At 55.4% G+C, this 131,150-nt stretch overlaps 11 protein-coding genes and 1 long non-coding RNA gene across 16 annotated transcripts in view; 4 read left to right on the top strand and 8 right to left on the bottom strand.

Annotated features, from left to right (window-relative positions):
• Positions 1 to 1,516: 1,516 nt before the first annotated feature.
• Positions 1,517 to 4,451, top strand: C1QTNF5 (C1q and TNF related 5). The gene is made up of 3 exons (XM_062594570.1): positions 1,517 to 1,639; positions 2,749 to 2,981; positions 3,503 to 4,451. Exons 2-3 carry the CDS (start codon positions 2,768 to 2,770, stop codon positions 4,018 to 4,020), a joined length of 732 nt encoding a protein of 243 aa, XP_062450554.1. The 5' UTR covers positions 1,517 to 1,639; positions 2,749 to 2,767; the 3' UTR covers positions 4,021 to 4,451.
• Positions 4,452 to 7,497: 3,046 nt separating this feature from the next.
• RNF26 (ring finger protein 26) lies at positions 7,498 to 11,618 on the bottom strand. The gene has a single exon (XM_062594413.1). It carries the CDS (start codon positions 11,289 to 11,291, stop codon positions 9,861 to 9,863), a length of 1,431 nt encoding a protein of 476 aa, XP_062450397.1. The 5' UTR covers positions 11,292 to 11,618; the 3' UTR covers positions 7,498 to 9,860.
• A 5,593-nt stretch (positions 11,619 to 17,211) lies between these two features.
• LOC134150488 (uncharacterized) lies at positions 17,212 to 20,280 on the bottom strand. The gene is made up of 3 exons (XR_009960660.1): positions 19,824 to 20,280; positions 18,600 to 18,970; positions 17,212 to 18,360 (listed from the first exon to the last, which is right to left on the bottom strand). It is a non-coding gene; the product is annotated as an uncharacterized LOC134150488 (long non-coding RNA).
• A 143-nt stretch (positions 20,281 to 20,423) lies between these two features.
• Positions 20,424 to 30,215, top strand: MCAM (melanoma cell adhesion molecule). Of its 3 annotated transcripts, none has more exons than XM_062594499.1 (15): positions 20,424 to 20,599; positions 24,136 to 24,260; positions 24,356 to 24,566; positions 24,655 to 24,725; positions 24,814 to 24,901; positions 25,042 to 25,221; positions 25,311 to 25,438; positions 25,593 to 25,755; positions 25,850 to 25,971; positions 26,305 to 26,443; positions 26,534 to 26,655; positions 26,744 to 26,879; positions 27,640 to 27,781; positions 28,186 to 28,303; positions 28,745 to 30,215. In XM_062594499.1, the coding sequence occupies exons 1-15, from the start codon at positions 20,530 to 20,532 to the stop codon at positions 28,772 to 28,774; spliced, it is 1,845 nt and encodes a 614-aa protein (XP_062450483.1). In that variant the 5' UTR covers positions 20,424 to 20,529; the 3' UTR covers positions 28,775 to 30,215. The 3 variants fall into 3 exon arrangements, with proteins under 3 accessions (XP_062450483.1, XP_062450482.1, XP_062450484.1); XM_062594498.1 differs by having other exon boundaries at positions 20,426 to 20,599; positions 24,133 to 24,260; XM_062594500.1 differs by lacking the exon at positions 28,186 to 28,303 and having other exon boundaries at positions 20,426 to 20,599; positions 24,133 to 24,260.
• A 2,862-nt stretch (positions 30,216 to 33,077) lies between these two features.
• Positions 33,078 to 76,728, bottom strand: CBL (Cbl proto-oncogene). 3 transcript variants are annotated; one of them, XM_062594529.1, is made up of 17 exons: positions 76,574 to 76,728; positions 66,516 to 66,763; positions 52,767 to 52,913; positions 51,201 to 51,357; positions 49,564 to 49,685; positions 48,404 to 48,541; positions 47,505 to 47,592; positions 46,831 to 46,962; positions 46,213 to 46,416; positions 44,488 to 44,619; positions 43,672 to 44,049; positions 42,591 to 42,685; positions 41,781 to 41,936; positions 41,185 to 41,288; positions 40,547 to 40,729; positions 37,776 to 37,910; positions 33,078 to 34,213 (listed from the first exon to the last, which is right to left on the bottom strand). In XM_062594529.1, exons 1-17 carry the CDS (start codon positions 76,718 to 76,720, stop codon positions 34,134 to 34,136), a joined length of 2,646 nt encoding a protein of 881 aa, XP_062450513.1. In that variant the 5' UTR covers positions 76,721 to 76,728; the 3' UTR covers positions 33,078 to 34,133. The 3 variants fall into 3 exon arrangements, with proteins under 3 accessions (XP_062450513.1, XP_062450512.1, XP_062450511.1); XM_062594528.1 differs by having other exon boundaries at positions 34,133 to 34,213; positions 37,426 to 37,910; XM_062594527.1 differs by having other exon boundaries at positions 34,154 to 34,213; positions 37,000 to 37,910.
• A 4,443-nt stretch (positions 76,729 to 81,171) lies between these two features.
• DRC12 (dynein regulatory complex subunit 12 homolog) lies at positions 81,172 to 84,510 on the top strand. Its single transcript, XM_062594406.1, has 6 exons — positions 81,172 to 81,370; positions 81,720 to 81,788; positions 82,827 to 82,946; positions 83,528 to 83,620; positions 83,740 to 83,870; positions 83,947 to 84,510. The coding sequence occupies exons 1-6, from the start codon at positions 81,172 to 81,174 to the stop codon at positions 84,073 to 84,075; spliced, it is 741 nt and encodes a 246-aa protein (XP_062450390.1). The 3' UTR covers positions 84,076 to 84,510.
• On the bottom strand, positions 84,216 to 88,387 carry NHERF4 (NHERF family PDZ scaffold protein 4). The gene is made up of 10 exons (XM_062594673.1): positions 88,313 to 88,387; positions 87,582 to 87,609; positions 87,170 to 87,234; positions 86,706 to 86,917; positions 86,399 to 86,585; positions 86,162 to 86,298; positions 85,880 to 86,084; positions 85,540 to 85,736; positions 85,213 to 85,389; positions 84,216 to 84,995 (listed from the first exon to the last, which is right to left on the bottom strand). Exons 1-10 carry the CDS (start codon positions 88,326 to 88,328, stop codon positions 84,975 to 84,977), a joined length of 1,245 nt encoding a protein of 414 aa, XP_062450657.1. The 5' UTR covers positions 88,329 to 88,387; the 3' UTR covers positions 84,216 to 84,974.
• Positions 88,388 to 88,746: 359 nt separating this feature from the next.
• On the bottom strand, positions 88,747 to 95,201 carry NLRX1 (NLR family member X1). The gene is made up of 9 exons (XM_062594672.1): positions 95,119 to 95,201; positions 94,478 to 94,689; positions 94,202 to 94,262; positions 93,648 to 93,745; positions 92,803 to 93,419; positions 90,874 to 92,300; positions 89,928 to 90,014; positions 89,554 to 89,805; positions 88,747 to 89,408 (listed from the first exon to the last, which is right to left on the bottom strand). Exons 2-9 carry the CDS (start codon positions 94,596 to 94,598, stop codon positions 89,090 to 89,092), a joined length of 2,982 nt encoding a protein of 993 aa, XP_062450656.1. The 5' UTR covers positions 94,599 to 94,689; positions 95,119 to 95,201; the 3' UTR covers positions 88,747 to 89,089.
• Positions 95,202 to 100,797: 5,596 nt separating this feature from the next.
• Positions 100,798 to 107,467, bottom strand: ABCG4 (ATP binding cassette subfamily G member 4). The gene is made up of 14 exons (XM_062594582.1): positions 107,239 to 107,467; positions 105,318 to 105,435; positions 105,104 to 105,236; positions 104,789 to 104,839; positions 104,454 to 104,599; positions 104,117 to 104,240; positions 103,748 to 103,862; positions 103,342 to 103,481; positions 102,912 to 103,010; positions 102,538 to 102,706; positions 101,827 to 101,927; positions 101,493 to 101,651; positions 101,153 to 101,271; positions 100,798 to 101,023 (listed from the first exon to the last, which is right to left on the bottom strand). The coding sequence occupies exons 1-14, from the start codon at positions 107,465 to 107,467 to the stop codon at positions 100,798 to 100,800; spliced, it is 1,929 nt and encodes a 642-aa protein (XP_062450566.1).
• A 3,779-nt stretch (positions 107,468 to 111,246) lies between these two features.
• LOC134150628 (CUB and sushi domain-containing protein 3-like) lies at positions 111,247 to 114,312 on the bottom strand. Its single transcript, XM_062594684.1, has 6 exons — positions 114,276 to 114,312; positions 114,024 to 114,187; positions 113,105 to 113,264; positions 112,817 to 112,951; positions 111,953 to 112,483; positions 111,247 to 111,843 (listed from the first exon to the last, which is right to left on the bottom strand). The coding sequence occupies exons 3-6, from the start codon at positions 113,166 to 113,168 to the stop codon at positions 111,830 to 111,832; spliced, it is 744 nt and encodes a 247-aa protein (XP_062450668.1). The 5' UTR covers positions 113,169 to 113,264; positions 114,024 to 114,187; positions 114,276 to 114,312; the 3' UTR covers positions 111,247 to 111,829.
• A 406-nt stretch (positions 114,313 to 114,718) lies between these two features.
• On the bottom strand, positions 114,719 to 119,947 carry HINFP (histone H4 transcription factor). Its single transcript, XM_062594683.1, has 9 exons — positions 119,444 to 119,947; positions 118,987 to 119,213; positions 118,687 to 118,798; positions 118,009 to 118,161; positions 117,591 to 117,668; positions 117,367 to 117,487; positions 117,114 to 117,252; positions 116,700 to 116,824; positions 114,719 to 116,000 (listed from the first exon to the last, which is right to left on the bottom strand). Exons 1-9 carry the CDS (start codon positions 119,604 to 119,606, stop codon positions 115,478 to 115,480), a joined length of 1,641 nt encoding a protein of 546 aa, XP_062450667.1. The 5' UTR covers positions 119,607 to 119,947; the 3' UTR covers positions 114,719 to 115,477.
• Positions 119,948 to 121,800: 1,853 nt separating this feature from the next.
• Positions 121,801 to 131,150, top strand: part of POU2AF2 (POU class 2 homeobox associating factor 2) — an 11,206-nt gene continuing 1,856 nt past the window's right edge. Inside the window, exons 1-2 of the mRNA XM_062594405.1 lie at positions 121,801 to 121,868; positions 126,774 to 126,942. Of these exons, the coding sequence (XP_062450389.1) occupies positions 121,801 to 121,868; positions 126,774 to 126,942 (237 nt within the window). The remainder of the gene's footprint in view (positions 121,869 to 126,773; positions 126,943 to 131,150) is intronic.

The following is a 131,150-nucleotide window of genomic DNA, read 5'->3' as shown; positions in this document are numbered from 1 at the left end:
CAGGGCTCAGGTGTGGAGGGAAAGCCTGGGAGCTGCCACCTCTTCCCACCTGCAGCGCAGCGTGAGCCAGGCTCCAGGAGGAGGAAGGGCCCCCGACCCCAGAGCCGCCAGAATAAACAGCACGAGCAGCTGCCAAACCCCACGGGTCCGGCAGCTCCTTTGGGGGGGGGCTGGGGGGGTCCTGTGCATCTGAGTGGGGAAACTGAGGCACAGGCCATGGTAGGGAAGGTAGGGCCTGAGCAGGGGCCCTGGGCAGCAACAGTGGGGCACAGCGAGCTGGCCCTGCTTGGGGGCAGCTGGGCCGGGGGGCTCGCAGAGCCTGGAGGGGTGCATGGGGCTTGGGGCGGGCCCAGGCGGTGGCCCGGCAGCGCCGGAGGGGTCCGGCCCGGGCACAGGCCATGGTGCTGCTGCTGGCTCGGCTGGCCCCGCTGGCAGCAGGCAGCCCTGCTGGCCACCGGCCCGGCAACGCCCCATGGCCACAAACCGGCACCCAGCTGGCCAAAAACAACAGCCCCCTCGCACCTCGGGAGAGGGGAGCCGGACCGCTCTGCCAGCACCCGGCGCGGCCCGGCCACCCGGCGCGGCGGGCGGCGTTGCCCGCAGCGCCCCGTGCCAGGGGAAGGTCAGCGATGCGGGCATGGTTCCCGCTGCCCTCCGCCTGCTCCGGCCCCGGGCGCGTGGGAAACGCTCGCGCCCAGCTGTGCACAGCTGTGCACGTCCCGGCGGCCAGCACGGCGCAGCCGTGCCCCAGCTCAAGCCCGCCCGGCTCCTTCGCTCCCTGTGCGTCCCAGCCGCTTCCCGAGCTGGCCGCGGGAAAGGGGGACTCCCCGTGGCCTCGGAAAACCCCCCGCCGCCCGGCGTCCCTTGGATGCACTCGGCGCTGGAACGAGTTAAAGGCGAGCCGGGAGCGCCTGCGAGAGCCCGGCGCGGTCCCAGCGCCGCCGCCAGCCCCGCGGCGCCTCCGGGGCCGGCCCTGCCTCCTGGCACGGCCGCGGCACGGCTCGGCTTCCACCCGCGCGGCCCCCCGGGCACCCGCCGGGCACCCGCAGGGCTGGCGGTGCCCGAGCCGGCCGCGGCCGAGGTGCCGCCTGGGCGGGGGGCTCGGGGCAGGGCTGCGCCTGCGGGGTCGGGGGGGGGGGATCGGTGCCGGCGGGGTCCTCACCCAGCGCCCGCACGAGGCCCGGAGAGGGGCACGCGGCCGCGGGTGGCACAGAGAGCAGCGCCGAGCCTCTCCCTCTGGTCTCGTCCAGGTTCGCCGGCTCCCCTCCCTCCCTCCCTCCCGCTCCCTCCTCTCCCGCTCCGGCCCCGTGGCCTCTGTTTTTGCCTGTTTACCCCCGCTCCATCCCGCCGCCCAGGCACCCAGATGGGTTTAGCAGAGGTGGTTTTCATCCTGCGGCTCGTCTCGCGCTCCCTCCCCCTGGTTACAGTGCTTCCGACACCGCGCGAGTGTTTTTCTTTTTTCCCCTTGTCTTGTAGCTCTTGGCTCCCGAGGCCCCTGATTTCCTTTGGAGTTTGGGAGGAGAGACACAGGGAGGAGGGGGGTGGAGAGGCTGCCTGCGCTCGGGCCTCCGGCAGAGCGAAGCGGCCAGGAAGAGCTGCGAGCCCTCCGGAGCAGAGCGCAGCGGGAACTGGGATCGCCGTGAGTAGGGCGCAGCGGCTCCGCGCCGGGGCCGGGGGCGGCTGGGGTCCCCGCTCCCACGCCTGGGCGCAGGAGAGACGCTTTCCTCCTCCTTTTCCTCTTCGCTGGAGGGGGAGGAGAGCGGCCTCGGCGGGCCGAGGCCCTGGGGAGGGGGCCGGTGCCAGCCCCGGGGGGCTCAGGGCCGCTGGGGCTGGGGGCAGCCTGCGCGCCGGGGGATGCTCCGGCGCGGAGGAGAGGCGCCAGCGGCCGGGATGTTGCTGGGAGCAGGGCCGCGCTGTAGCAGCCCCTCCCCGTGCGCGGGGCCCCCCCCAACCCCCCGGTGCCCCCGCGGACGCTGGCACCCGGCCCCCACGCAGCCCTCCCGCGGGGGGACGCCACCCAGTTTGCAGCTCGCACCCCGAAGAGCCCCCCGTACCCCCCCCCCGAAGAGGCGCGCAGATCCGACGGCTAGCACCGTGCACGCCGCGGCCGCCCTCCGCAGCTCAGCGGCCTCGGCGCCCCAGCGCCAGCGCCTGCTCCGCTCCTGAGCCTCGCGCTTGCCTCCTGCGAGCCAGCCCACGGGGCGCAGCGCAGCCCCACGGGGCGCAGGACGGCCCCACAGGACGCAGGACAGCCTGGCAGGGTGCAGAATGGCCTGGCAGGGTGCAGGATGGCCCCACGGGGTGCAGGACAGCCTGGCAGGGTGCAGGGTGGCTCAGCGGGGTGCAGGACAGCCCCAGGGGGTGCAGGATGGCCTGGCAGGGTGCAGCACAGCCCCAGGGAGTGCAGAATGGCCTGGCAGGGTGCAGAACGGCCCCGTGGGTGCAGGTTGGCTCAGCGGGGTGCAGGGTGGCCTGGCAGCATGCAGGGTGGCCTGGCGGGACGCAGGCAGACCCCGAGCGATGCAGGACAGTGTCACAGCACAGGCAGACCCCAGGGACACTGCGGCAGGTGCAGCCGATGGCACCCAGGCCATGCCGTGGGGAGACGCTGGAAGGCAAGGGGGGGGGGGGGAGAAGGGAGAGATCCATATGCTGGTGCAGCCGGACCGGCCAGGCACCGCCAGCCCCTTTCCCAGCCCTCCTCGTGGGGAGCCGCAGAGCTGTTACCCCTCTCTGCCTTCCTTCCAGCCCCTCCGCAGCCAACGAGATGAAGCAGCTCTTCCTCCTCTTCCTCTTCGGGCTCATCGCCAGCTCTTCCCAAATCGAGGACAACAAGATCCCTAGGCTGTGCTCAGGGCAGCCAGGCATCCCGGGGACACCGGGCCTGCACGGGGGCCAAGGGCTGCCAGGCAGAGACGGCCGAGACGGCCGGGACGGGGCGACGGGGATGCCAGGGGAGAAGGGCGAGATGGGCCCTCCTGGTAAGGAAGGAGACGGCCGGGCTTGGGAGGGGGACCCCGCTCGGCCCTGCCCGGGGGCACGTGCTGGCCACGCACGACCCCGCAGGGACAAGCTGGGAGCACAGCCAAGCTTTTGGTCCCAACTTCCCACCACGGTGCCCCCTTCGCGCCTCCCCCCAGTCCTGCCCGCGGACACCCCGCCGCAGGCAGCAGCTCCTCGCTGCCGGCAAAGCTGCGTTTCGCCCCGTCCTCGTCTTCTGCCTCCCGCTTTAGGAGGTGGCTGAGCTCTCCGCCAGCTGCCGCTGCAAACCCTCCTCCCTCCGGGGTGTCTCGCGCCGTCCCGGGGTCTCCCCCGCTTGCATTCCCACCCCATTCCCTGGTTAGCGCGTGCCCCCCAGCTCCCTTCTGCTTCGGCCCCTTTCGCCGCCGGTCGAGCGCCCTGGCGCTGGAAGGGCTTCGCCCAAACGCTCCCGCGCCCCTGGGGCGAGACCAGGGCCGGGCCGCCGGCGCTGACGCTCTCCCCTTTTCCTGGCGGCACCCAGGACCCCCCGGCCCCCGCGGGGAGGCGGGCAGCCCCGGCGTGGACGGCCTGCACGGCGAGAAGGGGGCGCAGGGCGAGTGCGCGGTGGCCCCCCGCTCGGCCTTCAGCGCCAAGCGCTCCGAGTCGCGCAGCCCGCCGCTGGCCGACCAGCCCATCCGCTTCGACGTGGTGCTCATCAACGAGCAGGGCCACTACGACCCCGCCACGGGCAAGTTCACCTGCGAGGTGCCCGGCCTCTACTACTTCGCCGTCCACGCCACCGTCTACCGCGCCAGCCTCCAGTTCGACATCATGAAGAACGGCCAGTCCGTGGCCTCCTTCTTCCAGTACTACGGGAACTGGCCCAAGCCCACCTCGCTCTCGGGGGGGACCCTGGTCCGCCTGGAGCCCGAGGACGAGGTGTGGGTGCAGGTGGGCGTCGGGGACTACATCGGCTTCTACGCCAGCGTCAAGACGGACAGCACCTTCACCGGCTTCCTCGTCTACTCCTACTGGCAAAACTCCGCCGTCTTCGCCTGAGCCGGCCGGCGGCTGCTGAGCGGCCGGGGCGCGCGCCCCTTCCCCTGCGCGCCGGAGCGGGCGCCGGGACGCCCGCGCTCCCCGCCCCGGCTCTGCCCGGCGTAGGGCAGAAACGCGGGTGCTCCGCCGCCCCGGCGGCGGCGGGGACCGGCCCTCCGGCAGCGCTGCGCAAGAGCCTAGCGTCAGCCGGGAGCGGGGCAGAGGCAAGACGCCCCACGCCCGGGAGCCCCAGCGACCCGGTCGTCATGTATCGCTCGCCGCAGCCGCCCCGTCCTGCAGCAGCCCCTGACGGTGCCCGCTTCTCTGCGCGCCCTCGGTGCCGGGCGAGCCGCCCGGACCGTGCCGCCGGCAAGTCCGCGGCCGGGGGTCCGGCTCGCTGCCCTCCAAGCGCCTCCTCCTCCGCCAGCCCTCAATAAAGGGGTCCGCAGCCACGCGTGCGCCTGCTGCCTGCGCGCCCCACCGGGGCAGGGGGCCGGGGGGGCCCAGGGCGGGCAGGGGACGCGCTGGCCTGTGTCACCGGGCAGCGCAGCCGCCCAGAAGCCGCTAGGTGGAAGTGTTGGAGCCGCTTTGCGAGGATCCCCTCCGTGCGCCGGTTGCACCGCCCCGGCGCGGGGGCGATGCCCGCGGGGGGAGGCCCCCGGGCGCCCCGGCTCCCCGCCCCGTGGGGGGCGAGGTCTGGCCCCGCTCCAGCACCTCGACGGCTGCGAGCGGCTCGTTCCCGCGAGGGGCCGCCCCGGCGGGGGCCGCCGCGCGAGTGGTCCCGGGCTGCCTCGCGCTGCGGGACAGGGGACGGGGGGTCGCGGGGCCCCCCCGGCTTCCTGCCGCCCCCTTTCTTCCTTCCCAGCCCCCCGCTCACCGGTGTGAGCGCCGCGACCCGGCTCGGGGAAAGGTCCCTATTTTTAGCAAGGGAATGAAGAGCTTCCTCATTCCTGCCCAAAATAGGTCCCCGCGGAGATAAGCCTGGGAGGGGGCTTTCGGCGGAGGCTCGGCACTGCGGCTGCCCGGCCGCGGGGTGGCGGCTGGGCCGGGCCGGGCCGGACCGGGCCGGGCCCCCTCCGGCTCCCCGCTCGGCTGGGCGGGCAGCCCGGCTCCGGCCGCCCCCCGCGCTGGGCTGGGCCGCCCCCGCCGGCGGCCTGGCTGGAGCGGCCGGGAGCCCCCAGCGCGGCCGGGAGCCCCCAGCCCGGCCGGGGCGCAGGCTCGCTCCCGCGGGCACGGGCTCGCTCCCGGGGGCGCCAGCAGCAGCGCGCCGGGGTGAGGTTACGGCGGAAGCGGCTGTTTGGGTTGGAGCCGGCCGTTTCTGTAAGCGGAGCTGCCCAGGAGTAAACACCGGCCGCCGCCGCGCTGTTTACTCTGGCGGGAGGGAAATGGCTTTGGGGGAGCGGGGGCCAGCGAGGCGGGCGGGCGGGGAGCCGGCGGGGGTCCCTGTGCCCAGCTGCTAGCGAGGGAGCAAAGCTGGTGCCCGGGAGCAGCCCAAAGGCCCCCCGTGGCTCGGATGCGGATCACAGCCTGCTCCCCCCCCCCCCCAACCCGGCATCATTAGCTGCTTGCTCTGCTGGGCCCCGCCGCAGCCTGCCGCGTGTCTGCAGCGTCCGTCTGTCCCGCCAGCTGCCTGCTGTCAGGCAGCTGATGGCCATTGTCCCGGGCCGGCAGCTCCACACGCCGGGTGCTGCAGCCCTGCTGCCAAAGGCGGCCCGGGCGCCTTCCCTGCGCCCGGGGGCTCCGCGTGCGGCAGGCCGCCAGCCACCGCCGTCCCCGAGCTCCCGAAACAGAGCGACCCGGCAGCGTCACGCCGCTCCCTCCTCGCGGAAGGAGTCCAGCAGGGGAAGAGCCTCAGCACTGCGCTAAGCTGAGACCAGCCCACTCGGCTCATGCGTGAGGTTCCCAGGCAAGTCCTGGAGATGGGCAGTAGCCCCGGTCCCTCTCCATCCTACGCCCTCGGCTGAGCACCCTCCAGTCCCCTGCTGGGGTGGCAGGCTGGGAGCCCCCTGCCCCTGCAGGCAGCATTTCCCCCGCAGAAGCTGCCTGCCAGCGCTGGTCCCTCCTGCCCCAGGGCAGCTCGGCTGCTTAGTGGCCTCTCCCAGCTGGCAGGTGCCCCAGCTCTGCAGCGGGGCTCAAGCACCCCGGAGGCAGGAGAGGAAGGTCCATAGCTGCTGCAGGGCGAGAAGGGCCAGCTGCCAGGGTGACCCTGCTTCCTCCACATGGACGGTGCCAGGCAGTGCTGGGCTCCTGCAGGACATGTCTGCCTCTTCCCAGCCTCCCAGCAGCCCCTCCTCTCTTCACTATGGTTTTCTGCCAGGATATGAGAGGATCCTGCTAAAATTACCCAGTTACCCGACGTGACTCGGCAAAGAGGTGAGTTCAGGGCAGGGGGAGCAAGAACTCCTGGCCATCTGGGTCTTGAAGCATTTTCCAAGTGATTTGCAAGGATGCTGGGGAAGCAGAGGGTGCCTAATAGCATACAGCAACCTGCCAAGAGCTCAAATCACAGCCAGGGAATAATTTATCCTGGAGCGAATACATCTGCTCACCTGGAGCCCAGTGCAGCTGAGCCTGCCTTGGTTTTTATGCAAAACAAGGCTGAGCCCTGCAATGCCTGCTGCTCCATGGCTTCTAGCGCTTCGGGTGCTGCTTCCCCTGCCCTGGGGGGAGCAGGGCTGGCCAATACCCTCTGTTGCAGGCAGCAGGACGTCAAGACACCACTGGCAGACGCGAGCCAGGATTACACATCCCCAGGTGCGTTACTGCCAGCCCGGGAAATCTCAGCTTTCCTGCACTTAGCCCTAGGGATCGCCAGCTCTGGAAACGCTTAGCACAGAGCCCTTTGGTCGGGCAGAGAGCGGGACCGCCCCTGGTCAGGGAAGAAGCTGTGTCTACGAGCCCCTCGAGCCCCTCTGGGAAGCAGCCAGTGCCTCCCCGCTCCTTGCTAATCAGCTTGACGTGGTGGGAGGCAGGAGCAGAGCCCAGGGCCCCCAGGCCAGCGGGAGCTGCTGCAGCTGCTCCGCCTGCTCCAAAGCTCAGAGGCGGCTGCAGCACCAGCTCCGTCTCAGCGCAAGGAGCAGACGGCAGTGCCACTGCCCGCGAGCTGCACGGCATATCCGCGACCACCTCCTCTCGCTGCAGGGTAGCCGGGCAACGGCTGGGGGCCGCGGGAGCCCCTGTGGCCCTGGCCGCAGCAAGGAGCCCCCGACACAGCGTCTTCAGTAGCTAATTCACCCCCCGGGGCAGCAGATCCTCTCCCGCGCAGCAGCCTGGCTCCAGGTTGTCTCCCAGCACTACCCACAGCAGTGCTTTTCAGGCATACAGGCACCGCCAGACAAGCACCCACGAGCTCACTCACGGATCGCCTCGATCCTCCAGCTCCAACCCCTTTGAGGAAGTGACTGGCTTCTTCTACGGCAGGGCCACTTGGAGCCTGCTGGAGAGGTGAAACCCCATCGCCCCAGAGAAAACTCCCCCCAAGAATGAGGCAGCAGGCAGTTTGGGGGAAAGGAGACTTTAATCTGCCCAGTACCTAGTCCATAGTGCAAAGAGTTAACCTTAAGGCAAAGCTTTCTCTCTTTGTTTATAAATCGCAAACAGGCCCTAAAAAGACAAGCGTGACTGCTATAATAGAAATGGGCTTGAAGAGAGAAACTGCAGTCCCGGAAGGTGTCCTTCCTCCCCTGAAAACGCACCTGGGGAACACTGTGCCTCAGCATTCACAAGCTGTCCCCAGCCACACATTGCAGCCTGCAGCCAGGAGCACGGCCAGCAATCCCACCCCCAGGCACCTCCAAAGACACCCAGAGGGAGGGCCCGGCTGTCCAGCTCCTCTGGAGGGAGGATCCCTGCGGGAGCCCAGGACAGGCTGGGTTGGGATCCCCGAGGAAGGCGGCCTGTGGGGTTGTGCTCGCTGCTGGGGGGGCTCGGCCACCCTAGCTGCAGAAGTTGCTGGGGATGGTGAACACTAACACGAGTGGTGTGACTGGGATGGCAAAGACAAGGGGCTGAGCAACACAGCCAGGCCATGCAGCTTTGCAGCCCCAGTACGTGGGATGGAAGCAGCTGACAGCCCAGGGAATAGGCCCTTCTAACGCACTGTCAGTCCTCAGGAGCCCAGTTGGCCTAGGAAGCCCTTCCTGCCCTTAGCGACACATGGGGAACCAGCCCCCCGCAGTGCCCCCCCAGAGCAACGCCGCTCTTGAACAAGATCGTATCTTGTCCTTGTCACAGGTCAAGTCTGCAGTGAAGAAGTGTCTCCCACCACGGCCTGGCCTTCTTGCTGTCTCCACTTGGACTTAGATCACTTATCAATTATTAGTTAACAGGAGCAGTGAGGAAACCACGCCAGCCGCCTGCAGGCTCTTGGCTTGCGATCTAGGAGTTGAGGCTCTTTCCAATTTAAGTGCTCCAGCTGAAATTGGCTCTGGAGCGTGGCTGACCCCAGGCAAGCAGCCGGAAAAGGGAGAGCTTTTCAGTGCAAGGCTCTCTTGGAGCCCAGTAACTTCTTGGAACGGTGCTGGTTGACTAAGCCAGGATGAGCTGCCTTAGCTCTCCCCAGCCAGCAGCAGATGGCATGGCTTGACTTCTGGGGACACTTTTAAATAAAATTAGTTGCATTTCAAATTTCAGACAGGCAGTAAGACAGAACAGCAGTGGAATCTTGCTCTAATCAAATACAGATGTGGCCCTGGTACTGCTGTGGATCCACAGCATGATACACAGCACTTGTACCAGGAGCTGGAATGTCTCAGTGGGCTCCCAGGAGGACTGGAGTGTCCCCTCTCCTCCCAAATGGTTGTTCACTCTAGCCAGCCCAGCCTGGGGCACAGCAAGCTTTGTTATGAACCACCCAGCTCCTTGGCAGCCCAAGCCCAGAGACTGGGCTGTAGAATCTGTGTTATCCAGGGAGGATTCTCCAGAGTTAGCTCAGACACGCACTGCTGCCGCCGAGGTTAGGGCAGGGCTGTGTGAACGCGGGCCACCTCCCGGCCTCTCCAAGCAGCACCACTGTCTCTGCAGAAAGAGTAACTCCCACCCCAGCCCCAGCCCCACATGTGAGTAACCTGGTATGTGCTTGCTATTCTTGCATAGGTGACGCGTGGAAGTAGCTGCAACACTGAGCTCTGCAGTCAGCCGGCCTGCAGGGAGCCCGCGTTCTCTGCGGCTCCTCGCTGTCCCAGCAAGGGGAAGAGGAAGATCAAAACTCAAAGCCACAGTGGCCAGGATACTAAAAGTACTGCTGTGGCCCCAGAAATCTTGCTGTTCTCCAGCTGGGAGCCAAGCTCAGCCCTTTGGTAGCGAAGACTAAAAACTGGAGTGTGCTCCAGCCTTAAAAAAGGGGCACACTTCTCCCTCCCCTGGAAGCTGAGTTGGCAGGAGGGGGAAGGAGCAGTAAGAATTGAGTCTGACGGGCAGCTTTCAGGCAGGTCATGGCCAAACCTGGGTAGCAAACCCCTCCTTTGCCTTGCACTAGCCCCTGTGATTCCCAGAAGGGCACAGCTTTTCCATCAGCTTTGGCTAGGAGGCACCACAGCATCTTTCTGAGCTCCGCTTTGGATTTCAAACTGCTGTAAGCTCAAGGCAACAGGCCCTGAAACAGCAAATGTCAACACAAAAAGATAAATCTTTTGGCCTGCTGCAGAGATCAGCTATTGTGCTTGCTAGCGACAGTTACAGGCTAGTTATATTACAAGTGTGGCTAACAGACACGCTCAACAGCCTCTTCCCCTTTTGGCACCACCCTCAGGTCTTTGGAAAACTCGAGGCAGCACTGGGAAGAGCAATTCTGCTTCTGGATAAAGCAGCAACAGGAATGGTCCTTGACCTGGAAAAAATATCCAAGCTACCCGCTGCTGGGTTCACAAGTACACGTTGAGCGTCTGCAGAATCATCTGGCGACACAGAGGGCAGTTGCGCTGGTAGATGGCCTGCTGGAGCAAGACTTCCGTGCACTCCTGACACAGGCAGAGGTGCCTGCAAGGCAGAAGCAGGACTGTCTTGGTTTGGTCTTGACAGATGACACATTTCTTACGTTCCTCTTGTTCCTTCAGGAGCATCCAGGGATCGTTGTCCGGAGCAGTCTCACCATCCCCAGCTGCCGCGTTCAGCTGTTCTCTCCTTGGAGCTTTTGCCCAGGAGGTGCTCGGCTCTTCCCTGGGTGGCTGGAGACGCTGTCCTGTAAGAGCGCTTCGACTCAGAGCCGGACGTGCATGTGGTACCTGCTCAACATCCGGCTGGTCCTCGTGCTCCCCACCTGCCATCTGGCCGCCCCCTCCCAGCGCACCCCTGCCAGCAGCTGCTGGTCTCGGGGCAGGCGTGGCTGCCCCTCGCTGGTTGCTCTCCTGGTTCATCGTTCTGCCTCCTCTGCTCCAGTTGGCCACCTGGAGACTCCAGTCCACCAACCTGCGCCACGCCTGGGAGGTCATGACCATGCCCAGCGTCAGGACTGCCACCTGATAGAGCCGCCACACATCCCTCTGCAGGCGGTGGTAGGACGGCAGCGTGTTCAAGTACCCAAGCACATGGCCTGCCAGCGTCCACAGCAACCCAGGGTTGAAGACAAAAGTGCTGACGACGATGATAAGGATGAGCAAGACCAGGCCATAGATATTCACAAAGAAGACACTGATCAAGAGCTTGATGACGGAGGCCAGAATCTCGAAGGCCAGCTGGCAGGGCGACCACAGCAGAATGGACACGGCGATGGCGCTGCTGGAGACGTGCGCGAGGAAGGCAGCCAGGAGGTCGGTGACTCTCAGGAAAGGGCTGACGATTGAATCCCACAGGGCCACCACCAAGGTGAAGAGGTTCTGCATGCCGATGAGGCACATGTTGATGATGCTGTTCACGAAGTAGGCGAGCAGGCTCATGCAGATGGCCAGGCCTTCACACACCTGCCTCACCAGGGTCTGGCCAGAGCCGAGCAGGTTGTAGAGCCCGCGGTGGAGAAACTCCCTGCTCCGCAGCGACAGGTGAGAGAGGAGGTGCCCCACCACCTTGAGTCCTTCCAGGCCGGAGCAGCAGCTGCGCAGCAGGCTGGCGAGGCTGTGCAGGACACCGAGCACCAGGCAGCAGGCCGCTTCAGCCAGGGACGCCAGGCAGACGAGCAGCCCATTCCAGCAGGCAAGCACGCCAGCCACGGCGGTGCCGGGGAGGTTGTAGACCAAAGCGACCAGCCACAAGAGCACCGACACGAGCGAGGACACCAGGAAGAAGTTCACGTCCAGCACGAAGCCCAGGAGGTCCAGGGCCAGCCGCAGGCCGCGGAGCAGCAGGAACACCAGGTCCATGGCGGCGCTGGGGCAACCCGCTGGGGGCAGGAGGCCAGTCCCGGCCGGGGGGGGAGCCGCGAACGCGGGGACGGGACGCGACACGGCTCCCTGCCCCTGTGCCCCCGGGGCTGGGGGGCACAGAGGGGCGGCGGGGTGGGGGGTCAAGGGGAGCCCGGGGCTGGGGGGCACAGAGGGGCCACGAGGCAGCGGGGGTTGGGGGCAAGGGGGGCAGGCGGCTCCAGCGGTGCCGCGGGAAGGGGGCGCACAGAGGGGAGTCCCCGAGGCTGCGGGAGTTGGGGGCCCCGGGGAAGGGCGGAGGGGGGCCCGGGGCTACCGGGGGGGCGGGGAAGGGCGGTACCGGGCCGGGGAGGGAGCGAGGGAAGGCTGCTGGGCGCAGGGGGGGGCCGGGCGCAGCAGGAGGGGCGCTGCGGCCCCTCCGCTGCCGGGGCCGCACGGGGGGGGGGGGGGGCCGGGCCCCGCCGCGCCCCTCAGCCGCGGCCCGCTCCGCGCCCCCTTCCGCTGGGCGCCGCCATCTTCCCGCGGGCCGTGGCGCGCCGCCGGCCAATCAGCGGCGGCGAACGCTTCTTCCCGCCTCCCATTGGGCGGTTCGGACGACGCGGGGTAGACGTGACGGGGGGGGGGCAGAGGGAAACCGGGCGTGGGGGCGTGGCCTCTCCCCGCAGGACCGCCTCCGGTTGGCTGGCGCCACGGGGCCAGGCCCCGCCCACGGGCGGATTTAAAGGGCCCGAGGTGGGGCCCTGGCGGTAGCTCGTGGTGCCGCACGTGTGATGAGTCTGCAACGATCTCAGCGCGGGCGCTGGGGAGGTTTGTGCTCGCTGATGTGGGCACGTGGAGCAGGATGCGTTCGGGACAAGGATGGGCGACCCGCAGACCTCGTGCCCCCACCTGCTGCCTGGTGCTGGCTCCATCCCTGCTCCGTGTCGGGCCGGGGCCCTACCGTTCTCGCTGCTACCAACCCGTTTCCTACCCGAGATCCCAGAATAGCCTTGGCCCAAGGTTATGGTGTGAAGCCCAGTTTGCTTTGCAGGTCCCGCTTCCCAGCACAACAGCCCAGTGCAGTTCCTGCCCTCCCTGCCAGCTCCCAGGCAGGGCGCTGAGCTGCCGACGCATCTCGCCTTCTCCCCTCCCCTGTGCTCCCTGGGAAACAGTCCAGCCCCGCTCCCCTGACGGCGATGACAAGCCCAGGAGAATCCAGCCCTGGAGCGCAGGCTTTTTAAGGAAGGGGAGCGGGAGCACAGGGAGTGATCCATGGGAAAGACATCCGCGGCCTCGGGAGCTCGTCACCAGGGAGCAAGGCACCGCACCCCGTGGCGGCGAGGGAGGAGCCCGGGGGGACCCGCGGGCCTGGGTTTTCTTCCTGGCCGCCCTCCTCCCTTTCCCCCACGTTATTTCTGCCCCCTGTAATTCCCTGAGCCGGAGAAAGAGCCGGGGGCAAAAGGGGCCGCGTCCCAGCACCTTGCGTGGGCCGTCGCTCCTGGGTGCCACCCAGCCCTCCTCGAGCTGGGCGCGTGCCGTGCGTGCGTGTGCACGCACGCGTGTGCGTCTCCCCGCCTGCGGTCTGTCCTGCCACCCCCCCCCCCCGGGCCCCTTCCCCCCTGCTCCGTCCCGGCCTCGCCGCGTTTCGGCGCCGCGCTCCCTCCCGGCCCGGTGCCCGGCCTCCCCGGCGGTGTGCGCGCCGGTACCCACGTGACGAGCCGAGATGCTTTGAGCATTTATGGTAATGTTTGGATTTCTTATTACTTAAAAAAAACCCCAAAGGGCAGAGCGCAGAGGCTGTGCAGGCTCCATTCATTCCTTCCCTTGGCCGCGGGGGGGGGGGGGGTGTCACACGGGCACCTGCGTCCCCCCTCCAGCGTCCCTGCCCCACTCCCAGCACCTTCCCAGCCCCCTGCAGTGCCCGTGGCCGGGACTGGCAGCCGGGCACAGGTTCCCCGGCAGCCTCCCCCCCTCCGCAGGGCCACGGGGATGGGAGCGCGGACACTTGTTGTTTCCAGGTTCCCGCTGGCACCACGGCTGGGAGCGGCGGCCGGGGCCCCGGGGCTGGCTCGGCTCGAGCGGGCTCGCGCGGGACCTTGCACGGGGCGGACGTGCAGGAAGGGGCCAGGGCTCAGCCACGGCCGCGGACGGAGGCGAGGGGGCTCGCAGACACCCGTGGGGAATTGCGTTATCCGGAGAGACCGCGCTGGCCGGAGCGGAGCAGAGCTGGGCTTCGAGGCAGGAGCTGCGGGGGAGCAAAACGCCTCCGCAGGGGCCCTGCGGGGCGGAGGTCCCTGCCTGGGTGGCTCGGGCAGCCGGCTGGTGGCCGGCCGTGGCGAGGAGGGTCCCGGCCACCTGTCCCCGCACTTGCTGGAGGTCCGGGCGCCAGGCCACCACGCTCCCAGCTGTGCCCAGGGCAGCTGTGGCGGCAGGGCACCCGCTCGCGGGCCTCCCCGGGTGCCCCTTTGGGCCCCGGGAAGGGGGGGTGCTGCGGGAGACGATGGGGCAAACCGGGCGGGTTGGGAGACCGGGGCCGCTCGCCCGGGGAGCAGCAGGGCACTGGGGAAGAGGAGGCAGAGAGAGGGCTGGCCGCGGGGTCGGCAGGCTGCAGAGGGGGTGCCGGTGGGGCAGCAGCGCCGGGGGCAGCCAGCGCGTCCTCCGGGTGGGGGGATGCACGGGCTTCGCCGGCCCCAGCGCCCTCGGCCCGCTGTCTGCACTGGCACGTCCCGGGCTGGCGCTGCCCGGAGGCAGGAAGGGCGGTTCTGGGCTGTGGGTCCTGCTGGCACCGCGCCACCGCTCCCAGCCCGCTCGCTGCCTGCCAGGCAGCCACGGCCGTCCCCGGAGATGCCCTGGCCGGCCGGCGCCGTCTTCCCGAGCCCCGCCGGCGGCCCTGCCCCGGCTCCGCCAAGGTGCCCGCGCTGGCGCGCGGGCAGATGTCTCGGCACTAACGCGGATGCGGCGCTGCTCTCGGGCCAGGCGCAAACAATAGGTCGTTCCGGCGTGTCTGCTCCAGGAAAATCCCCATCCCCAGCTCACCTGGCCCGGCTCCAAGGCAGCCAGGTTCTTCCTCTCGCCTTGGCCTCGCTCCGAAGACGCAGGTGACCCCGCTCGCCGACACGCACGCTCCCGGCCTCGCGCGGAGGCCGCCGCGCAGAGCCCCGGGGACGCCTCGGGAGCGGGGGCACCTCGCCTGCCTCCCCTGCCTTCGTCCTCCCCGCCGGCTCCCGGGGAAGCTGCCGCAGGGCCGCGCGGAGCGGCCGGGATGCGCAGCTCCTCCTGGAGCCGGGCCAGGCGGCCCTGGGAAGAGCAAGTCCTCCTGCATGGGAAAGTCCTGCTCGGAGAAATCCCTGCGCGGCCCGGCCCCCCCGCCCCCCGGGGCCCCGGCGGGCCGTAGTGTCCCCCCGAACCGACGCTTGTGCGGAGGAAGGCGCCACGGGCGAGGATGAGGAGCGGGAACCGCCGCGAGGCGGAGGCGGAGGGCAGAGCCCGCTCGTGCCGTCCCGCCGCGCGCCGGGGGATTAGCGGCGGGCAGCGAGCGAGCGCGGCGGGAGCCCCGCGGGCAGCGGGAGGCGGCTGCGCCCCGCGGGCCCCCCCCGCCGCCGGAGCGGGCGCACGATCCGCCCCGCTGTGCCGGCGAGCGCCCGGCCCCGGCCCATCTGGTGCCAGGACAATGGGGCCTTTTTCCGGCCACCGCGAGGGGGGAGATGAACTCAGAAGCCTTCCGAAGGAAAAGGCCGGGTTATAAATAGCCGTCCCCGGGCTCCCGGCTTCCCCAGCTGCTCCCTGCTGCAGCCCCACCGCCAGCCCCACGGCCTGCCTCTCGCGCCGGCAGCGCGGGGCATTGGGGCTGGGAGCGGAGCCCCGGCGCCTACGTGACCGGCCTGCTCTGGCTGTACGAGTGTGCGAGCGAGTGTGCAGTACGTGGCTGTTCGCACGCAGCGGCGGGGCTACGCCTGCTCGGAGCTGTGGGGAGGCGGTGGGACAGGGTCAGTCCGGGGCTGGGGGCTCCTTCCCCCGTGCCGTGGTGGTGGCTGTCCGCCGGCTAAGGTTTCGCCCGGGAGCGTTCCTACAGCTGTGCTTGTCCATCCGTCCGGCGCGTAGCGAGGGCTGGGGACGGCGGCCCGGCCTCCCCCCGCAGCCTCCCCCTGCATCCTTACGCTGCCCTCAGCAAAGCCTGGCCCAAACCGCGCTGTTGGCACCGCACGAGCCCTTGCTCGAAGGGGACCTGGAGACCCCAGGCTCCTTTTCCTGCTGCTGCACCCACCTGCAGGGCGGATGCCCGGGGCGGCAATTGCACGGCGCAGGGCCGGGTAACGCACGGGCTCCCTGTCGCCGGCTTGGCCCCCGCTCGGGGCTTTGCTACCGGTCTGCATGGGCTGAGCCCCCCCCTCTCCCCCCCAGCCGGCCCGGGAGACCGCGCTCCTCGCGCGCAGAAATCCAGATGTCACCTTCCTCCCCCCTTCCGCTCACATCCTTCCTTCCTCCGCCTGCCCAGCCCCTCGCCCGCGGCTCCGCTCCCAAACAAAGGCCCCCGTAGCCATGGTTAATAATCCCCAAATACAGGCTGCGCCGACGGCGGCGAAGGAGAGGGAGCCGCTGGGAGCCCAGCCGAGGAAGGCAGGGTGGAAGAAGGTGTTTTCCTGAGCTGGGGCGCTGGCCGGGGCGCGAGACACGCCGGTGCCCCGCCGTCCGCTACGCTGTCCCTCGTGCTTCCCCCCACCGGGGGCGAAGCCAGGGGTCTGGCCGCGCAGGCAGCTCCCCGCGGTGGCCGGGGGAGCCCTAAAGCAGGCCAAAATGCTCTTGTGGGGGACCTGGGGGCTGGCGGGAAGCAGGGGCTCCGAGCTCCCCACGGCTCCGAGCAGGCGTAGCCCCGCCGCAGCGTTCAAACAGCCACGTGCTGCACACTCGCTCGCACACTCGTACAGCCAGAGCAGGCCGGTCACGTACGTGCCAGGGCTCCACTCCCAGCCCCTAACGGGAGGGATTTGGGGGTCCCCGGCCCCCCGCCCCGGCTGCGGGTGGGCGACTGCAAGACCGGAGCCGAATCCACGCCGCGTTGCCTCGCCTGGCGCTCGGATGGGGGCATGGCCTCGGCCAAATCCGCTCGGTGTGCAGCTGCACAGGCAGGCGGGAGGCACGGTGATGGGCAGGAAGGACCCGGGCGCCCAGCGCCGCTGCGCTCCGCGGAGCGGCCGTGCACCCGCCGGCTGCCGCCCACAGCGAGGCAGGGCGATTTCATGCCAGCTGTGGGGGCCTGCAGGTCTTGCTTTGAAATCCTGCCCGATTTCCTCAGAACCTTCAGTCTGGTGGGAAAAAAGAGAAAAGAAAAGAAAAAGATTTGCTTTAAAGTTCAAACGCTGCAAAAAGCAGAAGCCCAACAAGCTCGAGGCCCGGCTATTTCAGAAACAGCGGGAGCCTGTTTGAGGGTGGCACGCTCCCCGCTGCAGCCGTTTGCCAGGCTGTTTTCTCCCGGGAGCAGCGCTGCTCTTTCTGACTGCTGGGAATTTTCTGCAGAAGTTTTATTAGCAACATTTTACTTTATTTTTAACCCAGAGTAAAGGTTAGCGCCAGACCGAAATGCCCCAGCCGTCCCCAGGCAGCGTGTCATCTGGGTTCTTCCACTCGCTTGTTTTCTTTGGTGGATGCTTTCTCGCGGGAAACTGGGAACTCCTGGGCCGTTTTCCCTGGAGAGGTGGGATTTGGGGGGTTAAACGGTGAAAAACAGAGCGTCTCTCTCCCTCTTCCCTAGACAGCAGGCTCTGCGCCCTGGCGTCGCCAGGGTCCTGCATCCCTCCGCCTCGCCGCGCAGAAGCTGCAGCCTCCGGCAGCGCCGCGGAGCCCCGCAGCCCTGGCCCGGCCCCAGCCCGGCTGCGGTGGGGGGCACTTGAGGGGCGTCCGGGATTTTTCGTGGTCTGCCGTTAGCAGCACTGAACTCGAGAGATTGTCATTTGTCAAGCTTAAGAGTTTATTGAAGCTAAGTGGTTCTGCACATATGACGGTCGCTGGACAACCCTAAGCAATTAACACCAGGCAGCCTACAAGCATAACAAATGTAACAAAGCTAAAAAGGCATAGGAAAGACCTAAAAATAAAACACACGTATCAGAGCGCCGTGGTCCAGCCGCGGATGCACCGTACAATGACGGCTCTCGCCCTTTCCTTGCCCTTGTGGGCCACCCCTCCGGTACAGTTTTCCCCGGATTGCTCTCACCACGCACGAGCTGTGCCAAGATGACTCAGGCTCTCCCTGGCAGGCGGCATCAGGGTGGAGGGCATCACCCTCGCTGATGGGTGGCCTGCAGGGTCCGCAGGCCAGCTGACGGCGAGCCCGAGTCCACGCCAGAGGTATGTGGCTTTTATCCTCCCCAGGCTTAGTTCGTTATCCAGCCGATCAGCGCCAGACCGGGGTTACACAACAGAGCCGGCGGCCTTCGCCGATAACAGGATGGTCAACAGGGTGGTCAACAAATATGCACGGTCAGCAGATTCCAGCAAGGATGTTCAACAGATAACAGCAGGGATGTTCAGCAGGTAACAGCAGGGATGTTCAGCAGATAACTGCGTGCAAGGCTCCACACTACCTGGATGCTTACACAGACTCACACGTCTGCGGCATCGCTTCTTTGCGAACCAGGTTTGCTCAGTGCTCCCGGGGTCGTCGGAGGGCTGCAGCAGCCCCACGGCGTGGTGGGGCTGGCCGCGGTGCACCGGCCTTCCCAAGCCCTTGGGGAGTAGCCCGGAGCAACCCCCTCTCCCAGGGGCTGCACCACGCTGAGACCCTCGCTGCCTGCACGGCGCCTGCCAGCCGCCCCGCGGCGCGGGGGCTGCCGAGGGGAGCGCGCGCCCGGGCTCCCCGGCACCTCGGCACCCTCTCCGTCGGGCGGACGCCTGCTCCACGGGCTGCGGCGGCAGGCGCGCTCCTGGCCGCAGCCGGCGTGGGGCTGCGAGCCGCTCGGGAGCAGCCTGCAGGCGAGGGCCGAGCTCCCTTGCACGTGCCCCTCTGCGCGGCGGCGGCGACCTCCCCTCCTCGCAGCCACGCGGAGGCCAGGAATCTTATCGCTGCCCAGCATTGCCATTTTAAGCAAGTAATCTTGTGAGGAAAAAAATTTAATCATTTCCGATGAATCATCAAGTCCATTTGGTCAGGAAAGTGGTGGTGGCGGTGGGGGGACAGGGCCAGGGGGTGGGCCAGGGATGCAACCAGGAGAAGGAGGGCAGGGGAAGGGCTCCTGCTGGCACCGGCGAGGGAGCAGGGCTGGGAGCGGCTCGGGCTGCACGGGCGCGCTGGGGCAGGAGGGGCTGGCGGTGCAGCGAGGCGCTTGAGCATACCTGGGGTTTCCAGCTCTGCTCCTGGGCTCGCAGCCAAGGGCCGTCCTGCTGAGCCCTCTCCTGCAGTGCCAACTGATCGCTTAACCTTCCCTCTGCTCCGTCACGGCATGGATCAGCATCATCTGCTCTCCAGTACGGGAAACCGAGGCACGGGGCAGGGGCGCAGGGCGTAGCCCAGCCACGCAGCCAGGACAGGACCCAGGAGCAGGCGCAGGACCCCCCGCCTGGCCCGCAGCGAGCTCTCCTCCCTGCGGCGGGCTCCCGCAGGCCAGGGGGGCCCTCAGCAGCCCCACATCCTCTGCTGCCCGGACCGCCGGACAGCCGCAGAGGGACGCAGCCCGCGCCGCCCCGGGCCGGGAGCATGGTTTGTGCTGCAGGAAAAGCAAACAGAGCAGGGAAGAGGATAAGCAAAGCCTCAGAGCCCCCAGCCTGAGAGCCGGAGGAGAGAGCGCTCCAGCTGCTCCCCGGGGAGGCTGGGTTAGCCGGGGCCTGTCCTCGGGTCGGGTGAGCGAGGGTGAGCGAGCGGCAGAAATCCTGTGTCAGTGAGAAGAGGATGGGAGACAGCGAAAGATGTGGAAGGACAGGAAAACCCCAATGCCTCACCCGCAGCATGGGGCGAGCCAGCTCCGGCGGCTCTGGGTGACCTCGGGGGTGGGGGGGGGCAGGGCTGGGAGCCAGGCGGCAGCGAGCTGGGGGCAGCAGGGGGGCAGGACCCAGGCATCCTGCACCGCTGGCGGGGGGTTTGCTAACGGCTGTGCAGCACCTGGTTTGCTTTTGCTGCGCTCCCCCCGGCCAGGCCCCCGGCGCGCAGGGACAGGGGCAGGCACACCTTGACGGGAGCGCGGCGCCTGCCCCGGAGCGGGGAGGCCCGGCTGTGTTTGCTCTGGGCAATTACCACCGGATAATAGCAGCCTTGTGCAGTCCCGAGAGCCCCTCCGCCCCTGGCCCAACGTCCTTCCCCCGGCCCCCCGCCCGGCCAGCGCAGCTAGCAGCTTTTCCACAGCTCAGCAGCTGCGCGGGGGCTCAGCGCTACGGCTCGCTGCACGCCGTGGAGCGGGGCCGGCAAGGGGCTGAGCGCTGCGGCCGGGCCACGGGCTTGTCTGAGCAACCGGCCCCTAGGAACGGGGCTCCAAGGAGCTGTCGCCTTTTCTGGCATTCCCAGTCCCCTGTGGAAACCGAGCCCAGGTCTCTGCCCTCTCCCCCAGGGCTGCTGGTAATTCTTACCTCCAGCGCCTTGCAGGCTGCTGCAATTAACCTTCACAGCCCCAGACTGGCTGGACCTGGCAAACTGCAAGTCTCCAAGCAAAGCTGAAATGAAACTCCCCAATAATAGAGTTAGAAACGATCAAAAATGGCCCGTGATGTGCCCCTGGGGGAGCATTTGCTGTCTGGGAGCGCCCGAGACGCCAGCTGAAATCTTGCACCAGCCCGAGAGATGCACTAACGATCTCCGTGTGCCACGCGCGGCCCAGAGCAGGGAGCAGGGCGAAGGGGTGCGCGACCCGCAGCGGGGAGCGGGGCGAAGGGGTCCCACCGGGATGGGCTGCTGGCGCTGGGCTGAGAGGTGGGGGGAGAGCGACCCTCGCAGGGGACCCCGCCACCTGCCTGCGGGGGGGCTTGGGCCGTGCTCGGCGCTGCGCAGGCAGGCAGCGACGGGGGGGGAGGGGGCTCTGGCACGGGGTCCGGCCGGGGGTGCCGGGCAGGTCCCGGGGCGGGGGCGGCGGCGACCCCGCCTGCGCCGGGGGCCGGGCTGTGCTCGGCGCTGCAGGCGCGGCCGAGCGGCGCCGGGGCGGCTGCAGCTGTGGCTGAGGGGTGATAAGCGGCCGCGGGCGGTGGGCAGGCTGGGAGTGGCTCCGACGCCTTCCTCCTCCTCCTCCTCCGCCGCTGCCTGACGTCAGCCCGCGGTCCCGCTCAGTCGCGGGCGGCGAGGATGGCTGGGGGGCGGCGGGCGGCGGCGCTCGCCCTGCGCTGGGGCTGCTGCTGCCTCCTGCTCTGCTGCGGTGAGTGGGGCTGGGGGCGCGGGGTCCCCTTCTCCTCTGCTCTGTCCGCCCCCCCGGCACCGGCCGCGGGGGCCGCCAGCCTGCCCGGCACGGCACGGCCCGGCGCGGCACGGCCGGCTCGCTCGCCCCGGGGGCTAGCGCTAGCCCGCGGCGCTGCTCGGCGCGGCAGCGGGGAGCCGCTCCCGCCGCCGGGAAGCAGCCGCCCCTCTCCTTCCGAGGATTTTCTTCCACCCCTCGAGCAGCCTGTTTCTTTTGGCTTTTTGCACTCTTTCTTTTTTTAAAAAAACCTCTTTTCCAGACTATTTTCGCCCTAGTTTGGGGCGGGGGGAGTCCTTCCTGCGGAGCCGGTGCGCTGGCCGCTCCGCACCTTCCCGGCGCCGCCTCCCTCCGCGGCCGCGCTCCGGCCGGGTTTGGGGGCAGAGCCCGGTGGCTGAGCCCAGGGCAGCCCCCCCCCCCCGCCCCAGCCCGCTGGGACCCCCCTCCTCGCCCCGAGGCCGAGCGCGGCGTGCACAGGTTGGCCCAGCTGCGGCCAGAGGCTCGATGCTTCCCCGGAGCTCGGGGCGGGGGGCTGAGCCCGGCCGAGCGCTGCCCGGGCCCGCGCAGCCCCTCTCCGCTGGGGTCCGCGGCTGGTTGCGCTCGCCGCGGCCGTGCTCACCTGGCGGGGGGGGCTGCGAGCCGCGCCCGCCCCCGGAGCGGCTGGCCGGGCCCTGGCTGGGTGCTGGGCTCCGCTTTGGGGGGAGCAGGGCGCTGCCCCCGCGGCGCCGGGGGTGGCCGGGGTTGCTTTGGCTCTGCCCCTGCCTTGCCGCCGAAGCAAGGACTGGGCTGGGACGAGGGTGGCTGGGGCTCGCTGGGGGTCGCGGGCGCTGGATGTGGGGCCGCGGGCTGGGGCTCTGCACCGCTCTCCGAGAGGAAGGGGCGGCGCGGGTGATCCTGCTCCGGGAGCCAGGAGCTGGGGCGCCCCGGCTCGCGGAGCGGTGCCGACGCGGGCGGCGGGCGGGTGCCGGGAGCAGCAGCCCGCGGGAGCCTCGAGCATCCCGCCCGCGGCTCCCGACCCGCGCGGGGCCCCTCCGCGGGCTGGTCCGCGCCGCGGGCTCTGGGGCCCGCCTGGCGGGGCGGCGAGCGCGGCCGCGCTGCCCGGCGGCTCCGGCGAGCAGGCGCCGGGCTCCTCGCGCACCTCGGCGCGGCGGGAGGCGGCGGAGGGGCTGTGCCGCTCCCCACCCCCTTCCCCGGCTCTAAAAGCAAATCTTTGTTCTCGTGAAGCTCTGGCTGCTGGCCGGCTGTCCCTGAGCCAGATGGAAAGGCGCAGGGGCTCTCCTCCCTTCCCTGCTTGCTTGCTGCAGACGTTCTCTCCAGATCTCTAGGTCTCCCGCTGGAGCTGTGCCAGGTGCCTGGGGTGCATGGCGCAGGCTGGAGCTCAGCACCGCTCCCTACGCAGCTGCCAGGGCTCTGGCCCTGCCCCGGCTCCCCGCAGCCCTGCCGGGCGCGAAGGGGGTCACCTCGCCCCCAGAGCCCGCTGTCCTGGGGCGCTGCGCCCGGCACGTCTCCGAGCTGCCCGGGAGCCCGGAGCAGGGGCCACGGGATCGTGGGGCAGCCCCGACTCCAGGGCTGTGGGGGGACCCTGTGGCCCCAGCTGGCAGCGTCGCTTGCGGGGCTCCTTCCAGCCTCCCGCCCACCCTGGGAGGACCGGAGCCTGGCCGAGCCCTTCACCCTTGTACCCGGCCTGCCCTGAGGGAGCGGGCAGCCACCCCTGTGCCGGGCAGGGTGGGGCCTCCAGCGTACTTGTCCACCTCCGCAAGGGCACTGGAGGGGCAGTGGGGACTCGTGCCTCCTGCCAGCCCCGGATGCCTGCCATTCCCCGGCTCTGAGCTCACGCTCGCGGCTGCGTCGCCGCCGGGACGAGGGCTCTCGTGTCGAGCGGGTCCGTTGTGCCAGCCAGCAGCTCTCGTCTCTCGAGGTCCCGTGCTGAAGGGCTAAAAGCCTCGCGAGGGGCATGGCCCAGCCTGGCTCCTTGCAGTGCCGAGGTGTCGGGGCTCAGGGCAGGGTACAGGGAGAGCAGCCTGGGGCACAGCCCGTACCTGGGCCGAGGGGCGCCTGGCTGGGCCAGGCGGCCGGTGCAGGTCGTGCGGGCGGAGAGGTGCCTCCACTGCAGAGCTGTCTTTTTTTTTTTCTTTGCATGCACTTGGTGCATGCCCGACCCCGACGGGTGCTTATCTCTTATGCTTTCACCTGTTTTTCCAGCACCTCCTTTCCTGTGCAGCGCTGTGCTTGCCCCTCTTTGTTTGGCGCTAAGCGTGCTGTGCCTGGGAGGCAGATGAGGGCTGAGAGCTGGCCAGGGGGCCGCCCCGACGGGGCTGGGGGCCTCTGCAGGTCGCATTTTGGGGTCTGCCACCACATACCCACCGCGGGCGAGGGGTGTTTCATGGGTGCAGCGCTGCCCTTTGAGGCCGTGCCGTGCCTCCCATGGGAAGCTCGGGGCTGTCACGGAGCGGCGCTATCAGGGGAGCTGTTGACACAGCTGGTTTCCTCCAGCCCACTTGTCCCCAGCTCCCACACCTGGGCTGGGCAGCGGCTGCTGAGCTCCGCTGCCGGGGGACAGGCTGCTGCCCCCCGCTGCAGGGCCGCCCGCAGCCCCCTGCCCCGCTTCGCCACCGCGGGCCCCGGACCGCTCCAGCACGGAGGCGAGGGCGTTCCCAGCACCTGCTCCACCTCGGCACGGCCGAGCCGCTGCCCCCGTCCCCCCCAGGCCGCCGGGAAGCTGCTCCGTTCCCCATCCCAGATCGATAGCCATTACGTTCCTCTGCCGCTCTGGAGCGTGGCCAGGCGCTGCATTACTGCTGCGGGAGAGCGGGCGGAGGGGCAGCGCGGGCGGATGCGGGCACCGGGGCGAGCGGGCGCCGCGTGCCCGCGCCCCGCGGCGGGGAGCAGGGATGCGGCGAGGGGGTGACCTTGCGTGGGGCGCGGGCGAAGCCAGGACTCGGCGGCTCTCGGTTCCCAGGTGGTGGGAACCCCAAAGCGAGGGGATGGGGAGCAGGATGCGTCCCGGGTGGACGCGGCGGTGACGGCGCCGTGCCCCTCTGACGCACCCCCCCCTTCCCCCCCGGCCTCGCAGGAGGGAAGGGCGCAGCTGGCCGGGGCCGCCCCTCCTCGCCGCCGCCCCGCGTGTCCCGTCTTGCCGGCCGGGAACGCGGCGCCTCTTTCGTGCCTGAGCTCGCGGGCCGCCGCGGGGCCGCGCGGGCTGACGTCAGGGCCCGGGGCCGCGGGAAGGTGCGGTGCAGCCTTCGTGCCGCTGGCAGGAGCCTCCAGCGCCTGGCGCCTTCCCCGAGCCCTGCCGAGCTCCTCGGGCACCTCCTTGCGGGGCGCCTGGCCCTCGGGGCCGGCGAGGTCCCGTGGCTCGGACGGAGGGCTGAGCAGGCACTAGCACCGCTCTGGGCTTGGATTAAGCCCAGCTGGCAGAGAGGCTGCTCCAAGGGCGCCCGCTCGCCCGCGGGGACGCGGCCCCTTCCCCACGGCCTCTGACGCCCTCTGCCCCACAGCAGCGGCCGGCAAGCTGGAGGTCTCCATGCCGGCGGTGGTCGAAGTGGCGTACGGGGACACAGCCAGGATCGAGTGCAACTTCTCCATCCCCGGAAACGGATCCTACGCCTACATCAACTGGTTCTACGTGAGTGGCCACCGGGGCGGGGAGCGGCGGGCGCCGGGCCGGGGGCTCGCGGCCGGGGCGCCCGCTCAGCCCGGCCTCGGGCGCTCGCCTCGCAGATCGACCGCCACAGCCGGGTGAAGCTGTGCTCCGTGGTGGGCGGCGAGCTGCTGGAGGAGAGCGCCGACTACAAGGGGCGGCTGTCGGTGGGCAACGACAACGCCCTCTCCGTCGCCCGCGTGGCCGTGCAGGACGCCAGGACCCTCGTGTGCCAGGTCGGGGCCGGCGGCCACGGCGCCGGCGAGAACCGCACCGAGCTCCGCGTCTACAGTGAGTGCCGGGGCGGCGGCGGTGGCGGCGCTTCCCGCGGGGCCCGGCCTGGCCCCCCTAACGCTCGCGGGGCGGCTGCTCTTTGCAGAAATCCCCGAGGCCCCTGAGATCGTGGCCAGCAGAGGCGGCATCTCCGTGCAGAGCAGAGACATCCCGCAGGTGAGCGCGGGGCTCGCGGCCGCCAGCGCCCCCCGTGCCGGGGGGTCCGGGACCCGCCCCGTGCCCAAGGCTCTCCCCGCTGCCGCAGGTCGCCTCGTGCGTGAGCAGGAACAGCTTCCCGCCCCCCAACATCACCTGGCACAAGAACGGGGAGCAGCTGCAGGCCGAGGAGAACAGTGAGTTGGGGACGGGGGTATCGTGTCTGCCCCCCGAGGGAGGGTCCGGGGTGCTTCTGCTAGCTGGAGTCTGGCTGGAGCCGCGGGACCCCCTCCTCGCCCCCCCCGTGGCCTGGGGACAGCCGCCGTCTCCCCCGCAGAGGTTAAAATCCCGGAGATAGTGACCCGCGAGTCCAGCTGGCTGTACACGGTGAGCAGCAGCCTCTTCGCCTACGTCACCCGCGAGGACCGCGACTCCCTCTACCACTGCACGGTGCACTACTGGCTCCGGGGGCAGAGGCACGCCGTGGAGTCGCAGCGCGTCAAAGTCACCGTCTTCTGTGAGTCCGCGGCTCGGGGGCCGCGTCCGGGCCGCGGCGGCGCGCGGCGGCCCCGCGGCGCCGACCCTCCCCGCTCCCTCCTCCCGCAGACCCCGCGCAGCACGTGACGCTGCGGGTCTTGCCGTCCCCGGCGCTGGTGAAGGAGGGGGACGACGTGAGGCTGGTCTGCGAGGCTGACGGGAACCCAGCGCCCGTCTTCAGCTTCTACAAGAGAGAGGTGAGGCGGGAGGGGAAGCGCAACCCTCTTCTCTTTGCAGACGTCTCGAGTCCTGGCTGTCCCTTGTCCCTCACCCAGGGAGCAGGACCCAGGGCCTGGGATGGGGGGTGCCTGTGGGTGGATCACAGCCGTGCTTTCTCCCCCGTGCTTGCAGCTGGAGGACAGCTGGCAGGACGTGACATCACTAGCAGACACCAGCACTGGGGTGCTGAACCTGCAGGATGTGAAGAAGAGCAGCAGTGGTCTGTACAGGTGCCAGACCCTTGACCTGGATGATATGAGACAGCTGGAGAAAGATGTAGAGCTTGTTGTGAACTGTAAGTCGGGGCGAATGGGACCCTGCACATCGCAGGATGGGTCTCGCAGCCCTCCTGCTTGCTCTGCGCTGATCTCCCTCCATTCCTCCCCTAGATATCGAAGGGGTCAGTGTCAAGATGGATCCATCCTCACCCCTTAGGGAAGGAGACAGCGTGAGGCTGAGCTGCAATGCTGACAGCCCCGTGGACCTGGACTTCCAGTGGAGGGATGCGAAGGTGAGCAGGCACTTAGGCACTGTTGGGCTCAGCTTGGCGAGCCTTGGTTTCACCAGCAAGCTGCCTGGAGCTCGGAGGTTGCTCGCCCTGTTTCCTGAGAGGTTGAGAGTTTGTGTGCACACTTTGCATGCACTTGCAGTGTCCGTTTCTGCCCGGTGTAAACCTCCGCTTCATCTCTGGGCCAGCACTTCAGGAAGAGCTTGTGCTCGCAAGCTCCCTTGCTGTGCGTGGAGGCAGGGCTGGAGGTCTCTGGGATGCCTGCAGAGCCCCGGGAGCTGGGCCCTGAGGGGCCGTACCTGGGGCTGACCGCCGTGGGCCCTCCCTCCCTCACAGGGCAGGAAGGTTGCAGAAGGGAAACAGCTTCTCCTGAGCAATCTTACCTTCGAAACCTCCAGCAACTTCAGCTGCAAGGTGACTGCGCACAGTGTGCCGGGGCTGGAGAAGAGCAAGCAGGTGGCTGTGGCTGTCCAGGGTAAGAGCTGGTGTGTGCACGGGTGTGCACCCCCCCGGGTGAGTCCTGTTGCCCCCGGGAGCCATCAGTGCTGACCTGCCCTGCCCGCAGGGAAGCCGCGGATCGTGTCCATCAGCTCGCCGCTCTACGTGCGGCAGGACGAGGTGGTGAACCTGACCTGCAAGGCCATCGCTTTCCCCCGGCCCTCCGTGCAGTGGAATATCAATGGGACGGTGAGAGCTGGGGATGGGCCACGGCCTCTCGAAGGGGTGGTGCATTGCCCCCAGCGCTGAACCCTTCCCTGCCGCTTCTCCACTGCAGGCTCACGAGTACATGGAGAACCAGCACATCGCCAGCAACCTGACAGTGCGTGTGGACCATGACCTGCTGCGAGCAGGAGCCATGTGCAGGGTCACCAATGCACTGGGCACCAGTGAGAAGCACATCCAGCTGCTCGGTGAGTGTTGGGCACTGCCCTCTGCCTGCCCGCCCGTGGGAGCCTGGAGAAGGATTAGCACCCCTCGCACAGGCGCTGGCGTGTGCCACGCTGCTGGGAGCCACCACGCACGTGGCGTGGCTTGGCTGAGCTCTGTGTCTCTCCCTCCCACCCTGCCATACCAGTGGAGACCGTCAGAAAAGGTCAGACCCTGCACTGTGCCGGGTGCATGCGTCCTTCAGCCCCGGCTCCGATGGAAGTGTGCCATCAGCAGGAGTCACACTTGAGCCTTGCTGCGGGAAGGAAGGAGCCTTGTCTGCTGGCTCTTGGGCTGCACGTGTCGTTTCTCCTCTCTCCTCGCTGAGCAGAGTGGGAAACGGAGGCTCCATCTCAGCTCGTTTACACAGCAGTGTACGAGCTGCCTGCTCGGCCTGTAGCTCAGCAGGGCCAGCGCACGTGGCTTCCTGCAGCCCAGGCCGTCTGGGCCGGGCAGCAAAGGGGTGGCCTGCTGTCTTGCTGGAAATCCCTGTGAGCCGTGCCCCTAGAGCCTGCGGGGGGTGGCGGAGAGGAGCAGGGGGTAACGCATGGCTGTGCAGAAACGGCGCGTCCGGAGCGCTTCGGCCCACGACCTGCGCCCCGTGGGGAGCTGGGGCAGCACGTGGAGCGGAGCCCATGGGGAGGGGGGATGCACCCGCCCCCTCCCCTGGAGGGGCAGTAACGGAGAAGTTGGGGAGCAGCTGGGCGGGACACGTTTAACCTCCTCCTCTCCTCCCTTGCCCAGATCACAAGACGCCGGAGAGCAAAGGCGTGATCATCGTGGCCATCATCGTCTGCATCCTCGTGGTGGCGGTGCTGGGGTCTGTCATCTACTTCTTGCACAAGAAAGGCAAGATCCCGTGTGGCCGCGCTGGCAAACAGGACATGTAAGCACTGCATCCCGCCCTGCTAGCCCGCTCTCGGGGCCGGAGGCGCTCGGCATCGCTCACGCTTCCCATCTCATCACATCCGCCGGGGCGGGAGGCAGCAGGGCCGCGCCGGGGGGCACCGCGCGGGGGTCTCGGTGGCACTCGGAGCTTCCCGCAGCCTGGGGGTCCGCGCCGCTCCCCTCTTCCGCGCAGGGAGGCGACGAGGAGAGCAGCAGAGCGATAGAGCAGCCGAGGGCTGGGCGGCCCCAGATTGCCCCCAGGCCGGAGTCCCGTCCCCTCTGGCCTCCCTCTGCTCCGGAGCATCCCCGAGACGGAGCTGCAGGGCTCGGCCTCGCTCAGCTGGCCCTCTGCCCTCTCTGGTACCTCGAGCGTGTCTCAAAACTGTCACCTCCCTCCCCTAGCACAAAGCCAGAGGCGCGTAAAGACAAGATTGTAGTTGAAGTTAAGTCAGATAAACTTTCCGAAGAGGCGGGGCTCCTGCAGGGCGCCAACGGCGAGAAGAGGCCTGCCGCTGACCAGGTAGGACGGACCGACGGGCGCTGCCCTTCCGCAGGGCCGGGGCCGCTCCGCGGGCTCGGAGCGCAGCCGAGGAGCCCGGAGGGGCCGCGTCGAGGTAAAGCTGGTCCCCCCTCGGCGAGCTCCTGTCCCAGCACTCCCAACCCTGCATGGGCCTTCATCACCCGCCATCAGCGCGAGGCTTTCCACGCCGGCGCGTCCCGCCGAGCCGGCTGCGGTTTTGCTTGCTCTGAGCCGGGAGTCAGCCGAGCCCCTGCTGTCCGGCGAGGGTCCCCCCCCGCCGCCCCCGCCCCGGGGCTGCCGCTCAGCTGGCGAGCGGTGCCCGGGGCCGGCGGCTTTCTCCCGCAGCGTTGCTGCCTGCCGCGCAGAGGCTCTGTCTCCTCCTCGCTTTAAGCTGCTCTTTCTCCTCTCTCTCCCCCTCTCTTTCTTGGTGGTGGACTGAAGAGCGAGAAATACATCGATCTGAGAAACTAGAGAGAAGAATCTACTAAGTGCTTTCGTCCTTCAAGCCTTTCCTGCTCTTGGACTGCCTCGTCCCACCCCTGCGCCGGCGCCTGGGGCGTGCGGCCAGGGACGGTTCCCGCGGCGCGGCGCTGAGCCCGCGGCGCGTGGAGCAGCACCTCCCCGCCCGACCGTGCGTTACCTCGCCTGGGGGCTTCCAGGCTGTCGGCTTAGCAGCAAACTTGGACTCGCTTCCTACTACACAGAAGTCACAGGCGGTGTTGGAAAGAGCCCGTTAAGCTACCTGGCGGAAGGATTTGAGCCTTCGGCAGGCAATCTGTTCTGTACAAGTGTGGGAAGGGTTTGATGCATTTTTGCCCCAAGCTTGCTCAGAAAAGCTGGCTAAGTCTTGCTTTTACTCAGAGCTCTCCTTGGGGCAGCCCAATCGCCTTAGCCGTAGCTGCGTGCAGGTAAGTTGAAGCATGTAAGTGGTGCAAGTTAGAGCCGGGTTTGCCAGGCTGCCCGGAGGGCGGCGGAGCCCCGTTAGTTCTTTGCTTTTCCGTTGGGCCGCTCTTGCCGGGCGGGTCTGGCCCGGCACGTCCCGGCGGCGCTGCACGGGTGGGGAGCTCCGCGAACGGTAGCTGTGATCCCGCTGGAAGCGAGTAGTGGGCAGGAGGAGGACGGGGTGCTGGAGCGCCCGCGCACGTCACCAGCCCTGCGTTTGGGGGGCTGTGGGGGTCTCGTTTGTGCCGTAGCCTTGCTTCGCGAAGGGGAGGGCGTCCCCTTCCCGCACCCTCAGGAACTGGGTCACTTCTAGGGCGGCTGTACAGCTGCTGGGAGCAGTGGGCCCTGGGGCCCCCAAATTTCAAGCTGAGGAATGTTAGGCCAGGACTAGTCAGTGATGTCTCAGGTTTTCTTGTGCTGAAGAACATCAGCCCCCAGTCAACTTGGTGTGTTTTTGCGCTTCAGCGGCACCTCTGGTCCCGTAGCCGTGCCGGTGGCCGAGCAGGTCGGGTGCCGGACAGCCTGCCCTTCCGTGCGCTGCCGTGGCTCTGTCCCGCTCCCCGCCCTCCAAACGCGGCTTTTCCTCCTAGAGATATCAGCCCCCCCCCCCCGAGGCCCCCTCATTTCCTCCCAGTCACGTACTGCTACTCTGTCGGCGCGCCGGCTTCCCTCCTCCAGCCCTTCAGCGCAGGGCCCTGGGGTAACCCTGGGCAGGCGGAGACACGTCCCTGTCGTGCCCAGCCGGCTGCTCCGGTTAACAAGGAGCTGCAGGGAGCAGCCAGCCTGCTGGCGAGGGGTGGGCTATACTCATGAGCTAGAAGTGTTGTTGAAGCAAAAGCTTTGGTTTATATATATTTTTGTTGGTTTGTGTGTAAATTTCAATAAGTTTTCGTCTGATATTTGCAAGGGTTTTTTTATATATATTATATATATATATATATATATGTGAAAATAAAGTCAAAAGCTCAAAGCCTGGTTTTGAATTTGTTTGCATTAACAGCAACGCAGTTCAGACGGCAACAGCAACGTTGCCCTTTCCCAGGAGCAGGTCGTCAAGGACGGTGGCACAGCGCAGCCTCCCACCTTCAGGCTTGCTGTCCCCACAGCAAGACCCTGGCGTGGGAAACGGCCTGTTCCTTTCTGCAGTAGTGTAAGTTGGTACCGTATGCACTGAACTCAGCGGATGAGTGTTGGCTTAACCCCCTTCCCCTGCCCTCTTCCAGGCACCGGGCGCTTCGAAGACGCGGATGAAATCCACCCTACCAGCTCAACAGTGTTGGCTTAACCTCACTTTCAACACCAGTTAGGGAAGGAAAATTACTTCGGTCAGCAAGAATAGATAATTTTGTTAACAGATGATGGACAATTCTCTTCAGATACTAATAGGGAGTAATAGCTAATAACAGGAACTGACAGATAGAAGTAGATACTTTTGGTTTGTTAGGTTTCTAATAGATGACAGCATTAGTACAAACTATACATAGTAATAAACGATTCAAACAAATTCAAATAGGTAGTTGTATTAATTGCTAATACAGATGCAAATAACTACCATCAGGTAATTCTTCTAACATATAATCTGTTACTATCTGAGTCTAATATTACAATGATAATTAGAATCTATAATAGTTAACTATTAGTTTTAAAGTCACTAATAATAATCTATTATTTAAACTTGTTACAGTCCAAGAGGTAACAGTATTACTAGCCACTATAGATGGTGATAACTACTAATAAATGATTCTAGTATTTGACAATAAAATAATTGAATTAATAGTTAATATAGACACTAATTGATATTAATGGATAATTCTCTTGAAACAATGACCTATTAGAAGCTCTAGGGTAATGACAATCATGTATAATCTATTAGAGTCTTTTAATATCTAGTATAGATACTAAGATTTGTTATTAGATTTCAATACTTTGCAAGATCTGTACTACCAACTCATACGGATATTAATAGTCTTTAATGGAAAATGCCAGGTAGTACTGATACTAGCTGGACTACTAAACTATTAACACATAATCCCATTAAAATAGTGTAATAGATGATAAGAGTTACATGTACAGAAGCTAGCAACAATTATCTTCCAGTATCTATTAATGGATACTAACAAACAGGTATTTTTATTACTAGCTGCTATAGACACTAAATACAAAAAGATAGTTCATTATTATATGCTAACAGTAATAGCTTCTAATGAATAATTGCACTAATACTAATATAGATACTAATAGGTAATTCTAAGATTCTCATAGTTTATAAAACAAAATTTTGTTAGCTACTACAGATACTAACAACTCATTCTACTAATGAATTTTAATAGAATTTAGGATTCTATTAGATTCTATCATAGCTATTAATGCAATTTTCTATTAACAATCTATTTACAGCATTATTAGATAATTGTATTGCTAGCTACTGTAGATAATCTCTTGGAATCTATTAATATAGAGTTATAGAAGAAAATTAAATTACCAGCTACTATAGATACACCTACGGATACTCACTAATATATTCAAATAAAGAATTATGTGAACTATGCTATGTGAATGTGCTAACTATAGGTACTAAGAACTGCTAACAGGTATCTATTACAACCTATAGCTTATCTATCAGAACCTAGTAAGAGTAACTGTTACTTCCTACTATGGATACTAATGCATCATTCTATAATTAGAATGATCTATTTGTAGCCATTGGTATCATAACTAGAAACTCAGTTATCTTATAGTTTCTATCTATTAGATTATAATAGATAATTGTAAAAAGTTACTGTGGAGACTAGGAGTTACTCAGGGTAATTCTGTTTTTAGAATGGATTCCAATAACAATCAAATAGATTGCAATAATCTATTCTAAAAACATAATCTATGAGTAGAATTATCAATTACAGCTATTATTGCTACAAATTGTAATCAGGTGTAGCAGTAACTACTATTAATAGTAAAAAATATTTATTTAGTATTAGTATTTGATTCCAGTAGAAAAGAAAATTGAATTGCTAGCTACTATAAAGTCTATCCATAAGTTGTACTGGACAGTTCTATAAGTAGCTCATATTTAATCACAAGCTATTAGAATCTGATTTGTTGTAACTAGTTGTGATAAATACCAGTAATCGATTACAATAAATGGAATCTATTACTAGAGTTTATTGTTAAATATCAGATGCCTAATTATACCTATTGTAGCTATTACTATGGTTACTAACAGGCACTTCTGCTTAATAGGTTCTGTTATTAGACAGTAAAAGATTATAGTACAGAACTATACCAACAGCTAGGAAAGGTGATAATAAACCTTAACATGTAATTCTGCTAATAAACTTCACTATTAGAATCTATGGATAGATGAGACTACACTTTGGAGAACGCGACAGGCTCCCTTACCTGTTAGTATCTAACGGATGCTAAGAGAAATGGCAAACGTTATGATCAGAGTCTGGAGAGAGGAGTCTGGGCTCTGATCGTTAAAGTCTGACATTGTCAACGAGAAGCAGCAGCTGTAGAGCTTCCTTTTAGTACTACTAACTACACTCGATACTATGTCTAAAGCACAAACAACTCCGTGGCTTCCAGCACGTGAAAGGCAGGAAAAACCTAAGTCCAGCGTCGCCTACACGCGCTCCGGTTCCCCCACCGCCAATCTCGTACCCGGACGCTCTGAACAAGACGTCTGAGATAGTCTCTAGCGCGAAATGCTTTTTCCAGGGCTCCCAAAAGCAATACACTACGCCCCATTTGCTACAACAAAGGAAATTTTATTTAAAAATTGGAAAGGATGAAGAACTCCGTGCTTTGAACACATGAAAGGCAGGAAAAGGCTGACCCGTGCACTAAGTCCAGCGTCGCCTATGCACACTCCTGCTCCCCCACCGCCAAGCTCGTACCCGGACGCTCTGAACAAGACGTCTGAGATAGTCTCTAGCGCGAAATGCTTTTTCCAGGGCTCCTAAAAGCAACACAATACACACCGTATGCTACAACAAAGGAAATTTTATTTAAAAATAAAACTTTGTTTTGTTTTATTGACACAGGTGAATGAATCCCAAAGAAAGAAGCTCTTAGTGGGTAGCATACAGGAATGGAAACAATTAATAAATAACATTAGTATTACCTCTAAACATTAACAATGCATTTGCAAACAAAATGAGGATTTTAAACAAAGTGAACCGTAAAGCTAAGCTACTCTCTGTAAGAATATTTACCTTCTGTTTTTTCTTATTCTTTACAGATCTGAAAGGATTAAATACTGCTATTATATTTTTATATTAATGACACTATTATACTTTTTAAAATATTTTGTGAAAATCTCAATATTTTTAACACTGATATTATACAAATTGGTATTCATCATTCAAGAGAAATAACAACTGTTCCTCCCCCACCAGGAATTTCAAAAAACATTTTTATCAGGGACTTCAAAAATAGGTGTCCTTATTCCCAACTCTAATTTTTCACGTGGCACTTTCAAAATGTGCCCCAGGAGTTGCATTTTTTCTTGCTCAAAAGGACATTTACAGTTATGACCCTGCCTCAGGATTAGCTACAGTAATGTAATCAGTCCAGCACAGGAAGCAACATGCTGTACTCCAAACATATGTGGCTCCCCCAAAATTAGGGCTCAGCGAGGGGCCTGCAGAAAACCTGTTTGTAAGAAAGCAAATGGACTGCTACCCATGAGAGGCACTGAAAGCCTCCAGCTGCAGCACTTGCAGAGAGACACGGCTAGTGCAGCAGACAAGTTTTACCACACTCGTAGCCAGACGTGTCTCATTGCAGCCTCCCAGTCAGCTAGGGCGCGTTGGCCACGTGAGGTCAGCCAGAAACCCTGCTCGAGACAGATGATAGGCGCCTGCCTTCTGTAGCTACCTGCTGCTCGTCATGCAGAGACGCACTCCGGTCCCACACGTTTTGTGCCCGGCTCATTCTGTACCAAGTATTTTCTGCTTTCTTTGTGGCCTGGGGTGACAGGTGGGGGAAAAACAGCATTTGTATAACCAGAACTGATTCAGTTACAAGCAAAAACAATCCTGTCCTACAATTCTACCATCTTCACACCAAGCTTAATACAGCACCAGTCCAGACAAGCCACTGTTAGTAACAGGTAAAGTAGGAAACCTCCACAGTTGAAATGCTACAAAACACAGTGTCATAGTTGAAGTGACGATTGCCCACCTCGCTTGCCGCTTTGCTCCACCTCGTTCAAATCAGTCGCACTCTCAAAGGCAGTTTTACAGCTAGTCTAGTTGGGCCTCTTCCTTTTCGCAGGGATACTCAGATCCAGCCTAGAGGTGCAGCATTCCCTTAAGAAAGGCACTAGACAGTTTTTTTTTTTTCCTTTTCCAAAGTAACACTACAAAGTTAACTATTCCAGAATAAACAGTGAGGAAGAGAAGGGGTGGAGGGAAGGATTAAATCTTGGGCTCATCTTTCTAAAAGAAAAACAACAAAGAAAATACACTGTAAAGTGCCTGATTGACTTCACAGAGCTTAGCCAGAGGACAGAGTCAGGACTCCGCTGATTTCAGTGACGCTAACGAACACTCACACATCCAAGGAGGAAAAAGTGAGATTTGAGTCTCTTCAATCATTTGAGACACAAACAATGCACAGAAAAGACACATGCAGAAAAATCTGAAATACATGCCACAACACTTGCTCTCTAATCTAGAACAACACCGATGGGACTGTCCCTTGGCACACGAACCCCAAAGACAGGCCTGTAAAATCTCTGCTAGGCATGGTTTAATTTAGCACTATGACAAGGCTATAATAACAGGCTTGTGTGGGACAGGGCATCGCTGCTTTGACCACATACGCTGTGGCACGACAAGAGTTAAGGCTTTCTAGCTGCTTGAGCTTGGCTCTCACTCAGCCCTGGCAGCAGCACCCCTGCCCGAGTGAAAAAGCCAGCCACACGCCACATTTAAACACACTTGCACTGAGTTTACACTGCAAGTCCGAACCGAACTGGCTCCAAAACCAACACGGAGCTAGTGGCACAACCGGAGAGGATACACAAAAGAGAGAGAGAAAACAGTAGTGCTCCCTTGCAGAAGGGTTTTAACCTGTTCTTCAGCACAAAGCCAAGAAATAACGATACACTAGGACAGTTTGGCCAGGCTCACAACTGTAACATGCAGATGTACTAAGAGGGCAACCAGAGCTGCCCCACGGCCCTGCCTCAGCAGCCACAGCGCCAGGCTTGCTTCTCCAGAAGCTCCCGGACACGCTGACCAAGGCTGCCAGGCATTCCTGCAGAGCGTTCCGCATTTCGCACAAAAAGAGCAGGACTGATTCACGATACCACTGACTGTTGCATGCGTGGGCAGAGAAAAAAAAGAACAGCTCTTCTTCCCAGAGTACAACGTGCGCTGACTTCTCTGCAACTCAACACCCTGGGCAGCGGCAGCCCCTGCGCGCGGCTGTGCGTGACCTCGCTTCGCGCCGCAGAGAGCCTCGCCCACCGACATAAATCTCACGGAGTGCTGCATTTGCAGGTTTCAGCCCTGGCCCCAAAATAGCAGCAGTGCTGACGGCCTGCATGTGCCGCATCTAAGACAGGAGCTCTCCTTACAGCTTCTGACAACATTTTTCTGTACCAGAGAAAGGAAAGGCGTGAGGACAGAAAGTTCCTGCTTTTAAACCGTCTGAATCCCACCGCATCAATTTATAATGCTGTTGATCTACAGTGAAATTTATATTCTACACAAAATGAACAATTTATGCTTTGTTCCCTTTGCTAACGCTTGTTAAGTCCTCTCTGCCAATTGCAAGCTGTTTATCCGAGATCTGGACATGCCACTGGAGTCTGTAAAAGGCTAAACTTCATCCAACTGCCACAAACACTCCAACAAGTATTTCAAGTTGCAACACTTTCCCTAGTCACTACCGCTGCCCTTAAAGAAATGCAAATAATCTGTGACATACTTTGAAAGGCTAACAGCCACTCAGTGTATACCGAACACTGTCCATCTGTCAGGCTGTGATATGTGTACCCCTACTTGATTTAAATCCTCTCAAAGGGAGCCACACACTTCTCACATATCAAGCATATAAGAACAGAGTAGGTAGCTGAGCATACAAGTCAGTTTTTTTCTAAGTACCAGTTGAGCACCAACTTTTAAAGCCCAGTGTGATTCTTTTATAAACAGACAATTTCCCCAGATCTATTTTAACATAAACTCTGGCAATTCCTTGGAGTAATGGAAGTGGAAAGAAGAGCTCCCATGTTGTTTTGATAGCCATGCAGAAAACTGTTGCATTTTTTCTTTTAACTGCAAAGCAGATAACATACCAACAAATACATCAGCTGCATCTACCAATTCCACAAAACAGTCTGGCACAAAGACAACTTGCTCCCACAAAAGCTCTCTAAAGGAGGTGATGGAATGCGTGTGAAAGCCACTAGCTTGTGACAGCCACCATGCAGTTAAGATAAATAAAACATCATATTTACTGGATGCAACATTCCTAGAGAAAGAGTGCATGGGAGTGTCCAGCAACTGCTGCTCAAGTCCAGCAGGGCCACAATCAAGTCTAAGCACTGAAGCACGAAACGCGCAGGGCTAAAAGGATAAGCAGTGGCCAATTCTTTGCTCTCACTGTAGTTCTTCCTACTACCTCCCACCCCTCTAAAACATGCACAACCTTCAGTGTATCTAGCTCCCTGGAATCCCAAGCTGCCAGCAAGAGGACACATAGTGAGAGAAATCCAATTCCCAGCACTGCCAAGATGAAAATACCTGAGAGAAGCTAGTCACACCGTCTCCAGGCAAACAGGGAGGACTTGCATCATAAGCAATAAATGCTATTATTACAGGTAAGAGCAAAACACCAAGGCAAACAGGAAGCAATCGAAAGATTTCTTCCAAGGTCTCCCATTTATTGCCAGCAGAAAGTCACCTCTCAACTGCTCTAAAAAGCCTGAGCCAAACACACAGCAGCTAACAGGTCCAAACCTAGTACCATGAACCACAGGACACACCACACTGACCTGGAGACTTTGTTTCTCAGAGCATTCACTTAGAATTCACAGCACAAAACACTCCCCCCAGCCTCCAGGGCATCAGCTCTGGGATCGCTTGTTGTGATACCTTTCTCTACCAATACCCTGGAAATAAATCTGTTCTCTCAAACAAGAGGTAGGGGTAAAGGACTCCAAGACATACACTGTATAAAACACCAATCTGCTCCATTTCATTCCACTGCTTTGAAATCTGGAACCACAAAAACCTGATAACTGATTCTCTTAAGAGGCAGGGCTGACTTCATCATGAAGTCTCTAAAGGAACCCCATTCCCCTTTGGTGCGTAGCTGGGCTACGGCTGCCCAGGCAGTTGGTCCACAGAAGTTAGAGGTGTGGAAGTAATGTGCTATGTGGCCACATGCGCAGGGGAAGAAATGGAAACAAACTCCCGGAGAATATTCTTGGCCATTTCAATATTGTTATGTGCAATGACCAGTGCTTTCTGAATGTCCTGATATGAGTAGCCTTGGCTCATTAGATTCTCAATCTCACTGGAGAGTTGCAGTGATGCATTGGTCCCGCTGCTGGCTCCGCCTGGCTGGCAGCTCCCTGCTTTCCGCTCAGAATTTATTCTCCGTGGCAGCGGCTTTGGCGGCCTTTCTGGAACTTGAGAACCATCCGAAAAACCTGGAAGGAGAAACAAATGCATTACGTCAAAAAAGGGCATGTGATTCCTGCTTGGAGTGAAGCAGGGATGGTATTAAGCTGGATAACCAGGGCCTCAAAAGCATGCCTCTGAAAGCTATCGTACTTTTTCCCGACAGCCTATCTTCCCGCACAATGGTACAGATTAGCTTGGCTTCTCCTGCAGTACGCAAAAATGACTGTGTGGATTTATTAAATAATTAGAAGACACATCAGGCTTGTTTATTAAAACAAGACCATGTAAACAGAAAAAATTGGACAGGGCTGTATGCATGCATATGAGTAGGGTTCTGATACCAATTTTGATTGAGGAGCAGAGATCTGCTGGGGAAAAAATGGCACAGAATATGCAACAGTCTCTACCAAATTTTCCTTCTAGAACCAGAGAGTTTAAACCAGCCAGGTGCTGCTCTTTCCACACACAAGCAATGTCCACACTGCTGTGTGCTAAGGGAGCACACGGACAAACCAAATCTATCTGTTACAATTCCTCCACCAGGATTTCTCTAGCAACCGAATTATGTTCTCAGAAAGGTCTGCTTCTCTTCCTCTGCCAGCCCACCAGGGCCGTCAACAAAAGTTCCTGCTGAAGCTCATCCTACCTAATGGCTGTCAGCTATGGCAGATCAGTAAGCTCAGCCTCTTCTGCCTTTCCTCTTAATCATCCGTATGTGTTACTTGCCAGTAGCCACATCATGCATTACTCCCTGGGAAATAAAAAGATTAGCTAAAAAAACCAAACTAGATACCAAACACTCCAAGGCTTTTACTAACACCTTGGAGAGAAAACTCACTGCTTCAGACGCCCTGCCACTTCCTAATACAATGTCTCCTGACTATTTTTTATTCCTAACCTACTATATCATTGTAGAAAATGGTTTTTCTTACTTTTGAAAGCACAGGAAATTTTTCTGCACAAGTATATGCCATCACCTTAGAGAAGGTTTTATTTACCTTCTGAAGAAATACCTCAGAGTACTCAACATAGAGTTTTCTAGCAGTTGAACTGGTGTACAAGATACAAATCCCTAAAACTAAGAATGTCCAAACAATCCCTTTCTAACAGTGGGCACTGTAGCGCCGGTCAGAAAAAAAGCAGTCATCACGGAGGCTTTCTGAAAAACTTGTATCAAAAGCACTAAAATAGAGAAAGCTCTTTAGGAAACAAATTCATTGATGCTTCCTCACCAACCACAATGCAGTTCAACTCACTAATCTTCAAAGTACAAGCTGCTTACACACAAAAAGCCTTTTATATGATTAGGAAGAAGGACTACCCCCTTCTCTCCCCCAAATTGTCTTTTGAAATAGCTGTTTCAGCTTGAACTGGATCGAATTTCAGAGACCATGGGTCAATTTGAAAGAGCAGCTACTAGCACAGCTCTTTTGGTAAGTGATTAAGAAACTAAATTGTATGGCACAATGGAAGAGAACACAGTACAGCCGAACGTATCCCACAGCAGCCAGCCTTGCTTAACACCAGACTCCAGCGGCAGCCAATACACGTTTCAGAAAGCTGCAAATGCCTCCCCAAGCAGTAACAATCACCACTACCACAGCATTTTTCTTCAGCAGATTTCCTAACAGTACAAAGCAGGACAATAGCTTTGTTCTCCTTTCAGGGCAGTAGAAACAAAGAAGGGTCAATGATTAAGCTCAGTAGCTCATTCAGGAGCAGCATGTGAGCTCTCTCTGCCCCTTTTTATCCCTGCCAGCCCTGTTCTACAGACAGTGAAAGACACAAAAAGCGGGGCAGGGAGGAGTGGCAAAAGCTAAACTCCACCGCTCTTCTCTGAGCAGAACAAGAACAAGCTCAGGGAAAGGGAGCTGCTGGAGTGCTGGGGCAAATGGTCTTCGGTACAGGAGGTTCTGCCTCCTGGCTGCCTCCAGAAGGAAGAAATTCACTCCTCTAACTTGGCAAATTGCCAGAGAGTTTAGACATGCTGAAAGCCCCTCAACAGGAAAGAGTTTCAGCACTTCCTTCAGAGCCACTGGGCAGTTATAGGAAATAAGTCAAGCATTATTCAGAAAGGCCCTCAGAGACAAGGCTTTGGTTTTCCCCCAGAGAATGTGCCTCAGAGCCAGAAGGACAGGATGTCCTCTACTCCCTGGGGACAAAAAGCTGACCTTGGAGAGCCACTAGGTCCCTGTGCAAAGGAACTGGCAGTATCAAAAAGGGCGCGTGTGCCATCTGCTGGCAACAACTGCACCCAGGACTGAGCCAGCTCAGTAGCGGTGTAGCGCCAGTCATCTCAGCTTTTAGTTGCACAGTAATAAACAAGCCTGTTTAGGTTCTGAAGGTCTATTTCATGCCCTGGTACAAAATACATCTTATGCCTTGTAGGATACAGTGGTTTAAGGCATACCCTTTAAGCTGAGGAGAGGTTTCGCTAATTGTGGTTTAGAGTGATTTGCTAATTCACTGATTTAAATGACCAAACTATTACATTCCAAGATGTGCGCCAAACCTAACATGTAAAAAACAGTGTAATTCTGCATTGTAGAAGTGATTATACAGCCTACATAGAAAACCTTGAGTCAGTGTCAGAGAAATTTCAAATGTGCACAGCAAGTTAACAGTAACCACTACAATATCTGCAATATGGATGTTCTCTAACCTGTTACAGGGTCGTTTTCCAAAGACATTCGGCTGAAGGCGGGCGTGGCATTGGAGATATCAGACAGTGTACGACGAGCAATAGCAACTGGTAGTGGTGGCTTCGGAATATCATAGCCATCTTCTTCATTTTCTGATTCTGCAGGGCCATTGCTGGCAGTGGCTGCTGCCAAATCCCCTTCATCTAGAATAAGAGACATGTTCTGAGCTCTGGGACTGAACAGAGTCCCTGTCCCTCAGGGCAGACTCTGTGTTCCCCGGTAGTCTGCAAACACTGACAGAACACAGAACTACGGCTGTACTGCCAAAAGCCCAAATTTAGAGGAAGCTCTTTCCAGAAGGTAAGGAATTAAACTGCCCTAGGATTAAAATTGCTTATGATAGATATGGGCTGACTGCTGCTGCAGCTGCTCACAGCAGCTAAGTCCAGAAAACAAGATCTTCCAAACAGCAATTTTTTAAACAACTGCTGAACACTTTTACAGTTCATTCCAACTAGGCTTCTCAGCAACAACCCCACATACAGTTTGAAGTACACAGAACCAAGTGTTTCCACATACATCCTAACTATTTCGACAGTAAAAGCAAGTAACATTTCATTTAGGTGTTTTGTTTTTTTTTTTAAGCAAGCCCACTCACCAGAAGTGTTAACAGTCTCTAAAGCAGAGGACGTTGCCTGGGAGTGAATGTTGTACATTGCCTCATACATACAGCCATCCGTTTGTGGGTCACACTCTAATGTTCTGAGGAAGAGAAAGCACGTTACCCTTCAGATAAGTGACAGCGGTCAATCATCACCTAGATACCATGCCTGAGATTCTGCATTCATCCCTGCTCCAAAATGAAAACACCACCATTTTGCAAGAGAATATTTGCTCCTGTGAATGCTCTAATATTGTCTACTGCAATATAACAGACCAACTCAAAAGAGTTTGATACCACCAGAAAACAACCCTTTAATGTAATTTTGGATTTCTGTGGCTGCCACTGCTGTCAAAGGACTACCAGCAGAAAGAGGTGGGAGTGGTTATGTGACTCCTTTAATGACTATAAAAGGTTTCTGGAAAAAAAAAGAAGTGGCTGCGTGTCATTTACAGTTTGCTATGTTATTCTAAATCTGGTGAGTATCAATGGGGGAAGTCAGCGAACAGCAGACAAAATCTCCACCCTAGTAAACAAATGTGCTTCCCTGGAGGCATGAAGAGGAAGCACAGTACATACACACAGAATCTCACCGTAAACTTGGAGTCATTTCCAAAGGCATTTTGAGCTCTGGTTTTTGTACAGCAGGACCTGCAGGCACCACAGGCAGAGAGGATGGTGACATGTATTCAGTGTCTTCATCACTTTCCGACTGTTCCCCAGGTGGCAGTTTTGGTACAGGCAGTGGTCTAGAGGCAAAAGAAACAAGAGAGAAACCCTAGAAAAACATTTAAGTCAAATCTAATTAATATCAGAGCAGCCTTTCAAACCCACAGCTGAAGCAGCAACAGTCATTTTAAAATGGATTCTCTCCAGAGAAAGAACTTTCAGGATTCTCAGCAGCCCAGCTGCAAGGTCATGCCGGCACAAAGTCATCGTGTGAAAGGAAGCCGACAATATCATACACACATTTTACATCACCTGCTTCACACTATATTTAGAAAGACCAATTTGGAAGTGAGTTTACCAAAGAGCTAATGGAAACTGTAGCCTGATCCAGTGCAAGCAGCCAAAGAATAGCTGTGCTGTACCTGCAGTTCTGTCGCATGACTTGAGTACCCATTTCACACTCTTATGTATCAAAAAAGTGATTTAGAAACCATACACAAGTCTGTTTCCTATTACCACAGTCAAAGGTAACTAACCCCCCCCCCAAGACCTAAAATAAGATACTGATTTCATCTAACTTTTTTTGACTGTGGGTTTTAATAATTCTTCAAAGATGGAAACTTAGGCTGACAGAGTTGTGTTAAATTTTATCCTTGGCACCAGCATGGAGAGAGACCTACAAATTACCTTTCTACTATTACAAAAAAAAGTACCTTTGTTCAAAAACAACACACCTGGCAGCTAAGGAGTAGATAGCATTGGCAGATGAGGAGGGTTTAATTTTGGGGTGCTCACACTCTGAGGTTGCTGGTGGACCACTGCTCAAGCTCTGAAAGAAAAAAATTCCAAACTAGGAATTAGATACACGATGTCTATCAGCACAGTGGCAAAGCTGTCAGCCAGTCATTCAACATATCCTCTTGAGGAAAGAAGCAACTTCCCTCAGGTATCTATACCACTTATTCAAAAGGATTTTCTGACACCTTAAAAACCCAGTAGTTTTATGAGAGCTTTCCCTCAGGGAGGGCACAGACAGGGTTTTTCTCCTCTAGCCAACTGCCTGTTTACAGAAAAACTGCAAGAATTTCAATTTCTTTGAGGCTCCAATGGCTTTGTCAAACTCAGCTGATCCTGGCCAAAAGGCCAAACAGTTAACGAGGCACAAGAGGAAAAAGGATGTAGACAAGCCTACACGTATGGAGACAGAATGACTGCACAAGTGTTGCTTTCTTAGGCAATCCGGCTAAAATGTATGCGCTTTCAATTTTAGAAAGTTGAAGGGTTTAAAAAGAAACAATAGTGGGGTGAAATCAAAGAAAGCAAAACTGTTTGAGATTTCTTTGAGAACAGTATGTTGGACTACTATGTTATACATTGTGACATTGGTAATAGTTAACAGACCCAAATTTAACTCAGATTTTACTAGGTTAAACTAATCATTACTACTGCATGCAGGTTTCATAGGACTGAAGCCTGAAGAGAGTAAAAAACATTTTTTCCTTCATACCAAAATATTCCTGGTTGTTCAAAATTCAAAGGCCAACAGTGATCATGAAATTGTAGCTGACAGTTGCTCAATGTAACCACGAAAGATGAACTGGGATTTCAGCCTTGCTCCCAAGAGGCACAAAAGCACATCCCTAAGAAGTCCTCACATTATTCTCCTTTGCCTGGCATCTGCCACTACCTTTCTGGTTGTCTTCAAAATGGCCCAAATATGTGATGTCTCTCCCTTGCCATCATCCTATTGAGATGTAAACTACAAAGACATGGCACACTGGAGGATTTAATTCCTCACAAAATATGTCTACTCACCACTGGGTTGTCCAGGCTGAGCGTGCTCCCAAGTCGATGAGTATCAGCCCTGGAATCCATCTGAGAGGGCAAGGAGAAGGGAAGCGAGTGCCTGTTTGACAGTTCTCTCCCAGCCCAAGGGTCACCAGGGCCGAGAGCTACAGACGGGGCTTTTGGAATTGGTCGGGATGGCCACGGCTCGCCCTGACGGTTAGAGGGCACGGGGGGTAGTTTGTCTCTCGAAGGGCAGTCTCCCGGTGTGCAGGGCAGGGGACGTCTCTGAGGTCGACTCTCAGTTCCGATACAATGTGGCCTGTCCGGAGGGGGTGGCGGGGGCAGATCTCGGAGCGTTGGTGGGATTGGCAAAGGTTTATCCTTGTGAAGTGTACCTGGAGCAGCCTGGAAAGCAGCAGAATAATGTAAAACCCACGGGGCATAGGCACCAATGCCTGAGGTTAAAAATCAGTGAAGATACTCCTAACAAGGATAATTTGGTACTTCATCAGGACGGCACCAGTCAGCCTAAGTGACCAAGTACTTCCAGTTATACCTATCTGCTTGCTGGCAATAGCATGGAGGAGTGGGAAGAAAGACAGACCCTCTAGATGGGAAATAGGGACTCTCCAAGCATGGATTTACAAAGGAAGCATTTGTTTTCAGGACAGATTGGGTTCTCATGCGGGAACGGAAGGAAAGGCACCCTGACAGGACGTGGAAAAGAAAGAAGAAAAAAAAACACATGTGAAAGAATTTAGGGATGTCACAGAGAACGTGAAGGGTTCACCAGAACAATACATCCCCCCAGCATAATACCGGAAAGGGCAAAGAGTGTTTTACCTTTGAAGTAGTCCCAGGACTGGAAGCCCCAGGTGGATTGGACACCCGCTGCTGCAAAAGATCCAGTCGTGGTGGCACAGGAGGAAGGGTGGCCTGTGGAGCTACTGAGAATGGAGAAGGAGGACGCTCGACCTGAAAAAGAAAAAAAAAAGAAAAAGAAAAAAAAAGAGAGAAAATGATAAAATCCAGCAAAGCTCCTTTCCTCTACAGAGGTTAGCTCCTATTGCTTTCAAGTTCCCTGACTGGCACTACCTTCACTATCGTTACCAGTAACAAGTGACTATATTAATTACAACCATACACAAGCATATGAAGGCACTGTCACAACACAACAACGCTTGACTGCAACAAACCTTGAAGATCACCAGTGGGCTTAACTGTGGTATACAACCACAAATGAACATTTAGCAATGGCACAATAAAAGACAAGCTGTTTTCCTAGAGTGACAAATCTGTCTTACCAGCATGCAAATAGTAGCAAGCTTGTTTTCCTTTTGACACCAGAGGGCATGATCTGCTGCAGAAAAAACTTAGCATCGCAGTCACCACTGTGCAAACTGCTTTACTACAGTGTCACTGTACTTGTAGCAATCGTTAGCATACATGAAAACTTCCATTTTTGTCTCTGGAAATCTGTTTTTCCATCTAACAAATCAGAATAGTACCTATTTTCTTCTTCTTTATAAAATTTATTTTACAAGAAAGGCTGGTGCTTTGTAACTTTGAAAAGCTTTACACACATTTGAACTCACTAGTGCCAGCAAATAGAGAATACAAGCCTACTGCAAACCACAACAGGATGTCACATCAAGGAAACCGTGCTTTGCTTCCCCAAGCTATGTATACAAAAACAATCTCCAGAAACACAGACTGTAATTTAATACATTATTTCACAGGGTAGAAGTTAAAGAGAAGTCTGATCAGTGGTAAGTAAACCAGAGTAAAGGATTCTTTCTCGCAAGGAAAAGCAGCTTATTTTAGTAGATTCAGTTATTAAGAATTAGTCAAATTCAGGATCACTTTCCTATGCAGCAGAACAATGCTAAGTGCAGATATGCAAGAGGAGCAATGAGATTTAAAATACATATATACATATATATATGCAGTGATCCATAAAGAATGCCTTTCTTGTACACATCTCCTGGAAGGAAGTAGCAGTGATGGTAGGGAGTTATCAGACCTTTATTATACAAATCTGTCAGACACCACATTAAAACATGACAGTCAAATTGACTTCCTCAGCAAAATTGCCTGCCCTCTACCCAGCTAGTCATCAGAACCTTGAAAAGACTATTATCTGGTTAATTATATTCATCACTGAGGAAAATGAATTAATTTCTGCTGATATGAGCGAACTATGGCTAATAAATCAAAAGCAGCACTGCTAAGTATGCAGGGAAGTGTTATAAACCTAGACCTTATGTTCTAATCACCGAACTCAGGTCTTTCACTCTTCAAATAGCTGACCAAGACCCCACCTTCCAAGACTACACACAGGTCACAGATTTTGAAGCGTGACCAGTACCGTTTAACTGAACTGGCAGTGTGCAGCTAAACCTAAATCCCTGTTTATTTCACCCTCTGTACACTGACTAAAATCCTTTCTCTTGTGAAGTCTGACCAACCTCGTGCGCACAAGACACTGAGATCGCAGAAAACTGACGGAGAACACACAGTCTCGGTAAACGCTGCCACATCCACTAGCACACAGTCAAGTATCCTTACTTTGGTACCAGCTAATTCTTTCATCATGAAGAGGGAATCATCAGCTCTGTCATCATCATCATCATCATAATTGGGTGAAGGAGTTCCTTCTGCACCTTGCCGTGATAATCCTCCTCCTCCTCTGGGATCAAATGGGTCTACAACAATCGGCTCCGTTCCTTTGATTTCACAGCGGCAAAAAGGACAACCCTGGCCTTCTGATTCCTTCAGAGGAAAGAAGGGATACGTTATAACCGCCACTATGATGCAGACATGAAATCCACGGAAAACATACAAAGAGTTTTAAACATTTCATGTTGAGGTACATTTTGACTGTGAGGAAGAGAGAAAGGCAATTTATGCTATAAATATAGAGGGTTTTCTCTCCACAGTAGAAAAAGTAGACTTCTTGCCTATTCCTCAATTAAGAGGTCAGGCATCTGACCAGCTTCTCCCTGGACACGTGAAGTTGGCACTGATGCACTGGTATTATTGTAACATGAGTTTGTTTTCAGTTCCACCACCTAATTTCCATACCTGGAAGAAACTAAACAGTTTTGAGAAGAAAGAATATATACTTCTTTTGCAAAAGAGTAACCACCATCTCGCTGGGAGAGTAACAAGAGGGCAATGCCTAACCTGCCATGCAGTGAGACAGGAAGTGCACATCAGATGGCCACATGGTTCAATCTTCACATCCTTGTCATTTTCCGCACAGATTTTACACAGCTGGAACGTGGAGCCCATCTCGCAATACAATTCATATTGTTCCTTGGGGAAAGAAAGATCGACACTGTTGATACTGCAAAATAACATGCCTGATTAGTCATAGCTACAAGAAATTCAACACAAGATTTGCAGGAAGAAGTAAATAAATTCCAAACACAAAAACATAGTACAACAGAGCAGAAGTGTGAGAAGATTGCACTGTGATTTTATGTGCTAGATATATCTGTCAAGCTTTGAAAAAAAAAAGTGTACTTGAAAGTTATCCCACACTTATTTAAATGTCCCAAGAACAGCTTAGAAAAGCAAGGTCCACAGGCACAGACATGCTAGATGGTACAGAAGAATGAGTGTTTGATAGAACACTAAACAAATATCTTAAAATCTGTTAGTGAAGCTTTATTTAACCTTTGCAATCTCCTCTCCCCACTTATATCATTCAAAGATTTCTACCACTCCTACAAGATGCAATACAGCAGCTTTAAAAACAAGCCTTCAGGACACTGGTTTGTATGACAGAAATTATATAAATAGCTAAGGAGGCCAGAAGTCGGGAACAAAGCAAGCAAGTTGGACGGGCTGCTCACCTGTGTAACTTTAATGTGGTCCTGAGGTGTGGGCTCACACAAGCCAGTCAAGTCAGGATTCTGATTCCGGCCATCAGGAAATAAATAACTGCAAGCAGTTGGAGAAAAAAAGTTCTCTATATATGTGCATATAGGCACAAGAACACACATATAAGGTTTCTTTTCAGGGTGGAGGAAGAAAGAAGGAATAAGGCTGGTAAGTAAGGGGAAAAAATTCAAGGTGTTTCAAATTCAAATAAAGTTTTGGAATAACTTTCCTATCAGACCAAAAACAAACATGTCATTCTTGAAAACAGAAAAAAAGAAGCTTGTTTACCCTCCTGGCAACTTTGTTTGTTTGTTTGTTTTACAAACAGAAGGTTATGGACCCAGCCCTCTCTTCTTAAAGCACCATACAGTGAAACTGTAATATTCAGAGTAAGAAAACTGAGGTTGTAATTTCAGTTGTTGTGACATGGGTTTAAGACCCAACTGGAAAAGAAGTCAAGATAAGGGAAATGCTGACAAACACTTATTCTCTACAACTGCAAAGGAGAATAGAGATACACAGTTCAAAAGATATCTGTCTGAGTATTCTTGAGTGCCAAAATAGTTAAGCATATGAATTATTCCACTGACATCAATGGGATGGGTTTGAAGTGTTGTGCTGAACTGAGGTCAAAACAAAAAGGAAGAACTGAGAGATGTGCAAAAGAGGCTTAGCGATGCCAACAAAGGTTTCTTGACCTCTGAAACATATTGTCTCTACCATAAAGTAGATAATGTGTTAGGAATCCAGAGGAATCATTTCAACATTCAACTGATTTCAAGACCTTATCACAGGATTAAGATGCATAAAACAAACTCACAATAAAAAAGGGCAAAAAAGCAAAAAATTTCATGTCGATACAGTTACTTACAAGCCTTCCCTGAAGCCATCAATCAGTGCTTGAAAAAGAGGTTTGTTGTGGGGGATTGTCTGAAGAATGTTCCCATCTGCAGTAACATAACCAATGGCCCACTGACCAAGTCGTGTACAGCTCAGTCGGAAAATGTAACTGAAAAGAAACAAAGGAAAAGAAACTTCAATTTAGACCGGAACAGGCAGAAAAGATTAATTATCAAATAGGCAGCCTTTGGCTATCTCAAGACAACAAATAAAACCTAGTAAGAATAACTGGATGATTTTCACCAGCTTTTCTCACTTTACCCCCAAGCAGTTCAAAGGAGAACCTTGCAATCTGATACGAAGCAAGCAAAGTATCCAAGCACTGGCATCAATATGAAATCAAATCCAGGATCCAGAGCAAGAACAGTTAGTACCCTCATAACCATTTGTTTCAAATCAACTTAAAAAAAACCCAAACAACCTGCCCCCACCCCCTCAAAAAGGAATCTCCCAGACTGCACAAGGTTTTTAAAACCAGCAAAGAACTAACAGTCTTCTGACAATCTTCAGAAATGAACACTTGTTCCTTTATGTACAAGGATAAATTTCTTAGCCCTGTTGCACTGGACCAAGTTACACCGAGGATGTTAACAGCCCAAAACTACTCAGATCTTCCGAGAAGATGCTTCGCCCTACATCCTCCTCCCAAGCTTGCCCAGGCCACAGCATCACTTTGCAGCCTCCCTCACCTAGCTTGCTGCTTTCTGCCAGTGCAATCAGTGGTCAGCTTTGCCTGTATGTCTGAAGTTGAAGCACACACTGCTAATGGGGGCTGCAATCCCTTCAGCTCTCCTAGTTAGACACAAATAGGCCAGGAAGCTACGTATTGATACCTTCCCTTATTCACAGTCCTAAACTGCTCACGGTCTGGCCTCACTCTGTTGGAAACGTTTGCCTCAGTGCATCCTGCTCACCCCAGTGGGAGCTGGTGTAACCACTGGGGGTATGGGCAGGAAGTATGTCACCACACAGAGGATAATGTCTGAATAGAGGGCAAGCTGTTTTTTTTCATATTTTGAAATGCTGAGGAAGGAGGACAAAGACAAAAAAATCCCAACCTCCTCAGGCCAGTGCAATAATCAGAAATGTTAGCAAGAGCAATCCAAAAGGCCACTGCTGCCAAGCACTAACCTGCCAGGTTTGTGAATGAACTTCTGAAGCCGGGCTTTTACCTCATCGTAGGTTAGGAATGCCATATAACCAGGATGAGTCACCGCTAGGCTATTCCAGTTCCTGAGCAGAGAGGACCATGGCTACAGAAACAACAAAGAAATACATTAACCACGCACTTCTATAAGGTATCAATACGTACAAAATTCCTTAATTAAACAAGTCAGTTCTTCAGGTAAAGAATCAGATTTCTTATTCCAACAGAAATCCAGAAGAGGAACTAAAACTTATATTCTCATGCAGCAGCCTCAGAATTTGAGTCTCTCTCTTGTAGGTGATATAAATATCATCTCAGACAGGCCTTAATCAAAACTCCTTTAATAAACAACAAGGAAAAAGTCACTGAGGTCATAAAAAAGACAGCCCAAGAACAGCTACCAATCTGTACTGCTTCAGCAGAGAAAATGATTCATTACTGAGACAGGGATAGAGACAGGAGTTTAATAAGATTATGTACAGGACCAGAAACCATGACTAGTAGCATCTCCAACAGTGTGACTTTCTTTATGGGCTCATGAAAGCAACTTCTTGCTTTCTAAGTTTCACTGTGTGTAAGATGCTTGTGACTATTCCTTAACTACCTAACCTCACTTGGGTGTGTCAAGGATTACTGGCTAGTCTAAGATTTGAATAAACAAACCAGTACATATATGTTTTATATTCCTAAAACTGATGTAGAAAAAAGTCAAAAATGCAGAAAAAATGTCTAGATAAAGAAGGGCTTCTGTGTCTAGAATCTCATCTGCTTTTTTCACCTTTATTAGCTTGTCTAATAGAAGATATTACTTTTTCCCAAAAGCTTTGCTTCTCCTTGAAATTGCAGCTACTGTCAGCTTGCTCTTTATGTACTACAGTTGGAAAAAGTACTGAATGAGATCAGATACATTGCAACACTGAACATGGGAATTTTTTAGCTAGACGTATCTTAATTACAACCCACCCTATCACATGGGAAAAGACAAGTCAGAGCCAAAGAAGTAAGTGTTTGGTCTTGTAAATATCCAGTTGCACCATCAGAAGCTGTGCGTTTGAGCTCAGTGTTCTTCATGACCATGGGTCAGAATTTTACCTATATTAATATCCCCTCAGCAACACATACTTCTGGCACACAGACCACAGAATATGTACACAACATCCTGGCTGTGTCTGTTCAAAAGCCAGGAAACCCAAATTTCCATGCTCACGCTCCATCCTGAACACCCCCCCAACGGAAAATATATCTGACAAGAAAAAAAAGGACACAAGGGAAGACAGACTGATAAACTAAGCTTCACATTTCCTGGCTTACAGAGGTTGTATTAGAACTTCAGTCTAAAAGTGACCTTTGAAAGGGAAAAATTGATTCACGGAAGGATACTGAACGTGTCTTACAGTTGTAATTTATATTTAGACAACTTTTTCTTTTTTAGTCAGAAGTTCTAAGTATTACCAAAACTTGCCAGAGAACAAGGGGCAAGAAGAACAAACTTATTATAATATAAATGATGTTATTTTAATGTGGAAAACTTGATTTATCTTAGGGGAAAAGAGTCTAACTTGAAGCACTAAGATACACATTTTTCAGCCACTTCCGGTGAGTCACATTCCTCAATTCTTACCTGAAAAAGCCGTGTGAAGATATCAAATTCAAACACTGAAATGTAGTCATTGCACGTCAAGTCAATTGTTGACTTCAGGGCCATGGCCTCCAGCCCCGAACTGATCGGATGCACTTCATGCAAGGCCTGACGGAAGCTCTTCCAAGGAACAATAGTCCTGGGGAAAACCAAGCCATCTGTAAATGTGAGTGACTGGAGACCACCATCCCATACATCCTATACATTTTCTCTGGAATATATGCCTCATGATAAAGTAATAGAGGCAAACCAAAACTAGCTACAGGAGATTTATTCACATTACACAAGCAAAAGACGTCTTGCTATCACAGGAAGTTAGCAGTCAAATGGACATCAGCCTATTTTCTGTGCATATATAAAATTCTGGAATCTGAAGCCCATCTCTGCTTTCTCCTTTCCCTTTATCCGTAGTCCTATCATGTCACCGTGGCCCTCAAGCATGCCCCAGGGGCTGTATACAATACCCCCGGGTGATAGGAGTTTCATAACGTTGCAGCAGGTAGAGAAGGATTTAACAACAAACCCTTTAGCAGAGATCTAGATGGTTAAAAAATAAAACAGTTCTAAACAGTTTTTAAAGGAGGAATAACTGGAGAAGTAAGATAACCAGACACGAAACAGAGGCTGCTGTATAAAGGAGTATTCTCCTTCTTTTAAAAAGTCAAGTGGAACAGATACATAAAAAGAACATAACTAGCTTCAGACCACTGCAATAATCATGAGTAAACATATTACTGCTTTTTGTTCTGACACCTACCAACTAAAATTCTTCACGTCAAGTACCTTATTTAGTTAGAAAGTAGAGCCCAATTCGACTAACTTTAATCCTCAAAGGTTGCCGTGGACACCTCTAAAGATCATTTAGTCAGCTTTTTAGTAGATATAAAAATTAAAACCGATATTTCAACAGTTAATACCTAAATATATGTTGCACTTAACTTTCTCTTTCATTCTATCTTAACAAAGTCATCATGCAAACTAACAAAAGTTCAGAGAAGCCAGAAGAAAGGTGACTAAGTGATTAGAAAGACTAATTGTAGGGAAGAGGAAAAGAATTTAATATAATAAGAATTTAATTTAATTAAATTAAGGACAACTAAATACTAAAGGACAACTAATACTGGGGGCATGATAACCTTTGGAAGAAGAAAGCATATTATTTTGCATAGTTTGTGAAGCTTATTTAGCAGTTGAGGAATTAAGTTAAGGAGAGGAAAATTTAGTCTGAATAAGTTAGCCTAAGCAATCCAGAGAAACTTTGTTAGAGTAGAACAGTCTCCTAGGGAAAGTGGGGAAAGATCCATCACTTGACAGATTTAAAACAAGACAGGACAAAGAACTGGAAAATATAACATAGGAACAATCCCATATTCAACCCTAGAGAGTGGACCAAATGACCTAATAAGTCTTTCCTATCAGGCGTTTCTATGATTAACCTGACACAGACATTTATGAACCAGAAAATAGGAGCTGATTTTTTAAAAGTACGTAACCTTTGTGTGTAATTTGTTCCCACATCTCTCATTGTAAGTACAGTTAGAAACTTACTTTTCCCCAAAAGCTTTCCTCCAAAATTCTGCAGCATCTGCCTTGGTGATCCGGAACGTGTCTCCTTGGAAAAGGCCACTTGGGAAAATACCTTTGAGTTCTGCCAGCATATGGCTGAATATCAGGGATAACTTCGTCAGGTTACGCCTACAAAAGATCACAAACGCAAGTTTCTTTTAGAGAAGAAAAATATGGCTTTGTGCTGTGAATAACACAGAGTTAGTATCTATTGCAATTCCAGAAGTATCTCAGATTACAAAAATCTTATTTAGGACTACTTTTCAAGTATTCACCTAGCATTCCGTATACATCCATCACACAGCACTTGTAAGCGATCTCTGCATTTCTCAAGATATTTTTCCACAACAACAAATTTGCATAATCTCTTTGAAGCAGGCAGGTCATTTTCAAGGCAAATCCAAAAAGAGAAAATAAACTCTCAAAAAGTCCCAAAACACCATCCAGATCTGATGATGATCATAATGATCATCACCAGAAGTCTTTGCTATTTGACCTGAAAATTTCTTGCAAGGGTACATACAACTGCTACTGCCTTGGATTACACAAACTGAGTGTCCTCCCAAGACTCCAGAGGGTCCCAACACAGTAGATTTGCTCAGAAAACAGCTAACTGATAACAACAGGACCAGCTCCTAAGGGAAGGTCAGAACACTTGCAGCTTTTTTTCCTGAAACGTTAATAAACTTTCACATAAAAGCCTGATGGTCAGAACACTTACTCAGATTGTGCTAAGTAATTATCCAATTGATAATTACCCCAAGTCCCTTCTCTGTCTGATGAGATTCTTTAGAGTGCTCTAATCCATCAGGGTATGTCCTTTTCTAAACTGCAAAAGGAAGGTTGAGAAATACTCTCCGCTTAAAATTTAGCCAGCACACAAAAGCTTTCCAAGAGCAGAACTACCGGCCGGCAGAGAGGACAGGGCAGACTTCGGGGCACTTTGGGGTCTACAGTTCACATGAAACCAGTACTAGGTTAGAACCAAATTCTAGCAGTACAGGCTGCAGCTCAGGATTGCCCCATCCCAGCTTTTGGCCTAAACAACCAGATTAAGGAGATGAGCTCTATTTTGTAACTGTGTTATGTAGTAAAAGAGCTCAAAGCATCATTGCCTCTAGCAGTACAGCAATACCAAAACCACGTTCTTCCTAGCTCAGAGTCAAAGTAATGACACTAAAAAGATGCCCTTCTATTCATACATGCAGAAAGGATTTATTCACTGTGGCTTCTCTTCCTCTCATTCTTTTATCCAAACAAAGACAGACCCTCTTCTCCTCCTCTTTCACTCCATAACATTCCCCAGGTAATAGGAAAACAGAGTTGGAACCAAGAAACAGGGATATTTTGGGGCCAGAGACTTATTTTATCCCCCATATCATATGTTTGAAGGTAAAGGAAGGAACTGATATCATACGAGACACGACAACTATGTCTACAGTCAAACCCAACAGACTGCGTCTGGCCAGGAGGCTGCAGCAAGCACCAAGGCACTGCACAGCCTTAGATATAGTGCTAAGCAACCTGGCAAGCTCTTTTACAAACTAAACTAACCTTGTATACTGAGTCACTTAGAAAGGGATTAGAAGCATCCCTAGACACAAACTAATTTCTTAATCTTTTGTTCTCCAAACTCTCTCACTGAGTGTGCTACTATTGTAGGATGCCATGCCCTGGAAGCCAGCGACCCTTAGCAGTGCATTAAGTTCCCCCCAGCTTTATTCCTTCACCATTTTTCAGTATTCACAGCTGGATTGATTCTAACTTATTCATCTTTTCATCAGGCATTTTTCAGATACCCCTTGCTCCATAGATATTGCTCCTAACCGAACCGCAAATCTTATTCACCTGCCTCACCATGCAACCGATCACCTGCCAGCAGAGCCAGGTAAGCACCCTCAGCCCTGCTGCAAAAACTCCTCTATACATTTGACATTAAGTCTTCTAGCTACATGCTAGTCTTCCACAGAGCATAAACTCAGTTGGAAGCGACTCGCTTTGCTTGACACAATATTCTGCCATTCACTCAGCTCTCCGTTAAACCTTCCCCCACGCTGCCGTATAGTCCAGGCAGACCAGAAGAGCCTTTTCACATTCTACAAATGTACGCAAGAGTCAGAACCATAAACCTTACTCGACAGTAATTTTCCTCTTGCATCCTTACTTACTCTAATACATTCTAGTTTGTGCCTCAGCAATGGAAACAGCTCAAAGTGTTTACAGAACCTGCCAGCTCTACAGCAAGGGATTCTGGTTTTTGTCATTTCATACATGTCTGATCTCTACAGGTGCTCCAGATGAACTGAAGTAAAACCACTAAAGTGCTCTTTTAGAGACTGCTCCACTCAGTTAACACTTCACTGGATTCACTAAGCATTCCAAATGTGTGTATTTTAAAACAGCTATATAATTTGGAGTTCTTGATTCTCAAACTCAAACATTTTCTCTGTTTTCTCACCATTAGATAAGAGGCAGTGCCCGATAAGGGCTGTTGGCAAATTCATCTTGCCTAACTGATGTAGCGTAATTTCTGTTCATGTTGCATACTCAGTCACATTAAAGCTTTGGAATGGTACTACAATTCCTACACTTTCACTTTTAGGAAGGTTTATTTTTTGTGTCTAAAGTACATGACCCTGTGTGCAAGTGTAAGAGATGATGCCTACAGCTGCTGATGAAGTCTTACACAGCTCAAAAGGAAAACAAGGCTACCATGCAACTTAAGGTTGCTTGTCCTCTGTTCCACTGACGTTCACTGAAGAAAAAAAATATTTTTTAAAGTGATTATATAAGAAAAAAAAATTTAGTGACCTGATCTGAATAGCAAGGTAACAGTTTCCCATTTGACCACCATCACGTTTACGAAAATGAGTAGTTTAGGATCTTGATACCAGGATATACAAAGAAGCTGCCGCAGTACACAGCCAGGCTGTTACCTTATCTGTAGTACCTGCTGGTGCACGTGCCCTCCCGGGTGTAACGTTAAGTAATTCAGAGTCACTTATTCCTTTTGCCAGTAGGAGATAAACAACTTTCCGTTTACGGTAGAAAGACTGAGGTTAAGAAGCATGGGCACTGGCTAATCCTGCCGAGATGACGACATACATTTAACGCACACCCCACTTCCTCTGTTTAGGAGGCCACAGGTTGGGTTCCCACTCTGTCCCTGTGACACCTCTGGGTGACAAACACTAGAACAACGTTGCAAGTCAGAGACTCCTGCTGTGCAGCTTGTTCCTCCAGCCATCTGCTGAAAGTTTGCACTTACGTAAGTGAGAGAAGAGACAACAGTCTGCAGCAGCACAGAAAAAAAAAGCCAAAACTATGCTATTTTGAGTCATTTAATTCATTCACAATTCAAGGGGCAAGAATGAGAAACAGAGGATTTTGCTATCATTGCTAGTTGTTTTGTTACAGTAACATAAGACTAATTTGTAAAAATTTGATTCTGAACATTGATAAAAATAGTTTCCTTGAAAGGTTAGTGTGCAATCTGAGTATGCAATCAGAGTAGGTAAAGTGACATCTTACGCCAACTCACTAATGCAAAGCTACTTCCACAAAGTTAGTAATCCTAAAACAGCTCAAGCATATGGCTCAAGCAAGCATTGACTTGTTAGCACTGTAACACTTGAACAGTGTCATATTTGTTCACAAATTCAAGATATACTTGAAGCTAATGTATGCAAGATTTGGTAGAAGGAAGTGAAGTCTTTTGGGGCATTTACTCACTTACAGCTGTCTGGTCAGACAAGTATGCTAATGCATTTCTGAACCTCAACCTAGAAGCTAACTGAAGTAGAGCACGGTTTAAGCAAAGCAACAGCTAATTCTGCAGAAAGATCAGGCCTATTCCTGTGGTCAGCTGCTTATCGCTTTCTTGTAAGAGCCTTCTCCCTTAGCTGAGTTCCAGTAAGTCCTTGTACTCAGCTAAGCATGTCATTTGAATAAGTACTTCGGCAGGATTACAGGTGGATTAAAAAAAATTTTTACATTCTCACACATGTGCATGGAAGGACTCAGTGTTTCAAAAAGTGTCTAATACCTGAAGATTTTCAGTTTTCCTTTTGAAGTTACTGCCATTTCATACACACATTCAGGTATATTTTATGTCAATAATAGCAGGAAGAACACTAAAAGCAAACACAATAAAATACTCTGAAATTTACTATTCTTATGTGCAAGTAACTAGCTTTTGACACAACAGCAACTACCAATCCTGTGCTAAAAGAACATTTTCTTTAAGAGTGCACTCATTTATTTCAACAAAGTTACACCACATTTGTAAATGCATACAGACCAAATGAACACTTGCAACTACAGCATACATCTTTATTGGCATATCAAAGCTTAGTTATTATGGTTGCCTTTTATTTTTAGTAACATCAAAGGTCCCCATCTCCATTCCTTCATATAAACAGAAGAATTATCCTAGAAAAAGGGTAATATTTTCAAAGAACACTTAGACCAGAAATTCCCAAACATTTCTGGCCACAGACTTCCAGCAATCTCGACGTTTCTCATGGACTAGGATGGTCGCCTACCAGACCTTTACATAAATAATGTACAAAAACAGTTACTAGTAGTTGCTGTGGATCACGTACAAGAGCAATGTCAAGCGATATTTGTGAGTCTCTGACTTTAGCACCTAAATCTCCTTGACTCTCAGTGGAATATAAATATCTGTCATATAAGCACTTTTGAAAAGGTTACCCAGGGCCCAAAAGCCACATCAGGGTGCTCTCCTCCCTGTTTGCAAGGGAGCCCAACTGCAACACCTGTGTCAGCTTCAAAGGGAAAAAACTACACGATGTAGTTTTGGCAGCAGTTAGGTTCAGACACGAAGAGCAACAGTGACAACTTTTAAGCACCATTTCATGTTCCGGAGAGTGTTCACTCATACACACCTGAAAAACATGTAGCTTACTGTTAGACAGTGAAACAACCACATATTTAAAAGTGAAAGCTTAGAAAGCTAAAGATTTCCCCACTCTATACAATAACCAGATTATTAATCAGGCATCTGCAGCTGTAGCATGGAGGCATCATTCCTCCCATGCATGTGGTGTTTACGGACAGGCTAACAGCTTCTTCAGTAGCTCTGAAATATCACCTGAGCCTGCTCGGCTGCAACTACATCAGCCTTTCCAACCCTGCTACCTCCAGGGCTCGAGAGAGGCAGGTCTCAGGCAACAATTTGGGGATATTAAAAAAAGAAGCAGTATTATTTCCCCAAGTTCTCCAGTGCTAATTCACCAGCTGGCTGCTCCAGGGCAGGCCAGGCGCGTCCCGCTGCCGCGGAAAAGGCACGTTCCTCCATCCTCCCCTCCTCCGTGCCTCTGCTGCTGCGGTTGCACTACTTCCTTCCTGCTTCGCGACTGTTTTTGCTCCGCACGTCTCAGCGGAAGTTGAAAGGTCGACTGAGCGCTTCCACTCGCCCCAGTCCACGGGCTCGGCCCCAGCTGGGTCTGCTGGTGCTGCTCCCTCCCCCAGGCCTATTGCTGATTTTTCTTTTCCCAGTTCCTGCTGGATGGACAAAAGCACTTCCACTGCGAAGGCTCAGTCTTGCAAAGCTGTCAATGGCAGAGGACAATTTTAATTGTAGCATCACCTCTCTCAGCTACACTAACTGGAATTAACTAATCACATCAAAGTCGTACAGCACCTAATGCGGGTTATGACTAAAACGCCTTTTGTATCTCGTGGCAATGTTAAGACAATACTACCACTTTCGCCAGTGCCCCCTATAACGTTTTCATCTTGTTTCAATATTTCTCGACTACTTCACAGTTGATTGACTGACATGCACAGTATAATTTTGTGCTTCACACACAGCAAGACGACTGCACCACTGGATGATTTATAGTCTCAATATTGTGCTCACATGCTATCGTTTCACATGAACATAGCATCAAGCCTGTCAAGCTCATTTTATTAAGAGCATGCTACAAACACTATCTAGAAGAAATGGTGTACCACAAGACAGCCAACTCCAAAATGATTCACTTTTCCAAAGTTACCATACATTTTTCTTGTTTATGATCCCATTTTCAAAAGTTTTTAGTATTTGCATTCCCATTGACTCGGACTGCATTTGTACTCATGGGGTCTTCACAAGTGAAGTTCATCATCTCAAAGAAGAGGCTGCTTTTAACAGAGAGATTCTTCAAGGGAAGCTAAGATTTAAAAGATACAATCACACCTCTAGCCCTAAAACAAAATTTGAGCTAAGCATGACTCAAGGTTCTCCATTACAACATACTTTCAAGAATATTCCGTATTTCACCAAAAGTCAACAATATAGATTCTAGAGGGTAAAAAATTCAGAGCAGAGGAGCCAAGCTACTGTAAAACCATCCTACTCAAATCTCGAGAGAAAGCTCTATGCATTAACTTGACTGTTAAAAGGACATGACCCAGAAAGGCAGCTCACAAGAAGAAGTGCAGTCTCAGTACACTGGAGGAATGATTATAGAGCACTTTTTTTAAAAGTCTGCTTATCTAGCCTACAGGAAAATCAAGAAAAAGCACAACGGAGGATGTGTGCGTGTCTGATCGTTTAACACTAAAGCCATTGACTGAAAGTCAAGAGTCTTCTGAAAAAGATGACGCAGTTTTGAATCGTTCTCTTCCCCACAGGACTAACGCAGCCACCTAGGACAACTCAGATGCACCACTTCCTCCCTCCACAGTGCCACAGTTACTTGGTGAAAGAATCACAAGTTGATGGCTTGGAAATGAGAAGGTCACTCAGTTAAACAGAGGTAAAACCCGTTTTAGTCACAGTACTCTTCACTACTGCTGCTGAAACTTTTGTTTTTAAGCAACTCTCACTCCCAAACAGCTTCTGCAATTCTGCAGCCTCACGTTGCCAGTGAGCTTTCATGCAAGGAGACAGTTTATGATGCAAGAACACCAGAATTATTTCACTAGTTGAGCAGTTAGTGCTTGCTTTTCTGTAAATCACACATCGATAACCGTACTGACAGATCAAACTTCCTTTAGTACTTAAATATTCTTTTAAACATGAGATAGTTTTAACTAGCATTTTTGAGGCAAAAAAAGGTATTTATCTTATGTTCAGCTCTGTTAAGTCTGTTTAACCACAAATGTTCAAGCAATTTCAGAACTGAGAATCCTAATATTAACAGTACTTCAGCAGAGCCACATGAACACTTCTGTAGGGTAGCAGCCTCGTTTTTTAAGGAAAACATTAGAGAGCAGAGAAAGGTTTAATGACGAGTCAGTTGCACAAGAGGAGAGTAACAGAGCAAAAAGCCCAAACACCACATCTTGGACCTCCGTCTGAACAGTGTGTACTGAAGGTACTCTATTTTTCCCTGCAATCACTTGACATCTCCTATATTCTGAAGATTTAAAGGTTCAAAAAAAAAAAAAAAAAAAAAAAAAAAAAAAAAAAAAACCCACACTTCAACTGTTTAAACAAATCAAGAAACATGCAAAATGCACCTTTCGGAAACCAAAGGTGTGAGGCCACCACATAACACACGCTTTTCAGATGTTTCTGACCGTGCACCACACATCAGCAGTTACTCAATTCAGACAGATAAGCGGCTGCACCTGGTCCCCGAGGGAACAACTGTATCTTATAACCTGCTACCACAGCAGCAAGAAGATTTTAACGTGCTCTTCATGTTCGTACAACACTCTAGCCCATGCACGTAAGTAGAAACGCTCAAAGTGACCCTGAGTGGACTTCTATAATGCTGTGGCAACTCGAGTCCTCTACACACAATAATCAGTTTTAAAAATAGAAACAACGGAACTACTTTCAACAAAACTTGCAACACAGGAAGTGAATGAAATTCCACTTAACTGTTACTGGCTCAACAGAAGTCACCTTACAAAGTAATGCTGGCCTACTGATCTGCAGAATTTCCAGTACTTCCACAAGTTAAGTAAAATAGGACCCTAACAGTGAACTACACGTTTTAGAACCAGCAAGTTAACTGCTCAGACTAAATAATTTTGCAGAATCAGCTACTATTACATTGATTTTGTGGTCTGGGTCATTAGGCACCCTTTGGAAGAAAGGAAAGGAACACTTAACATGTTTATTACCTCTCGTTAATACAAAGTTCAGCTCAAAAATAGCTTTTCAATTAAAGAACGATAGGGTTCAACATCAGGCTTGAATAACCTGCATAAAGGGCAGCCCTGTTGCCTCCTCCCCGGAGGCCAGCGCACGTCAGCAGAAGCTCCGCTCACCCCTGGGCCTGGATAGGGACGTTAGCTCAAGCACAAAGCACGGACCTCCAGCTCAGGTCCGAGAGCTGAACTGCCATGTTCACAAGACATAGCACACCAAAACACAACTTGGTTTTGAGCTGAAAAAAAGCCACGGCTTTTTCAGCCTTCTTCAAATCAACAGCAACCCAAAACACAGCATCTTGGCCCTTAATATACAGGCCAAGCACACAAGAAACATGACACAGCTGCCAAAAAGCACAACAACATTTTCGCCAACGTCAAGAAACCAACATTTCAAAAAGAAAATTACAATTAGCTAGACTATGTGCTTGCAGTTCCATCCACAAAATCAAGTCCATGGGATAAGACTTCTGCAGGACTCTACAGTCATACAAACTCCGAGAAAAAAACAAGCTAAAATGAATAAAAATCCTACTTCCTTACTGTGCAGTAGCCCCAAAGCTTACATTTGATCATATGCTGCTCTTCAGGACAGCAGCCCTATTCTCAATGGAAAGAAAACTAAAATAAATGCAAGGTTATGCCAATTATGCTAGTTTTAATTGAATTCTATAACTATCACCTAAACTACCGATAAAGAATTTAAAGAGAAATAATTCTCAGTCCTCTCTCCAACAACATTTAAATGATAATACATTTCTCCTTGGGTAACAAGCAGTTAGTTAGTGTTCATATGCTGAGACTGGCAAGGAAACCTTTCTTGTGGGCAGCTTTGGAGCCTGTTCTTTTCTTTACGATGTTCTAATTTAAATGCAGATGTAGACTTCTCACTACTGTTTTTTGTGAAAAAGTCTTAGCTGTATTAGAAGGAAGTAACAAAAGGAGGACTTGCTTAAAACACACACCATTTGAGTTTTGGATTTTATACCATCTCTTTTTTCCTGGACAGGAGTGCATGTTGGGTGGTGGTGGGGAAGCATTTCAAAGTAAGAGATTTTGGAGTCAGTCTCACTCCTCCCCCAGAGGGCTTTTCTGGTTCACGGCTTAAAGCAAATGTTTTTAAACTTTTTCCTCTTTAAATTCCATTTTTTCCCCCTCAAGTCATTCTCATGCATTTCCTTCCCCTTTAGAGGATATGCATGGTCATTTCCAGTAGACATAAAATACTGGAAGCCTTTTCCTGTGCAAATTAGTAAGTCTTCACATTGGAGCTGCAGTGGAGTATGAAATCCTGCTGCGCCAGCAGATCTCTGTCCGAATGACAACAGTTAAATATAGACCAGCTTCCCAAATCTTATTAGCAATTTTATATTGAAAGGAGATGGTTTAGAATATTCCCTGCATAATCTCCTTTTCCTCTACAGACCAGTTAATTCAGCGTTTGTTTTCCCTAGTATGCAAGTTGAGCTAGTAAAATAACTTGTACTGTTTCCTAAGCATCCAGTCTACATCCTGAGTAATTATTTCTCCTCAGTCTTTCACCTACCCTCCTCCCTCCACCTTACATTAACAGCCTTCTCATACAGAAATGTTTGCAATGGTTCAATTTTATTTAGATAATAAGGCTGAATTTGCACTCATAGCAGACTGTTTTAACATGCTCAATAAATTTGATTCATCGGTGAAAAACTTACTCCTCACCCAAATTAATTTGTTCCCAAGTAACAGACAATTCCTACCCCTGTCTGCTGATCAGGATGTTATTTCTCTGACCTGCAGCGTAAAGCAAAAGAAATCTATTTACACAACTGTAGAAAAGCAGCTGCAATGAGTAATTTCTGTAGCAGTGTCAGTTTCTGAACGGTAGCTCCTCTGTGCAAGAGGGAGGTCTGGAGAAGTAAATACTTTGTGATAGAAACAAAAATATTCCAGCACAACCACTGAGCCTCTGAATTAAATTGTATTCAACAGTTAAGCAAGTTCAGCATGTTCAGAATAGTTATGTTGAAATTATTAATAGTATCACCAGTGGAACCACTGCACTGCTGCAGGAAATGTATGTATATTTAACCAGTTTTTGTTACAACTATTTAAAACAAAACCACCATCACGCTCCAAAAATAAGAGAGAATTCAAAATACACAGGCTCAGAGGAATAAAATATTTAGTATTATAGATAGTCCAGTGAGCTATTCAGTGCTGAACAGGTGTACCTTTCTCTTTTGGATATAAACCCGCTAAAAATATTCTACAGAATTTTTCTTTTTGCACTGTTTCAACTTTATATGCTATGAACTTTACCTTTGGGCATTACTTTTATTTTTAACTTCAAGTGACAAGTCTGAAATGCCTTTCACATTAGAAAACACAGTGGATCTAAACAGAGTAGGAAACAACAGTTTCTGAAGCGTTCTTATCTTCAGAGCCAAAGATAACTGAATGACTTATGTTTAGCTTACTGTAATCACATAACAAAAGAAATAATCAGAATGATTAAGCCTTGAATACTAGGTAATTCCAATATCAAAGCCAGAAGCTGCTATCCTCTCAGCTTACTGAACCTTCAAATTAATTTGTTTTCAGAGGCCAGGCTACCTACTAGCAAGAACAACCAAAATAAGCACCCAAACTGTCAATACTCAGAGAAGCAATGCAGCATCTCCACTAAAAAAAAAAAAAAAAAAAACTACTGAAAAGTCACCAGATTATATACACTTGCTCAGTCTCTAAGCAGCAACTAAAGAAATTACTACACGTACTTATTACTTAAGTGTGCACACAGCTTGAAAAGCACCCGCAACAGCTTGAACCTTTAAATTTTGCTTTAGTTCACTTGCATATCTATTTAAATGCTATCTTTAAAGCTCTCCTAATAACCAAGCAAGTTCTCTTCACAAGATTTGCAGTATGAGAGTTTATGCAAGCCAGCAGCAATTTCAGCTGAACCACTATACATCAAAACCGCACTGTTACAAAGACAAAACAGCTGTTATAGTCCTAAGGAAAGAAAGGAAGCCATTGAGCATTCACAGCGCTGGAAGTCTCGCTAGCCGTGGCGTTAGCCACGCCAGGAAGATGCCCTCGGCATGCTGCCTGTTAACATGCAACGCAGGAGAGATGCATTCGCTCCTAATAGCTCTGTGACTGCAACTGTCAAACAAATTCAAGGAACAAACATTCACCCGCATCCATCAGCGCAATGCGCACAAGTCTCCGTTGAACTTGTTCTTAGCATAGCCACCCCTCTCCTGTAGTTAGAAAGTTGAAAAATACATCAGAGGTTGGTGCTTTGCTCTTCAAATATACCTGTAAACCTTCAGTATGCAAATACAATCTTATTTTGTACTAGTGGATTTTAAACTCAGTCTATCATACCACAAATACCAAGTAGCATTCACAGTACACTCCTGCATACTTCTACTGTAAGCACATACACTACATACTGTACCAAAACACTCAACATCAGGTAACACCTTGCAGTTATTATGAACTTTTAAAGCAGTACAAGCAGCCACAAGACATGGGGCTCTGTAGCTTTCCTCCAACTCTGCTTTTGGTCTGGAGAATTTCTGAACAGCTTTAGAGGGAGTACATAAAAAGTGATTTAGAAATTAAGAAAAGAAAGCTGATGTTCAAACAATCAAGACAAATCTGATCCTACAATATAAGAGAGACTTCAGTCATTTCTAATGTGTTTGCTATTAGCAAACACCTGCACAGCTCACACACTAGTTATGAAAATGTCAAAATAGTGCATTTGCTCTACACCAAGAGACATCTGGGAGAGGAAGGTACGGACATTTGTGGGAGGGAATAAGCATCAAAGTGAATCCAGAGGAGAAGAATAAAAAGTTTCAGAAGAAGTCAAAAAAATTAAAAAATTTAGTACATCAAATCAGAATTTTAAAGACATGATTTCAAAACACTGCAGACTAACATTAACAGCAAGTTTATATAAGATCAAAAGCAAAAGAATACATATATATGTATATATACATACACACACACACACACACTGCCATGAGGAAATTTCCAGTGAATACCAGATTCAAGTTACATTTGTTTGCTCTACAGACTGATAACAAACTTCCAGAAAATTTCTCCCTTTCTTTGCATATTTGAAGTCATTAATTCTTACAAAAGAAAAAACATTTTTGTCAACTTCTAACAAGCTGAGAAACTCCCGAATTCCTGAAGGCTTCATGGAGAAAACTAAACTTTTAAAAGAAGCAAGGAAACCACATGAAGATGCCATATTTAGACTCCCAAACCCTGGCTCTACGATCCCTAAAAGCAAGTTTTATCTTACAAAGAAGTGATACTGAACAACAATCCAAAAAGATACTTCAACTTCTTAATCCATTCTTGAACACTGGAGGTGAAAAGTAAAACAGTACAGCAATGCCTTCTAGAGCCACTACCATAATCTTAGAGTTCAACACTACAGAAAATGCTACATGGACACACCATTGTTTTTTTTGGTATTTTTTGTTTGTTTGTTTTTTGAGAATATTGTACACATTTATATCAGAAACATGCATCATTACTTCTCATTTTTCATTCAAAATAATTCAAGCAAGTAGTTGCCAAGGCATTAACCACATATCCTCCCTACAGCAACTAGATTTGGTGATTGAGTTGTTTTCATTTTTTCCACTTTTTACTCCAAAAGCAAAGGAGCACGTATTTCAAGATTCTGAGGTGATTTTAAAATTAGAAACATATAGTTTGTACAACTCTATTATACCCCACCACCAACACCTAGACAAAGACGCAAGATCAACCTTTCTCACAACTCTCTCCTCACAAGTCACCCAAGCACTCCTCACCTTCAAGTCAAAAGGGAGGAAGGTAGAAGCCTTTCAGGCACAGTATAGCACTTACCAAATTCATGTTATTTTGATCAAGAGAAGCTTACGTTCAAAACTGTCTGCAGACTCCTTCTCCCATCCTTTTTAATAAGTGCTGTTTACCTCAGCTGTTTCCCTTGACCTCAGCTGTGCCTTCTTCACACAATTAAACAAGGAAGGCAGCACCCTGATCTACCTAAAATTTCAAATTTTACTCTAATATATGAAAGTTCAGGGGGTTTAGTACAATGTTCTTTTCCCACAAACTAAGGTAACATTATTTCCCCCTCCCCTCCCCCAAATACTGGACAGTTCCAGTTTCCAGAAAAAGGAAGTTTCATAAAGCTTAATGATCAATTTTGGTAAGTTTTAGTGTGATGACTGTTTTGCTACATACTCAAAATATTCTACTGTTCCCTAAAATTGCCAGAAAGGTTACTCTGAACCTTATTATTCTCTTGGGAAGAGATTTTCTGTCTCAAAACACAGAACTGCAGAACCTTTACACAATAGACTTTACTACTTATTCTAACCAAATGAACTATGCAACAATCAAGGCTATACAGGCTCTGAAGACTTACTCTGCACTCTGATTTTGACATAGCTGAGTATATTTTACTGCAAACTTTACATTCGGTCTTAATTCTCCTCATAGTCCCTGGTTTTGTGTACAGACACCATGCCACCCAAACCAGCCTTTTTTTCCAAGATCTTGCTCACCAAAGCTAACTTGTAACCTAAAAATTTGCAAGTATCTTCTCCCTATTACCTAGGCTGAGAGTTCTCTTCATACATCCGTTCTTTCCCTTCTTTGAAGAGGCTGATTGTCTGCTTGGTCTTCTTCATTAAATTCTCCATGAACACTCGGAAATACTCGTTCTCTCCTAGGGTTTCCATCTTCCCCTCGTAGCGCGACAGGATGGTTCGCAGATGCTGGTACGTATCAGGTAGCAGATCTAGGATGTAAGGCGGGCTGTTCTTCAATGCCAGCTTTGGGTTCTGACACAAACGCACCACCTACAATTAATAAGAAAGCATCATTTAGAAAACGTGAAGATTGAAAACTAATCTGTCACACAATTCAGTGATACTTACAAAAGCAATACACCAAAACATGAATTCACAAGAAACTGCACTGGCTGTTGCTCGAGTGCAGACAGGGAGCCCAGGCACCACAAAAGAACTGACTCTCTGACGGACATGCATACAGACTGACAAAACCCCACCAACACCCAGGTATATTAGCCAAGATTCTGATAAACTCCATACTGAGTTTCCTTATCAACAGGAAGGATGCAGCTTATTTTGTAGCCAGCACTTCCTGCTCCAGTTCAGACTCTAAACATGCCCAAAGCAGAACTTAACCTGCCAAGTTGTCCTGATTTTGGTTACAAAAAATTCCCACTCTGACACTTATATTCAGGACAAATATGCTCATATAAAAAGTTTCCTTGCCACAGGGACACTCACTGGTGTGATTTGGTACTCAAGGAGAAAATTTTATGAAGAAAACAGCACTAAAAGAATCTCCTTTGCTTTGTCCTCGAATACAGGCAAGGACTAAAAGGAACACTAGCCTTTAAAGATAATGACTACCATTGAGAAAGTATGAATGCAAAGAAGTTTTTCTGCGCAAGAATGAGAAATAAGCTGTAGCAAAAAAGATACTGTAAGTAAAGTTTGTGTAAAAATTTCACCAGCAAGAACTGTTTTGTCCCCAGTTATGGATCAAGTTTTGCTTTTAACTTCATTTACACACATCTCAACAAAACTAGACCCCTTCACTGTAATTTTTCTTTTGTGTTTTTTTTTCCAAAACAGCACCTAGTTTTTTTTCTTTCCTACTAATTAGTTTAAAGATTTATTATATGCCAACCAGAAGGCTGATTATGGGCATTTGAGTAAGCACCTCATTTTTCTTTTCTCCCATTCACAAGTTCTCTGCTTGTTTTTTTTTTTTTTTTTAATAGCGAGATGACATATTCTCAAAGTTAAGAATTTGAGCCTATTAAGCCAAAGTTCTGCCATATAAAATGAATTTATTCAATCATTGATTCGACAATTATGTTTTTATGCACTTACTTCTGCATTATACAGTTAAGGCACCAGCAGCAAATAGAATAATCCCATGCAGACCTCAGAAGCAATACCATTGCTATGACCGCACACAAAGACATCAAGATGCAAACTGAACTTTATACAGGTCTTCGATATCAAGGGATGTAATGCTTATGTGATAGGGGAAGATAAAGGAGTCCTCTTCAGCATCTACCATAGCCAAGATTTTCTATTATGAAGAATGAGACAAAGATGGTGAGAGATAATGGAAACCAGCTATTTGGAAAATCAGTGGTACAATTTCAGCTAAAAGCTGAAACTCTGCATTTGCACAGGAAGTTTCAGGTGAAGTTTACAAACTAAGAACTAGCAGTTGGCATAGCCTTATTGCTGTCTTTCTGGCTATCAGCTTCTAGCTTTTGCCATTTACATCAAACTTAAAGAGGAAGGCTAGTACCAAATGTAAATATAGTTCCCTATACTTCACTAAACACTAGAATACTCTTTACTAAAGTGTATGTTATTTGACAGGTTAGCACTGAAACATATGAATGAAGTCTAAATTAATGCCACTATCGGGTATAAGGCCATTAAAGATATCAGAGAATGCATTTGCAAAGAAAACAGAACTTAAGGGAAGCAGACAGGAAAAGGTGAAAGAACAGTCCTGTTGCAGTGTATCAGTTCCTTAAGCCTTCATGAGGAATCTACTGCCCCCCGACATTGCATACTTAAATATCTACTCAAATAGAAACTTACTGGTGGAAGATTAGGAAATTTGCTCTGAAACAGAGCTCTAACATTCTACATTGCCTTTGAGGGTATATGCAAAAAAAAAAAAAAATCTTGGAGGATTAAAGTGACATCTCCAATTATATCTGATTTAACAGTACTGCCTCTAATAAGATTGCAAAAGATTGATTCTGATTTCTCTGATTAAGAAAGACTCAATTTCAATGAAGAGAAAGGCATAGAACGTATTAAAGCTCAAACAGCAAAAAACTGAAGAATTAAAGAATTTTTTCACTAGAAAAGCTTCTGCAAGAATACATGGAACTAGAACTAGCAAAAATTTTCCCTCCATTTTGAAGAGACAAGTATTAGGCAGTCTAGATAAGGAAATGGATGGTCACACGACTGACTTATCCAATTGATTTTGATGCCTCAATTACTGCTTCCTTAGAGCCTGTGAAAATTGTACAATGAACCGTATCAGCGAATTGAGTCAACACAGTTGTCCCTGACAAAAAACTAGTTTCACTATGCAGCACAAATAGATCCTGGTATGTTCCTCAGACACAGCTGAAGCACACTATGGATAGCAAAATCATTTCTCCAACAGAAATTGTTCATTACATGGTGGATTTAAAAACTTAATAAAAACACAGTTCTTATGAGGAAGCCACATGAAGCAAGCACACAAGCCAGAGTAGCCACTTCTCTAAGTCATCTGTAATAGGAAATGGTTTGGGTGTTATCTCTGGAAACTATCCACCTATATAAGAAGTCCACAGCATGTCAGTAACCTAACTTCAACATCAATTAGAAAAATTTCCTCAAAGCAGAAGCAAGTTTAGCCAAACACTCATAGCCTCTATAAAACTTCCACAAGCAACTTTTAAAGACATTCAAATAGCTAACAGAAGAACCAGAACAGCTTTGATTTTATTATCAAATGACTGCCTTATTTACCAGGCAGACAAAAACCAGCTAAAGCATGCACTTAAAGCTACCTATATCTAGGAATTGCCATCTCGGGAGCAAAGTCGGTTGCTTATGTAATGCAGCAGCAACAAAACCAGTTGCATTTTGCTCGTTTCTCCACGCGTGCACTTGCAGCATCGCGACAGCGTCGAAAGGAACGTTCCCAGCGCCGGGACCAGGCGCCCCGCAGCGAGTCCCCGGGCCCTCCGCAGCGACCCAGCAGAGGGGAAGGAAACTGAGAAGCAGCAGCAAATATTGTTCATTAGGTGAGATGGCAGCAAGCACAAGCACTCCGCATTTTTAAACTACCATCTAAAATCAATCCGAGTTTGCCTGGCTCATGCTTTGTTCTCTTACAAACCAGCCTTTTACGGAGACCTGTTTGTATTTTTAGAAAAAACAATAACTCATGAGCATTTTAAACCTAGGAAGGAGATTCTACAAACTTAGCCAGTTAAGAACGCTAAAATTGACTTCACCAGTTTTCATTTTCCAAACTGAATAGTAAGAAAATAACCAAAACCTGATTTCCCCCTCACTTTTGAGGAAACAATTTGACATCTACTCATTCAAGGAAAAGATCTTACACAGATTTTCTACGCCTGCAGATGAATCTCTCCCCTCAAGATTTTGAGGTTCACACTAATTTAAATCCAGACATAAAGCATTTTTCTTTTCATCACTGCTCCGTTAGATTTTCGCAAATAAAAATACAGTACATAGAGTAGGAAAGCAGTGACACTACATACTGAGCACTATCATGGGCGGAAAGTATAGAGAATGTGAGAAACACCACAAGATTTTTTTTTTTTTTTTAATTGCAGTTAGAGCCTTGTAGTCCTATCAAGTACATGGTAGTTGAAGCAAGGAAGCAGCTTTCAGGAAAAATGAGATACCTAAATGAATGCATTCATTTAACAACATATTCTTTACAAAAAATAGAGTAGTACAGGCAGTTTACGACCGAGAGCGCTGCTTAACGGAGAATACAAACCGACAGCAACCGCAGCCCCGTAAGGCAGATTCACCCACCGCCACGCTGGCAGGCTAACGCATCCGAATCCCCTTTCCTCAGCCCATCTCACAGAACGGCTGAGGTTGGAAGCGATCTCTGGAGATCGCCTAGTCCAACCCCGCTGCTCAGAGGGTCACCCAGAACATGCCTGCCTGTCCCATCCTCTTTATTCATTACTTTCCCATTTTGCTCACGCCCTGTCCTACTCATCAAAAAGCCTGAGCCAGCGTGTTTGCTGCAGCCATCCATACGCCACCCAACCGCGCGTTCTGGCAAAGGCCTTCAGCTCAGACACTTTGCTCTTCTTGCCTCAGACTCGAGACAATGCTAGGAAGCTCCAGACTTGATAAGCCTCCAAGTATTGCTGTACTGGATACCAGCTTTTCCCCTTCAGTGCCGATCCCTCAGCACAGTTGTGAAAAACGGCTTGTCTTTCCTTTCTTTGAGGGCTAAGTAACTAAGTTTTTCTGCTGAAATTACATCTCATCTTAAGCTAACAGCAAAAGAAAACCCACCCAAACGTCTTATCCTCTGCTGAATTTGTACTTGGCCTCTTGTCTGCCACTTACAATGCAGGTGACCTACAGCAGCATTCCTCTACATCAACTTCAGAAACACACTGAATGACAGCAGTGTGCTCTCCAGAGAAGTATTCAGTTTTAGCTCAAAGTTCACCTTCCTCCTCCATATCTTATTACATGTACTCTATCACTCTTCTATCACATCCTTTGTACCTGTTTCGTGATTACCCCTTCTACTCTTCAAATACCATCCACAGCAATGTACTCAAGTGGTCTGCATTATCTGCTGCCCAGATCACATTTGCAAGAACTGATTTGTAATTTCATCCTTTCACATAAGACAAAAATTGGTTTCACCAACCAATATATTGTATGTTTTCTTATACTAAATATTGTTTTATTTGCTAAGGACAGTGATAAGATGAGCAAGTACGATAAAAGAGATTAACAGCAGTTTCTCCCACTTGAACTAATCTATACACTTTACTAGGTTCAAGATAGTTCAAAGAAATGACAGTTGCTTACTATGCTATTTGTCCCTGAAAGTTTGTATGCTCACAAGACATCTGACAACACATTCAGCTTCCAAAAATTCATTTAACCTCTGTTCCTTAGAGAAGGAAGTAACACATTTCACCTAATTCGGCAATAAATTGCCATCAACATTTCTTATCATATACCACAGTGACATATCAAAGTAGCCAACAATATTTTGAAGAGCAAAAGAGATGTTGTATAACTGAAGGGTCTGTCAATGATTCAATTCCACATCTCTCACAGACTGGGGACACTGATTACAGTCATGTCCTAGTTCTTGTCTTCTGAAATTAAGACTGAGCATTTGTCTCAAAACCAAAAAGGCCTCCAGAGCCAGTGCAGCAATATTCTATGCACCCACACATGGCATCCAACTAATTTGACATAATGGCACTGAAACCCTCAAGGTGCAAAAGAAACTAAGCAAGTCCTGACATACTTCATTCCTGCTCTAACAAAGCAGACATTTTAACGTGACAACATTCAATGCTTAGTCTAAAATAATTGACCAGCAGACTAGTCTTGGCAGGACAGGCAATGGCACCTACTGTCTGTATGCTACCCAGCACCGAAGCAGCATTCTGGTTCTAAGAAATCACTAACATGGTCCAGTAGTTGTGAAGCTCATTCAGCATATAGGCTTTATACTGAGACAGTCAGTAATCAGACCAACTGATAACTGCCAAGTAACATGACTCACACAACAGAATGCAAACCTCTTGCAAGGGGTACAACTATGATCGTCAACAGCATCTTGTCAGACTCCAAAGCATTTCACACTCTCATCTTCTCTTTCCTTTATTTTTTTTAAAATGAAGAGGTATCACAATTTAGCTGATAAAAGACAGCATTATTTTAGCTCCCAAATACACCAGGACACAGATCTGAGCAAGCTACAACTCACACCCAAATGCCAAGACAGAGCTCATCAGACACACAAATACTCTTAAGCAAAAAAATTAAAGCTTTCAAACCTCCCCTCCTAAGCTGTCATTCATACCACTTGCAATTTTGTTATTTATGCACATGCTGAAAGCACAAATGCTGAAGGCACAAAGCAGCAGCCCTAACAAAGTTGAAGTAGATTTACGGAGCAGGTGACAAATTGATGCAGGATTTCCCTAGCACATGCAAACCAGGACGGCATATATCCAGAAGTGGTAACAGACTTCCAAGGTACTGGAGAAAGACTGGTCTCTGTATAGTTCTGTTTTTAACAAGTACTGAATTTGACTGAATTAATTCCGTTGAAGCAACTAAAACCAGTATTTCTCAACTGTATTACTACATTCTGTATAGCAAGTGCTCGGCTAGCTCCATAACCATGCTATTTGTTTCCCGTTTTAACTGACAAGAACAGTTTATTAAAATGCAAGAACTCAAGTAGTCCCAAACATGAAACAGCTGACGAAGCCTCCTATAGGTTCAGAGCTGTTCCTCATGCCCTGGCTGTTCATATCACAAGTATAAGAAAGAGTCAACTGAAGGTGAACATTCCACTGTACAGGATGTAAAGGACAATTTTACATCCACGCTACAGATCAAGTGCAACTGTAGAGAATAGTACAGATAAATTTCAATCTCAAATTGAAGATTTTGAAAGACAGAATTATGTCAGACAGCTTATGCAGAATATTATGGAAAAAAAAATATCTGGACAAGAATCAGCTTGCACAGGAAATTTATCAGTGACATCCAAAGACAGAGATGCATGAATGCTTTGACAACACCAGCTAATTATACAGACTAACCTAATCAGGTCATGAACGTACTGTATGCACACAAATATAGCATACATTTCTGAGAGACAAGAGCATCATCTATTAAACATACACAACAGTATTTTCCTGTAATTTCATTTACCTGGGCCAAAAAACTAACTCATTTTTAACCACTTCTATTCATGTATCCCTCCTCACCACTACAGTATCTAAAGACTTGGCAGTTTACTGTGCTATTAAACATATTCTCTAATTCAGATGTGTTCTCACAAATGTGCACAGGCACAACCAAAGCCTAACTGTAATTGCAGAGGCTTTCCATAGTCAAGTATTTCTTCCCATATAAATCAGACTGGACAGCTAGGTCTTTAAGACTTTAAAACCTAAGCCTACAGCTTGAACTTTCACATACTGCCTATGAACAAAACTCTTCCTCAGTGAGACGAAGAAGTCAATCAGCGGATGTTCAGAAGAGCTTGCTTTGGCTGGTGGCAAACACAGCAGCAGCCTTGGCTTGGCTTCCCTTGTTGCGATTTCATGGTGGAGAGGGTGTACAGCCAAGGACTGCCTATACAGATCTGAAGCTGTGTACGCACACACACACAAAAACCACCACTGCAATCTGAAATGCTAAGGTAATCAAAGGGTTTTTTTAGGCCATTCTTTTTCTTTGAACAAACTACCTTATGAAGTCAAGTGCAGATCAACGTTCATCTATCATCATATGCGCAAGAATGAAGAGGTGCATTCTTAAAAACTGTATCTGTGAGTCAACTTATTTGTATGAAGACGAACACAAAAACACAATCTTCTAACTAACCTTCCCACATTAGCACTTAGGCTTGCCCTCAGTGTCTGTAAAAGAGAACCACTGACACCTCTCAAAAGCCTTTAGTCCTTATCTCCTCTTTCTCTGTAAAAGTGATCAAGCTCAACACAAACACAGCAGGGCACAACCATAAACCATGCCTTTTGTTGAACCAGCCAATACAAAGTAATTTCTTGGCATGAATATAATTTAAGGTCTTAAAAAAAAAGTCATCTCCTCTGTCTTTAGCATTTACTGCAGGAGATTCAGACACAGCATGCATAAACAATGCAGAGAAAAAAAGAAAGAAAAGTTGAAATGCATAAGCCTGCAGGCTAATTGGATGAGGTATGCCCATGAGTCCTGCTAGCTCTACTCCCAGAGGCGAAGGTGGTGAGGTGACACTCCCCAAGGACTGCAGGCAGCTCTAGCACTAGTTTCAGGGCCTGTGATTTTGCCCTGAACCCAGCCCTATGAAATGCGCTGCACATTTTAGTCTCTAACGTGGCAAACAATCTCGATTCTCAGGGCTGAACAGTAATAACACCTTAGGATCAATTAAAACCTCAAGAAAAAAAAATCACACATTAGAAGAATTTTGCTTTATGCCCACTTCTGAGTATCTATAGACATTTACAGGAGCATTCAGTAAATAGCACCAGCATCCAAGACAAAACCCACATTTGGATTTCTTACAACAATAGCTATTACCAGCACACCTAGCTGGGCTTGTACATCGATTGCCATACCTCATCACACCATCAGGCCAAAAGGTCTGGTGCCCTGCCCCCGGCAATAGCCATTTCCTGGCATTTTAAAAGGTGGAGGAGGGGAGAGTCTTAATGAACCAGTGTGCAGTGCTCTGTGTAACAAGCTGGAATTGGGAGAAGGTATTCCTTTCCAGCTCCTACACCATCAAATTTCTGTTTAATATTAGATTTGATTCTCCTTGTCTTTGCATAACTGCATGTATTTTTTCCCTAGAGTTTTTTACTCAGACTTTTATTCAGACTCCCCATTTTAAGGGGAAACCTTTCTGTTGAGCTCAGTACCATGTCCCTATTCATTCAGAAAAAATACTCCAAACTCCTACAAAGCAGATTCCCAGCCTTACCATCCATTGCCCACGCTATGCTCTACCATGGGCTGAAATCGGCCCTCAGACAAACAAATCCTAGATACCTCCCTTGCACAGCTAGGACCTACTGCTGATACCACCGGGATGCACCACTAGGCCCTGCTGATACCAGCATCCCCTCACCAGCACCCATCCCGGTGACTATCGAGTGTATGACGGCAAAACTCCAGGTCCTCTTGAGCAGCTCGGCCTTCTCCACCCCAAACCTTCCCTCCTTCTCCAGCCTTCCCCTCCACCTTCAGCCCTGTACATACCTCACCCCGTTGCAAAGCCTTGCTCTCCACAAAAAGCCCTCCTGTCCTCCAGTCCCTGCTCCCACCTCTCCTCCATGCACCAGCTCCAGTGTTTCCTCCATGTCCTCCCCACAAAACGTTTCACCCCATCACCCCAGGCCAACCCTAGCTGCAAACAGCCCTCTTCCCCACCCCACACAGCCCTCACTCACCTCCCCCAAACCCTGTCCCCCCAAACCCTGTCCCCCCAAACCCTTCACCCCAGTCCCACTCTGGCTCACACTGCCATCTCTCCCCCAGACCCACCCCGGCCCCCAATTCCCTTTACCCTGGCCCTATCCTGGCCCCACACAGCCCCCTCTCCCCCTAGACCCACCCTGGCCCCCAAAGCCCTTTACCCTGGCCCTATCCTGGCCCCACAAAGCCCCCTCTCCCCCCAGACCCACCCTGGCCCCCAAAGCCCTTTACCCTGGCCCTATCCTGGCCCCACACAGCCCCCTCTCCCCCCAGACCCACCCTGGCCCCCAAAGCCCTTTACCCTGGCCCTATCCTGGCCCCACACAGCCCCCTCTCCCCCCAGACCCACCCTGGCCCCCAAAGCCCTTTACCCTGGCCCTATCCTGGCCCCACACAGCCCCCTCTCCCCCCAGACCCACCCTGGCCCCCAAAGCCCTTTACCCTGGCCCTATCCTGGCCCCACACAGCCCCCTCTCCCCCTAGACCCACCCTGGCCCCCAAAGCCCTTTACCCTGGCCCTATCCTGGCCCCACACAGCCCCCTCTCCCCCCAGACCCACCCTGGCCCCCAAAGCCCTTTACCCTGGCCCTATCCTGGCCCCACACAGCCCCCTCTCCCCCCAGACCCACCCTGGCCCCCAAAGCCCTTTACCCTGGCCCTATCCTGGCCCCACACAGCCCCCTCTCCCCCCAGACCCACCCTGTCTCCCTAAACCCTTCACTGCAGCCCTGTCCCGACCCCACACAGCCCTCTGCCCTCAGCACCCCCCAAGCCCTTCGCCCCGCACCTCCCTCACCCGAGCAGCCCTCCCCGGCCCCCGCCCGCCCCCCGAGACAACCGCCGCGCCGGGCCCACCTTGTCCATGAGCTTCCAGCACTTCTCCACCATCTTCTTGTCCACGGCGCCGGGCTGGTGCGGGCCCAGGTGGTGGTGGTGCGGCTGGAAGGCGTCCTTCATGAGCCCGATCAGCCCCCCGGGGCCCTTCTTCAGCGGCGCCGACATGAGGGCGGCGCGGGGGCGGGGGGCGCCCAGGAGCGCGCCCACACCCGCACCCGGCGCCGCGGCCCTGCGGGGCAGCTGGGCGCGGGGGCGCTGCCGCGGGCCGCGCCGGGCGAGCGGGCGGGCGGCGGCGGCAGCGGGAGCCGCGGGCGGCGGCGGCGGCGGCGGGGGGGGGTGGTGCCCGGCTCCGGCGCCGCTCCGCCCTGCGCCCCGGCCACGCCGCTCCCTGATTGGCCATCGCCGCGCCCCGCCTCCCCTCGCGCCGCGCCGGCCCGCCCCCTCCGCCGCCGCGGAGCCGGCGCCCATTGGCCGCCGCCCGCGCCCAGGAGGAAGGAGCCGAGAGGCGGGCCGCCGCCGGCTCATTAGCATCGCCCCGCCTCCGCATGCGCACGGCGGCCGCGAGGCCGGCGCGGCCGCCATACTTAGTGCGGGCAGGCCGGGGTTTCCATGGCAACGGGGAGGGCCGCGGCCCGGGCCTGGCCGGGGGGCCGGCCGCGCTCCCCGGTCCCCGCAACCCGCCGCCGGGCCCGCGGCGGCGCCGGGGCTGTCCCTGGGCCGCGGCGGCCGGAGCGGCCCCCCGCCGCCCTCCGCCCCGCAGCCCCTGGGCCCCGAGCCGCGGCCCGGCCTAGCGGCGCCGGAGGCGGCTCCGCGCCCGGCTGCCATCTCCGCGGCAGCGGGGGGGTTCGCGCCGCCGCCGGGCGCCAGGAGCCGGCTCGTTTTTCACAATATTTTACCAGCGGAGTGAGCATTGCCGGCCTGCCTGTCATTTTGAATAGGAAACCACTTCCACATTTGCTTTTGGTAAACAAAATAAAATCAAATACGGCTTTGCCGTTTCTCCAGGCTGCTTTTGCTGGGCTGTCGCGGCAGCGTTTCCGTGGGAGCCCAGCCCGCAGAGGCAGTGCCCAGGCTGTCCTCTTCCTGCGCTTCCCAGCCCAAATCGCACTGCTCCGGGGCTCGGTGGGGTTGCCAGCCGTGCCCTGATGCTCGAGGCTGCCCTCTCCCCATCACCGCTGTGCCAAGAAACGGAGATATTCTTGACAAGATCTACCGCCGACAATGATGCGCTGTTTTTAAAATGGCTTAGGGATGAAGCCCCTGTCCGTGTGGGTTTCTTGCTCACGGTTTCCCTCCCCCAGACCTGCTCTGGTGCAGGCTGTATTATTTTTCAGATATTGCAAGACATGATTATTTCCCCTTTTTAAAAGCCAGGTTCCCTTTTCTTCAAATAAAAGATTTCCAAGGCAAAAATCAGGAAGTGGAGCTGAGTGTGTGGCATTACTGCAGTGCTGTGAGCAAAGCAAGGCTCTGATTTCTCAGGGAAACTGTAAACTAGAAAAGCCATCTTCTAATAAACCTGTGCCTTGAGGCCTCTCTTTTTTTTTTGCTGATATATTTATCCCTTCCCCTGTAAAAACTGCTGCACTAACACAATCTGATTTCCGTGTCAAATTAATAAAACTTTCTCTTCCCAAAAGGTTTATTCTCCTCCCAGCTGTATAAAAGAAACAAAACGAAGGTGTCCTCCGCGTGTTTGCATCAGGACGCTGCGCAGCCGTGGCTCCGCCTGGGCTCGGCCGCTGCTGCCCGGCTGGTGCCCGGTGCCAGACATCCCCAGAAGGAGAACCCTTCGCAGCAGAGCTAACTGCCGTGTGTGCAGAGAGATAAACTCAAAGCCAGCACAGATGTAGCCGGAGCCGAACCCCCCAAAATGTTTCCCCCTTCAAAAGAAAATGCAGGAATGGGCACAAAACAGGTGAGCATGAGGCCAGATGCTGTGCGGGAGCGGAGCCGGGCGCAGTGAGCTGCATCAGCCTCTCCTTCCCAGGGATGGGGATGGTAACAGCTCACAACGCTGGGGAGCAACTGAAAGGCACGTGGCTGCTGTCAGTGCCTTTGAGGTGTCTTATTTTGCAATGACACTGAAAGTAAGAGCCCTTGCAGGGATGATTTACCTCTTATTTGCAGTCTCTCTCCAAGAGATCGGAGTGGGCGGGAGCACGCACAGTCTAGGTGGGGTGAGAAACGTCAAGAGAGAGGAATGGAGAGAAAAAATAAGGCTAGGGAATGGGTCAATCTTTTGGCAAAGCTGACAACACCAGACCTTAAGAAACTATGGCCTGGGATCAACTTTAAGTTCTGTTCTGTGTCTTTGTTGTCTTCAGATCCTGTTTTCATATCTCCTTTCCCAGGCAAAACACTTCCTTTGCAAAGAGCAGCTGAGGCTGGTACAGCGGAGCGTCAGTCCTGCAGCAAGGGCTTCAATGAGGAAAGAAGACAAAACAAACCAGCAGATGCTGCAGTTTGGCCAACCTCACTTTGAGGAGGCTGGTCACCCAGAGGCTATGCTCAGTATGCTCAGTATGGCAGTTCAGCAGCACCAGTGCCGCCTCTGGGGAGGTGGGGACGGGAGGGTGCTCTCAGGTGCAGGTCGATGCTGGAGATGAACCCAACACTTTGCTCTCCTCTGCAGCAGCCAGGCAGTGACTCTTGCATGGGAGCAGCGGCCCTCCAGGGAGCTGCAAACCCACAGCAGCACTGAAAAGCAACTCGTGTTAGGGATGTGCAATGCTTTTCTGGTGCGTGCTTGGCCCCTGCCATCACAAGGCATAGCCATGGGACTCCGGCTGCGATGCAGCCTCCAAGAAGTCTTTGTGTGCCTGAGTTTCTCACCTCTCACCCCAGCCCTAGCCACACACATACTTCAGACTTCTGCTTTCTGGTGCCGTAACAGCAGTGTGCTGGGCTGCTCCACGCCACTGCGGCTCCAGCAGCTTCCTTCCTCCACGGATCTGTACTCAGGACCAGGGACACCCACTCATCTGCAGCTTATGATGAATCCCAGCACACTTGCATCAGATGAGCAGGGTAGTAGGAAGCAATGTGTGGTGCTAGACGTGCATGAGGAAGCACTGTGTAAATTGGTTATAAAACTCTCAGACTTGATTGTACTGCTTTTAGTAGAGGTATAGTAAATATTTCTGGAACAGGCAGCTCCTTGTCTGGCTTTAATTACCTGGACAAACTTTCCTATGGATTATATTGACCTCAAATATGTCAACATTTATTGAGGCTGTGTTCCTGAGGCTTTTCCCATTAGATGCTAATGGATTCTGGCTAATAGTCAAGCCGGAGTGACCACTGGAGGGTGCCCTGGCCAGCTCTGGATTACCACAAGTACCAGGGGAAAGGGCTTGGGAGGGTTACACCAGCTTTGTGGAGCCAAATATAAAAATCGCCATGGCCCCTATCCAAAGAGATCGGGGAACATACTTGAGCAATTGCATTCCTGACTATCTGCTTCTCTGGGCATGATTCACTCCGCGTCACGGCTGCGTGTACATGTCAGACTTCAAGCAAGGGTTCCTGTTGTTCGTGCCTGTTCACTCCCTGCGGGAAAGGGGAGCCCGACACCCAGGCCAGGGCTCAGGCTCGCTCCTGGTGCGCAGGGGCGGCTGCAGGCCCGGTGGAGGGCTCTGCACAGCCCTGCGGCGCCGTGGCAGGGGCCCGCTGCACGCCCAGAGCTGCTTTGTACTCCTGCTGCCCCAGCCCCAGGCGTGGGTGTCTGCACCCAGCGCAGCGGTCACTTGCCACTGATGTGCTGGAAAGCCAGCTCATGCTGGGTTTGTTGCAATCACTTCCTTCGACCCTGGCAGCTGATGGCCAAGAGCGCGGCTGTGAGTTTTTAGCCACCTGCATTTGCGTGTGGTTGTGCGTCAGAGCCCTGCCTGTGTTCAAGCCAGCCAAGGCTGGGCATAAGGGTGTGTTCCTCTCCCCCTTCTGTGTGCCCCATGCTCCTTGCCAGGCCTGTGCACGTGCTGAAGCCCCTCTGATTTCTCAGCCCCGCACGGCTGCACGGTGGCTCGTGTGCACGTGTGCATGAACATGAGATGTCAGGATTCATGTGCACAAGGTGCATATCAGCTTCTGTGCACGGGGGAGCAGCCTCCACCACTTCCCTGTTCAGGACACAGCTTCCCTGGCCCTGCTCCCACCTGCCCACATCCCTGCCAGGCTGCCCATGCCGTCCTGGCAGCGGAGGGGGGGGTCACGCAGAGCTGCCCCAGGCCAGGCAGCTGCAGGCACCAGCTCCCTGCTCCCGCTGCCTGCCCAGCTCATGCATGTCCTTCACACGAGGTGAGGTCTGCTTCCTGCTGGAAAGCTGCAGTGCGCCCAGAAAGCACCTGTTCTCCCCCAGGTTTGGGGTGTTAATTATGTCCTGAGCAGAAATAACAGTTTAAAATCCCCTCCCTTCCTTCCCCTCCTGTTTTATGAAGAGGATCAAAACGCAGCAGCAGTCCCCTGGGCTCAGCTAGCCCTGCCGAACAGGAGGGTGTGCCGGAGGGAAGAGCCAGGGCAGGAAGGGAGGGAGGCGCTGGGCTCGTTTCAGGCTGTGACCTGGGAGAGTCACGCTCATTCCCTGCGTCCCATTTCCCTGCAGTTTAGCTGCGCCCATGCTGGGGCTGCCGTTCGCCGGGGGCCGCGGGCGGGAGGAGGTCCAGCCCGCCCGATCGGGGCTGCGTCTCGCCAGCCTGCGGCTGCAGGCGCCCAGTCCGGTGCCAGTGAGCAGGGACTGGGTTTGGACGCAGGGTGCATTTGCCCTGCGCCTGTGTCATGGGAACAAAACACTCAGCTGCTGCAGGGCGGAGGCGGGTGTGGGGCCCGATAACATAACCTGCCCTCGCTGTGCATATAGTTGCTACAACAGCGCGGGCTGGCTTGAAGGCAGCTGCCGCATCTCGAGGGACTGCGGGTTCGTGCGGGACAGGGGCCGGCAGGAGAGCCATCCTGACGAAGGCACGGCGGCTCATCACCCGCGGGTCTCCCTTCTTGTGCTGGGGGCTGCACGGCTTCCCCTCTCTCCCCCCAGAAGTCCAGTGCACCATCGCTCCTGCCTGGGCTCGGCTCCCGTGCTCCCAGCCTGGCGCAGACAGCACGAGTGCTGCCAGGCGCTGGGAGAAAGCGCTTGTGTCTGTATCTCTCGCTGCTTTCTCCTCGCAAGGCAGGATGCCCCTGAAGAGCAAAGGGAAGGGGAGAAAAGGGGTGAAGCCGCAGGAGCAGAGTGCAGCAGGTGAGTCCGGAGCGTTGCCTCCCTGCAGGCGGCCGTGCCGCGCGCCTCCCGTCCCTGCCCGGCTGCTTCCCAGCCCCGCGAGGGCAGGCATCGCGGGGGCTGCCGGAAGCAGGCGCTGGGAACATCGGGGCCCAGGAATGCACCGCGGCCCCACGGGACGGCTCTTTTGCTGCTTTCTCAGCTTCTCCGGCCCTTCCCACCCTGCGCTGGGGCAGCGGCACAGTTACGCCTCCGGCCTGATGAGAACCAGGAGGCAGCAGCAGCGGCAGCGGCAGGAGGGCCCTGCCCTAAGCGCTCTCCAGCCCTGTGCTGCCTCCAGCCCAGGGAGACCCAGGAGGCAGGGAGAGGGCTCTCCCAGCCCCGGCTTCTCCAGAAGGCTTCCGTAAGCGGACACGCATGCCAGGCTGGAGGAGCGTGCAGTGCAGGGTTTTGGAAGGGGTCCCCATGGCCCGTGTGCCCAGGACCCCCGCTGCCATCCCTTCTTCACTGCGAAACCCCAGCCTTCAGTCCCAAACGGGAGCACATCTCTCCGGGGCAGCCAAGCGCAAGCAAAATGGGCTGTACCCTGACTCTGTGTCCAACACAGATCTGCACAGATACTGCCCCCGCATGGGTGTCTCGGCTGGAAGCATATCCCAGCCAGGCCTTCCTGGGGCGAACATCCCAAGGGCAGACTTCCTCGTAGCCATTTGACAGCCAGGTCCTTGGCGGCCCCGGGTCGAGCCCCGTCAAAGACTTGTCCTTGACTCAGTCCCTTCCTTCTTCCCTCTGGCTGCAGAGAGCCAAGTCAAAGTGACAAACAGGAAAGCAGCCCCGAAGGTCGACGTGCTGAAAGAGCCCACGGGGAAGGCCAGGAGGAGCCACCCTATGGTCTGGATAGTGCCCTTTGGCTCCCGGTGCTGAGGCCAGGGTCGTGGTGCTCAGTCGCAGCTCCGAGGGCTGTGTCCCTACTCGCCCTGTGGACCCTGGCCTGCCCCAGACCACCCTGCCGGGCAGCGCGTTGGCCCCATAGCTGCCACGGGCATCTCTGGCTTGCAGCTCCCTGGCGGGACGTGGCCTGGCAGGTGAGCGCTGACAGCAAGGGGCTCAAGCTGAGGCTGCAGGACCTGGAGAAGGCGCTGGAGCAGGCGCGGGAGGACAAGCGAGACATGCATGAAGGTAAGGGCAGAGCTGGGAGGGGCAGTGGGGCTGGCGCAGGGACCCTGCATCTCGGTGTCCTGGCTGCTGGGGGAAGCTCACCTGGCCTCACCTGGCTGCTCAGCCCCAAAACACATCCTGGCTGGCCACCCCCCGCCTCCCGCCAGCGCTGTCTGCGTGCGAAGGCGTTGGCTGTGGGCTTGCTGCACCTCGGGTGTCCATCTCAACACGGGCGGAGGAGACAGAGACTTTACTGCCTGCAGAAGTTACCAGCTAGCCATTTCCTTTAGTGCTCAAGAAGGGATTTATTTTAGCAGAGGCAAAACCTCAGCCAGAGGTTTGCGGTCTTTGCCACATGCAAAACTCCGTGCTGGCTTTCACTCTCCCACGCTCGCTCGGCGCAGAGGTAAAATTTTCCCTCCGGGGCTCCCTCCTGCCACCCCAGCATCGTCACACGCCTGCCGCGCAGGCAGACGCTGCACGGCGGTTCCGGATGTGTGAGCCGGCAAGGGGAGCCCTCGGATCAGGCCTCGCGAGAGGCCCCGCGGGGGTCTGAGCGCGGGGCTGCCCCTTTGGCCCCTTCTCCTCCTCCCGTCTCCCAGCAATGGCTCGGCAGTACCGGGAGCTGCAGGAGCAGACAGCCTCCCGCAGCTGCAGCTTGGAAGCAGAGGTGAAGAGCCTGCGGGAACAGCTCGGTACGGCCCCGGCGTGCCCCCTCCTGGCTGGGGGGCTGCTGAGGGGGCTTACCATGTTACACCAGGTGCTGGTGCCTATCTGCTCAGCATCCCCTGCCTCTGCGCCTGTTCCCCCGCAGCCGCCAAACTTCAGGAGAGTCGGCAGGCCCAGGAGACGGCTGCCCGGGCACTGGCAGAGAAGGATGTGACCATTGCTCAGCTGCAGGGCAGGCTTGACGCCATGGAGATGGAGTATGAGAAAATCCTCCATGTGAGTGGGGAGAAGGCTGTGGATGGCTGCCCCACGCAGCATGGCAGCCCCTCCTCACTGTCACCTCTCTCTCTAGGGTAGCCTGGACCTTGTCCTGGCCAAGCTGGCAGGGGCCAGCCAGCGCTGGAAGGAGATAGGCACAACCATCTCCCTGGAGCACAAGGAGCGCCTGAAGGAGTTTGGCCTCAACCCCCTGGAGATATAGCATTCTGCAGACCCCCAGGACAGGATGGGCTGGCCAGGACCCTGCCTCCCCCTGCCTTTAGACTCCCCATACTCATTGCCCACCACCTCGGCTCCCTTGGGCCAGGCAAGAGGACAGAAATGACAGGTCCCATCTGGCTTTCAGATGCACCCCTGGGATGCCGACCTCTCTGTAACACTACTCAAGAGTAGCAGTGAAGATTTGTCTTTTAATCACATCACAAAAGGATGACACAGGAACAGGGCTATGATGAGGGCAGGTACCCACTACTCCTGGGTTTGCAGTGAGGATGGGGTGAGGAGCGCAAGGAAAAGGAGAGGTTCATGGAGGGGCAGACCTGAGCCAACAGGCTAAGCACTGGGGGCCCATGCGAGGCCTGGGGGCTTACTCTAGGGCCCCATGGCCTCTGCCATTCACTTTCCCCTTTGCACACCGGCCCTGGGGCCAGCCCCTGGGCTGAGCCGAGCCCCAGGCTGCCCAGTCACCTGGGTCATGGCTTGGTCATGGCTTGGAGGGCAGTGCCTCAGCTATCTCAGGAGCTCACCAGACCTTGGAGCTGGATGGGAGGGGGTGAGGGCTTCAATGCAGCATCCCTAAGTACCCCTGGAGGCAGCTGGACAGGCAAAGGCACAGGTCAGTCTTTGATTACAGGAAGCCACTGTGATGGTTAATAAAAGCTTGGGTCCAGCGGTGGAGACAAATCTCCGGGAGGTGTGAGGCTGCGAGCCCCTTCCCAGGCATGGAGACACAAACAGCCACGCTGAGCAGCTCCGGGCACCCTGGGGAGCTGGGCTGGGGCACCGACGGGCTGGACCTGGCCTGCGTTGAGCTTCTGTGTGGGGAAACCTCCCCAGAGCTGGACTCAGCCTGGGCTGCTAAAACGCCTGGTGCAGCCTCCTCTACTCCTCCAGGCACTGGCTCTGCAGGAACAGAGTAGGGACACGCGAGAGGCCAGCTGTGCCGTCCACCCGCCTGTCAGCCAGCCCCCATGGCCAGGGCGCAGCCCAGCCCCGCGGGCTGACCTTGGCATGGGGACGTGCCAGGACGGAAAGGGCAGGAGGAGGCCGCGACCCCGGAGCAGTGGCTGTGGGGGGTGAGCAGCAGGACAGGCGGACGGGGCCGGACGAGAGGGGTTACCTGTGCGATCCCCACAGCGGCAGCAGCCGTCGCGAGCCAGGAGATGGGTCCGTCTGGTCCCACGTCAAGGTCACAGCATCCGGGAGAGCCATCATCGGGAAGGTGTGCAGGGGAGGGCGTGCAGGAGCCCGAGGCAGCGTCGCTGTCCTCGAAGAACTGCAGTGGGGACAGCCCAATCTGCGAAAGCAAGCGGGAGCTAGCCCTACGGCTGCCGGCCCGTTCCTGGAGGAGACCTCGCGGTGTCCAGGCTTGGGAGCGAGGGACCACGCTGGCAGCCCGTCCTTCGCAGCGCCCCAGGGCTGGGCCGCGCTGGGTCCCCAAACCTACCGACCGGTAGAACTCGTCGCCGGCGGGGTCGATGACCAGCAGCGTCACCCGGTCGGCGTGGGCGCGGATCCTGAGCACCGTCTGCTGGTGGTCCAGCCCCTCAATGCTCTCACCGTTCACCGCCAGCAGACGGTCCCCTTCCTTCATCCCGGCCCTCTCGGCCGGCAGCCCGGCGTCCACCTCCCACAGGAACTGGCCTGCCGCGGAGGGCACGGAGGAGAGAGGGGGGACGCTCGCTCAGCCAGGGAGAGGGGGGCTGGCAGCCCCCATGGTGACAGGGCTCCTCCCAAACCGCCGGCACTTCTTGCTGGGGGATGCACTGCTCCCCCCAGGCGCTCACCCGTGGCCCCCGAGCTGCACTTTTCTTCCTTGAGCAGAAACCCGTAGCCCTCCGGCTCCTTCACCATGTGCAGCTTCCGGACCTTGAAGGGGAGCCAGGAGGCGTCCGCCAAGGCGGCTGTGACCCGCAGGCCCCGCAGGCGGTAAAACTCCTCCGCCGCGCCAGATGCCACCAGCAGCGTCACCTTGCTGCCGCTTCGCTTGAGCTGGGTGGGAAGCGCGGGGCTGCTCAGCGCCGGCGAGCGCGGGCGAGCGCCCGCCGCCGGCCCCGGGCTGCACGCACCTTCCTGGCGAGCTGCGCGTGCGAGTAGCTCCTCACGCTGGCCCCGTTCAGCTCCAGGAGCCAGGAGCCGGAGGGCAGCCCCGCTCGCTCGGCCGGCCCGTCGCGCCGCACCGACAGCTGGAACGTGCCCTTGGCGCCTGCCCGGAGGAGCGCGGCAGTCCGGCGCGGGCCCCCCGCCACCGCCGCCGCTGCCGCCGCGGGGGCCTCGCGGCCCGGCCCGCCCGGCCCCCGGGTTACCTTCGGGCCCCGAGACGCTGAAGCCGAAACCGCTTTTGTCCCTGGTGATGTGGCAAAGCCGCGGGCGGACGTCACCCGGCAGCATCTGGGACAGGTCCCTGCCCAGGGCTTTGGCCGCGTCGTAGGACTCGCCATCCAGCACCGCCAGGAGGACCTGGTTCCCGCTGGCCTCGATCTTCCGCACCACCTGCAAGGGGCCGGGCGGTGAAGCCTCCCCTCCAGCAGCGCCCCACGGGGATGGGCCCCCCCGGGGCGGGGGGATGCAGCGCCGCACCGCGCGGGCGCGCGGGCCGGTCCCGCGGCTTACCCTGCCGTGCTCCATGTGGTCCACGAAGTGGCCGTTCACCTGGAGGAGCCGGTCCCCGTCCTGCAGCCCCCTGCGCTGCGCCAGCCCCCCCAGCTCCACCTGCCGGATGACATGCCCCCGGCAGCCCGGCTCCTCGCGCAGGCGGAAACCGAAGGTCTCGGCGCTGCCCTTGCTCAGCAGGTAGAAGCGGGGCTCCCCCGGGACCTCGCCGTCTGCGTTGGGGGGGCGCAGCCCGTGAGCGGGGCCCTGCAGGCATCCCCACTCGGGTTTTCCACCCCTACGAGAGCTGGGGGCCCCGCTGCCCCCGGCACAGCCGCGCGTCTCCCTGCTCCTTTCTGCCTTGTGTGTTTGCCTGCCCACTGCTCCCCACCTTCAGAGAGCCTAGACGTGAGCGACCCCCCCGGGGGTCCCGGCTGTCTGGCCCGGGCTGACACAGGGAATCCCCCACAGATGAGGGTATTTACCCGCGTCCTCAGCCAGCGACAAGGCAGGGTTGTCGATCCCCTCTTTGGGGTTAAATTCAAATTTTCTGAAATAACAAAAGGCCAGAGAGGCCCCATCAGCATGGCCTTTCCGTTGGCCAGACCCCCCATTCCTCCCGGAAAGGGCCAGGCTGCGGCCATAGCTCCCAGTGCCTCCCGCCTCCCCTTCCTCGGGGAAAGCTGGCAAGGGATCTCCCTCCCGGAGTCCCCCTGCACCTCTCCTCGGCTAACAGCTCAGGGGAGGCCCCTCGGAGGGCAGGCGGCGGGGGGCCCACAGCGCCCCGTGGCTCCTCCAGGCACCCACCACCCCAGCTGAGGACGCGCCTGCGCACGGCCGAGCTGAGGGGCCACGAGACCCCGGAAGCCCCCGGCCGCGTGGGAGCGCAGCACTTACAGGATGGACTTCGTGTCGCCCTCGAGCTCTGCGGAGGGAGAGGGGAGGTCAGCGCAGGAGGCAGCGGGCTGGAAGCAGACCCCAGGCTCCCAAACGCTTGGAGCTTGCTCCTTCACAGGCCGGGCAGGGGGCCGGCAGGGGTGAGGGGTCCACGCAGCCCGATGCCGCCCTCTGCCCCCCGGCTGGGAGAGCCTCCCGGCACAGCCGGTGCCTGGGCGCAGCTCCACCCTTGGCCTTGCCACTGGAGATTTCTTGCATTTCAGAGCAGCAGGACACCCGCTGCTCCGGTCCGACGTGCACCCGCCGCCCAGACCAGCGGGCTCCTGGCCTGGGCAGCGGTATGCAGACGGTGGCTAACCCTGCGGGGGGGGGTCACCTGGCTTTTAGGATGGGGATGCATAGGGGGATCTGGGCCGTCGAGAGCATCTGAGGTGGTGTAGGAAGCTGGAGCCTAGAGGTGGACACAGAGGCTTTCCCCCGCACATCTCCCCAAGAAACCTCTCCCCACCTCTTCCAGCCCAAGGATCCCAGCCCCATGGAGAGGGGGTTCCTGCCAAGCACCCCCACAAAATACATCTGCATTTTCCAGGATGCTTATAGCACCTTTCCACAGCCTTCCTCGGCTCTGACGTGGCCTGCCCCCCCCCCCCGGAGAAGCAAGGCCTGGAGACATGTGTGGGCAAGGGTGTTTGGACGACTAAGCGCCACTGCCCCTCAGCCCCGGCACGTACCTTTCATTTGCTTCATGGCTGCAGGGAGTGCAAGAGGGAGCAAGGTACAGGATGAAGTGGCAGAGAAGCCAGTGTCCCCGCCTCCTCCAAGACGCCCCAGGTTTAATGGTTAAACAACCCTGGCATCTCCCCTGCCCTCCCGCTGCCAGCCTGCGCCCAGCTGGGTTCGGAGCAGCACCCCGGAGGGGCTGGGGAGCACAGCCCAAGCGTCCGGCTTGCAGCTGCCCCCCGGGGCAGTGCCCGGAGGGAAAGACCGCCTCTGGCTTGACGCGGGCTGGAGCGCGAGCAGGGCGGCTGCCCGGGCCTAGCCCCGCAAGGCGGGGAAGCGCCGGAGCCCTCCGCCGCAGCCGCCGGAGGGACTGACGCACCAGCTCCTCCGCATTCCTGCCCCGGGAAGGGCCTCGAGAGCAGAGCAAGTCCTAGCGCTAGCATGCTTCGGTGCAAACAACGGGGGGCACTTTAATGCTACCGACAATTTCACAAGCAAGGCTGAGTCCTGCCCCGCTCGCGTCACGCCAGGGTGCCAGGCCCGGGGCCGTGGGTCTCTCCAAGCCCAGAGCGAGCCCCGTTTGCTCCTGGCCCGCTCTGTGTGCAGTTCTCCCGCGTTTCAGCCTTATCCACAGCGAGGGGCTGAGCCCCATATGCCTAGCACCTTTAACAGCCTCAGTAGCACCTGACCACTGGGCATCTCCACGAGGATAAGGGCACAGACGTTGTGCTCCCAGGGCACCCTCCAGCAGCGCGGCTCCCTCCCTGGCCAGGTACGCAGATGGCTGTTTAGAGGCTCCCGTGCTGGAGTTTCCCAAGCATCCTCTTGACCTCGCTCTCCACTCGCAGGAACTTGGCCTTCCTCCAGGGATTGGCAGTCTGTCTCCGGCTGCTCTCCAGGTCCTGCAGGATGAGGGCAAGGTGCTGCCGTACCCGCTCGCGGTCCCAGAAAGGCAGGTTCTTGTGCACTATACTCAGGATGTTGGACCAGTAGTCAGAGACATCGGTGCCTGCTGTAAGGAAGACCAGCACCCTGACACCGTCCCGATCCACGCGCAGGGTGTGAAGTTCCCGTTTGCCTTCCTCACTGATGTCATTGAAATACAGGCTGCAGGTTGGGAGAAAAAGGGCAGGGAGACGCTGTAAGGGCTGGTGGGCACACAGGCGGTGAGGGGCTCCCTGCATCCACCGCTAAGCGGAGGGATGCTGGGTTGGATGTGCTGCCTGCGAGAAAGAAGAAATGAGGAACTCACTGCACCGTGTCCAGCGTCGGGTGCTTTTTGGCCACCTCCACCAGCCTCAGGGCAGCCGCGTCTGCCAGGGAGTTGTAGCCCAAGTTGAGCTCCTGAAGGTGCTGGTTCTTGGCCAGGTGCTGAGCAATGACCTCGACACCCTGGTCCCCCAGCGAGGTGTGCAGCAGGGAGAGGTGGGTCAGCGAGCAGTTGCCTGCCAGCGCCTCGGCCAGGAATTGTGCCCCCTGCTCGCCCACAGGGTTGTTTGCCAGCCTGCAGACACACAAGCTCAGGGGAATGGCCAAGGCTAGGCACGGGGCCCAGACCCAGGGTTCAGGGTGGGTGGCGGGGACACTTTCACGGAGGTGATGCCTCGCTCACTGCTGTGTACTCACCGCAGGTTGCTCACCACACACTTGTCATCTAGGAGCAGGTCACGGATTTCCTTGCAGGCATCAGGGCCCAAGCTGTTCAGCTGCAGACTGATACAGAGCAAGAGATGGAATGGCAGCGAGAGCAAGAGAGCACCCCTGCTCTCTCCCTTCACCCCAGCCTTCTCCTGCCCTCGCTGTCACCATCCCATCTGGGATCACCAGAGACGTCCAGGCAAGGCTTCCTCTCCAAAAGGGAGCACACAGCAAGTGCACCTACAGTCCCACCAGAGTTTGGGTAGCATCAGTTAGCAGATCCAGTACTAGCAGAAGCAGGGCAGAGAAACGGGAATCGGGACCTGTGGGCAGCAGGTGAAGGTCTGAGGAGGGAGTAGGACTCTACCAAGCCCTCTGGAGCATCTGGAGGAAGGAAGCTCTGCACAGCCCAGCTGCACAGCTCAGTCCGTCTTTACTGAGTGTGGCCTGCCACCCCCTGGGCGATGGGAAGACTGCAAGTCCACGAATGGACTGGAAAGGATCCAATCCCTTTGCGCAGTCAAGACACCCACCCTTGACTGCCTCTCTCCTGGCCAGAGTTAGTAAAGCTGGCTACACAGTCATGCTGGCTGCTTCTGGGCATCGAGACCCTCCCAAGCAACGGGAGAGACCTGGCCCTGCAGAAAAGCGGGACAGCCTGTGGTGCTAAACGTAGGAGAGAGCTCTAAGGAGTCTCACTGCAGGGTGTGTTGGGACTCCAAGTCCCAGCATGCAGTGCCGAGCAACGCTGCTGGGAGTGTTGCCTATTGGAAGCTGTAGTCCCCTGGTCTACACTGAGGATAAACAAGGGCCTGCGTGCCTTTCTCCTGCTTTTGCCATGCTCCAGCTCCTGGTGGGCCCTGAGATGGGTAGAGGTGAAAGCAAAATCTGTTTTTTTGAGTGCTGCCCGAGGGCAAGAGAAGGTGATACTCACTGGAGAGCCTTGCACCGCAGCAGGACAGGGAAGAGGGTCCTCAGGCTGCTGGTGTCAATATTGCAGGATGTCAGGTTCAGCTCCTCCACCTCGTGGCACGTGGTGCCCATGACAGATGCCAGGACAGAGCACTTGAGAGGGGTCATCTTGACGGATGAGAGGTTGACGGTCCGGAGGGAGCGGATGGCCTCAGCTGTGAAGCGTTCATTCTGGAACTCATGGAGGAAGAAGAGGTAGTCCATCATCTCAGATGGGGGCAGCCCTTTACGGCTGTTCCTGATAACCGTCTTCTTCATGGCCTTGGCGATCTCAAAGGCTGCTAGATTCTTGATGGAGCAGCCCAGCTGGTCCAGGATGGCGCGGTTACGGCGGGACAGGATCCCACCCATGAAAATGGGGAAGAGCTCAAAGACCTCATCATCAGAGATCTCGTCAGGGTGATGCATGGGGCCCTCCATGCCCAGGATGCTGGAATTGATCTGGTCCAAGACATCATCGTTGAAATAGTCCTCTTCTTTGAACATCTCCTCTGCCATGGTTCGGGCAATAGTGTCTCGGTCCTTGCCACTCAGCCGGGAGAAGTAGCGAGGGAAGATTTTGAGCAGGTTAAGAAGCACTGGCAGGAAGCGCAAGGGCAGCACCTTGGAGATGATGTTCAGAACCACAACAACATCTTCACTTACCTTCCCAAAGACCTCTGACAGCTCCTTCCCCACTCGCTGTGCCAAGGTCTTCTTCTCACCCAGCACTACATACAGGGCTGCCAGATATTCCTGCATAGCAGGAATGGTGAAGACGAAGGTGTGCTCTTTGCCTGGCTGCACACATGGTGTGAGGAAGAAGCGGAAGACATCACTGCGGAAAACCTCCAGGAGGTTGAGCTCACTTTCGGTCTTCATCTCCACCTCAAAGCACTGCTGCAAGTCCTCCTCTGAGAAGCAGGTCTTGCGGGACATCACCCCTTCGTGGGCCAGCTTGCCAACCGTCTTGGCTACATACTTCATCATAGAGATATTGGTGGGGTCGGTGCTGTCCAGCACCTCACCGCTGAAGTTGAGCCTCAGGAAGCTGGTGTAGATGCCAGTTAGGGTCTGACTGGGAGGCACCGTCTTGGTAAAGTAGAGGAAATGCAGTGTTGTGCAGACTAGCCAGCAGTAAGAGGGCAGGAAGCAGGCAGCAGCAATTTGGTTGTGGCGCTCCAGGTTTCTTGACAACATTTCCACTAAGTTGTCTTGCTCTCCTGAGCTACTCCTTGGACTGTTATCACTGCCATCTTCTCCATTGCAGCCAGGCTGGCTCAGGCGCATCTGAAAGTACAGCTTCTGGAGGTTGGTGTCGGAGAAGCCACAGATCTCAGCGTAGCGGCCCACATACTTGCCCGGGATCCGGCGCACTGCAGATGGGCGTGTGGTGACGATGATACTGGCCTGGAAGCAGAGGACAGGATGAGTCTGGAGGTGCTCCCTCTGTCTCTTTGATCTAACTTCAGCAGGATGCCAAGCCCCTGACCCACATATGATAGCACAAGAATCAGACCAGCCAGGGCCTGTGGTTCAAGGAGCTGCTGACCACAGGGTGTTGGTTCAAACCTGGCCTGGTCAGAGGGGACAAAAGAGCTTTCTTTATCCAGTGCTAGACATAAATATAGTCTGGAAGGCCTCAGCCAGGCAGACAGATTCCCAGCTACTGCTTTCTTTGTCTTTCAAGGCTTGCCCATTGCTCCAAAGGCTCCACAGAGAAAAACCAGCAGCAGTGACATGAAGCCACCTTGGCAAGTTCCTCCAAGGATGAAGGATGACTGTTCACTCACAGCCAAGCTAGGTTACAAGCAATTAGTATAAGGGCAAGAGGCTGTGTCTGCAATGCCCCAGGGCTCACCCCCAGCCTTTCTCCAGCACGAAGGAGCTGGAGGAAGACAGAAACACTGACCTCTGGCAGGAGGTATTTCCGCAGAAGGTTGACCACGATGGCAGAGGGAGGCACGGGCTCATTGGGGTCACAGCACAGTTCTGTGCCAGCCAGCCGGAAGTCTAAGTTGAGGCGCTCTAGGCCATTGAGGATAAAAAGCATCCTGAGGTTGGAAGTGCCCAGCACTGGCACCACATCGCGGAGGTGCTGGTACTTCTTGGTGATGAGGCGCCGCAGGGAGATGGGGGTGTGACTCTGGGACAGATCCTCACAGGAGAAGGGGATGACTAGCTCAAAGCGGGGCAGGCGCCCATGGCACCAGTCCACTACCATCTTCTTGATGAGTGTACTCTTCCCTGTGCCAACAGTGCCAAACAGCACCACAGTCTTCACCTGCCGCCCACAGGCGTCCACATCAAAAAGGTTCTGGAGGCTGATTACCCGGCTGGAGGGCTGCTGGAGCTGGTGCTGGATGGTCAGGTCAGGCGAGGGCTTCAAAATCTCCTCCAGGGAGCTCTCTCGGATCACTGGGTCCACGTGGACAGCGTCTAGTGAGAAGGAAGGGCCAAACTGCCTCTCCTCATTGGGTTGGTGGCTGAACCATGCAGACAAGCTCTTCTGGTGCTTCTTGATGGCATCTAGGAAGAGGAAGGTGATTGGCAAGACAAGGGCTTCCCAGTTCCAGAGGAATGGAGAAGTTGCGTGCCACAAGCCACCTCAGTGAGCTGGCTGCAGAGAGGAGAGCAGAACCCAGGAGTCCCAGCCCTCATTGCTCTTGCTCACCACTGCACTGCTCAGGGCAGCACCTGTCCCCAACCTGTTGTGTAGGACCCTCCATCCTTTTGGGTGCAAGGTTGCAAGCTTACCAGAAGAAGTCACATTCCTCAGTGCAGCCAGGCCATGGCGGGGGGAGCTAGGCTGGGCAGGGGGCTCCTGGGACCCTCCTTGGTAGTGTACGCACCTTCTGCAAGGGGAGGGAGAGTGCTGTGAGGAAGGCAGGAGTAGGCTGCCCAGTGCCCTGTCCAGATGTGGAGTGGGCAGTCTACAGATCAAACGTGAGTACCGTGGGAGGCACCTGAGCAGATCCAGCTCTCCTGCCCTTCTCCCCTTCCTTTCACTGCACCGAAGGAGAGCATGGGGCTGCTGCACGCATGAAGAGGAGCTGAGGGCATGTCAGCAAGCCCTACACTGTGCCATCCCTTGCCCGGTGTGGGAACGAGGCCACAGCAAGGCAGAGGGGTCGGAATGAATTCAAGGGGGTAGGGAACCAGGCCTGGGTTGTTTTCCAGGTGGAAGCGAAGAAGCAGCTAAGCCCATAGCACCCCAACGGCCCCAAGGCAGCCAGGCCTACGACCCATGTCCCCAGTGGTCACAGGGGCTGAGTGGGCTCAGGCCAGGCCCCAGCTGTGTCCCGCCATACCTGGGGAAGGACACACCATCTGCACAGAGGATCTTCCTGAGGAAGGAGCTGCTGGCAGTGCCTGGATGGAAGAAGCACACACATCATCAGCGATGGCCTCGTCTTCCACCAGAGCTCGCACCACCCAGCTTATGGGCTTAGGATCTTGCTGTGGCAACCCACAGACCGTACGAGCTCAGCCAGAAGGGTGGGGAGAGGTTTCCACCAAAGACAAGGCTTCTCGAGGATGAAGACAGATTCGGGGTCGCAGTCCTGCAGCCACAGCGCATGGCTCACCTGGCACCGACGCAGCACACAGGTACGGCCGCCGGGTCCCCCTTCGCCCCGGCAGGGATCCACGCAGCTGCATCCAGCTGCCCCAGGGCAGGTGGCTCTGGCACTGCATGGCCCGAGACATCTTCTGGCTGAAGCAGAGGGGCACGCCGGGAGCCAGCCCAGCTCCGCAGCCGGAGTCCTGGGAGTCCAGGGGCTGGTGCTCGGAGAGAGTGCTTGCAAAAAGTAAAGATGAGCCTCTCCTAAATATCTGCACGCATAGTGGGTTCTCCCTAATCCCAGCAGTGGTACTAGCCCGGGCTGCTCCCCGCGGAGATGCCGAGCGGAGCGGAGCCTCCTCCCGTTTAAAGCGGCCGGGGAGGCAGATGGGATGACAAGCGCAGGCTGGCCGCAGGATGCCAGGGCACAGCTGGCTCCTGCCCTCGGGGCTGCACGAAGCTTGGCACAGCTCCGGGTGACGTTTCCTAGGCAAAGCGCCTGTCTCCGGCTGCGGATGGCGGAGCGGTGCTCAGCGGTGCCCGGTGTAGCCGGGGCTGTCCAGCAGCCTTCCCGCCCGGATCCGGCTGTGCGGGACCTGCCGGAGGAGCACTGTGGGGTTTACACCCTCCTCCCCAGGGACGTGGTGCAGCAACACCCAGCCTTACCTGTCCCGGCTGGGTCCCGCAGAACAGGCTGTGCCTGTAGTGACGCAGTCTCCCAACCCCGGCTCAGCTGGGTGATGCTTCAGGGACGCAGGCTGCTGTCAACGCCCCCGACATCCTGAGAAACTGAGGCACAGGACTAAGGAAGCGGATAGGAAGGGACAGGAGGCAAAAACTCTTTGCATGTGCCCACCCCCCCCCCGGAGAAGACAGGCCGGATGACTGCTCGCTCACACCTTCTGCAGCCTGCGCTTTTTGCAGTCCCTTCTTGTGTGATCCACGTGGGGAAACCGAGGCAGGGGAGAGGGCCTGGCAGAGCTGATACTGAATCCTGCCGTTCTCACCAGGGCCTTTGCAGCAAGCAAAGCCTGATGCGTGCCGTGCCGGGACCCCAGCCGCTTCGCGAGCACCCTTTGCCCCCCGGGGCATGTCGGGGCACAGGAGGCGCTGAGACGCCCGCCTGCTGTGCCCCCCCCCCTTCAGGGACCCCCGCGTGCTGGTCCTGCCCAGGCGCCTGCCCAGCAGCGGGGCCAGGCCAGGGCCGCGGCGGCAGGGGCACCTTGAGCCCAGGGCAGCGGCCGGGCTGGCGCGGAGAGGCTGCAGCCCAGGCGGCAGGCGTTACCTCCAGCGGGATTCCTCGTGGGGAGCCGCGGCATGCCGGCCCCCTCGCCGCCGGGTGCCCAGGCAGGGGAGCCCGGGGCCGTTCACCCTGCCGTTTCCATTTCTGTCTCGAGGAAGAAGCTGCTCTCTCCGGCGCCTGTTTTGCAGCGGTAACTTCCTGCCGCGGCGTCCCGCCCCGCGCCACGGCCGCGCTGGCTCGCTGCCGCGGCGGGGTGGGCAGAGCGGCGAGCGGGCACGGCTGCGGGGACGCCTCCGAGGGCTGGCACGACACCGGCAAGGAAAAACAGCTCCTGGCCCGTCTCAAACACGGGGACGGCCCTAGCCTGCAGCATCCGGGCTCCCGGGCTCCGACCCACAGCGCTGCGAGGAGCAGCCTCCCCGGGACACATCTGGCTGCGCTGCACTCCCAGCTGTGCAGGGGGCCAGAGCACCAGCCCTGCTCCGGAGTTAAAGCCTTCGGAGCTCAGCTGCCTGGCAGGGAGCTGAGCTGGGCAGTGCTGCCCGCGGCGGGCAGGTCCGGACCCTCCCGGCTGGGCCCGCACAGCGCCTAGCGCCAGGACGGGTGTGCAGAGAGCACGACAGCAGCAGCCCCGTGGGCACAGAGCCCCGAGGCAGCTGTGCTGGGAGGGCAGCTTAGCTTGCCTGGGTATGCCTGCGTGTGCAGCACGCACACGCGCGTGTGCGGACAGGCGTATCCACGCCTACCCCTTTGCTCCTTGCAGATCTGCTCCTGCAGCCTGGCAAGGAAGTGCTGCTCAGCGGTGGGAGGCATCCAGGCGCTACAGTATAAATATAAGTTTTATTGATGTGTGAAACCCAACAAGTACAGCTGGCATCCCAGAAACACTGAAATAAGCCACAACACATCTGCCTGCTCCGCAGCTCCTGCGGCAGAGCCCGCTGGCGGGCCGGGACCTCAGGCACCCAGGGCCGGCAGGGCACTTCCCTGCACGCGCAGCGCAGGCTGCCCACGGCACCGGGAGTTCCCACGGCAGAGAGGGGGACAAACGGCCTCCACACACGGTGAGAACGAAACACTGTTTTATTGCCTGATTTGAGAGAGGGGTGCAACCCTGCAAGAAGCCCCATCCCTCCCTGCGCTGGCCCAGCCTCCCCCTCCAGCAAACCCTAGCACCGGCGCTGTGATAATGCATTTGCTCTTCTTGTGCGTGTGCCGAAGGAGGCCTGGCCATGCGCGGAGGTGAGAGGCCGTATCCCTGCTTGCATGCCCGTGTGCCTGCGCCTGCTCACGGCACACGTGAGGGGAGAGCCAGCACCTGCTGCATCCGTTTCTCTGGGCTGAAAGAGCTGCACGGAGGAGCCAGAGCAATTTTAAATGGGGTGAGGTTCATCGACAGCCCCTGCAGCAGCTGGGAAGGCGGGATGCTCCTTGGGAGCCGGAGCCGCAGGCTGAACCACATCCTCATCCATTAAAGTGCATTGCAGGGAAAGACGCGGGCAGAGGAGGGAAGAGGAAGCCTGTTCTCCAGGGCAGGGGGAAGAAGCCTGTTCTCCATCACACTCTTCTCCTGATGATCCAGACGTGCTCCCTGGTGGCTTTCCTGCGGCCCCAGGCACCCCACAGCCCCCTCCCCTGCTCTGATAAAGTGCATCCTTGCCACGCTCGTGCGCCTAGTGCGCAGACAGGGGACTCGGCTCAGACGTGCCCAAGACAAGGCTAGACCCAGCCCAGCAGCCCCCTCGGCCACATCCCACAAAACAGGAGTGCCAGGGGGACCGCAAGGCTGTAGCTAGCTCATCCCAAAGAGACAGTCCTCGAGAGAGCCCCGCCAGTGCAAATGTGCTTTGTCCCTTTGCATTTCTCTGTGCATTCCTCCCTCTACGGGATTGTCCTCGCTGCAAGGGGAGGGCTCGTGGACAGGCGCTTCCCGGCACCAGAGTGACCCGCGAGGCAGCTGGAGCCCGGCTCCCGTTGCTGCCAGGGGTGCTCATCCCTTCCCCTGGGCACTTCGGGCCTTCTCCCACACGACGTGCCCACGGCTGCGCGGGCAATAGAGGATTTTTGCCCCATGACTCTGCACGCCCCAGCCCACTCGGCCACCTTGGGGATGCAGCCATCCTCCAACTGCACGCTCACCCCAGCCCCAGCCCCACACGAGCGCGTACCTGGTCAGCCAGGGTGCTCCCCCACCTCTGCCGGGCTGGCACGGGGGCCCCCGCCAGGCCCACTGCTCCTGGAGATCTGCGGGGTGCTACCGGCCGCCCCATCCCCACCAGGCAGCTCCAAGCAGGCGCCTGCGGAGTTACGCGCCCCGGGGAAGGCTGGGGCCATCTCGCTCTGGCCACGCTCAGCGCTCAGCTGGAGCGGTGCTGTCCCACGTCGGCAGGGGATGCTGGCAAGTGGGGGCTTGCACTGCAGCATCCCTGTGCTGGGGGGATGCAGGCAGTCATGGGTGCTTGTGGGCAGCCCCCCTCTGCTGCACGCGCTGCCCATGGCTACGCTGTCTCATCCTGCTTCCTCTGGGTGCAGCGTCAGCTCCAGCGGCGATGGCATGGGGACATCCCTGGAGGTAGCAGGTGCTGGACATGGACAGCAGCAGGAGGGGTGTGCCAGGAGCAGGACCCACAGGCTGCCACCCACCACAAGAGTCCCCACTGCCAGGGAGCAGACGGGAGGCAGGAGCTGTGCAGGATCGAGCCATCAGCACCTCCTGCTGACTTAGCGTCCAGCCAGGAGGAAATCATCAGCCCAGCAGTGCAGACCTTGCACTGGGCAAGGCTTAACTCACTGCAGCCCCGGAGCAGGGTAGGAGGACGAGCAGCTGTCCGACAGCCCCACAGACGGCGAGATGGAGATGGGCGACGGCCCGCAGCTCGGCCGCCCCTCTAGTCCCCAGCCCATCCGCCTGCCTGGCGAAGGAGCAGATGTGCAGACTGTTCCCACTGGGCCCGGCCCTGCCTGGGCACAGCAGCTGTGGTCAGCACCCATCCCCGGCAGCCCTGGAGATGATGCTAGCACATTGCAGAGCACACCGCAGGGCGGGCAGCAAGGGAGGATCCAGGAACGGAGGGGAATTTAGGGAGGCACAGCAGAAAGTCAGCCAAGAGCCCCTGGGGAATACCCTCGTGCTCAGCACAGAAAGGGCATCAGGGCACATCCGCTTTGGGACCTCTGTGCAAGAGCACCCCACGGATAGGAGCGCCTCACAGCAATGCAGTCCAGGCAGAGGGAAACTCGACCTTGCTGACAGTCCAGCATCAACACAGCCACGTGTCTCCATACATCTCCCATCAGCCAGGCTGTGCTGAGTGGAGCAGTCCCAACAGAAACCAGGAAAAAGTAAGGAAGAGTCTCAAGGAGTTTGTTCTTCTTCTTACTGAAATCTGCTCCTCTTCTTCCTGGCCCTTGTCCTGAAATACCCCGCTGCTCAGAGGGAGCTGGCACAGGCATCTCACAGACTGCACCTGAAGTAGGGGCCTACGTGCCAGAGCAGTGGAGAGCTGCCTTGCCCTGTTTGGGGTTGCTGGAAAGCACGGTGTCTCCAGGTCTGTGGGTGAATCCATGCAGCCCCTTGCCCATGGGGTGGGCCTGCATGATGCGGCTGGGCAGCGCTCCCTGCTCCTGGTTTTGCAGCATGTGCAAACACCCTGCTGCCTTCTGATCTCAGCTCTGCTCCCATCAGAGAACCAGCAAGGTGCCAAAATGCGTTGCCTCAGCAGGGAGCACAGGTGACTTTGGAGGGGCCACCAGAGACACTTGCCAAAGGGACCTTCTCTGGATACCAGTCATGATGTGCAAGGCCCTTACCTGTGTCGGGATTGTGCAACACAAATGAACCACTCGAAGATCTCACCCACTCGAAGATCTCACCCACTTTACAACTCATGTGCTGCTGGGGCCTGCTTCTGCACCATGTCACACTGGAAGGACCCCTCTGTGATGAGGCCGAGCATCCTCTGGGCTGGCATCCTCTCCTTGCAGGCAGCTCAAAGCCCGTGCTGAGCATGGTCATCTTCCCTGCTCTGCCGGGACAGCCGCAGCTGCACAGGAAGAAGAGGAGCGAGGTGGCACAGGGGCTGCAGCCAGCTCCGAAGGGCTCAGGACCAGCTCTGCTCCCGCAGCAGAGGCGCCAGCAATGTCAGCAGCTCAGCACCACCCGGGCGTGGGACCTGCATCCTCCCCATGTCGTGCAGCACATCTCTCCATGTTGGTCACTTTTAGCTTCTTAGCGCCGACCTCTAAGGCAGTGGGGACTAAGCGTGGGACTGCCTAAGGTCCGAGAACACCATCCCCTTCCCACGGACCCCGCTGCTCCCCAGGTTCGAAGCTCCCGTCTCTGAGGATGGCGGATGAGCAGCAGTCTGAGGCAGAGCCTTCCAAGCCCTCCTCTGCCCGCTAGCTCCAGTTTCCCTCCATACACTGGGAAGCAGAGGGGTTAAAAAAATGCAGAAAAAAAACAAGAGAGGGGGATTTCTGCAGGAAGCGAGAGGAAGGGAACGCAGCAATTTCTGTGGCTACGGTGACAGGAAACAGCAAAAGCCTTGTGCAACTCGGTCTAATGCAACTTAGGGCTCTCCTTAGCCCCGACACACGTGCTGCTGTCCCGGGGCTCGTGGGCGGGCGGTGCGTGGCAGAGCCGTGCTTCACGGGCGTCTCCTCGCGGCTTCAGCCCCCGGCGCTGGGGCAGCTCCCCAGCACCTCTCTCCTCCCACCCAGCGCCGCTGGCTCCTCTCTGCCTTGCTCTCGGTGTGGCTTTGCAGACGCTTGCCTCCGCAGAACTGTCCCCAGTGTCCTCAGAGGCTCGGTGGACCTGGACAGTGCTGGGCGGGGGTGATGACAGGGGGTCCAAGATCCAAGCAGTCCCGGGGCAGAGGGCGGCACATGCCAGGGCTGTACAAAACAGTTGCGATGACGAGTGTGTGGAAAGGTTAAAACAGTTCCGAGACGTCTCAAAACCCTTCTCGACTGAGCCAGGTCTGGCTGGCACCTGCCAATATCTCCACCACAGACCGTGACCTGCCAGGAGTGCTGTGTCCATCTGCAGATCGTCTCTCACAGCAGGCCAGGCCCAGGAACGGCTTCGGGGCCCTGAGACCCCTTTATCTCTCTGACTTGACTTTGTACCTGAGGACCAGGTAAGCCAGGAGCCGCAGGATGATGAAGAAGATGCCCAGGATGAGGAAGTCCAGGTAGAGCTTGGCCTCCTCCACATCCAGCTCCTGCAGGATCTTGATGGGCTTTTGGAAAGGGCAGAAGTCCTCGAGGCACTCCAGGTCCTCGCGCTCCATGGCGTAGATGGTGAGAATGACACCCTCAAAGCCATACCTAGGGAGGAATGCACCACCGCATGAGCTATTAATTACATGCTGCTCCCGGCACCCAGCCAGACAAGTCAGGGTGCCCATTCCCTGTTGAGCCCCCACGGGAGCTGCCCGCCAGAGCACAGAGTCCCACCTGACATAGGAGACGTAGGAGCTCCACTGCAGGTAAGTGGGGATGGTCTTGAAGCTGACGAAGAAGCCTGAGAAGAGCAGCACGGGGATGGCAGTGACGGGTCCCACGAAGGTGGCCACCTGGGGAACGGAGGCCATTGGGGGTCATGTCCCCACATAGAGGTGTACCCGAGCTTTGGCAGGGTGGCTGTACGCACCCCCCTGTAGCACTCACATGCCAGCCTGCAGGAAACACTTCCTCATGCTCCTCCTTGTCGTGAGACCTCCAGCAAACACCACCGCCCCCCCCATGCCACCACCCTCCCGCTCCACCCTCCAGCAAAGCCAGGGACTCATCCAACCTGCAGGGAAGTGGAAGCCGCTCCAATGAGAAGCCCGAGGGACTGGGCCACCAGGGCCGTGGCTGTGGCCAGGGCAGAGAAGAGGAGGAAGCGTGTGGCCTCAGGAGGCTGGCCCGTCATCCAGTACACGATGCTACAGTATGCGATGGGGCAGATCACCTGGAGAGGGGTGGGCAAATGCACAGCTCAGCTGGACCCATGCCCACCCTCACCGCTCTCCCGCCAGACCTTCCCCGGGGGACGGAGAGCCTCAGGGACCCCACATCTTTCCCCTGGCTGTGCCGAGGAAGGCAGGTCAGCATCAGGCCATGCTTGAGTCCAGCCAGAGGCTCACCTGGAAAGGCACATCTGCCATGGTCTTTGCCAGGTAATAGGCCTTCAGGCTGTACCAGTAGTTCAAGTGCTCTCGCAGGAACACGGACATCTCCTGCGGGACTGTAGGGAGAGGGCCAGGAGGAGTTAGCAGCCAGCAGCACCCTGGGCCATGCTGCTCCAGCCCTCACCCCCGCTTGCCCCTGGTATCCACGGATGTGATGTTCCCCCTGCCCAGGGCATGAGGTGGCCTCCTGTGTGTGCCCAGCCGCGAGTGACTGGGCAAACTGCTTTGCCAGGGAGAAAGCCAATGACCAACACAGAAACTTTCTGCATGGAAGAGTCAGCTTGGCTGAGGGGGTTTAGTCAAACTTTTTTGGGAAGCGAGAAAGAGAAGAAAGGCCAAAAATGCTACTTTGCAGACATTTTGTCAGCAAAAAAATTCTGGGAATTCTGATTTGAGCCAGCACGTATATTATAACCAGCTGTAAAACAAAAGGCAATACCCTCAAAACTGGAATATACTTCAGGCAATCCAACCTGAAAATTTCCCCATTTTTTATTTGATTCTTTTCCTCTCTTCTGCCATGGCCCCCCCTCCTTTACCCCAGTTTGGCTGGCTCCACCACTGTCAGACACTCAGCCATGGTGCTCAATCACCCTCCTCTGCCCCTTGGGGTGGGTTGGTGGCCCCAGGAGCAGCTAACTGCTGTTGGGGCAGGGAGCTCCTTACAGGTGAGGATGGTGGGCATCAGTGCGGCAAACATGAGGAAGAGCATGGAGAAGAAGAGAAACCCAGTGTTGTTGAAGACTTTGCCGGCATCGTTGCCGATGTGCAGGTAGAGCAGCCCAATGAGCACCCCGATGCAGATGTGGGACATGAACCGCAGGTGGGTCAGCACCTGCAGGCAGAGGGTGCATGGGGCTCAGAGAAAGGCATCACAGGTCTCAAGGAGAGAGGAGGACAGCTTGCCTGCTCCTTCAAGGTGATCCCCACTCTTCCCACTGTCCAACTCCCCTCTCCACCTGCTCCATACTCCCCTAATCCTGGCCCCCTTCCCTCATGCATCCCCTCTCTCTTGGCCACTGGCCCTCCCCTGCCCTCACCGTATCCCGCAGGATGCAGATAAAGGTTCTCTTGAAGAGGATGCAGAACTGGGTCGTGGTGTTGGTGGCGAAAGTGTGACTCTCGATGTGGTCCACATCCTACAAGACCATGGGCAAGTTAAGGATGTGGGTCAGGCTCACAAGATTAGCTCCCTGCAAGCACAGCTCCCAAATGCTCCCTGTTTCCAGCGTACCCCTCAGGAGCACCTCCAGTGAGGATGGGCACTACCAAACACCATCACAGAGCCATAGCTTGATACTGTGGATGCTGGCTGAACATTGTGCTCCCCCCCCACACACACCTGAAGGCCCTTGACATCCCAAGACACCTCTGCACCACAGGACAGGAGGCACCGACCTGTCCCCAGCTGGGTATCCCAGGGCCTGCCGCTCCCTGAGGTCACAGGAGGCTCCTCTCTGCCCCACTCACCCCCACGCAGTGTGCTGGGCACGATGAATCTGCCTTTTCAGGACTGCTCTTCTTCTCGGCCATGGTGCACATGCCATTCTGGACAGCGCGGAACAACACGGGGTTGAGATCTCCGTACTCTCCTGAGGCCACCTCAATAACTGTGGAGGAGGACACAGACCCTGAGAGGTGCAGACCCTGCTCTCGCCATCCCATCATTTGGCCTGACCATGCCACAGCCCCTTCGCACAGCCCCTGCCCCAAGGTGTCCAGACTGCCTGGTGAGTATCTAATGCAGGGTGCAAGCATGGACAACCTCACTCCCTAGCCTACCCAGGGACACTTTGAGCACCCTTTAGAGCTGAGACCTTGTGTTTGAATCTTGCCACCCTCTGCTCCTACCGCAGCCCTAGCTGGGCGCACTCACTGAAGTCGGCAGGGTTGTGGTACGTGGGGCAGTGGAGGCCGAGGCCCTTCAGGTAGGGGATGAGGTTGGTCACAACGCCTTTGAAGATGCACTGGCCCTGGCTCAGGATGTACAGCTGCAAGAGAACAATGAGGCATGGCAGGCACATGGCAGAGCAGCCAGGGGCAATGCCCTGCTCCTGCCCACCCCTGTCCCTAGGGTAACTGGGGCACCCTCACCAGACCCTTGCCTTCAGGGCTGTGTGCCACACCAGCCCCAGGTAAAATGCCCTGCACTCATCCCTCCCACGGCTTCTCTTTTGGGCTCCTAGAGCCAGAGGGACCCTGCAACCCCCAAAGACAGAGCCCCGTTCCCCAGCCCAGCCCAAACCTTGTCAAACATCTCAAAGAGCTTGGCACTGGGCTGGTGGATGGTGCAGATGATGGTCCGCCCGCCCTGAGCCAGCGACCGCATCAGGGAAACCACTTGGAAGCAGGAGGCACTGTCCAGACCGCTGCAAGATGGGGCAGGGGAGAAAGAGACAGCAAGGAGAGATGGGGAGAGATGAGAGGGTGAGAAGTACATCCTGGAGATGCCTTCAGCTGCCTCCCGTTGTGGGAGCCTTCCTAAAACAGCACTGGACTGAGCACCCTGCCTCTCATGGGCTGGTGGGCAAAGCACCTCTTGGTAGCCCCAACCCCATGTGCCCCAGCCCCGGCAGCCTCACCTGGTGGGCTCATCGAAGAACATGACTGGAGGGTTGTTCACCAGCTCCAGGGCGATGGCCAGGCGCTTGCGTTGGCCGCCAGACAGTGAGATGGTGCGGGTGTAGGAGCACTCCAGCAGCCCCAGAGCCGTCAGGATCTCATTGACCTGGGAGACAGCCTCATTCACTGGGGGCTCCCTTCCCACAGCTCCCTCCAGCCTTCCCATCACTGGGGGCCCTTTGGGGTTCACCTGGTCCCCCTAGGGTCCTTGTGACCCCGTGGCTCCCATCCTGGGGAGAGATGAGGGGCCTGGAGCCATCTTTCCCCTGCAAAGTAGGGGGGGCTGGAGACTTACCAACTCCTTCTTCACCTCCTGCTTCTCACTCAGTTTCAGGTTAGCAGAGACCTGTGGGAAGAGGATGGGCAGGAAGACATGCCTGTTGGATGGAGGGGACAGAGACAACTGCACCATGGCCCCGTCCCCTGGAAAGGGCTGGAGGGGGGGGATGGTCAGGGATGGAGGAGCAGGAAAGACCTGCGACAGGGCTTGGCTCCCACTTCCCAGAGCCCTTGGAAATGGCATGTGTCTGCGGGGGCCCAGTGCCCAGTGGGATGCTCCCAGGATGCCCCCATAGGGCCCACTGGCCTGCCCAGCTCCTGCGCTGCTCACCATCATTGCCTCCAGCACGGTGAGATGTGGCAGGAGCATGTCGTCCTGCATGATGTAGCAGGACATTTTGCGGAAGGTGCGCAGGTCCCGCGGACGGCCGTTCACCAGGATCTGGCCCTTCATGCCGGTCTCCCTGCGGGGAAAGAGGCATGTGGGGATGTGGCTCAGGGTCTGCAGCCCTGCCCAGACCCATGGGCCATGGGGCCGATCTCACCTGTAACCAGCCAGGATGTTCATGAGGGTGGACTTCCCGGCGCCTGAGGGCCCCATGATCCCGATAAGCTCCCGCTGGCAGAACTTCCCTGATAGACATTTCAGGAGAGTCTTGTACCCTGGAGGGGGGGGAGCAGCACAGGTTTGGCTCCCGGGAGGCACGTGAGCCTGGATGCCGCTGGAGCAGCAGCGCTGTGGGGGCTGCAGTGCCCGCCCAGCACCTGGGGACCACAGGCTCTCCTGGTGCCCAGCGCTGTCTCCATCCCCGTGACTATTGCCACGGTGGCTGCTGTCCCCAGGTGGCCGCAGCCCACCTCCTCCCTGCCTCCTGCTCTTGACTGGCCCCACCAGTTCCCAGCAGCAAGATGTGTGCCCTCTGTCACGGTGAGGACCGCCGGGACCTGCAGGACGGGGCGTGAAGCCTCCCGTGGACGTTACGAGGCTGCAACCATGCTACTGCTGCATGCCATCACCCCCTCCCCGGTCCCCGGACGTGGGGCACGATGGCGTGGGGCAGCCCGAGTCCCCAAGCCCGACGAGTGCCTGGCTGGTGCCTTCATCGGCATTCGTGCCGTGACACCCAGCAGCAGCCACTGCTAATCAGGCCTAGAATTATCTCTGCTTTAAATGCAGCTGATTAGCATTTTCCGGCAGCAGAAACATGATGTGTCGGGAGTGGGAAACGGGCACGGCCTTGGGCTCTGGGGAACTGCACCCAAAACACAGCCGGGATGCAGGGTGCCACGGCCGAGCCATAGCGCCGAGGAAGGCGACGTTCCTTCAGGCCGGGAACGCCCGTGCACCCCGCACACCTCGCGCACGTCCCTGGGCGCCCAGACCCGGCGGGCGAGCCGGGAGGGGAGGCAGCGGGGCGGTGGGCAGGGGGCGGCAGGCGCTGCCTCGCGGTGCCCCCCCCCTTCCCCGGCGGCACCACACGCGCAGCGCCGGCACCACGCATGCCGCTCACGTCGGCGCCACTGCAGCTTGCAGAGCGGTTACTCGCGTTCATTGACTGCCAGTAACCTCCCGCGCCGGCAGAGCGCGGGCGGCCCGGCTCCGGGAGCCGAGAGCGCCGGAGCCCTGCACCGGCCCCTCCGTCCGCGCCAGGCCAGCCGGGATCCCACCGCCCCGCTGCGCCCTCCTCGCTGCTGCGGCCGCCTGAGCCTTTCCCCTCCCCGACCCCGGCGGAGCAGCACCCCGAGCTGCAAGCAGCCGGGCCCCGGGACACGGCAGAAAGGCTCGCTCCGCCCCGGGGCGCCCCGCCGCTGCTCTGCGTTTCCCGGGTGTCCCGGGTGCACCGCCAGGCCTCCCCCTGGGGCCCCCGGGGCCGGGCTGCCGTCCTGCTCTGCCTCAGTTTCCCCAGCGCCAGAGGCCGGCCGGGGCGGGCTGAGAGGCCTCCGCAGCGCCCGGCGGGCAGGGCTGCGCGTGCGGTGCTGCCCGCTGCAGCCCCTCGCCGGGGCCCTGCTCGTCCCTGCTGCCCTCACCTTGGGCAGATCAGCTCCCCCTCTGCCTGCAGGGCGGCCTGATTGGCATCCCATTAGCTAAGAGAGCTAATTAAAGAAGACTACCACCCACCAGCTGCCATCTGCCTCCCCTCCGCGAGCTCTCGGCCGGAGCCGCGCACGGGAAAGGGAACGGCGGCCCCGGCTGCTCGGGGAGCCGCCGGAGAGGAAATCGCCCGCCGAGTGCCCGCAGCCGCCCGGCCGGGCGCCGAGCCGGGGCACCCCTCGGGGCGCCTGCCGTCGGCACGCCGTGCCCCGACCGGCGTGGCTGGGCGAGCCCGTGCGGCTCGGCTCTCCCGGGCCGGGGCAATCCGGCGGGCCGCCTTCGCGACGCCGCGGGCGCCTGCAGCAGCCGAGGCCGGGCGCTCGGGCAAGGTGAGGGCGTGCAGAGGCGCCCTCCTCCCCGCCGGCAGCTCCTACCTCTCTTCCTCCACCAGGAGCCTTCGCGCACGGAGTAGGACAGGTCGATGAACTCGATGTTGACGGCCGAGCGCTTGGGGAGGTGGGAAAACCTCTGGGCCTCCGTGATATGGTTCTCCACCTTCTTCAGGTGTGTTGTGAGGAGCGGGGCGTCCGGGGGGCTGGCGTGGCACGCTGTGTCCTCCAGGGCAATGGAGACGCACGTGGGATCCATGCCCTTCTCTGCCATCGCGCTGCTCTGTGGGAAGCACGGGCACGGGCTCGCGGAGGCCCCTCTCCCAGGGACGGGGACCGCCGGCACGGGGGCTGAGCCACAGCAGGTCCCCTCGCACCCCTCCCTGCCGGCCCCAGGCCCCGCACCTCCCTGCAGAGCACCGTGCGGACGTGGCCCAGCACCCGCAGCCGGCCCGGGGATGCACATGGCCTCGCTCCCCTCCGCTCGCCTGCAGCCAAGCCCGTCACAGGGGCTCGTGGCGAGCGGCAGCTGATCAGCTCCACGGCCAGTAACTCACGTGGCTCCTGCGGCTGCCTCTGGCTCTGGCTCTGCCGGTGGGGCTGGCAGGGCCCACGGGACCTCGGCCCCACTGCTGCCAGGCTCCGTCCCCCTGGGGACTGGCTGGGTTAGAGCATCCGCGGGTGTCCAGGTCCCCACCAGCGCCTGAGGCAGCCCCAGGGGACACAGCAGGAGGGGGCCCAGCTACATCCAGCAGTATCAGCACCTCCCCACCCCGCCATGGCTCATTTCAGCCTCCCAGCTCTTCCCACAGGCCAGGCCGGTGCTTAACTGGGACCATTGCATGACAGCAATGCACATGCCTGCACACGCGCCCTGCCGCTGGGCAGCGTTTGCTGCCTGCAGTCCTCCCAGAGCTGGCTGCACCACGGCCGAGCCCACCGCGGCCCCGCTCAGTTCGACGGCTTCTCCGCGATGCCAGGGGCAGCGCTGAGCCGAGCAGGGTGGGGAGCACGTCGCGGCCCGGTCTCACTGCGGCACCGCAGCTGGGAGGGCTGCCGGGGCCTGAGCGCTCCCTGAGCGGGCTGGGCCCAGCAACCACCCCGCTGCTGGGGCGGGGGTCCTAACGCTTCGCTAACCTACATTTGGCTGAGCCGCAGGCTCCAGGCTGCTGCTCGCTGCGGCTGCAGTGCACGCACACAGTCCCCTGGAACGGGAGGCTGGCCTCGCGAGGAGCTGCGCCGAGATCTTCCCAGCCCTCTCCCCGCTGCAGGCAGATCCCTTTCAGGGCTGGAAGAAAGCCAGCCCCAGCCTTGAGGAGGAAGGGGTGGGCACGCAGCTCCCCCTCCCCAGCAGCTGCGGGGCTCGGGGACCCCCTGCAATAGCGGCCGAGCCGTGGCGCCCAGCCCCACGGCGGGGCCGGCAGGAACGGGGGGCTGCGGGAGGCACAAAGCGCCCTCGGGCTCACCTTGACTCCTTCAGCTGGGCTTTGCAAGAACTGCTAAATCCCGCAAGCCGCTCTCCTCGGCTTAACCCCCGCCAAGGCGAGGGGTGGGGAAGGCAGCTTTGCCGAGGATGTTCTGCCTTGATCCCGGCTCCCTGCTGACCCCTCCATCCTCACCAGCCCAAACTGCTGCAGCCTCGCTCAGCACCCCCATTCCCACCCGGGCTGACACCCAGCCCAGCCATGCCCCCCCCCGTCCTCCCTGCCACCGTCACCCGCCGGCGCCCAGCCCCACCGGGGGCTTCTCCTGGGGGGGAAGGGGGAGCCGGGCTGGGCGGGCAGGCGGTGCTCACCTGGCGGGATGCAGGCGCAGCGGCGCAGCGCGGGCTCCTCTCCCCTCCGGCAGCGGCTGTGCCACGCCGCGGCTCCTGCCGCAAGTCTCGCTGCTCCTGCCGCCGCCTTCAGCGCCCGAGAGCCCGGCGGCGCCGCGGTGCAACGCCCTCCGCCTCCCCTCTGCAGACAAAGAGGCGATGCCCGCCGCGGATGCTCGGCGACAGGGCGAGACGCCCCGGCCGAGCGTGCGCCGGGCCACGGGCCGGCTGGGCCGGGAGGCGGCCGGGGCGCCGCCGGCAGCCAGTCCTCAGCCCTAGCCGCTGGCACAGCCGCAGCAGCCCCCCGGCTGGGCTCTGCCCCTGCTAATCCCCAGCCGGGGTCTCCTCCCCATTCCTCTGCAGAGCCGGGATGGGGTGGGGTGGGGTGGGGTGGCAGGGAGGGGGCTCTCTCTGCCCCCCCGCCCCCAGCCCAGCCGTGGCTAGCAGCCCGCCGGGCCTGGCCGCCCAGCGGTGCCCCCGGCCCCGCTCTGCCCGGTTTATCCCCGCCGCTGCTGCGTGTCAGAGCGGCAGGCTGGGCGCTCCGGGCAGGCTGCACCGCCAGGCAGCGCAGAGCCTCTTAAAGGGGCCGGCCGCGCTTCCCCGCTCCCCGGGCACCCCCAGCCCGGCAGGGCCCGGCTCGCGCAGGGGCAGAGCCCGCCCCAGCACCCAGCCCCGCCGCCCCCGCGCTCCCCCAGCTCCCTCCCGCTGGGGGCTCCCGCCCCAGCCCTGTGCACCCCCGAGCGCCGCTGCGCAGCCGCCCCAGCGCGGGCACAGGCTGGGTGCGAACGGGCTCCTGGGACGGGGCCGCGCGGGTACGCTGGGGCTCCTGGGGGTGCTCTGGCCCTAAAGGGGATGATGCCCCAGCGCTGCCCGGCGTGGCTGCGCTCCCCACGAGGTCCCCTCCGTGGCTCAGCACCAGGGACCTGCCAGCCCTCGGTGCTCCCACCCTCCACAGCACCTCGCCTGGCTCTGTCCTCGCTGTTACTCACACCTCTCACCCACCACAGTGCTTAAACATGAAAGACATATGGAAATGAGTGGCACTGACGAGGGTATTAATTAGAAAACCATCTGCCGAGCTGTGGAAAGCTTTCCCCTGCCGCAGCCAGGCTGGGGCTGGGACAGAGCTTGGGGCAGCGATCCGGCCCCGTGGAGGAGCAGGATCAAGCTGGCAGCTGGAAGAGCGTCCGTGGGGCAGGGCAGCCTGCAGGCCAGGTGTTGGGGGGCACAAGTGCATACCTACAGGGTCTTAGCTGTGGAGAGCTCAAGGCATTTCCTCACGGAGCAAAAGGCGCACGGGGCCCGTCCAGCCCACCCTGCTTTCATCACGCCGACTCCCATCCCCAGGCACTCGCTATCTGCAGGTCTCAGCCCAAGCGCCCTCCAAGCAGTGCCAAACCGCCCCATTTCCCCGCAGCCAGGGTGCAAAGGGGCCCCGGGAGCGCTCCCCCTTGGTGCTGAAGGGCACCCCTTCTTTGCTGCTCAGGGCTGGGCCAGGAGCCCTTGGGATGGAGGCATCCCCTTACCGGCTACACAGCACCTGGCCTAACTGCAGCAGCTCGTGGCGGAGTCGCTTCAAGGTGGAAGTCCCACCAGGATGGAGGTCGGGTGCCCGGGAAGGCCTGGTGGCCAGCACCACAGGCACATTCGCCATCCACCCGGTCCCCAGCTAGGACCTCTACACCGTGGCCTTGGCCGTAGCTGCATCCCCACAGCATGTCAGTGTTTCAGGTGCTCAGGACAACGCCAGCGGCAGAGGGGACCTCTCTCAGCTCTGCCCGTGTGCTGGCCTCGGGGGACGGGGCCAGCAGCAGACTCTCTTTACGGGGCTGGAAATCCTGCGTGATTCCTGTAAGCGTATTTTTAATTACCCAGGGTGGAGCCTGGCCGCCAGTTCCGCTGGCTGCCCCATCGTACATGCTCCTGCCCTCCTCCTCCTCTGCGGGAGCACAAGTGCTGCTTCGGAAGAAGCCGCGGCTGGTCCCCCAGGGGTGCAAAACTACCCCTGGCTGGAGCCAAGGGCCAGCGCCTGAGCCAGCCCCAAGCACCACCCCAGCGAGGGGCAAAGAGGGAAGGGAAAGGCAGATGGTTCAGGGAAGGGAGCTGGAAGGAAACAGGCTCCTTGGAAGAGAGAGGGTGCAGCACAGGGTGAGGGCAGTGCCTGCAGCGCTGGGGACAACCCCACCTCACGCAGGAAGACTTCGGGCAGCAAGTCTCACAGTAACGCTTTATTTCTCAGCGCTGCCTGGTGCAGACACACGTTTACCCCGGCCCGGCGGCCCGTTCTGCACTGCACAGGCGGCGGACGGCCCGCTGCGTGCGCAGCGGCCACGGGCACAGCCCGCACACCTCGGCTCTCGCCCGCCGGTTCTGCCATCCCGGCTGCAGCAAGCGCGGCCCCAGCTGCAGGAAACACCCAGCAGGGAGAAGTCGCAGCCCGCTGGACGGGCACGATGCACAATCCTGCAACCCGGGGCACAGGCAGACGCGCTGCCTGCCCCTGGAAGGGGGCTGAGCACGCTCGAGCACCCAGCTGGGGAAGCCGAGATGCCCAGCCGCAGGAGGCGACAGGAGCTGCCGCTGCTCGCTGAGCAGCCCCTGGCGCTGGAGGGACCGTGCGGAAGGGGCCAGGAGGGAGGGCGGCCCCGCGGGAGGGCTGAGGCTTGGCGCCCCTCTCCTCTCCTCCCCGCTGGCAGCCTCACGGTGGACGGAGCTGCGGAAGGAGCCCAGCGATGGAGACCGGCTAAGGGGCGGCAGTGCCCGTCCGAGGCAGGAGTCGCTCTTGGAGCGGAGTCGGATCCTGCAGCTCCAGCCAGCTCGGCTCTACCCAGAGGAGGCTGCAAGGAAGGCAGGAGCAGCAGGTTGTGAGCGGTCCAGCTGCCCCGGGGCTGGGGATCGCCCTCCCGCCCCTTTACCAGGGCCAGGCAGCCGCCGGTGGGCACTCACCGCACGGGACGTGGCAGTCGCACTCGCAGACGTCGCAGCGCTGGAACCAGCGGGCCCAGCCCGACTGCTTGGTGACGCAGGCCGAGATCTTGATGCAGCCGCGGTTGAGGGAAGCTCCCAGGTGAGCCTGGGCGCCGCAGGACGAGGAGCACCTCCCGGTAATGTCCCGCTCGTTGATCTCGATCCGGCCCCGCAGGCAGATCCCTGCGGGCGCGGGGCTGAGCGCGGACCGTGGCCACCCTCCCCGCGGCGCGCCGGGGGCAAAGCCGCTGCGGATGTGCCCGCAACCCTCCCGCGCGCCCGAAGGGGCCGCGGACGCCTCCCCGGGACCCCCGCGGGCGCGGCGGCCCCAGCAGTACTCACGGAGGCAGGTGGGCTTAGGGGTCCAGCGGCCGTCGGACTGGCAGGCGCTGGCCGGGTCCCCCAGGAGCAGGAAGCCGGGCCGGCAGCTGTAGCGCACCACCGAGCCGACCCACCAGTCGTTGCCGTACACCACGGAGTTGAAGTCCGCCTCGGGCCGCCCGCAGTTCACTGCGGAGAGGGACGTTCCCGTGGGCAGCGCGGGACCTAGACCCCCCCGCCCCCCGGCCGGTGGGGCGGCACAGTGCTCCGCGGGGATGCGCCCCGGCACTGCTCCCTGGGACGCCTGGGCATCCCCGCAGGTCCAGACCAAGGGCCAGGGCGCCGGGCAGCCGCTGCGGGTGCCCCTGGCCGGTGCCCGTGTCCCCTCCCAAGGACCAGGCTGCTAGAGAGACTCCAGACAGGCAGCGTGGCACAAGACCTGCCCTGCCCAGGTGGGCCGTGCCCAGCCCCGCAGCCATCCCCGGCCCCCTGCCGCTCCCCCCGCCCCAGCCCCGGACCTACCTCGGCAGAAGGACTTGTAGCCCAGCCAGCAGCAGCTGCCGTTCCCGCACTGGCTCCTCTTCAGCTCCTTGTGCTTCCCCTTGCAGCCCCCCAGGCAGATGGGCGCTGTGCCAGACCAGTAGGTATCCAGGACTCCTGGCACGGCAGGGAGCAAGGCAGAGAGGGGCTGGGGTGGCTCTGCTCCCGCAGCCCCAGGACAACAGGGGCTAAGCACCACCCTCTGCACCAGCCCCCCGGAGCAGATAGGTAGCACACGCCAGCCCCTACGAGCCCCCCACAGCCCGTTACCTTCCAGCTCCTCGCAGGAGACCAGCGCAGCCAGCAAGGCGAGGAAGAGGAGGCTCGGCCCCATAGCGCACGCATCGCCCTCCTCCCCGCCCTGCAACTCATCGGAGAACACAGCCTCTCGGCTTGCCCATCGCCTCCAGGCCCCGGAGCGCTGGCCGGCCTGCCCCGGAGAAAGTCAACTTTGTTTCCATGCACTCAGGATGGGAGATGCTGTAGGGCATGGGGGAAGGGAGGAGACGCTCCCCTTGATCCCAATCCTCTCCCCGGCAGATAATCCCCGGCAGATTACCCTCCCCAGACCCAGTGTTTAAAGGGACAACTCCTGTTGGCCACCACAGCCATTCCCAGCTTCTAGCATGCAGGTAGTGCAGGAGCATTGTGGCACGAAGCACAGCAGGGACAGAGTGGGAGCTGCCACGGTTTGGCAGCAGAGCCCCGAGGCCCGTACGTTGGAAAGGGAGCCAAGGTGAGAGTGCTGCGAGTGCTTCTCTGGCTGGAGTCCCTTCTCTCCAGGGTATTCTTGGCCCAGCTGGGCCAAGCACCAGCACGGAAGCATCTAATGGGAGCGCAGAAGACTGGGCAAGGCTGGCCACATCCTGTGCTGGCAGCCCAGGAAGGCTCCTCGCGGAGCTACAGCACCCTCCTGCAGCGGGTGGCGTGGGGACTGCCCGGGCAGCCGGCTGCCCCTCACCAAGCTCCAGGCGCCCAGCACACTGGCCTCGCTGTGTTCCACTAGCCCAAGGGAGGCTCCTAAGCTGCGTGCCCCCGCGAGAGCAGTGCAGGGGTGCACACCGCCCTCCCTGCCCAGATCCAGCCCAGGAAACTCATCCACACAGCTTGGGGCTCTCTCCCCTGCTCCCCCCCCCCCAGCTCTTCACCCAGCCCATGTTCTACAGCCGCAGAGTTTGCTGCTCCTCACCTATGGCACAGGCACGAGGGGCTGCTCCTGTGCCCCCACCCCAAGGGCACAGCCACAAGTCACACCCACAGTGCTTGTAATTAGAAAGTGAGCAGATGGCCAGGGGTTTAGCATGAAGTGATTTTCTCCACCAACCTGGAGTTCCAGCAGCTTTTGCTGAACTGCTTGAGAGAGGAGAAAAAAAAATCAGCATCAGACCCAAGAGAGCAGCCACAGCACTGAAATTGCCTGTCTACCTCCATCTGGTCATACCATTTCCACACAGAGGGCAGCGAAAGCCACAGTCACCCTGCTCACTCCAAGGACACCAACTTTCTGCTGTCCTTATCCAAACCACTTCCCAAAGGGAGAGCTGCCTCCACTCACAAGCCCAGGCTGCTCTTTAGATTCAAAACATGGCACAGGAGGCAGCAGAGATTCACACCCTGCAGGAGGCAGCAAAATCAGACGCACACTACGGAGCAGGAGTGCCCGGGCTAAACGTGGCCTTTCAGTGCCACCCCTGGGGATATGGGATGCTCTCCAAGGCAGCAGCCAGCTGTACAAAGTGGCAACATGCAGGACTGCTAAGAGATCCTGGGCCATCCATAGTGCTTGGCTCTCAGGCTACAGGTCCTGGGCTGCTTGATCTCACGCTCGTACCACAACTTGCCCTGCCTGGCAGGGATGGGGCTGAGGCAGACACCACACACCGGTTGGCCTGGCAGCCTGGCTTTTATTTATCACTCCAAGTACAATTTGCCTGATCAGGAGCCCAAGCCCCAATGTGGGGAGGAAACCCAGGGAAGAACAAAAGCACTGGGAAGCCCCCAAACCCCCATTGCTGCAAGGAAGCAGTAGCCTGTAAGGGACAGCACCTCCAGGCCTCTCCTCCCCCGGAGATCAGTGCAGTATAAGGGAATCGGCAGTGCAAACGCTGCTAACGGTGCTGAGTGAGCTAGGAAAGACATCCTGAAGGGAAGCGCTGACAGAGGCGGAAGTGGGGAACCCCATCCCTTTGAGAACAAGGTATAAGTGAGAACAGGCCTGAGGGCCACATGTCTCACCTGCCCCATCTGCTCAGCACACCTCCCTGACTGCAGGCCACGCTCAGGAAGACCTCACAACTTGACTGCACAGTAGCAGGTACCACATCACCAGAGAGCAGTCAGGCAGGAAAGGCCTGGGCCAGGCGAAGACAGAACCTGCTGAAGGAGTGGGAGAGGCTTGCACCTAATCCTCAAATCCTTGGCTCTTTCCAGCTCAAATCTCTTGTCTGTCAGCTGAGACAAGCCCTTCCCACCTCCCCACACTGACCAGAAGTGGTAACGGGTAAGGCTGGGGCAACAGAGGGAGAAGCTAGCCAGCTGCACGTGGGAGGAGACTTGCCCTCTTCCCAGCATCTCACAACCTTCCCCACCAGCACATCCCACAGAGCCCTGTGCTTTCCATATGCATGGAGGCAGTGGAGCACTTTACACAATCTGAATGCCCAGCTCCTCAGCTGTCTTCTGCAGACGGTCCATGACATTCTCCTCCAGCTCCATAGCCAGCCCACCAGGCACTGCTGCCCGCTCCTCAGAGGACGCGCTGGCCATGACGTAATACACAGTCTCATTCTCCCCCTGCTCGTTGGTCCGGTTCACCACACGGATGATGGGGTTGGCTGGGGTGCTGGGTTCTTGCTCAGAGGACGGTGCTGCTCCTGGGAAGGCACTCGGCCCTGCTGGCTCAGGGTTGCCAGCAGAGTAAGTCATGGGATGCAGTAGGGCCATGTGCGGCTCAGTGTTGCTGTTCTCCACTTGCGGAGCCCCTGTTGGGGCCTCTAGAATGATGGCCTGAAGGTTGCCCTCACCCTCAGACAGTACTACACACTCAGCTGAACCATCCAGCGCCTCTCCCTGCTTCTCACGGTCCTTCAGTAGCTGCTCCGTCAGCTCCACGCTCTCGTAGCGCACCAGCTGCAGCCTCATGTAGCCGTCTTCATGTTCCCTGTACCTGAGCAGAGACAGGTAGGGGCGAGGGAGCAAGTCACACTGCAGCCCTTTTCCCAGAGAAGGGCAACAGCCTGAAACAGCATCCAAGGAAGCAGTACTGTATTCCAGCTCCCATGCTATATGGATGATGCTGGCCCAGGAATATAACCCCTACAGCATCTCCACCTAATAAGCACATTCATAGAGCAGCTTCTGAGTTTCTGCCAGGTTCCTTATCTCTCAAGTCCATCTCCTCCCCCACCCTGTTTCCCTGGGAACATTTGAAATTCATCCTCTTGCCCTCTCAGCTTTTAGGTTTCTAGAACCTAAAAGGTTCTACGCCCTTTGAGGGGACTAGAGTTTCCTACGCAGGACAGAGCAGAGAAGCAGCTATCAAGAAGAAAGAGGCTGAATGGGGGCAGTTTTCTCTGGGGTGGCTACTTGGAACTGGCTGCTGCCAAGTTCTGACATGCAGCTGCAAGGGCACCACTGCCTGCCCCTAATCTCTGATCCACTGCTAGAGCTCTCACTCAGCACCAGGGTCCGATCCCACTTGCTGCCCAGTGCTTCCCAGCCCTGGGAAGTGGATCTCAAGTACATTACAGACAAACACCAGAGCCCAATCACTGCTAGATCTCTGCTGGCTTCAGTTAAATGCAGGAGGCAGCTCCAGCTGTCTGCACCAGAGAGGAGGTAGTGAGGAGCAGAGGGAGGGCAGTACCTGAAACGAGGATGCCCCGAGGGCCATTTGAACTGGTGTTTCTTCCTGAGGTGCACAGTGAGGTTGTTCCCACGCGTGAAGCACTTGTCGCAGACGTGGCATTTGTACCGGGGCTCCGAGTCACCCTGCAGGGCAGAGATAGAAATGCGAGTGCCCCACATGCCTGATCAGAGCGCCTGGCACCTGCCTGCACATGTGGAGGGAGGAATCAGGTTCTCTGTGAAGACTGACATAACGTATCACTGCAGCAGGAAGAGAGGAAGACAACCTGACCTCACACTACTATAGCCCTGGGGCACTTCACAAGGCTTTAGCTTTTTTTCCTTATGCTTCTGTACAGCATGTCATGGTTAGTGCTTCTCAGCTTTACTGGGAGCAAATGTACAGCAGAATAGCCCTCTGCTCCCTTCCCACCTCATGGACTTTCCGGTAGTGCAGTTTGATGGAGCAGAGGGAACGCGCGGTGAAGCTGCAAGCCTCAAACTCGCAGCGATATGCTGGCTCTTTGCTGTGTGTGTCTAGGTGTTTCCTCAAGTCAATGAGATTCTTGCAACTAAAAGGAAACAATAAGGGAACAAAGCTGGTCAGCACATGCCGCGCGTACGCGAACAGGCCTCTGGGCGCTTCTCTGCCACGAGCCGGGAACACAGGAAGTCCTGGTCCTCACCTGTAGTCGCAGTAGTCACACTTGAACGGCCGCTCCTCACTGTGCCGGAAACGAATGTGATTGCGCAGGGAGGAGGGCAACGGACAAGTCATGTCACACAGCGGGCACTTGTAATGGTTCACTGCTCGAAAGCAAAGAATGGGAAACATCACCACCGAGTACATGCAGCAGGAGAGAACACACGCTCTTCAGAGCCTCAGCTGGAAGAAGGAGCCTTTGCTCACCGTGGTTCCTCATGTGGTCACGGAGCAGCCTCTCCGTGGCAAACCTTTTGGAGCAGTGAGAACACTGAAATCTCTGCTCTGCAATATCAAGGTCGAGGGAGAAGAGGGCAGGGAAAGGGTTGGCGAGAAGAGAAATCAAAGCAGAGAGAACAACACAAAGAGCAACAAATGAGAAATTTTCTGTGGAGCTGGGAATCCTTCCCTCCAATTAAAGTCAGCAGGACTAGCTGCAAAGCCAAAACATAAAACCACTTTTAAGGACCAATCTGTCTTCCACCTTTGCAGCTTAACCTCTGCTGCCACTGCGGGAACTAGGCAAACTGTGTTGCGAACACAGCACACTTCTCTCCCACGAAGTGCAAGAGAGCCCAGCAAAGCTGCTTACAACCCACCCCTCCCCAAGCCTGCAGGAGCTTACGGTCCAGTGCAGTCTGCCGGCGGATGTGGTCAAAGAACTTGGTGTTGTTGGCAAACATCCCGCCACAGGTAGGACAGGCCACCACTTTCTCCTGCGTGTGGCTGCGCAGGTGCTCCCGCAGCTTGCAGCGCCCTTTGAAGGTGCAATCGCAGTCTGAACACAAGCAACAGAAAACCATGAATACCCTTCATAAGGGAAGTGACAGATCGAGCAACTCCAACAGGCCAGAGAAGGGTCCCGGACCCAACAACCTGACTGAAGAGCAGGCTGCTTACTTGGCCATGCAAGGATCAACACTACTCCAAAAAGCCTATGCAGCACAGATATAGTATGATGAAACCACTAGCCGACAACTAGCATAGGCTCCCTCACCCCAAAAGCAGCTAAGACAATTGCTCAAATACAGAACAGAGCAACTATTTTAAAAAGTAAATCAGAGCCTTTTCTCCTAAGTACTATTTAACTATAAATAAGAAGTTCAATACAAAATAACCCACTGGATCCCCTGAAGGAAATTCTGCAGGAGCATTTCGCTGTCAGCACCATGCACATGCTCTTGAAGTAAGAGATGTTCTCAGAGAGCCTGGCCTGCCAAGCAGTGCAAAGCTTTCCTGTACAACCTTCAAAATCCAGCCTTGGGCAGAGCTCTCTAGAAAGGCCTTGCCTGCTTCCACTGACCTTTCCAGCCACAGACGACCACATGGTTCTCCTTCCCTGCTGCCTTGTATTCCGAACAGAAACTGTGATCCTCTACATGCCGATAGAACCACTCAGGATTATCGAATGACCTCTGCAGGGACAGACAGAACAGGGTGAGGAGATCAGAATGAGCCTGCCCCAGCCAGAGCACAACAGATGCTTTCCTCCCAGGCACAAACACAGCAAACAGCAAACATGCTGGAAAAGGCAACTCTCCTCCCCTTGGCTGCCACATCCCAGCCAACACTTAGGAAAGCAGGACTGTTTCCCTGCTCTCACCTCACAATACTCCCACAGACACAGGAAGTTCTCCTGGATCTCGGGGATGATGTTGCGGCTCTGGAAATCCAGCTGGCAATGGCTCACATCTGACTGGCTCTGCAGGGCCCGGAGCCCCCACTGCTTCAGCTTGGTGTGGTAGCAGTGGAAGTAGACGTGGCGGATGAGGTCAGCTGAGCTCTCTGGAGAACAGAAACCACATTCCTGCCACAGACACGTGTATTCCTCTGCAACAAAACCAGGAGACATCCAGGGTATAAAAGCCTGATGGGAACTCTCCTAAATAAGGCTCAGATCCATGTAGGTTAAGAAACTCCATTTTTCCCCATAAGATTCCAGTTAGTCAACAGGCAGAGCTATTCTCCTTCGGGAAAAGGAAATTTTCCCATAGTGAAACAACTCAGAGAAGGCCAGGACTTACGGCTCCCTACAGACAACAAAGATGGTAACTTCTTACCGAGAGGGTCCACCTCATCCTGGTGTTCTCCAGGAAGGTGCTGCTGCAAGTGCTGGGCCACATGCTCACAAAACTCCTCCATCTTCGAGGTCACGTAGGTACAAACCTCCCACTCGCACTGCAGCACCAAGGCCTCCTTCCCGCCACCCTTTCCGGGTGGCATGGTGGGAGCGCAGAGATGCCCCCCACGCCACCCCGATCACCCAGAGCCCCGAACCAGCCAGGGTGGCCCTGGGGCGCTCCCCGGGAGGCCTCGGCGAGAGCAGGGCCGTCCCCGGAAGGGCTCACGGTGGCGGCTGGAGCCAGGGCCGAGCCCCGACGGAGGGCAGAGGGCCCCGGCGCGGCCCAGCCGGCCCCGTAACGCCTCTCCCGGGCGGCAGGAGGTGACTGCAGCACTGCGGCGGGGACGGAAAAGGGGGGGACCCGGCCCCGCGGACGGGAGGGGGTCCCGGCCCCACAGCGGGTGAAGGGCCGCCGCGGGCCGGGCCGCGCCGGGGCGGGAGCGCCGCCCGCCCGCACTTGCCGGCCGGTCCCGCCGAGCGCTTCGCCCGCCTGGGGGCGCCGGAACCCAACGGACCGCGCCCGCTCGACCAATAGCAGCCGCCTCCGCCCGGCCGCCAGCCAATCGCTGCGCGGGAGCCGGCCGCGCGCGTGCAGCGGCCGAGCGAGCCCGCGCGGAAGCGGGCACCCGGCGCACGAAGGTTCCGGGGCTTTCCCCCGCCGCCCGCAGCCTGCCGCTGAGCCCGGCCGCTGTGCCCCCTGACCCCGCGCGTGCCCCCTGACCCCCAGGGTGTGACCTCTGACCCCCCAGGGTGTGCCCCCTGACCCCCCAGGGTGTGTCCCCTGACCCCGGGACACTCCCCTTCCTCCTGCGGCAGTGCCGGGGCCCGAAGCCTCCCCGGCCCCCGCACCAAAATGGCCCAAATCGCGGTCAAACGCCCCACCACGGCACCGGCCACCGTTTGTTCATCTCTAGGGCTCCAGGACAAACCCTGCCACTATTTGTTGTCTAAACAAGCAACTCTTCACACTGCGGGAGGTTACAATCAAGGAAGGCACAGCTGGACACCCTGGCCAGCACAGAATACAAGCCTGTTATTATCCACCAGTATCTCCACAGTTCCTGCTGTGAGATAATGCAAGACTTTTTTTTTTTTTTTTTTTTTTTTTTAATTCATTAATGAGAAGACAGATTGAAATGACAGTTTGAATTAAGCAAATATACATTGAATATTGCGTCTGCTACTCCAGGCTTTTGTAGTACAAATTAGAAATATAACTCTTATTAAGGTTTGCTTTGGCACACTGCTAAAATGAAGTGGGATTGTATAAAATGTGTCACAAAGAGGGCCTTGTTAAAACACAATTGCTTCTCTAATTCCTGTTGTATGCCCTGGCTCTGCCCACTAAAATGAATGGAAGGTACATGCCCAAATCCACTAATCTATGGAGAAAAGCTGGACCTGAGGCTTTTGCAAAGGAAAACATAAGATAAAAGATGTGTGTCATCTAACAGAAGACTGAATTTTTATTTCGTCTCCATTTAATTGTTTTCTGCAGGATTAGCTGTTGTTTTTAATGCAATTATTTTGTAGTCAGTAGTGAAGACACCTGGCCTGGGTGGACAGTGCTACAGCTGCAATGGAGGGAGCGGGGTGGGGTGGGGTGGCTGAGCTTGCAAAAGGCCAGGATTTTGTTTGTATATCCTAACCAAAGTAAACATATGTCCAGCCAAGGAGACAAAACCGTGCGGGAAGTCTGCCAGGAGGCAGGTAGCAAAATAAGCCTGTTGCTCACAATGCAAAAACAGCCCTCTTCTACCGTGACCGTACATCTGGCCAGCTTCCCTGACCTGCCTGGTGCTTCCTGCCAGCTCCGGGAGCTGTCTGCGAATCTGAGGGAGCTGCGGATACCAGGAGCGGTGGCACTAGTGGATTGGCCAAAACAAGACTGGTCCCCGCAGAGGGGGGAAGTGTAAGTGGCCACAGACTTAGTATGCAGGAGCGGGAGTTTTCCACCAGATTTCTCCGTGGTGTCCTCTCGGTCGTGAGCTCTGTGTCCAAGCAGCCAGAGTACTCGAATCCGTACGTTTAGTATATGGGAATTATTCTCTATGATACTTCAGCTATGTCTTCCCTGCTTTCCATGATGGCCTGAGCAGATGTAGCCTTTCCAGCATCTGCCCTCTTTAGTTTATTTTTTCTTCTGATGGAAAAAAAATGCTTGAAAAACTGATAGCCTTCCCCTAGGAAGGCAGTGCAAACGACAGGCTGAATTCATCACTGGGCCAATGCTGTGGAAAATGCATGGCATTACGAAAAGGGACAGATCTTACCTAATAGATCCACAAACTGGCAATGGGCTCCACAAAAGGAGAAGTATTTAATTATGAGGAATGTATTGGCACCGATTTTGTCATGCTCATGTAAGATGAGCTCAGTGTTGCTGAACACCACTCTGCTTGCACACAAAACACTGCAGAGATCGTCTGTCTCACTGCAGCCTGTCTTCAACTTATGCCTGTGTTGCGCCAGCTGTTATGTGGGCAAAGGGCTCCCTTATAGGTAATTTGGATATATTTCTTAATCAGGATATAAGCTACATTGTTTAAAGAAGAATTAAGGGGTTAACTCTGCTTCTTGGTTCAGGTGTTGCAGAAACAGACTTGCTGCTGCTAGGAGACTGAGAACTTAACAGTAACTATCACTGGACAGCCCAAAAGCCCCTTTAATCCAGGTCCAGCAGCAGTGTAAGAACAGGTCCTTTTCTGGCCACTGTTTCCCCTCCTGTCTTTGGGCTGGAGACTAACCGCAGGCATGCAGAAAGGGGGCTCCTTGCGTAGCAACAGCGAGCTCAGCCTTGGCCTCCCCGCAGGAATATGTGGGTTTGCTAGAGGATGCTCCTGCCGGTGTCTTGCATGTGCTGTCCCCAGCTGCGTGCTGTGCCCCTCTCCAGTGGGTGCTGGTGGAGGCCGTGGAAAGCCTGGTGAGCTCATCACGTCTCCTAGATCTTGTTTTAATTGTATAATGCCTAAGCTAGCCTGTGCGGTCCCCGAGGGAGAGCAGTGCCTCCTAAGGCCTGCCGTGTAGGTCTTCAACAGCACCCGGCTGCTTCACGCTTATAGGCAAGAATACGCTCTTGCTCCAAGCCTTGTTCTTCAGTCAAGTTCCTCTCCTCTGAGGAGGTAGCTCATCCCTGCAGGACTTACCAGCCTTTCATTTTAACCAAAGATTTTTCCATTGATAAACCTCAGCTCAGTTTTCATCCATGACATATCGACTCAGGCAGGAAAAAGACCCTTTGAGACTGATCCACACCAACCATGCAAATGGGAGTGAAACGCACATGCAGGATTTGCATTTAAGCAAATTCCAAACAAGACATTGTGGAGACATCACTAAATTGGAGAAAACATATTTCCATCGTGCTCAGCTGGTTATCAGTGGAGAATGAGCACTGACTTCACTCTGCTCTGGGAAGCTCATGACCGCCTTTCTCCAAAGTCCTGCAGAACCTGAGAGCTGGGATTAGTCAGCAGTGGCCAGAATGGAAATGGGTGAGTCCCTGTACCTTGACTTTCCAACACATAAAGATGTATCTTAATGAAAATATTGATGGTAAAGAGTAACTGGGGAAAGTATACACTATGTTATCTGTGGACTCATGCCAAATCAATTCAGAAAGCAGAACTGCCTAAAATCAGCATATGGTATCTTTAATATCCCAGTATTTTAACAATATTTTTAGCAGAGTCAGCCTTCTCTAAACAGAATTCATATTCCGTCACAGTGTAATATTTTCCTGAAAGAGAGTTAAACCAAGATGATGTGAAATATGATTCAATTTACTTGAAAAAATATATAAAAATACATAAATTAGCATTTCCTTCCCTGGTGCTGCCAATAGCATGCTTATTTGGCATTTTAATAGCTCAGAATCAGATCCTGCAGAATGACTCACTGAAACCAACAGGGTTACTTACATGATGCCAGACTACTTAGCTGAACAAGGGTCAGAGGACAGGGCTCTTATCTTGCTTACTTACAAGGATTTGAGCCCTGGCATATATCTGTGGGCGTAAGAGCAAAGTACCCATGTGTAAAAGTAACGACAGGTGAAAGTGTTTGTCTAAAGTCTTCAGACTGTAATAAGGATGATAGGAAACAGTACTGAAGAAGCATGGAGCATCAGACACTTGCCAGGAAAAATGATCACGGAGGAGCAAGGTTAGTTAATAAAGGAGATTGTGGTATTTGGGAATATCAGATCGTGGACTAAAAAGATTGATCTCTTTTTCAGGTTGCGGTATTTTTTACTTATTTTTACTTACTGAGGGAGGGGGCCACAGCACAGAGCCTGAATTTGCTCTGATCCTATAAAAACAGTTCCCAGAATCGATTTCAAAGCATCCCTGAACGGCTAGCTGAGAGGAAACCCGGTTGCTCAGCTCACCTATCGAACATCTCTGCTCACAGCTTTTCAGTGGAGCTCTGTTAGAAACAGCCCCGTTCTCAGAATCAGAGAGCGCGTTCTTGACCTGGGTCCCCATCAGGTTAAATCCAAACCTGACCTTAGGAATTCAGGCACATACCTTGTATTAAGCCCCCACGTAAGTTCAGTGCTGAATTAAGGCCTGAATCCTCAGCTGCAGGCAGCTAGCAAGGGCTGCCTGAATTATCTTCAGTATTAAACCATCACAGAGCACTCTGTGCTGTGCGACACACTTCAGGCCCTCCTGTCAAACTGCGATGCTGTATCTCTGGAGGAACACTCATGCAAAGGCACAACGCTTCAGGTGCAGAAGGTATAGCAGTTTCTACCAGTTACACCAGCTCTGCCAGAGCGTCTGAACTCCAGCTACTCCGGAGCACCCAGGGCACCCTGTGCTTCCAGTTGTTCCCAGTGAAAACAGCCCTGAGAAGGGATCATAGGAGGGAGACTCAGTCCTAGGGCCATGGAAAAGAGCCAGCCTCGGCATACAGGCAGATTCTTCTGAACTGGTAGAGTTGACAGTCATTCCTGCCTGCATACCACCTTACCCAGAGACACTGACTGGTTTGCTTGCAGACTCAGTGTCCCCGTCTGTTTTGACTATTTCAGTCATAAGCTTTGGGGACAGTGAGTGTCTCTTCCAAATGCTTTGCCTTGTGCCCAGTCTTGGCTGAACTTTCTGGTCATTATTCAAACACCAAACCCAAGCTGAAATTGCCCAACAACCTCAATCACTGTGGCCCACCAGAAGGCATTTCGGGTAACTCCAAGGCAGCACCAAGTCTCTGCATTGTTTATGCCTTCAACTCTTCCCTTTCTAAGCCTGCCGTGTGTATGCGCACCTGGGGATACAATGCCACAGGAATGAAAATGGTGAATGGAGCCAAATGTCACATCTTGAAAAGCCAAAGGATAAAATGATAAATCACAACTTTAGAGATCAAACACTTCAGCTGCGGTCTAGCTGTTTGTGTTCCCTCAAGAGAACATCGCTTCTTGTTTTCCAAGGGATTAGCCTCAAAGCTCAGTCCTTGTCTTAGCATTTCAATAATGCCCCTTCTGGACGTTCCTCCCTGGCTCTACAGGTGTGAGCTCCCTGTACAGGCACAGCCTGTTAGCCAGGATAAAAAGTTGCCCCAGTGTTGTACATTGTACCTCTCTGCTCTCACTTGTGCCAGAACACCTGTACACGCAGCAAATCTCACAGAGATTTACCCAAGCAGGGCAAGGGGACAGATACCTAGTAGCAAAAGTCACCCAGACATGATGTACAGATTTTGCTGGCTTTCAGGTAGGTTGAGAAAACAGAAACGAATTCTGCCATCAGCTTCTTGGGTGGCCTTGTGGCTGACACACCTGAGGGCTGTGCTACCATTCAGAGAGACATGGACAGACTAGAGAGTTGGGCGGAGAGGAACCTCCTGAGGTTCAACAAGGGCAAGTGCAGAGTCCTGCACCTAGGGAGGAATAACCCCAGGCACCAGTACAAGCTGGGGGCTGACCTGCTGGAGAGCAGCTCTGCAGAGAAGGACCTGGGAGTGCTGGTGGACGACAAGTTGACCATGAGCCAGCAATGTGCCCTTGTGGCCAAGAAAGCCAATGGTCTCCTGGGGTGCATTGGGAAGACTGTCGCCAGCAGGTGGAGGGAGGTGATCCTGCCCCTCTTCTCAGCCCTAGCGAGGCCTTATCTCAAGTGCTGCGTCCGGTTCTGGGCTCCCCAGGACGAGAGAGACATGGAGCTACTGGAGAGAGTCCAGCGTAGGGCTACGAAGACGATCGGAGGGCTGGAGCACCTGCCCTGCGAGGAACGGCTGTGAGAGCTGGGCCTGTTCAGCCTGGGGAAGAGAAGCCTGAGGGGGGATCTTATCAATATGTGTAAGTATCCGAAGGGAGGGTGTCAAGGGGATGAGGACAAACTCTTTTTGGTCGCCCCACGTGATGGGACGAGAGGCGACGGGCAGAAATTGAAGTGCAGGAAGTTTCACCCAAACATGAGGGGGAATTTCTTCCCTGTGAGAGTGACGGAGCACTGGACCAGGTTGCCCAGAGAGGTTGTGGAGTGTCCTTCTCTGGAGATCTTCAAGGCCCGCCTGGATGCAACCCTGTCTAACATGCTCTGGGTGACCCTGCTGAGCAGGGAGGTTGGAGTAGATGATCTCCAGAGGTCCCTTCCAACCTTACTGATTCTATGATTCTATGACCTGGCCAAGCCACGGCACCCCTCTCTGTGCCTTACGGGCTTTTTTTCCTTTACTAAAACAACAGAGCTCCCAGGAACCTGTCTGTACTTGCTGTGGACACAAAGCAGGCTGAGCAGCCAGCTCCTTTGCTTTTCCTGAGCTCTGCCCAGTCCAATTCACATCAGCATCCTGCAGAGCCACTCCAGCAGTCTGGGCTATTTCTACTTTGCTCCACAGAGATCAAATCTATCTTAGCTCACGGGGTGATGTGCTGAACACCAGCAGCTCCAGAAAAAAGACAATGAGGAGCTAAACCACAGAACCGCTGCTGAAAGCAACGGAGGCCACATGGCTAACTCCACCTTTGCTGACTCAAAGGGGAAACAGAGGATCCCCTTGAGCCCTCTTTGGCAAAACAAAAGCCAAAAACCATCATCCAGCCATGCCTGCTGCAGAGGGAATTGCATGGAAACCTCCTGGCGCCCAGTGCCAAGCTGCAGGGAGGGCCCAACTGCAGGGCCCTTCGCTCTCGGCGAACGAGCGCTGCTCACTCTTGGGCTCCTAAGTGACAATTGAGCAGGGATATTAATAGACAGACTTCTGTGCTTCCTTCCTACGTTGGTGTACAGAGGTGACAAATTTGCTTCTTCCTTAACAAGCTTTTTCACCTACTCTGTGCTTTGGCTGATCTCCTCTAATGCTTGTTTCGTTCTGTCAGTCCCTACAGATTTTAGCAAGCGAGTGTACCAAGGAGTGCGAGTGAAACACACGGTCAAAGATCTTCTCGCTGAAAAACGATCCAGGCAGAGCAGTGGCTCCCGCTGCAGTGTAAGTCCATTGCTTTACTGGAATAGTCATTTCATGTAATCTCTAGTTAAAGAACATCTTTGCTGAGTTCAGACCACTGCCAACATTGACAACGAAAAAGCACAACTAACACTAGTTTCTGCCCCAGAGATCACAGAGAGCTCCTTGATTTTTCACATCAGTGAACCTTTCAGGGATTAAAGTCCTGAGAAATACAATTCTCAATAATTTCTTTAGCAAATCGGTAACATTAAATTTCCCATTCCTTTCACAATCCATGCATGACACCTTTCCGAGTCAGCTTCCTTTACCGCTAGCTACATTTGAACAACTCTGTGCCATAAAAATAGATGCTCTTCCCTGAACGTTGTACTCCTTCCAGCTCCTCTCCAGCAAACCAGAGCGCCAGGGGATATGCAGTGATATGCTCTGGAAAGAGGCCAAGCATCAGTTTGTAAGGGCTGATTTCTTTTTAAAGTGATTCCATGGCAACAGAAAACGTAAGTCAAATTATGGTAAACTACATTGCATCTCCTGAAGTACTAGCCAGACACAGGCACCTGAGAAGTGATGCTGTCACCAGATGAGGACACAAAATTGAAGGTGCCAGCACGGAGTAGACAGTGGCACAGTGAGCCATTCCCAGTGGGCTCTGAAGACTCACTTCTGCCATGCCACCGGGGCCAGTGACAGATGAGGAGATGTGGTCAAGCTGCTGAAACTGTGCCCTGGAAGGAAAGGGTGGGAGCAGAGACCTAAGTTAACAGCAACAGTAGACATTTTAGATGTGATGCTCTTTTTCTCACAAGCCATTCACCTCAGGTTTTTTGCCTTCAGCAAAACAAACAAACCACCCCCAAAGGGACTTGTAGCTATTTTTCTCAGTTACTTCCACATGTTATCTAGGTGTATCAACAAGGGCAAAAAACCAGCATGGACACTGCTGAACAAAACAAGATCAGGCAATGGATCTGTTCACAGCCCTCCACTAACGCAGAAAGGCAGGAGAGCCCTTGAGCTAGGAGGGGTGCAAGGAAATGCTTGCTCCCAGCAGGAGGCCTTTTGGGGAGACTGTTTCGGGGAGCAGCAGGGGGAACTGTTGTGTTTGCACTCACTGAAAAAAACAGATCCTGGTTAAAGACTACTATGCTTTATCAGCTCTCTTTTTAGAGGTGGCAGTTTTTCTGTTCAGCACTGTAGTGGGTGTAATCAAAAGCCCTAGGAAATGTAAAACGCTTGATACTTGTTTTATTGCCCTTTGCTTTGCGTTCCAAAGCTTTGCAGTTGTGTGTGTATCTAACGCAAAATCAGCCCTATGGCTAATTCCTTATGATAGACTAAAAATTATAGTGCAGGGCAAACATCCGTATTTGCTCGGACACATGAAAAGAACAGCTGTAAGTGCGCCTCTGTTTATCCAACAGATAATGTAATCGAGAATCAAAGCAAATGGCAGACAACTGAACACCACACTGTGTGCTCATGATGCAGTGTGGTTTAACTGCATCTTTTGTTTGAGCATGATACTTGCTCCAGAATCTGTGAGCCTTCCCTGTGCAAAGGGAGGGCTGTGGAGCAGATCTGTACTGCTGAGGATAGGCCATTACCTGTCAGAGGTGAGCTAATAGGCTCTTGACTGAGGCAGCAGAAAAACAACAGTTTTCCCAGGTCTTGCACTCCCCAAATGATGGGAAAGCAATTTGCACTGTCAGGAAGTCTGCACAGTTTGTGCTTCTGAGCATCATTTGCAGGACAGAAGGGCTCAGTCTGGGGCTCAGTCTGGGGCTGTGGGCAGGGTCTGCCCTATTTCCTTTGGCTCACTCACCGTGTAAGAAGGAAGCCACTGTTGCCCTCTGCATGATGAAAGGCTTGTCCTCTTTTCTAAGGTGGGGAACCTGGCGGGCACAAAGATGGGGCACTATGGCCAGCAGCACCCAGTGGCCGGGGCAGTTAGAAGACCCCAGGTCTCTGTCTCTCTCATCTGACCCGTTCAGCTGCCTTCTGTGCCCCGCAAACGAGTGACAGGCGCTGCCCAGACTAAGCTTTGCTTTTATCACTGCTATTACTTCAGCTGCTGTGCTGCATATTGGGTCCAAAGAGGGGAAACACTGAAGCCAAGGTAAGGTCAAAAGGCCATACCCCAGGTCCCAGTGGAGACCAGGGCCATAACATTCACTGTGTTACCCTGGCTCTTCCCGTTTCCTCCCTCAAGGCAGCCTGTTAGCCGAGTGACACTGCCAGGTTACGAACCCGCAGTGGAGCGACACAGCTCTCTGGAGTACCCCAGCCGGTGTCTCTGGCCAGTCACATGCGAGGCAGGCTGGGACCAAGCTTCTCAACAGCAGTGTGCTGTGCCCTCAAGTGATGCTGACCAGACACACTGGTGTGTTGCCGAAGATCCAGCTCCCCCAGTCCTGCAGTGCAGAAAGGAAGTAATGCAGGGAGTAAATGCACTAATGGGCTTAAATTAAGCCAGGCCATTCACTGCCTGATAAGGAGCCAGGAGGCAACTGAAACGTTTGTCCCTATACGTGGTTGCCTGCTCTGATGAAGGCCAGGGATAGGCTGCTGCAGCGCCTCTTGGAACTGGATTGAGGCAGGTAAAGCCCTCACAGCTACCGCCAGCTCTGGACCATCCATCATAGGTGTACGCCAGGGGGACATGCCCCGTGGGACCCACAGTCAGATGGGTTTGGAGGATGAGCGTGGGTGCACTAGTACCCTGAAATGCTCTGTACTAGCGAGTGGTGGTTGTGCCCAGGGGCCTCCCTGTCCCTCCAGTGCAGCATCCTGGCTGTGACCACTGCAGCCCTTTGACCCGCGGGCAGCACCTCTGCTGCCTGTGCTTCCTAAGGCAAGCAGAGCCTAATTTGCTGGTCCCTTCTCTCCTCAAACACAGTATTCGGGGTGCCACCCTGCATCCTGGTGGGGCATTGAGACTCTGGGATCCAATCACTGGAGCACAAGGCTGCTTGGTAAAACTGTGCCGTTCCTTTCAAAAGAAACTCTTCTGCAGTGAATGCAGACAGAAACCTGCAGCAGGACGCGATGGCCATGAGCAGACAGAGGAGGTGGTGGGACAAGCCCTGAAGCAGGAAAGGGGATTGCTTAGATAAAGTGCATGCCGAGAGAGGGGTGTCTCCTGAGGCCAGATTTGCATGTGGAGGCTGTAGCTTTGCAAGGCATCATGTGTTACCAGCTACGCTCCTCACTGAGGTCTGCAGCTGAATCGGCCCAGCTGGAGGCAGGTGCAGGCTCTAGCCCTGACCGCACGGGGCGAACACGCATCTGCCCCCAAGCCAAAGGGCTCCTTCCTGACACCTCCTCTCGCTCTTGCAGCCCGCGTGACCTGTGTGGTCTCAGGGCTCATTTTCATGGCGTAGCAGGGAGCAGCTGCAAATCTTCTTCAGCAGTAGAAGGAAGTCTAAGCACTGGCAAATTTAATTCAAATCTAAACCGCTACATTTGGTTGCTTGCTATGGCAGGAACCTCCTGTTTGCACTATGCAAACTGGAAATAGCATGCCACCATCACTGGCCAGGGCAACAGCACAGCTAGGGTAAATTCAGTTGTGGGCACCCGGATTTCTGCTTCATGGGCTTGGAGGTCTGGCAACAGATCTCACGAAAACTCCACGTGCCGCTGCCTTTGCCACAGTGCCTTTTAAGAAATTAGCCCCCCTCGAGCACAGGGATCACTCGGGGCTAATTCTCCCTTGCCTAGATGCCAGGAAGAGACTAATATTATCTGTACCACACAAACACGAGCTAGGAACAACAGCCGTCCAAGCACAGCTCACTGTTTCTGCTAGCAGGGCTGATCCAAGTAGCTCCGGGGCAGCAAACGCCGCACGGGAGAGCCAGGTTCGAATGTGGGCAGTGCAGAACCAGGCTGAGCTTTGGCAAGCCAAATTCTAAGGTACCTGCTCACTGAGACCTGTTTCTCCCTGACACTGAAATGACTCTTCAGCATTATGGGACCCTGCAGTACGTAAGAAAGAAGCCAGTTATCTTGGTATTTGTACTGTTATCAGCTCTGTCCAGGACCTTTGAAATCTCTTCTTAGTCTACATCTGCTAATACCTCAGACGCCCCAGGCTTGAAATCTTGCAGTTAATCTCTTCATACTGATAGCAGCAATACTCAAACAGTGCATCTGACTTATGCCAACACCTTCCCAAACTATGTGCTCACAGAGCTAGATTGCTTTGAAAAGACATTTTTCAATGT

This window comes from Rhea pennata, chromosome 24 (assembly GCF_028389875.1).
Source record: "Rhea pennata isolate bPtePen1 chromosome 24, bPtePen1.pri, whole genome shotgun sequence".
Classification (NCBI taxonomy): Eukaryota; Metazoa; Chordata; class Aves; order Rheiformes; family Rheidae; genus Rhea; species Rhea pennata.
Note: the sequence above shows the minus strand (reverse complement) of the source record. Positions and strands in the feature narration are given on the sequence as shown.

Coding starts and splice junctions, on each gene's coding strand:
- NLRX1 (XM_062594672.1), bottom strand. CDS start 94,598: ATGTCTCGGGCCATGCAGTGCCAGAGCCACCTGCCCTGGGGCAGCTGG. Junction 93,746..94,201: donor GATGGTGTGTCCTTCCCCAG/GTATGGCGGGAC, acceptor CTCCCCTTGCAG/AAGGTGCGTACACTACCAAG. Junction 90,015..90,873: donor CTGCGGTGCAAGGCTCTCCA/GTGAGTATCACC, acceptor GCTCTGTATCAG/TCTGCAGCTGAACAGCTTGG.
- HINFP (XM_062594683.1), bottom strand. CDS start 119,606: ATGCCACCCGGAAAGGGTGGCGGGAAGGAGGCCTTGGTGCTGCAGTGC. Junction 117,253..117,366: donor TGTGACTACTGCGACTACAG/GTGAGGACCAGG, acceptor GTTTCCTTTTAG/TTGCAAGAATCTCATTGACT. Junction 116,825..117,113: donor ACTACCGGAAAGTCCATGAG/GTGGGAAGGGAG, acceptor TCTGCCCTGCAG/GGTGACTCGGAGCCCCGGTA.
- DRC12 (XM_062594406.1), top strand. CDS start 81,172: ATGCTGGGGCTGCCGTTCGCCGGGGGCCGCGGGCGGGAGGAGGTCCAG. Junction 82,947..83,527: donor CAAGCGAGACATGCATGAAG/GTAAGGGCAGAG, acceptor CCCGTCTCCCAG/CAATGGCTCGGCAGTACCGG. Junction 83,871..83,946: donor AGTATGAGAAAATCCTCCAT/GTGAGTGGGGAG, acceptor CTCTCTCTCTAG/GGTAGCCTGGACCTTGTCCT.
- NHERF4 (XM_062594673.1), bottom strand. Junction 87,235..87,581: donor GGCGACACGAAGTCCATCCT/GTAAGTGCTGCG, acceptor TTGTTATTTCAG/AAAATTTGAATTTAACCCCA. Junction 86,299..86,398: donor CAGCGTCTCGGGGCCCGAAG/GTAACCCGGGGG, acceptor TCCTCCGGGCAG/GCGCCAAGGGCACGTTCCAG.
- CBL (XM_062594528.1), bottom strand. CDS start 76,720: ATGTCGGCGCCGCTGAAGAAGGGCCCCGGGGGGCTGATCGGGCTCATG. Junction 46,963..47,504: donor ACCACATTAAAGTTACACAG/GTGAGCAGCCCG, acceptor TCTTTCCCCAAG/GAACAATATGAATTGTATTG. Junction 40,730..41,184: donor AGAGACTGTTAACACTTCTG/GTGAGTGGGCTT, acceptor CTCTTATTCTAG/ATGAAGGGGATTTGGCAGCA.
- LOC134150628 (XM_062594684.1), bottom strand. CDS start 113,168: ATGGGGCCGAGCCTCCTCTTCCTCGCCTTGCTGGCTGCGCTGGTCTCC. Junction 112,952..113,104: donor CTCCTGCGAGGAGCTGGAAG/GTAACGGGCTGT, acceptor CTGCCGTGCCAG/GAGTCCTGGATACCTACTGG. Junction 112,484..112,816: donor CTACAAGTCCTTCTGCCGAG/GTAGGTCCGGGG, acceptor CCCTCTCCGCAG/TGAACTGCGGGCGGCCCGAG.
- ABCG4 (XM_062594582.1), bottom strand. CDS start 107,467: ATGGCAGAGAAGGGCATGGATCCCACGTGCGTCTCCATTGCCCTGGAG. Junction 104,241..104,453: donor TTCTTCGATGAGCCCACCAG/GTGAGGCTGCCG, acceptor CCCATCTTGCAG/CGGTCTGGACAGTGCCTCCT. Junction 101,024..101,152: donor TCCTACGTCTCCTATGTCAG/GTGGGACTCTGT, acceptor ATTCCTCCCTAG/GTATGGCTTTGAGGGTGTCA.
- MCAM (XM_062594498.1), top strand. CDS start 20,530: ATGGCTGGGGGGCGGCGGGCGGCGGCGCTCGCCCTGCGCTGGGGCTGC. Junction 24,726..24,813: donor AGAGCAGAGACATCCCGCAG/GTGAGCGCGGGG, acceptor CCGCTGCCGCAG/GTCGCCTCGTGCGTGAGCAG. Junction 26,444..26,533: donor GGTGGCTGTGGCTGTCCAGG/GTAAGAGCTGGT, acceptor CCCTGCCCGCAG/GGAAGCCGCGGATCGTGTCC.
- RNF26 (XM_062594413.1), bottom strand. CDS start 11,291: ATGGACCTGGTGTTCCTGCTGCTCCGCGGCCTGCGGCTGGCCCTGGAC.
- C1QTNF5 (XM_062594570.1), top strand. CDS start 2,768: ATGAAGCAGCTCTTCCTCCTCTTCCTCTTCGGGCTCATCGCCAGCTCT. Junction 2,982..3,502: donor GGGCGAGATGGGCCCTCCTG/GTAAGGAAGGAG, acceptor GGCGGCACCCAG/GACCCCCCGGCCCCCGCGGG.